Source organism: Cnephaeus nilssonii (assembly GCF_951640355.1).
Source record: "Cnephaeus nilssonii genome assembly, chromosome: 4".
Taxonomy (NCBI): domain Eukaryota; kingdom Metazoa; phylum Chordata; class Mammalia; order Chiroptera; family Vespertilionidae; genus Cnephaeus; species Cnephaeus nilssonii.
This window is the reverse complement of record NC_137075.1, coordinates 70,176,448-70,320,626: the sequence shown is the minus strand read 5'-3', so window position 1 is coordinate 70,320,626 and position 144,179 is coordinate 70,176,448. Positions and strand designations below refer to the sequence as shown.

General features: G+C 43.6%; 3 protein-coding genes across 3 annotated transcripts in view; 1 reads left to right on the top strand and 2 right to left on the bottom strand.

The window, feature by feature from the left end:
- The window catches only part of LOC307097510 (ERV-BabFcenv provirus ancestral Env polyprotein-like), a 12,635-nt gene extending 7,763 nt beyond the window's left edge, over positions 1 to 4,872 (bottom strand). Inside the window, exon 1 of the mRNA XM_079767655.1 lies at positions 4,733 to 4,872. The gene's annotated coding sequence lies outside the window, so the exon portion shown is untranslated. The remainder of the gene's footprint in view (positions 1 to 4,732) is intronic.
- Positions 4,873 to 49,844: 44,972 nt separating this feature from the next.
- On the top strand, positions 49,845 to 109,563 carry NID2 (nidogen 2). The gene is made up of 21 exons (XM_079768446.1): positions 49,845 to 50,143; positions 50,789 to 51,097; positions 58,829 to 59,061; positions 65,789 to 66,531; positions 76,080 to 76,229; positions 76,657 to 76,902; positions 78,294 to 78,494; positions 80,030 to 80,260; positions 86,162 to 86,305; positions 87,019 to 87,147; positions 88,236 to 88,379; positions 94,686 to 94,805; positions 95,592 to 95,822; positions 99,501 to 99,722; positions 100,329 to 100,498; positions 102,754 to 102,883; positions 103,749 to 103,920; positions 104,560 to 104,717; positions 106,178 to 106,301; positions 108,365 to 108,477; positions 108,768 to 109,563. The coding sequence occupies exons 1-21, from the start codon at positions 49,913 to 49,915 to the stop codon at positions 108,776 to 108,778; spliced, it is 4,212 nt and encodes a 1,403-aa protein (XP_079624572.1). The 5' UTR covers positions 49,845 to 49,912; the 3' UTR covers positions 108,779 to 109,563.
- A 112-nt stretch (positions 109,564 to 109,675) lies between these two features.
- On the bottom strand, positions 109,676 to 131,907 carry RTRAF (RNA transcription, translation and transport factor). The gene is made up of 8 exons (XM_079768447.1): positions 131,735 to 131,907; positions 130,092 to 130,216; positions 125,354 to 125,453; positions 116,357 to 116,443; positions 114,585 to 114,673; positions 112,451 to 112,519; positions 110,126 to 110,174; positions 109,676 to 110,003 (listed from the first exon to the last, which is right to left on the bottom strand). The coding sequence occupies exons 1-8, from the start codon at positions 131,793 to 131,795 to the stop codon at positions 109,849 to 109,851; spliced, it is 735 nt and encodes a 244-aa protein (XP_079624573.1). The 5' UTR covers positions 131,796 to 131,907; the 3' UTR covers positions 109,676 to 109,848.
- Positions 131,908 to 144,179: the final 12,272 nt, after the last annotated feature.

Genomic DNA, 144,179 nt, shown 5'->3' with positions numbered 1-144,179 from the left:
AGCCAAACAAAGAGACACACTTGTGTGGCAAGGTCCAGAAGGGTCCCTGTGGAACTGGGTTCACCACCCTCCTGGCATGTGGATGCCTTCACCACCTGGAAGCTTATCAGTTTTTGTTGATGTTCAAGAGTTTTTCTGGAACTTAATCTGTAGCCCAACTGCCCCTCCTCTCCCTTTCCCTGTGCTTGGTTGGTGTTCCCACCCTCTGATGGTCTTCTGGTGACCATCCCTATCTTAAGACTATCCAGAGGCCGCCACTCTAAGTCACTTCATTAGCATAAACTCTGGGTTGCTCAAAAGTGTCTCCTTTGGAATGATAAAACACACAAGCATCCAGGAAATTCCAACTGTTTCAGGAACTGTGTCATTAACCACAGACAAAGACCAAATAGTACATCATTTCTTACTATACTACAGAATATAAACAGGATCTACACATTACACACTCATGCCATTTATTTGTAGATGAAATTAGATCATAAGTTTCCGTAGACGTTCCCACATTCTAGATTTGGCTTAATGCATCTGTGGACAAAAAAGAGGCCACATAGTAAACCTGACAAACTCAGGGGAGGACAGCTTGGTGGGCCTTACAAACCCAGAGACCAAAAGTAGCCACATAATCTGGACATAAGGTAAGATAGCATACCTTAAATTTTATTTCATTTTTTATTGATGGATTTGAGAGAGAGATTTGCTGGTCTGCTTATTTATGCATTCATTGGTTGCTTCTTGTATGTGCCCTGATGGGGGATCAAACCCACAACCTTGGTGGGTAATATACTTTTTTTTTGTTTTTGTTTTTGTTAATTCTCATCCAAGGATATGTTTTCCATTGATTTTTAGAGAGAGTGGAAGGGAGGGAGGGGCAGAGAGAGAAAGAGAGAGAAACATCAGTATGAGAAAGACACATCAATGGGTTGCTTCCAGCAGGGCTGGGAACTGAATCTGCAACACAGGTACATGCCCTTGGCCAGGAATAGAACCTGAAACCTTTTGGTGTGAGGGCTAATACTCTAACCACTGAGTTACACTGGCCAGAGGAATAACATACCTTTTTTTTTTTTCTTCCTTCCTTCCTTCCTTTCTTCCTTAACATATATTTTTTATTGATTTCAAAGAGGAAAGGAGCGGGGAGAGAGATATCAAAACATCAATGATGATAGAGAATCATTGATCGGCTGCTTCCTGCATGCCCCACACTGGAGATCAAGCACTGACCGGGAATCTAACTGACCTCCTGCTTCATAGGTTGATGCTCAGCCACTGAGCCACGCCGGCCGGATGATAGCATACCTTTCAAATGTCAGAGTAACCTTTTTTCCCATACCCCTCAGGGCACACCCACGCACCAGAGCACAGACCACAGACCACAGAACCTTTTGTTGTTATCTGGTTCCCCATATACGATCTCTATATGCTGTAATGTTAATTATTAACTATTCCATGGCCACCAATGTAAAAGAAATATGTGTCTCTCTGTTTTACTTTTATCCAATCCTAGATATTTCCCCACTTTTCTTTCACCCACCCCCTTAATCTATCAACAATGGATTTCATGTGCCTCTCCCCTTACTTTCCTCCTTTTATTCTAAGTATAAAGGAGCTACAATACTGCCATTCTCCACAGCATTTTCTCAACCCATCATCACGCAGGTTCAAATAAACTCAAAATTCTCTACAGTCAATGTAAGACACAGCCTTGTGATATTTTTTTCAAAACTCATTAGTTTCTTTTAACTTGAAAAAGGTATTTTGTGACCACCATCTGAATATGAGGAATATTCTTTGCTACTGAAATGTCTTCATTTTGAAGATTTTTCAGAGTAAACAGTAAAGAAATATAGACCTTTGAAAATGAGAAAGATTTAGTTCATATTGATACTTCCAATTTAAGCTTATGATTATAGAATTTTAACTTAATTTATTTGATCTCATGTCTGTATCTTGTTTCCCCTTTGCTAAACAACTTTGTTTCTATGATAATAACATAATTACTTATTAGCTTTAATTTATAATATATAGAGCATAGGTTAATATTTCTTTCCAATAATTCCAAGGAGGCAATATATCTCTTAGGCTCCCGAGGATATAAATTACTTCCTTTCTACACTGAGGTTTTCTTCCTTTATTATTTGTTTTCAATGTTCAGATTTTCTTAAATAGCTAGTGAGCCTTTGGCCATTGCTTCCAAAATAACAGATACTAAAAAAAATAATAATAATAATTAATAAAATTTTAAAAAGATATACTAAAGCATAATATTACTGATATTAGTAAGGTTACTGAAACAAGGGAATATAATCAAAGAAGTGAAGTAAAAATCCCATAATCTCTCATATGAATAGGAAATATCAGTATGAACTGTTAACCTAAAAATAAAAGGCCAAAAAGAGAAGCAACAAGCATTTATTTGAGATCTAAAAGAATAGCTACTAGTATTTGGGAAGCACTGATTCAGGCAGAAACCCAGATAGTGTTCCAATTAGGAGGTGAAGGCCCGGGGTATTTATGAGGAAGGGTAGGGGAGCAATTACATGTGTAGAAGAAATTTTATAGGTACTGTAAGCTAATGTAGTGATGCTAATTCTAAAGAGTGTCTTTAATTTTCAGTCATGGTCATGTCTTCTTTCCTGTTAGCTTTGCATGCAGTTATTTGGAATACATACTGCTTTCCACCCAGTCCAAAGATTATATTGCTCAATTTTAACATCCCAAAGGTTTTCGGAGTAAGACATGCAAGGCAATTACTTTGGGATGGCAGCTCCAACTCCATTTTGAAGTGGCTTCATTTATATTATTTTTTACAGAACTTGTATTTTCTCTTAAAATAAATTAAAAGTATATATTTCATTACTCTGTCCCTTGAAAAGGCCTGGACGTAATGACAATTCAGTAGTAGTAAGCACAGCAAACATTTAGTTTATGGTCTCTAATTACATTCCCCACCAAGAGGAACCAGAACTTTTGGGGGAAATGTCTGATTCCAAGACTAGGGCAGGAAATTGAAAAGTACGCCTGGGACATTGTTCTACGTCAAAGAAGAAACAAGCAAACCTTTCAAAACAAATGGGGTCACATCAAAACGACATAAAAGGCTCTCACTGGCCAAAGATGAAGAAATGTGGGTATGAAAAGGGATTGGAACACATCAGATATCTGAAAATTCATGTGTTTATAATTTTTAAAATATCTCATTAGTTATGTTGGAGATTGCCTAGGCACCAACTCATTACTTAAAAATTTATTGAAAAGAAAACTATCAAGAATTTACCCTGCGCTGGCCAGTGTGGCTCAGTTGGTCAGGTGTCTCCCATGCACTGAAGCATTGCCGATTAGATTCCCTGTCAGGGCACATGCCCAGGTTTTGGGCTTGATCCCTGGTAAGGAGCATGCGGGAAGCAATGGATTGATGTTTCGCTCTCACATCAATTTTTCTCTCTCCCTCCCCCTTCCTCTCTCTCTCTCTTAAAAAAAAATCAATAAAAATATTTTTTATAAGAAAAGAAAAAAATGAATTTATCCTGCCTTTTTGGTATGTAAAACAATTAGGTTAAAGTCAATGAAGAACTTTATAATGGAAGTGTTAGACTGCTATCATTGGAACTCACTGATCAATCTTGGTATTATTAGAACAACTAAATTATGTAATAACATCCTACAAAATAAAAAACACAGCACCCCTAGAAAGTATTCTTGCCAAAACCGGTTTGGCTCAGTGGATAGAGCGTCGGCCTGCGGACTGAAGGGTCCCAGGTTCAATTCCGGTCAAGGGCATGTACCTTAGTTGCGGGCACATCCCCAGTAGGGGGTGTGCAAGAGGCAGCTGATCGATGTTTCTCTCTCATCGATGTTTCTAACTCTCTATCCCTCTCTCTTCCTCTCTGTAAAAGATCAATAAAATATATTTTAAAAAAAGAAAGAAAGAAAGTATTCTTGCCTAAAACAATTAGACCTGAATCTTATAAGTCAGTAGGTTTAGCTATCAGTTTACAGAAAATAAGAGGGGGGAAAAGAACATTTTAAACAAGGCCACTAAGATGCAGTAAACCAAATCCTGAATGAAATATTCTGTAAGCCAAATGAGTTAATGTCACACAAAAATAAAGGCATAAAAATAGATGGATAGATTTTTAGAGACTGGAAGCTACTTAAGAGATATGATAACAAAATCCAATGTATGGACCTTATTTGGGCCCTGATTTGAACAGATTTAGTACAAAATACAACTTTGAGATAATTAAGGAAATTTTAGTATGTGCTTAGTATTCAATTATATAAAAGAATTCTTTTTAAGTTGTATTATTATCATAATGGCATAATTGCATTTTTAAAGTTCTGAGCAGTAAAAGATAGATGCATATTGAAGTATTTTCAGGAGAGTTAATATGATGTCTGGGATTTGCCTTAAAACACTCCATTGGGGGACGGGGAGGAAGGAGGGAGAAAAAAAAGGAAAGAGAATAATTTTTTTAAAAACTGCTGATAAATTGGGTAATAGGTATATGTGAGTTCATTATACTATTCTTTCTACTTCTAAGTTTGAAAATTTCTATCATTAAATGTTTTAAAAATAAAGAAAATTATTGGTAAATAATTAAAATGTAAGTTATCTAAATAAGCAGAGTTTTAAAGACAAAAGAAAAAAAATACACTTTGGTAAACATAGAATAAGGAAACTGGATATTTCTAAAAGAAAACTTCAATGAACAAAATAGTCCAGTGAACTCACCAGCTCCTCTCTAGAGGTCCATGTCTCTATATGGTCATGACCAATTTTCTAGCATCCCACCACCTCTCTTCCACATGATTGCGGTAAGACACAGCATTCCATTTTTATGGGTCATTTGTTTTAGAGCTATCTTCCTCCTGTTTATATCTGTAATGGCACCTAATCATGCTATGGTGAAATTCCCCATGATTAATAGGATTTACAGGACTACCGTTTGTTTTACGTGGTTATATATCAGATTTCTTTTTCTTGACGTCACAAAAGGAGGCACCGGAATCGCACAAAGAAGCCCGGTTTGAATCACAGTACTGGCTGGGGCACAACTCATTTCTCCTAAGCTAGGTTGGTTCTTCTCCCCGGGCAAGTCGTGGCTTTGTCATTTCATCCCTGACACCAAATTGGGGACCCATTTTCCTCCCAAGCCTATTACCCACCATCTACTTACTACAGTGACTATAAGCAGAAACGATTTTTTTTTTCCGGTTTTTGAAAACTAGCCTATTTCACAACACAGCTAACAACTAGCTTGATTCAAGAATTGAAATGCTCCCAGTACAGACTTCTTCTCTTGAGAGGCAAGGGCTGGGGGGAAACAAATGAGCCTTGTGCTCTGCCCTCGAGGTCAGCAGATTCAATGTGGCCTTGTGTGTGTTGTGAATGTACAGTACATGACATCATGCATATTCAGCGGGCTTTTCCAACCACCCGTCTCTAACGCCCAGAATGGCTCTTTTTAGAAAGGCACTTCTGAGATGGCTTTACTGTCCGGGTACTTTTACCCTATTTTCGGTCTTAGCCGTGATTCTTCTTCTTCATCCCGATATGATTCTTCTTCCTTCTCCTCTCCTCTCCTCTGATCTCCTTTTTTCTCCCCTCCTTTCCTCTCCGCTCCTTGCCCTGTTCTCTCTTCCCTTCCCCTTTCCTTCTTCTTCTTTTCCCATCCTCTCTCCATTCTCTGTGAATAAAATTAATAAATATGCCTGACCTCAACTATTAATTTTAGGTGGATAAGTAGAATCCTTCTATGTCACTTTCACCAAGTTCCAATCCTGCCTCTCCAACAGATTAGTACACATGTATATTTGGGTATCCCATTATGACATCTAAAATAAAACTAATAATCTCCCAAAGAGATTCTCCCTCCCATTTTCTTTGATTTTGTAAGTGACACTTCTAGTCTCCAGACTTGGACCCCCATAGACATCTCTTGTTCTGTCCTTAATCCCTTCCTCCCTTCATCCTTGCCCCTCCCTCCTCTCCACTTCTACATCACCAGGTGATCTGGGCCTTGTCATGCTGAGTGACAATAATAGACCCCTTTATGCTCTTCTACTCTCTACTCATTTATATCCTTGGGTCCCTGGGACTCAATGTCTCCCACCCCCAGAGGATTCTCACTTGAACACTGCTTGACTCATGTCAAACCAGGCATGACTATCTAAATAAACCTTCTCTTCAGGAACCAATGTCATCGGGCTGGCATTTGACTTTTCATAGTCATTTCCAACCTTCTCTCCATCCAGATTCTGTATTTACAATGTTTATTCCTGACCAAACCTTTCCTTGTACTTTCATTCTCATTTAGGATGCCACACTGCTTCTTCTCCACTTGTCCGTGACCTATCCATTCTCCAAGTCCATACAAAACCTTCTGCTTTCAGAAGAGATTTATGGATAAAATGACTGGATATTTGGTTTTGCTTTAAAATAATCCCATGGACAGTGGAAAAGTGTGTGGGAGGTATAAATGAGAATGGCTTGGCCATGTGTTGATGTGATAGGTATATAGGGGCTCATTATCCTATTCTCTCTACTTTTGTATATTTTTGAAATCTTCATTTAAAAAAAGTTTAGTATTAAACATGCTAGAAGTATAGTTATGAAGCATGGCATCCTATACCAGCAGTTGGAAGATTCCAACAGAATGGCAAGTTGGTCTTGGGAAGGGTTGGTGGGAAAGAGGTGGCTGATGGCCACGTAATTTCCTATAAAATTAAATACTACAAGATTTATATCTATTCTATTTATTGTTGTACCCAGCATATGGAATCTTCTGAGCCCTCCATGGTATTTGTTGAATGAATTTGTTGAATGGATAGATGATCTATAAATCAAGGTAGGTATGCCAACAGTTTGCAAATCCATTCTGTAAAAGAAAATGGCCATTCTTCTCTTGGGCTCCCAATCTAGCCACAGTGTACCACAAAACCACAGATAAAAGTATCAGGCAGTTCATCTATTCAAAAGGTTGTCATTGTGTTCTTCTCTTTCTTCACCTGCAGATAAAGCAAAGAACAAAGAAGTCTGCATTCTGGGGCTTATATGGTAGAGGAGATAACAGACAAGAGAACTCAGGCCCAGAGACATGAATGCAGCGAGGCACGTAGTGTCCTGGGAGTGTACAAGAGGCACTGCTGACTCTGAAGCCCCAGGAAGGCTTCATAGGGCTGAAACCTAAAGGGTAAGTAGGAGTTGGCCTTGTAAAAAGGGAAGAAATAACTGTTTTTAGTAGAAAAAAAAAACAACTTGGAGAAAAGAGGAAGGAATAAAACTATTTTGCCATGGATGGGTCATAGAACAAAGGGGATGGGGTGGGGTGGTTGTGGTGTGTCAAGAGATAAACTGGACCAAAAAAAAAAAAGCAGGACTCACATCCTGTCTGGTCTTGTAGGTCATTTTAGGAATGTGAACTCCATACAAAGAGCTAAGAAGAGACATTGAAAAGTTTTGGAGCAGTCAGAGTGATGTAATCAGATTTTACATTTTGGATAGTCCAATCTATCTAACATTGCAGAGAACAGATAAGAGGTGGGAGGAGTAGAGTCTGAAGACAGGAAAAAGAGTTAGATGTTGCAATCATTTTAGAAAGAGATTAGGATGTCCTCATCTGTGGATAAAGTGGGAATGCAGACATTTTAGGATGAATGAAGTCCTTCTTTGAAATAGAAAATGAGGAGATGAAGTAGGTATCTATTGGTTTGGATCTTCCTCACCTATGCAAGTTTTTCCCCAAAATAGCATTTATTTGGGAAAATAAAGAAATGTCTCTAGCCGTGGCTGAGTAGCTTAGTTGGTTGGCGCATCATCCCAATATGCCAAGGTTGGAGGTTTGATTCCAGTCAGGGCACATGTAAGAATCAGTCAATGAATGCATGGAGAAGTAGAACAACAAATTGATGTTTCTTTCTCTCTCTCTTTTCTTTTCTTCCTCTCTCTCTCAAATCAATCAATAAAAATAATTTTAAAAAAGAAAAATAAATGTCTCTAAAATGTTCCTACTATATACGGAGTGCCCAATTTAGGAATGGATTGCAATGTGAAGAAAGGGAAAGACTGGTGGCCTGAGAATGAGGAAACTGGTTCTAATCTTTAAGTGTTTAGATTGTTTCACTAACTTTGTTTCATCACATGTAAGTTCTTCCTTTTCTTTTCTTTTTTTTTAATCCTCAAATGAAGATATGGCTTTATTGATTTGAGAGAGAGAGAAGAAAGGAGAAACGTTGATCCGTTGCCTCCTATACACATCCCAATTGGAATTAAGCCCACAACCTAGGTATGTGCCCTGACTGGGAATCAAATTCCCAACCTTCTGGTATACAGAGTGATGCTCCAACCAACTGGCCAGGGCTCTTCCATTTCTTTTGTTCATTTGTGGAGGTTGATTTTCTTGAATACTTCATGCTTCTTGGGTGTGAGCTTATCTTTGTGGACTCACTGTTAGATTGTCTGTCACATCTGCCTGCATGTTTGGCCTGGAAAAGAAGCAAGAGTTGCTTTTGTGACTCACAGTCTTCCCTGCTTTCAGTAAGAGGAAGGACAGGCTGTGTCACCTGGCAACGCACCTTGCTGATTGGTCTGTTAGATGTTGATACTCACCACTCTCTCCTAAGGTCATGAGCCACCTGCTGCCCTGTCTCTGATCTGATGGAGCTTGGAGGCAAACGCCCTACCACTGCTGCATGACTGCTGTTGCTATGGTATCTACATCCTGTCTGTTGCTCTCAGGACCCTTTTCTGCTGCAGGTTTATAGAGCCTACAAGTGCACATCCCCCTAGTCTTTTCCCATCTTTCTCAGATGAGTCTGGACTACAGATATTCAACCCAACCTCCTCAACTTTTATTCTTTATTACTTATGAGCAAACTCTTAATCTCATTTTTAAACACAACTATTTCTAGGAATTTGGAGGAAAGCGAAGCTTGTACTTGGTCCACCATCCTCCTATGTAATAAAAAGCTAATATGCAAATCGACCAAACGGCAGAATGGCCAGTTGCTATGACATTCAAGGCAGAAGCTGTCCCCTGGTGATCAGTGTGCTCCCAAACAGGGGGAGTGTCACTCAGCCGGAAGCTGGGATCATTGCTGGCGAGCACAGCGGAGGTGGAGGGAGCCTCTCCCGCCTCCACAGCAGCATTAAGGACCCCTCGGGGGATGTCTGCCGAGGGGTCCTGGACTGCGAGAGGGCACAGGCCAGGCTGAGGCACCCCCCTTCCCCCGTGTACAAATGTTGTGCACCAGGCCTCTAGTTTTGAAATGAAGTCTTAGTTCTGGCTAAACCATCCAGGTATGTCAGAAGCGAGCCCTGTGGTGGTCATTGGGATTAGTGTTTATCCATTCACCTTTGCTGAAAGTGAGATAAGTAGAGGATGTGATCGTCTGGTTGGGGAGCAGAGACAATTTATTTCCTAAAAGCTGATTTCTTCTTAATAGCTGAGTGGGAAGTTGAAAGTTTGTACCAAAAGAATAGTCTTTGGTTGTTGGGAAATGGGTTACTCAATGTCAGAAAGACACTCAATGTCAGATAAAAGATCTCTGCTTGCTTTTTGGAGTTTGGAATTATGTAATGCCCAAATGAGTGAATTTCAAGTTTCTGGTTCTGGCAGAGCTGCCTCCTCTGGGCTGAGAAGCACTTTAGTTCCAGGCAGCTGGAGAATTTATGGACCCCTGAGTCCAATCCAGCTGAGCGAGGAGCCAGCAGGTACTCGGCCTGATTCTGGCTACAGCTGGAAGAAGGGATTCCAAGAGGGGGTGGGTCAGCCCGAGGGGCTGAGTCATCAGTGCAGAGAGTATTTGAAGGCCTCTGGAATTCTCCTTAGGCCTGAGTGGTGAAATGAAATTGGGCTTTGATCCTCTGAGGCACAGGGCAGACCCTGTTGAAAGAGATTCCAATCAGAGGCTTACTCTGTTTCTGGGGAAAGAATTGCCAAGTCCAGAAAAATAAAAAAAGAAACCTTTCAAAGTTCTCTCTCTTTTTAGTGTAAGTATATAAGTCTTTTCAGATACAAAGTACATAGCATTTAATAACTTAGTTAAGAAATCATTGCTTTATTTCATTTCATGAAGCTGTATTTAATGTGTGTGGCCTACACAGAGGTGGTGGGGAGGTGATGGTGGGAGGTGGGGATGGGTGACTGGACAGAGGGATTAGCCATGGTGCTCAGACTTCAGAGCCCTCCCTTGCAGAGTCCAGGACCCTGACAATGTGTTCTCCTGGGCATAGTAAACAAGAGTAAGCAAGAGTAAACCAGTGTCTCTTTCTACTCTGACTTCTCTCTATCACCGTCTGTTCCCATCATATGGCATTCAAGGGCATTTTGAGATCTGGCTAAAGGGATGCTAAATTAAAGATACATTGATTCTGAGTTCAGTGTGATCTATAATAATAAGAGCATAATATGCTAATTAGACTGGACATCCTTCTGGATGACCTTCTGGACAAAGCCGGGGCTACAAGAGAAGCCCGGGTCTCGGGTCCCAGAGGGAAGCTGGTGCTGGCAGCTGGGAGAAGGAAGGCCTACTCTTGCATGAATTTCATGCATTGGGCCTCTAGTGTATTTATATAGTTTGCAGATACTTCTGTTACAGTTACCCTAGCTGTTTGAATATAGGAATGGCTTCCAAGAATGCGCTTTTTAAAAAATTGACATAAAATTCATATACCATAGAATTGACCCCTTTAAAGCATACAATTCAGTGATTTTAGTATGGTTACAAGGTTGTTTGACTATCACAACCACCTAATTCTAGAATATTTTCATCATTCCCCAAAAACAACCCCATTAGTAGTCACCTCATTCTGGACTCCCCTCCACACACACATATCAGCCAGCTTCTAATCTTGTAATCCTTTCCTAACCTGTTTTCTGTCTCTATGAATTTGCTTATTCTGGATATTTTGTATAAATAGAATCATAGAATATGTGTGCCTTTTGGGTTGGATTTTTTTCACTTAGTATAATGTTTTCAAGGTTCACCCATGTTGTAGCATGAATTGGTATTTGATTACCTTTTATGGCTGAAATATTCCATTGTGTTCTCCATCCATCAGTTGATGGGCATTTGGGTTGTTACCTGGAATGCACTTCCTAACCAATGTGCTAACTCATCCAACATGAAGGTCCGAGGCCAGTGGTAGTGTCATACTATGAACACGGCCCAGGGTGGCCTGGTGCCAGAAGTGTGAGGGTTGTGGGGAGAAAGAGGTTTGAAGTACCCACAGTCAGAAGTTACCATGCCAAAGAAATGACTATTCTCTCTATAGAGAATGATATTATGAAATTGTTGTCAAATACACTATCAAAATACTTGCAGCCAAAAAAAAAAAATATGGAAAAACATATGATAGAGGTGTGTCAGGTAGTTAGTTAATTAAAATATCTTATTTTTCTGGATGTGGGATATTCTTGATAATTATCAGGTTTTTTTCAAAATGTGTGATTTGTGGTTTATTTTCTCATTTTAAATGAACATGTTTAAATCTAATTTTATATTTGTAATTTTGCATTTCTTTTCTTAAATGAAGCTCTCCAAATCATTCATACATATATAAGCTAGAAGCCCCTCAAAACCAGGATCTACCCTGCCCTAGAGCAACACTTTCAACCCACTTTCTGTCATATACCTAGTATTTGTGTGAAGGATTTCCTCCAGCAGATTATACAGCAAGCTGCTGATTTTACTGTTCTCCACCCTTTTCTTTTTCAGCTCCAGAACGCTTTCAGGAGAAATTAGTTCATGCAATACCTTCATTAAATATACAACACCTTTAAGAGTTGCTGTAGTTTAATCTTGTTCAACAAATATTCCCCTCCCGCTCCTCTCCCCTTTGAGGCAGAGTCTACTTCCCTCTCTTTCAGCAGTGGGCTTGGCCATGTGACTCACTTTGGCCAATGGGATGTGGACAAAAAGTCCTCCTGATTGTTCGAGCACCAGCTTCAGGATCTTTGCAGGTTACCCCATTAGATCACACTCTAGAAGTTCCTGGTCCTTCAGCATGGGTCCTGGAAGAAGATAAGATGTGCAGGAGAGACCCATGTTCACCTGAAGGGGAGTCACTGCTGACCCTCAGACCAGGAGTGAGAAATCAACATTGGTTATTCTGAGCCACTGAGGTGAGGGTTGTCCGAAGCAAGCAGCAGCAGCTCATTCAGCTGCACATTCCCAGTCTGAATAGAAGATCTAATATAATTTATCTCCCAGGAGGCAGATGAGCTTAGTCTCAAAGCTCAAACTTCCAAGATCTCTGACAGTCCAACACATCACCTTTCCAGTTCCACTTCAGCATGCTTCCATCTTTCAAGGAAATCCATTTCTGGGTTAAGGTCATGTCTCCTTTTCCCCTCCACCCTTCAGCTATAATTTTAAGTACAAATTATTTCACTGTTTCCACTCTCTATAGTAGCATTTTTGTCACTTTAATTCAACTTCCAGATGCAGCTCATTACACTTCCCCAACCCTTCAATTTGGCAACCCAATTAAAAGTCTAAAAACATCTGGGGAGTCTTTGATCAAACAGTTACACTTTCAGAAATTTTGCCAAAAGAATAATCAGACAAATATATAAAAATGTACAAGGGTTTAAAATACAAGAAACAAAAGCCAACCTTAGGGGATTAGTTAAATAAGGTATATCGATATAATGGAATACTCACACTGCAGCTATTAAAACTGACACAGTAAAAATGTGTTTATTGACATAGAAGGGAGAGGGTTACCAAACAGAGTTACAGTATAAACTCATTTTGTGAACAACAACAAAAATATATGTCTAGAAGGATATATGCTAGTTATTTACAGTGGTCATATGTGGTTGTTAGAATTATGGTTGATTTTTTATTTCATTTTGCTTATTTCTTCTTTTGCTAACTGTATTTCCTAATACTCTGCCAAGAACATCTTTTACTTTTGTAGTAAAAATTAAACAAATATGTTATTTTGACCCTCACAACTGTTTTTAAATGAATGGGAGGACCTCTTTTATTTTTCTCTCTATTTAATTTTAAAATTTATTTCAAATCAATAAATACTCAGGACATGGGGTAAATGAAAGGGTTTAACACAAAGAAGATGACAAGGATGGTGATGGAGGTGGTTCTGTGCACCAAGGCGAGAGCGAGGGGCCAGGCCTGCGTGTACAGCGAAAGGGCGGGCAGTGCAAGGTGCCCACCGATGCAGGTGTGCAGGTGACGACGGACTTCCTCCTGCACCCTTCTACAAAAGTTAAGCAGTTTCTGATGAGTTTGGGATTTGCATTTCCTGAGGGAGTACAAATCACCTCAAGATGGAAGCAATGAGCGCTCCCCATCCCCGCGGGTCCATAGGTTCTCTTACTGTTGAGTCCTGGTTGAAGAGGAAGGGACAGATCCAATGGAGAGACTTTTCAATTTATTATATTTTGTCCATGCCAGTCAGGAGTGAGCCACCTTTTGTTGCTTGAGGATCAATTTAGGAAAGCTAGAGGCTTGCGTGACATGTAGAAGGTCACACGGAAAGCTAGGGGTGAAGTCAGCGTTTACCTTTCAGCCCAATACCTGGTCTCCCCATGTCATTTCAGTAATTTCTGAGACTTATGATGGTGGCAGTGGTGACAAAGTTAACTCAGAGTTGGAGAAAAAAAGCCATCCTCAGCCAAAGCATCTGTGTGAGTCATCTGGAACCCCTTCTAGATAGATGGTCCCTAGAAAAAATGTGTGGAACGCTTCATGAATTTGCGTGTCATCCTTGTACGGGGACCATGGTGATCTGTGACCTGTTCCAACCTTAGTACCTGTATTGCCAAAGCGAGCACAAACAGACCGTTTATTGCTGACCGTGGCATGAGCTCACTACCTCTTTTAGGGAGAAGGTGAGTCCAAATTCAGTGTTCCTATCTGAAATAAGCAATGTGAAGAAATAAAATCAATAAAATTAAAATGATACAATATAGGAAGAGCGAATTAACAGTAAAATATTGTGAGATAAAATTGTTAATCAGGTAAGCCAGTGGTTGGCAAACTGCGGCTCGCAAGCCACATGCGGCTCTTTGGCCCCTTGAGTGTGGCTCTTCCACAAAATACCACAGCCTGGGCGAGTCTATTTTGAAGAAGTGGCGTTAGAAGAAGTTTAAGTTTAAAAAATTTGGCTCTCAAAAGAAATTTCAATCGTTGTACTGTTGATATTTGGCTCTGTTGACTAATGAGTTTGCCAACCACTGAGGTAAGCCAAGAAGATCACAGCTGGCTGGTGTAGCTCAGTCGTTGAGTGTTGACCCAGCAACCAAGAGGCTAATGGTTCAATTCCTGGTCGGGGCACATGTTCAGGTTACCGGATTGACCCACTGTGGGGGGCCTGCAGGAGGCAGCCGATAGCTGATGTTTCTCTCTGATCGCTGTTTCTATCTATCTCTCTCCCTTCTTCTCTCTCTCTCTCTCAAAAAAAAAAAAAATCAATAAAAGCATATTTAAAAAGAAAGACCAGAGGAAGACTGTTGAAGGAGGCTAACACGGCAGTGGAGAACAGCACTGCACTTCTGTGTAGCAAGAACTTCTTATGGGGCTGAGCAGCCCCACTGGAAAGCCCCAGGCCCTTGGGCTTGACCTTCACGGAGCAGAGGAGGTAAACTAGTAGTGTGCTGGGGGAGCCAATTGTGCGCATTTCTTCTTGACTGCATTCCATCATGGGCTATGGTGCAAGTATTTACACCAGTGATGGCGAACCTATGACACGCGTGTCAGCACTAAATATTTAGTTTTTGGTTTATTAAATACAATTATATATAACAATTATACATTTATGTTATCTAAACTATAAATATCGCGAAATAATGTTTTTTCCTCAAAGTGACACACTACCCGAGTTATGCTCAGTTTTTTGGTGAAGTTTGACACACCAAGCTCAAAAGGTTGCCCATCACTGATTTACACCATAAAAATCAGCAAACCCTATGACTCGGGACTCTTATGCTTAGAAAATTGGTTGTTACCAGCACATCACTGAGACAAGCCATACACTCTTTCAGGGGAAGATCTAGGGACTGTCAAGAAGTCCTGGCAGAAGTTCAAAAACATACAAACCCTTTCCTAAACCACTTCACTCCCCCTGCCCACCACAGTGCCCAGACTCTCAGAAAACCCACCTCCCACACACTGGCTGGATTTGCCCAAGCAGGAAGCCCCACCCCCCCTATCCCCCACCCACAGGGTCAATCAGGCCTGGAAACAGGGTACATTCTCACAGAGAAGCAAAGAATGAATGAAAATATGACTCCTGCCATGCACGGGGCATGCCACCTCTAAACACAAAGTGAAACTTGAACTATCCCTTTGAACTTACAAGAAAAATATAAAGGAAATTAAAAAGACCTTTAATGGCACTTGAACTTGTAGAAGAGCAAATCTAACTTTCTTTATGCTTTTTTCTCTAACATCTGCACTGTCTTAAGTAGAATTGCAGATGGTCTTTTGTTACCTTTTTTTTTTTTTTTTTAGTTAATATTTGGAGAAACAGCTCAGCTTTCAAGTAGAATTATTAAAATAATTCTGGCTAAGATGTAAAATCTTCCACTTGTCCCAAGCCATCAATTCTTTCTGCATTATCATAAATTCTCAAGCTTAGCTATTTCCCTCTCCTCCCCTCCTTGGCTTCACTCTTACAATTATGTGGGTTCAAGGGACGACATTCCTTCTGATTGGGTTTCTGTGGGACGAAAAGGCAAGGAGTTGGGGAAAGAGAGTGGCTAGACAGCTCCATCAAAATGATATCCTAGTATACTGTCTACTTTACATGGCTGGCTTTTAAATCCTCACCTGAGGATATTTTTTCCATTGCTTTTTAGAGAGAGTGGAAGGGAGGGAGGGAGGGAGGGAGAGAGAGAGAGAGAGAGAGAGGAAGAAACAGTAATTGGTTGCCTCTCACATGAACCCCAATAGAGTCTGGGGATTGAACCCACCATCCAGGTATGTGCCCTTGGCTGGGAATTGAACCCAACACCCTTTAACCACTGAGCCATGCTGGCCAGAGCACAGCTGGCATTTTTTATGTCAGTGTCCTAAAGTCTTGTATCCATGTATGATCTGTTGGTGTTGTCTGTAACATCCCTTTAAGAACAATGAAAAGCTTAATTAAATAGCTATACTCTGTAGAGAGAAATAAGAAAAAGAAACTCTAGATCCTGGGATAGTTTTTTAAATATAAACTCTGTATTTTGGTGAAAATAATCCTTTAATGTTTTCATTATAAAAGCATCCGTGGATATTAAAGAAACTTTAATGGAAACATGGAAAATACTAGGAATCACCAGAGTCCCATCATCCAAGCACGATGGCTGTTTCCATTTTGGTTGGGTTGTCTCGAACGTGTACTTCTGTGTGCGTGTGTGTGTGTGTGTGTGTGTGTGTGTGTGTGTGTGTTCAGATACAGAGCAGAAAGTGCAAATGGGCAGCCTTTGGGCCAAAAAAAGTCTGGCATGTTTTATTTGGCCCATGCAATATATTTATAATTTTAATTAGACTTTAACATGCAAAAGTGAGATCCAGATTGAGGTGTTTTCTTGAAAAATTGAACCTGCATTCCCAAATGGCAGGGGCTGAAGAGAGGCTGTCACCTCAGAAGGGGTGTGTGCTCACAGTTTGGAAACTGTTCCAACGCAGTTTCTTTTATTTGTTTATGCTGCCCGTTTGGCTCCTGGAGGTATTTTAAGTTTGATGCCCTTGATGCAGCGTCTTCGGTGTGTTTTTTAAAATCACTGCACTCATTTGTAGACACAACTTTATGCTCAGCTCTTTTTTTTTTAAGCAACATATCATTAACGCTTTCATACGCTTTCTCCAGTGTACATACAGTCATACATAGAAAGTGCATAAATATATAAAGAGGAAAGTGTTATTTGGAATATTTCCTTCTAATTTTTTAATGCAAATATCCTTTTTTTAAATAGTGGGAATCATACTGTATGTACAATTTCCCCTTCAGCCTTTTCACTGTTTCTTGTATTATAAATACCTTCACTACTTACCAGCTATATGCAGCCTTGTTGACTTAGTCTTCCCCCCCAGGGTTGGATATTCCTTTCTCTGTCATAATGAATATCTTTGTACTGAGAGCTTTTTTCTATATTGAAGATTCTTCTTCTGGGACACATTCCTAGAAATGGGCTATGAAGTTAAAGGATACAAGCAATTTTAAAGCTCTTGATGTGTATTGTCAAATTGTATCCCAACAGGGCTAGCCAATGCTCTGATTTACACACACACCTGCAGAATGTGAGAATATGTTTCCTGACACCTTTCATAGCATTAAATGGAACACTTATTACTGATTTGACACAGAAACATGGTGCCTTCTGGTTTTAATTTGCATTTTTCTCCTCCTCAAGAACCCAGGTTTAGCTTTTGAAAAGAACAGAACACCAAGGAAAGAGAATCCCTAATTCAAAAGGACAGCTGTGGAGCAGCCACACCCATGAAGGTGGAGGCAACTGTTAGAGGGAGAACTTCAGGAATCCCCAGCTGAGGCAGGAGCAGAGGCAGGAGGAGGATGGGATGAGGCAGAGGAGTGGAGGCCATGAGATTCAGCCCTGGGAAAACCAGGAGGGTTCAGACCACTGTCTATGGTCCAGACCTCATAGCTAAAGCCCAAATAGCTAAACCCACAAGATACTAATATATATATATTTTTTGTCTTCTAGTGTGTAATGTTTTCAGGTCCAAAGTCCTGATGAGGCCAGTAGTCTTGGGGGGCCACTTTTCTGCCATGGGTAATTTTTCCATTTCTTTATCCTTCTCCCCAATTCATCCTGCTAGTTTAAAATCCCTCTTGAAAAAGGATTTGTCCAGAACCCACTGCCCTGAATCCAAATCATTTCTTTAACTCACAGGAGCATGTAACCAAACTAGAAACCAGGTACTACCTCCAACCTGGATGAAAATGACCCAAGACAGGAGGGAGAGGTCAACAGGCCAATCAGACTTCAGAGCCAAGGGCAACACAGGGAGTGGCTGGCGCTCATCGCCTGCAGCTATTTATTATTAGCATGAAATAAAAAAATCTTTTCATGTTTTTTTCTGTGAACATTTCATAAAGCCAAAGTTTAGAGGGAAATATGAAAATATGGAACCTCATATGAATAAATACTTTGCCATAGAAATCTGTAATCAAACTTGAAGGGATCAGTTGTTTCCAGATTTAATTTGAAATTTATTTCATTAAAGGTGTTTTTATTAGTTGCTACCTCTGGGCCTCAGGATTTGCTAGTGACATTACTGCCTGGGAAACTGAGAGGGAGGAGCACAAATTATAGTTGTCCCTAGCTCACAATCCTATATAATAAAACCCTAATATGCAAATCAATCAATTGGTGAACAACAGGTCACTATGACACCCATGCAGGAGCTGCCCCCTGGTGGTCAGTGTGCTCCCACAGGAAGCCGGGCTCATTGCTGGTGAGCACAGCGGTGGTGGCGGGAGCCTCTACTGCCTCTGTGGCCACAGTAAGGACCCCTCGTGGGATGTCCGCCTGCTGGCTTAGGCCCACTTCCCCGCTAAGCCAGCAGGTGGACATCCCCCAAGGGGTCCCAGACTGCGAGAGGGTGCAGGCTGGGCTGAGGGACAGGCTCCCTCCCCCCCCCCCACCAGTGCACGAAGGTGGTGCACCGGGCTTCTAGTATGTTAATATAAGTATTGGTCTTGTGGATGAAAGGGGCCACATGCTAACCTGACAAGCTCAGAGAAGGCTTGCATGGCGGTCTTGCAAACTCAGAGACCCAAAGAAACCACAAAGGTTGGTCTTAAATTAAACTTTAACTAAAAGCAGTTTTGGTGGATAGTTATGTCCTGGGCCGGTATCTTCACTGACAAGGTCAACCTTTACTTTAACTGAGCCTACCTGTCTTTGTGCATCTATAATAATATATCCTTGAAATGTCTGGGTAACTTGTAACCTCCCTTTTTCCAGACCTATTGGGGCACAACCTAATGTGCCTGGGTGCCAGGACAGATACCACAAATTCCTTCATTTTCATGTTAATTGTTCCTGCACCCACCTAAGTATGTGTCTATCATTTTACTTTTTATCCAATACAAGGGGTTCCCCCCCCCCCTTTGCTTTCTCCTGCCTCTCTAATCTATCACCAATGGATTTCATGTAACCCACCTATGTCCCTTCCTTTGATTGCAATGTATAAAAATAGATGTAACCTGCCATTCTCCGGAGCATCATCTCAATCCATTGAGGTTCTGCTTCCCGGCATTTATTGACAGCTTGGCTCAAATAAACTCACAAAAATTCTTTATGGTTTGAATGTTGTTGTTTTTTTTATATTAACAGTCTCTACATGGGGGCTAGCAAACCTATGTGAGATCATACAGTATGTCTTTCTCGAGCTGACTTATCTCACTTAGCATAATGTCCTCAAGGTCCATCAATGTTGTCACAAATGGGACAATTTCCTTCTTTTTATGGCTGAATTATATTCCTTTTTTTGTGTGTGTGTATACACACCATATTTCATGTATCTATTTATTTATTTATGGACACTTAGATTGCTTCCATGTCTTGGCTATCATAAGTAATGCTGCAATGAACATAGGGGTTCAGTTATCTCTTTAAGATCATTATTTCCATTCTTTTAGGACAAATACTCAGAAATGGAAGTGCTGGATTACATGGTAGTTCTAGTCTTATTTTTATTTTTTTGAGGAAACTCCATACTGTTTTCCGCAGTGGCTCCACCAGTTTATATTCCCACCAACAGTTGTACAGGGTTCCCTTTTCTCCACATCCTTGACAACACTTGTTATCTCTTATCGTTTTGGTGATAGTCATTCTAACAGGCGTGAGATGATAGCTCATTGTGGTTTTGATTTGAACTTCCCTGATGATTACTGATGTTGAGCACCTTTTCACTTACCTGTTGGCTATTTGTATGTCTTCTTTGGAAAAACGTCTATTCAATTCCTGTGCCCACTCTTTAATTTTTAATTTTTATTTATTATTATTATTACTAGAGGCCCAGTGCATGATTTAATCATGCACCTGGTGCACCAGCGGGCTGGCTGTCCACCGGTGCCCCAGGCCTTCCGAAAGCCTCCGGCTGCTGCGGAGGCTTTCGAAAGGCCTTGCGCCGGAGCAGACAGCCGGCCAGGTCCCCCGCTTTGGCCTTTGATCGTGGGGGACCTGGCCGGCTGTCCGCCGGTGCCCCAGGCCTTCCGAAAGCCTCCGGGGCAGCCATGGCACAGACGCTGAGCTCGCGGCGCCAGTGGCGCCGCGAGCTCAGCATCCTGCTGGCCCAATCAGCTACCCCGGCCACCCTGAGTCCCGCCCCCTGCGCCTCCTGCTGGCCCAATCGTGGGCGTAGCGGAGTGATGGTAATTTACATATTACCATTTTATTATGTAGGATTTTTTGCTATTGAACTGTATGAGTTCTTTATATATTTTGGATAGCAACCCATTACCAGATGTATAGCTAGCTCACTGTATGTTAATATAAGTACTGCTGTCCACATTGGGGCTAACAAAACTTGCTAAATCTAGCCTGTTTGTATAGTCTATGAGCTAAGAATGGCTTTTAGATGTTTAAGTGGTCAGAAAATAAATTAAAAGGGAAATAATATTTTGCAAAATGTAAAATTATATGAAATTCAAATTTTTGTGTCCATAAATTAACCTGTTTGGGAACATGGCCATGCCTGTTTGCTTATGTGTTGTCCACAGCTGTGTTTGTTGTTGTTGTTGTTGTTTTGCCATAACAGCAGAATTGAGTAGTTGCGACAGAGACCGCAGGGCTTGCAAAACCTAAAATATTTACTCTCAAGCCATTTACAGAAAAAAGTTTGCTGACTCCTGCTCTAGTGCATTTACAGACACAGCCTTGCCCAGTTTTACACCCTCACCCAGGGGTTCTCTCAGTAGTGGGAGAGAAGAGAGATGTCCCACAGGACTTGAAATCAAGTATTGCACTTCTGTTGGCCAATGTGTAGATGCCACTCAATCAGGCAGGACGAGGAGGGAATTGTTCATCAGGTGTCAGAAAAAGGATTAAAGATGAACAGGATAAGCGATTAAGTTGAAGCGGACATTTAGCATCTAAAATGAAATGCTATAGGTCCAAAATGAGGCAAGCCCGAGGGAAATACGGCATTTACATTTCAAATAATATTGTCATAGTGTAGTGGGAAATAAGGTCACTTTCTCACGAGAAGCAAACACGGACAAGCTTTTGCAGGAAAATTGGTCAAATTAGCTGTTGTGTTTAAACTGGGGAAGAAAAAAGGAGCAGCTTGATTCTGTAGAGCAGTGATGGGCAACCTTTTGAGCTTGGTGTGTCAAACTTCGCAAAAAAACTGAGCATAACTCGGGTAGTGTGTCACTTTGAGGAAAAAACATTATTTCGCAAATGTTTCATCCTCAGGAGCCGCAAATGTTTCATCCTCGGCATGCGGCGCGTGTCATCAGAAATGGCTACGCGTGTCAGTGCTGACACGCGTGTCATAGGTTCGCCATCACTGCTGTAGAGTTAGGAGTGGGTGTGAAACAGAAGGCTTGGTCTTCGATGCCTGGCCTTGCCACTTACTAGCTGTGTACTACAACCTAGCTAAGCTTCTTTATTGAAGTAATAGAAACACTATCTCCTTAAAAAATTCTTGAGGGAATTAAATAAGGTAATGTTAAAAGAGTTTGGTAAATCTAAAACAGACAGATGTGGGACAATGTTATTGTGAGAAAGCCAGGCTGTAACAATGACTATTCTCAAGGACTGAAGAATTATCCCAGGGTTTGCGCACTGTACAAAGGGCTGCAGCCAAGTAGGCCAGTGAGGGCTTGCCAAACCGCTCTGGCTTGGGCTGAATCCAGGAAGAGGAACATCTTTTTTTCATACGAAAGCATCTTTTGCTTGCCAAACTGCACCCATTCGGAGGAGGTATCTTTTTTAAAAACAGACATACATTTTATTGATTTTTAGAGAGAGGGGAAGGGAGAGAAACACTGATGTGGACCAGGAATTGAACCAGCAACCTTTTGGTGTACAGGACGACACTCAACCAACTGAGCCACACTGGCCAGGGCCAGAGGAGGTATCTTTCCACATTCATTCTCACCAAGGTGCTGATTAGGTTACATATTTACGTGTGAATATACCGCAGTGTTGTATATTTCAACTGTAGTCAAGAGAGGATGGTAGATAGTTGTTTTCTATCTTCCTCAGAGGAGATAGAATATCTTGAGCAAAGAAGAGCTCAGCCAGGCAAAGAGACGCTTTCTGTTGATCTGAGAGAGCTCCAACATTAGCCCACTTGAGGCAAGAACAGAATATCCAGCTTTGCAAACTCTAACAAAATAGGAAACCTAATTGTCTGCCTTCTGAACGTCTCCCTGACACTCCTGGTCTCTGATTCTCACGTTTTTCTGAGATTGAAAAACACAGAGACTTCCAGTGGCTTCCCCGTCTTCACACACCAGAAAATAAAATGGTTTCTTTTTCTTAATTAGATTTGCATTTATCAAACATCAAACTGTGCTGCATGGTGGTAATAAGTAAGAAGAAAACATGCAGGAATGTTTGAAACTTTTTGGAGTCTTTACAAATGTCATATATCCTGTGCATACATTTTATTTATATTTTCCCTGACATTTATTGATTAACTCAACTTTTTAACCTAGTTTGTAAGAAATGCTTCCCATATGGTGATGCTTCCTCTCCATTTGCAGGAAGCTGAGTCCATCATTGAGCAATATATGTCCACAGCGATACAGGCATCAACAGCAAATATACGGCTTGCTCTGAGCCAGGAATTGAAATAAGAGCAAACAGGTAAGCTGTTGGCCTGAGCCAGATGTAACTTTAATGATCCCAGCATGCTGATCTCCCACTTTTGGAAATTCTGCAGAAATTGTAGTTAAACAATGGCTTCCCTCTCAGAAGTACTTTATGCAGAGGACTCTTTGCCTTCAACATATTTTTTTGCAAAGTAATGACCTTGTCACCTGCACAACTGCACCATAGAGAACCATTTGACTTTTTTAGTAATGGCAAATGTCCCACACCATAAATGCCATTTAAAATGCATTCAGTGACTGAAGGGGTGCTCAAAAACTTTTGCTACAGAGTGCTTTACATTATATATGCCTTTCTATATTATTTAATACTAGAAGTCCGATGCAAGATTCATGCTAGAATGGGCTTTCCTTTCCCTGGCTGCTGGCACTGCCTTTCCACTCTGGCCCAGCCCCTTTCCGCTCAGGCCCCGCCTTCCCACGCTGCCCAGAGGCCCAGAGAGACCTGAGGTGGGGCAGACGCAAGCATCCCACCCCCCTGTCACTCGGCGCCTGTGTATGCAAATTAACCGCCATCTTTGTTAGGTTAATTTGCATATCTCTCCTGATAAGCTGGTGGCGTAGCGGAGGTCCGGTCAATTTACATGTTTGTCTATTATTAGGTAAGATTTCAGAACAACTCTGTGAGACACAGACAAATATGGCTCTTGTTTAACAGCTGAGGAAATACAGTTGGAAAGAAGTTAAATGTTGGAATTGGGTTCACACAAGAAGTTAGTAGTTAAATCAGGTTCAACCCATCACTCTTGGTCAGGTTCTCTTTGACTACTCTCACTGAATAACAGGGGGAAAATGTATTTTTGGCTATTTTGAATTACAAATAAGCAGACACCACCGCCAGTTCACATTGAATGTTCAGCTGTATATATATTTTTAAATATATTTTTATTGATTTCAGAGAGGAAGGGAGAGGGAGAGAGAAACATCAATGATGAGAAAATCATTGATGGGCTGCCTCCAGCACGCCCCCTACTGGGGATTGAGCTCACAACCTGGGCATGTGACCCAACTGGGAATCAAATTGTGACCTCCTGGTTCATAGGTCAATGCTCAACCACTGAGCAACACTAGCCAAGATATACTGGCTTCTTGAGCAACTCAAGTTTTTGCTTTATTTTATATTGGGGCCATTGTCAGAGATAAATTATACATCACACATTATAGTTCAGGAATCCTTACGTAAGCCAATGAAATTTACTATATTGGACAATTCTTGGTCAGTTACTCTACAAAGCTCTCAATAAAATGAGAGCAAATAAAAGGATGGCTTAAAAAATTAAAAATGGAACTCCCATTTGACCCAGTAATTCCTTCTAGGAATATATCCCAAGAACTCAGAAAGATCAATCAGAAAGAATATATGCACCCCTATGTTCATAGCAGCACAATTTACAATAGCCAAGATTTGGAAATAGTCTAAGTGCCCATTAGCAGATAAGTGGATTAAAAAACTATGGTACATCTATACTGTGGACTACTATGCTGCTGTGAAAAAGAAAGAACTCGTACCATTCACAACAGCATGGATGGACCTAGAGAGCATTATGCTAAGCGAAATAAGGCAGTTGGAGAAGGATAAGTATCACATGATCTCACTCATTTGAACAATGTAAACTGATGAACAAAATAGATCCAGAGACATAGAAACATCGAACAGATCATCAAATTTCAGAGGGAAGACAGGGGGGTGGAGGGTAAGAGATCAATCAAAGGACTTGTATGCATGCATATAAGCATAACCAATGGACACAGAGAGTAGGGGGCTGAGGGCATGTGCTGGGGGTGGGAGCATCCAGGGAGAGGTCAATGGGGAAAAAAGGAGACATATGTAATACTTTCAACAATAAAGAATTTAAATTAAAAAAAAAGAATGACAAAAAAAAAAAAAAGAATGACCTTGAATACTAGGAAAGACTGTAAAAAAAATAGCAGTAACAGCAGCTAATTGGTTGGGGCCTAGAATCCCATTAAAGCATATAGATGTGCCACAGTTAAAAAATATGTATTTTAATGAGTGTTGAAGGTATATATCAAACTTAATATTTAGAATGTTTGTTGGTAACTGGTATTTGAGAGAAGCAAATTTAAGTCAGAGAATTTTACAGGAAAGGAAATAGTTGAGAAGAGAGCAAAAGAGATTAGCACAAAAGGAAAGACATAAAGAAGAAAGAGACAAACAATAAATCTTAAGTCCAATGACAAGACTTTTGACCCTATCATTGGTGTTCATCCAAAGGCATTGAAAGGAAACTGTCTACATTTGATGTCATGTTTTCTATCCACAGAGGGTTGGGAAGAAGCTGATGACCTCCAGAGGTTGTTGGCTTCTGGAGGCCTTTTGGAGCTCCTTGTATCCAGTGGTCTAGGTCGTGGGATCCAGATGGAGGATCCTAAGAATGTGTCTATGATGTATGTCTTGGGACTTAAGAATTTTTTTTGCAGTTAAGAGTACTTAAAAGGCCCCTTCCCATGTAGTTTTAAGACTGACTTTTATCGGAGACTGAATATTTGGTCTTCTAAATCTGTCATGTGGTAGTGAATTCACTCATGTACCTTTGGGAATTTTAGCTCACCACTGTTGGACCTATGACCACATGTCAACCTGATCATATCTGACAAGACCAGGATGTTCCAAGTGGCATCTGTCAGAGGAACAGTCAAAACGAGACTCATGGGGCTTTATGTAACAATTTTATACAGTGAGAATTTATGAGGGCTTTGACAAATCCCATTAAAATGGAAAACCAGGATAGGTTTGGTTATAAAATACCATTAGCTCATTTTATGCTCTTAGAGTTTCGGAAATAATATGTCAGTGACACATTTCTTTAAATATTTCTTTACATATTTTAACTGTAAAGTGAAAAAACTTTAAAAATCATCTGTTTTTTCCTGGGTTATGATAACTCTAGATTAAGCAAGCTTTGATCACCTGTTGAGTCTCTCAGGTAAAATTTTCCCACCCATAGTTTGTAAAGTCTGAACCAAATTTGACCCTGCCACTACCACAAGGTTATTTTTTTAGTACATGTGTATAACGATGTGGCTCAGAAACATCCAAGGATGTGAAAATTTTTTGAAATAATATCTTTTCTTTCTAGTGGAGTAAATTGTTATATTTAAGTAAGTCCATTTTATTCAGAAATCAGATTGAACAACTGTCTTAATGATAATAACACCTGTAAGGGTTATTTGTTTTGTATAATAGTTGGCTGATATCTTTTTTTAGAATGGGCTTCACTCTTAATTACTGAGATTTTCTTTAGATGTTGGATTATTCCAGTAAGTGGACATTAATTTCCTTTTTAAAAATTTGATTGGGATGTCCAAGGATGTTAGAAAAACCCTGTTTTAAAAGTAGAGTAATATGTCAAAATCATGAAAGGCCAAAAATATTTCTATGCATCAGGTGATGCTGTAAGATGATTTAGAGTGGAGCGGGTCTGCAGCCAGGGAAAATAGGAAAACATTGCAATGTTTTTATAGGCATGCAGTGAGGAAGGCCTGTCCTTGAGAATGGAAAGGAAGAAACAGACCTGTAGTTGCAAATGAAGTGAGAACTGGCAGGATTTAGGATTGCCTGAGAGGGAAGGCACAGGAGAAGCCAAAGATGATGTCTAGCTTTTGATCCTGGGTCACGGATTGAGAAGGAAACCCCAGACAGAAATGAGTTGGTAGTATGGTGGAGCTGAAGGGGGCTGGGGGTGGGGGCAAGCAAGGAAAAAAAGGCAAGTGCAACCTTGTAAAAGAGGAGAAGGAAAGATATGTGTGCTTTCATTCATTCATTCATTCATTCATGCATTCATTTATTAATTACCTCATTCCACAAGGATCTGAAACCATTTATAAAATTACATAGAATGTAAGTAGATGAGGGAATTGGTAGATGAGAAAAATAGGCACAGGGAATATCAAATCCAGATGTGATACTAGCACATAGGTTTGTGTACTCTAGACACCACACTGCACGTTACTAAGGTGATGGTGTAACTTTGGCTCCAAGCCTCTTAACGACCTGTGCAGGCACAGGAGCCTACCAGCAGAGGATTCCCTGTACCCATGAAAACGAATCTGCAGTTTAGTAGGAACACAGCTTTCCATGATGCCTACACTTGAATATTTTCCTGTTGTCCACAGAAAAAGGACACAGTGATGCAACAGATGATGTAGTCTCCTGTCCAATCCCTTCAGGGATTTGAATGGAGGAAAGAAAAAAGAATGCTGCCAGCCGTCCCCTTCTCCCTGCTCCTTAGAGAATATTTTGACTTTACTCACTCCGTTTCTTCTCCCCCTTCACCATTTAAAAACAGTTTGGCCTTTGCAGACTTTTTCCCCTGGATTTTGTTGCTGACTAATTGAGAGGAAAGGGAGAGGAATGGGAAGCCAAGATATGTGTGAACTGAGGTTGGGAGAGAGCCCTTTAAAGAGTTTTTGGAGGAGAGGTTGGCTCCGATGAGCCATAAGACATGAAAGAAGCACAAGGAGAACAAAATGGTTTTTGAGAAATATTGCTGTTGGTTATGTATCTCCCCTCATAATGTTTGAAAAAATATTAATCAGGGACTGCTTTATTTTGAAATCTTATTTGGTTGCTGGAGTTGTTTTTCCATGGATGCTGGCCCCATTCAGAGACCGTTTCATTATGGATAAATGAGGGAGCTGCCGGGTGGGATGTGGGTCTGTACTGCTGCTCTCTTGCTGTGTGCTGGACTAAATCATTGCTGCAGGCATGAGTTGGGAGCACAGTTTCCTCTTTGATGCTTAGACCCAGAGCCCAGGTGATCTTGAAACACTGGAACAGGGGCCAAATTTAAGATCCACTTGGAGTTGCACACCAAGAGATAATGTACTGGCGTAAGTATGTTCACTGAATAAAGTTGTTTCATTAGAAACAAAACAACACAAGTCTCAAGAAATGACCAAGTTGAAATTGGTTTCGATGTCAATATATTTCAATATCTACTTTCTTTTTTAAAAATTGATTTTATAGGGAGGAAGGGAGAGGGAGAGAAACAGATTGGTTGTCTCCCACCCCCACCCCAGTCGGGGATCAAACCCGCAGCCTTTTGGTGTATGGGACGGCACTCCAACCAGCTGAGCCACACTGGCCAGGGCAAATACCTACTTTCCTAAGCAAACGCCAAGAAAAGGCATAAACTAGATCCATGATCTGCATGGTTGAGACTGAGATTGTTCCAGTGGTACATTTGACGATAAGACATTTCTTTGTGAGGGCCACAAAAACTGAGTGTCCCTAGCCTCTCCTTCCTATATCTCCACCCCTCTTCTAGGAAGATTCTGGTTTTGGCTGATTAGTTTTTCCCCCTCCCCTGTCTTTTAAGCTCGGTCCTGCTTTTTGGTAGACCAGATCTGAGGTTCATGATGAAGAACTGATAGAAAAGGGGGTGGGATGGTGAAGGACAATGGGTAGGATAAGCCAGGAATTTTCTTAGGGATTTAGCAGTTGAGAGGCTCTGTAGAAACTATAGGGTATGATGGTGGAACACAGGTGGCATTTTTTTCTGGAAGCTTTATTTGTTACTTTTCACAACTTTATCAATGTATAACATACTTCAACATGCATAAACTCCACATATTTAAAATGTACTATTTAATAAGTTTTGGTGTATGTGAACACCCATGAAATTATCTCCATAATCAAGATAATAAATTTATAGATGAGAGTTTTAAAAATATTGCCTTTGTTATGTTTAAAATACACAAGTTAAGAACTTGTATGATTTTGAAATTACTTTTTGGTTGCTGGACTTTTTTTTTTTTTTTTTTTTTTTTAGGACTCCACTCAGATTTGGGGCCATTGCTTCAGTAGGGTTCCGTATAATACAGAATTTAGATGGCTGTTTCTTTAACGTTCTTCAATTAAAAATATAACTAAAAATGTAATGCTGTGGCTGATGAGTGACTTGGGAGAGGGGAGGAGGCATAACAGTACAGCCATGGTTGCTGGACAGCCTGCTTGAGCCAAGGGCAAAGTGTCTCATCTCCGGGAGAATGATGAAGTATGTGCTTTTTGGCAAGCTCTATCCTTTTAACTGAGCTTTGGATAAATCTTGGACCACAAAGTTGAAAGTTGTAATATTTAGCAAAAATTTGGAGTAGAGATTTCTGGATTCCTAATTAAAACAAGTTCCAAATGCGTTGGCAATCAATAGAGCTGAGGATAAAATGATGGTCCTCTTACTGACATTAAGGAGCCTGATCAGGACAGTTGTCTGGACAGATACCTTCTCACCACCGATGGCAGGACCAAGTCATCCTCAGGAAACAATTCTGGGTCTATTCTAATTTATAGACGCCTCCAGGACTCCAAAGTTCTGTGGCACAAAATCTATTAAAGAAGATAATAAGTTTCCCACAAAAGTCATAGAAAAAATCTAAATAAAATCCCCATGGAACTTCTGACTTTAAACAGTGTACCTTTCTGGTTTGCTCTCCAATATAAATTAATTGTAAATTGTATCCCCAGGTAAACTGATTTGACTTGCTCTAATCAGGAAACTTTCAACTGCAAGTAACAGAGACCCTGACTCAGCTGGCCCAAACAATAAAGGATTTATTATCCCATATAAAAAATGCACAGGTTGGGCATCTCCAGAGTTGGTTAGTGTAGTGACTAAAAGACATCATCAAGAACCCAGGGTTTTTCTAGCTTTCCAGTGTGTCTCATGAGCCTCACCTCCAGGCTGCTCTCCTCCTGTCACAAGATGGCTGCAGAAGCGTCAAACATCCTATTCTAACTCAACAACATCTGGTGGCAATAAAGTCATTCCTCATTGTTTACCTTTTTCAGATCAGGTATAATGTTTCCCAAAGCCCCTCCACAGGATCTCCTTCATACTGCACTGGCCAGGATGGTAGCATGTATCCACACCAAAACGAATTGTTAGCATGCTGAATGGGACCACCTTGAGAGACACAGACAAATCAGGGCCTAACATTGAGCTACTGGGGGAGAGGTGGTTCCTGATGCAAAACCAGGTTCTGCTAACAAGGAAGAAGGAGAGCAACCACAACTGTCTTGCAGAGTTAGGGATGGAATCCGATTGGATATTGGAAACATATGCCAAGGTTGATTATTTTCATTAAGGTTCATTCCTAAGCTATTGTTTGTGGCAAAACTTTATTGGCAAGCCTAACAGTCTATAAAGTCCAGTTCTAGTACGTTGTAATAAAACCATATCCTTTGTGTAGAGAATATGTTTTTCAATTATTCATCGCAGCCATTTAGTCATTAAAATTCAAGTTCAAAAAGAAGGAGGCATAGAACTTCTCTCTTTGCAGTGCTGCAAATGGTTATCTGGTCACATAGAAGGTCAGTCTTATCAGCCCTGACCCTCAGGAGCTGTTAAAAGCTTCCTATGAGTATGATTACCTGGAGGCTCTGTATTCAGGTTCATGTCTATAAGACACATGTCAAAGAAAAGTCAATAACAACTGCAAATAACTCTTGTATTCCTATCTTTATAAGGAAACAGAGAGCAGGATGCATGTCAATAGTAGTTGTGTTGGACACCTGCATCAGGTCTCACCTGGTCTTGTTCAAGCCCCCCCTGAGGGAACCAGCACTGGTGTGGACTCAAACATTGTACCACTGCACTCTGACAGGGCCTCACCTTCTCTGCATGCTGCACCCCTCCTGTCTCCAGCCCATAGCTTCCCTGCTGATGCTGAGGTGTGGGACAGGCCCCTCTTCGGTACTCACCCACGCACAGCCTGTAAATGCAGAAAGCAGTAATGCTCCAGGGGGCAAACTTTTGGCCAATAGAAAAAGGGAACTGGTGGATAAATTCTTCCTCCTTTACCCCTGCCCCAGACCCAGTTATATCATGGCTTTTTAAAGAGGACAGTGCCAACAATATCAAGGCATCAGTTGAATTTAATGGCAGAAAACTCTATTGAGTATCCTTTTTGCTCTCCTTCCTTCCCTGCCTCACTCTCCTTGTCTCTCGTGTCTGCTGCCTGAGATTGTATGCTCTAATAAAATAGTAACAAATAAAGCAGCTTTGGGCTCTGCTTGCTGGGGAGCTCAGGTTAAACCAATAGAATAGCTAGACCTAAAATCTACCCGCTCCTTGTGTCAAATATGGGGTTGAGAAGCCCAGGCTCAAAATTAATAGTGGAGAAAATCGACAGAGTTTAGAGGAAACAGTTATTTAATACATATCTTTAATGCATTTAAAAATAAAAATATAACTTGGGAGGAAGAGAAAACTGCCTTATTTAAAATAGAATAGGCTACACTGGATTCTTCTAGGAAGAGGTGTAGATTTAGGAGGATGGGTGTGTTCTGTTCATCCTCTTAGCTGTTGCACCTCCTTTATGTATGCTGACTGTATAGTAGATGCTCACTTGACACTTGTTGAGTGAAAGGAGGAAAGAAAGTGACAGAGGTATTTGAAAGTGGTGGAGGGGATGTATGGTTAGAGAGCAATGTGAAGGTAGGGGGTCAAGAGGAAGAGGGCATTGCTCTAAACTCTGCCTGGCTGGCTCTAGGATGTTGAGCAAATCACATGATGTATCCGAATCTCTAGTGCTTCATCTCTAACAGAGAGATGACATTTTACCTACCTGAAGGTAAGGTGTAGGCCAGGTACGTGCCTTGAAGTACTCTCTGAGCATCAATGGTCTTGAATCCCCTTCATTCTCACTGAGTCCCCTTGAGTCTGATTCTCTGTAGAATGAGAGTATTGAATGACATAATCTTTAATGAATCTATTTATTCTTAATATGCTGTGATTCAGAAGTTCTATAGGCTTTCAGAGAAGTAAGGGGCTGGGCTGGAGGGGGAGGAACTGTGAAGAGAACTGGGCGAGTGGGAAAAGCCTCACCGGGTCTCAGTGGTGAATGTTGGATGAGGGCACAAACAGGGTTCTTAGTCGAAATTAGGACCCGGCTGAAGTCATACAAACCCAGCCAAGCCCAGCGGCCTGAGGTTGCCAGTGGAAAAGTCAAGGGCTGGAGAGACCCAAAGTCAATAACCCTGGGAGACCTATGAAGCCAAACTTTGGGGCCCAGCAGCCTCTGCAAGGGGAGAAGTGAATCCAGAAGGAGGTGGTGTTTGTAGAAAATGGAAGGGGAGGAGTATCGCTGCGAAGGAATTTGGTTCAAGGTTACCCTGGAGAAAGAGAATTCAGAAAGTCAATTCAGAGAAGGAGACTTGAAGTTTAAGGTCTTGGAGGTGAAAAGTTGCAGTCATTGTGTGGACGGGGAAAATTGCACTTGGAAAGAAGCAAAAAACAAACAAACAAACAAACAAACAAACAAACAAACAAAAAACTGAGCTCTAGACACACAGCCAGTTAATGAGCTGTGCAACCTCAGAAAAAGGATTTCAGCTCTCCGAGTCCTGTCAGTGGAACAAAGTGCAATTCAATGCCCCTGCTTGCCTTTCAGGTTCCGAGGTGGTAGAGCAGTGGTAGCACAGCTCATGGCGATTGTGCCAGGGAAATTCTGTATAAGAATAGAGGCCACTGTCCACGTAAAATCTTAATTTTACCCTGCTGTGGGTGCATAAATGCATCACGTGCTCCTGACAGTCCCTCGAGAAAAGGAGGAGGTGGATGGCAGCAATACAGAGGAGGTGATAGAACTTGCCCAGAACATTGGAGGACCTGCAAGGAGCCATTTTCCCCACATTCTTCCTTCACCAGCTTCTGGGGTGTGGCTTCTGGGGCTCCTCCAGTGCCCTTAAGTCATGTCTGCGCTCTCCTTTTCCTACCCCACCCCTGCAGGCCCTGGCAACAGAGCGAAACATGACTGGCCCTTCACCTAACTGCCCAACCGGACTGCCTTGAGCCACTGCACTTGGCCTCTGCCAAGGGCATCACTAGGAAGGTGACCAGCTACTCCCTTAACGATGAGGAAACGGAGGGTGTGGCTTGGGAGGGGACGGGGAATCCAGCCCTGCCGTTGTCTGGGCCATTCCCGCAACACATCCAGAGGGACCACATGCCTCCAAACCACAGATTTTTATATTTTGAATATTTCTTTCTCTGGGCTCTGTGCATTTGGATATTTTGAAGGCGTTTACACGCCAAGTTTTTGAGCTACTTTTTTTTTTTAACAAAAAGGATGAAAGCCTGAGATAGTTGAAGGAGGAAGATACTCTTGTTGGCATTGATTCAAATTCTTTTCTCTGGGGGAGGCCTGCTGTGGAGGCAGGATGGGGTGGTTCATAAAGGTTGTAGCATGCTCTGGTTTGGAGCCCAACATTGTTGAAAAATGCTCAGAGGAGACTCAGAGCACTTAGATTTTTGGCTGGAAAACTGTCTTTGTTTAGATGTTCATATTTGTTTAAATATTTTTGTCAAACAGAGACAATAAAGGAACTTACATAGAAATTTTTTTTCCACGAAACAATTTTTTTTCCTAGCCCAGTCTGACAAGTTGACTCTAAAGTTACGTTCATGTTTAATAGATGAGTATCATGCAAACTAAGTGAAACATATAGGATCCAGCTGAGTTTTAAAATACTCTCGACTTTTTACAATAACAGTAACAACCACTTTCAGCTACTATTTGAGGCTCGGTCCCAGGTCCTATTGTGTTTCATGTACCTTATCTCCCGGAATCTTTCTGACAGTCTTTAAATGATGTACCATTGTCCCCATCTTAAAGGCAGGGAACCAGGCACTCACGGCTCAAGGAGCTTGCCCAGGACACACTAGTAAGTGTCCGAGTTTAGGTTTGTATCCAGACCCACATTTGTTTGACTTTGAAGCCTGATCTCTCTGGGGTGTGCTGGTGACTGTTCAACAACCAGCTCTCTGGTGGGGGGAGGGGAAGACGGCTTTCTAGTGTTTGCCAATTTCCTGCAGTATACATATTCCCACCGTGGCTGGTTTCAAGCTACTGACTTGACTTCACTGAACACAGAGTCGAGAAAAAAAAAATACACAAAATACACTCTTGCTGGTATCAGCTGCCTCCAGCACACCATATCATGTTGTCATTAAATACATTTTAGGGCCTGGGGCAAACTTGTGTCACCCACCATTTAGTAGCAAGATCCACAGTCTTCATACTCTTTGTATTCACGTACACTTATTCTTGTAGGGCTTCTTCCTGCTCCTGAGCACTTGATCCGGCCAGGCACTGCCATAAAGGCTCTGCGTGCGTTTTCCCACCGGATTTTCCTGACAGCCATTTTGAGGAGACTGTCGTTGTTTTCTTTATTTCACAAAATGAGGAAAGAGAGGCTCAGAGAGCTGAAGTCATTTGGTGAAGGTCACACAGCTCACAAGTGAGTGAGGTGAGGCTAGACCAAGACTAGACCTGGGTCTGCGAGCCCTGTAGATGGTGAACTCTTCAGGAGGAACTGGGAAATAAGATGCCAGGGAGAAGTAATGTCAGCCAAGTAAGCTTGGACATAGATGAAATTTTATCTATATAATGCCAAAAAAAAAAAAAAAGCATCGGTCACTTGTATCTGGATGATAATGAACATCAGAATGATTAGCTGTATTTTTAATTTTTAAAATGTGGATAATCAGGGAAAAGCAATTGTGGAGGAATTGAAGGGTCTGGATTGAATCCACCCTCAGGCAATGGATCTTGGCCGTGTCCCTTGACCCTTGACCCTTCCTAGTTTTGCCTCTTCATCTCTAAAATGGTTGCACAGGCACCAACTGAGACCATTTACTAGTGAGTGAATGATGTTTAGGACCTAAATGTTTGTGTAATATTACATTTTGGGGTTGAACAGGCACAGCTGAATAAAAGGAACTTCTTTTTGTTCACAGTCTTTGAGCTTTCAAGAAAAGTTTTAAAAATTACTGTGTAATTTGGGGTTGGATGATAAAAAACGATATACAATTTTTTAATCTTTAGTTTCATGAAACTAAAAAGTTGTGAGTTCATGGATGAATATTTGGAACCAATCTTCTCCAGGAGGACTTGGTCCCGTCCTTTTATTCAGTTTCTTAGACTTTCTGGTTCTTGGCTGATTTTAAGGTTGGAATAGAAAACCACCTCAATCCAGACGGACTGAACTGTTGCTCCGGTTCCTTCTTAGGGCTGCCTCTCTAAACTTGCTCTGCATGGAAATGGTAGGTGTATCTAGCCACAGGTTTATGAAAGTTTTCCCATACATACAGATCACAAGCAGTATTAAGTTAAGACTTGATGCTTAAGGAATTAAATCCTCTACATTCTCCTTTGACCAGAAGGAATGTTGAGAAAGAAAAGTACGGCTGTTTCCCCATGGATGTGATAAAGTCTGAGACTTGCAAAAGAGCTTAAGTAGTACAACTTGTGTAAGAAGAATTCTTTGGGTGCAGTTAGTATAAACAAAAGGGTCCTTGGCACGAACAGAGAACTAAGCAGCTGTGAGAGATTTGCTTAGAAACCAAAAGATTAAATACTCTTAGGAGAGGTAGAGAGGAAATACCCACTAAGTTCTCTGATATTTCTTTTTTTCTTTCCTACTTCTCTATAGCCTTCTAGGATAAAATATGCCTGTCTGTGGCTAAAAAGTCCAAAAGAAAATTTTCCTTGAAAATTACCATTTTGTCAGCATTTTCTCTTTATCTCCTTAAATTTAAGGAAGCATAGGGATTTAAAGTCAAGTCACAAGAAATAAATTATTTACATTCTCTTGCCAGCGTTATCTATTCTCTATGAGATCATCAATGAAAGGACACTGATAGTAACTTAATCCCCATGAGAATATTATGAGTTAGTGGGAGTCATTGATGCAGAAAAGAATTGCCTTGAAATGAAACAACTAAAAGAACATAACAAATTCAGTTTGTTTATTATGGGAAAACCCTGGTGAGCAATAATGCAGGGTAATAAATTTCTTTGTAGTCTTGCTATTTCTTGTCATACAGCAGCTACCCACAGACCAAGTTTCTTAAGACATAAACATGAAATTAACTGGACCCTGTTTCATATTTCCACATCATTCAACTGGTCACATTTTTCTAAAAGAGCCCTTATTGCTGCTGCAACATAATCAGATCAAAGCTGGGAAATGTGCAACATATAATTTCATCAGAGAGTTTGTACAACTTTAAAATTTTACTCAAATAGCAACACAATTGCTATTATGTTGAAACATATGGAATGGTCAAAAAGTGACTTTTTACCTAAAAAACAAAATTTCTGTTTCATTAAAATATATAACACAGTAGATAATTGAACACCACGACACGGACGGCTAGCCAAGATTATTGGTAAGTGATAAAAGCAAGTTTTCAAATAGTTTGTATAAAATGCCACCATTTTTGCTGCTCTGCCAAAAAAAAAAAATAGGTATACTTTTGATTCATTCACACTGACAGCTATTGTTGTGTTGACCATTCTCATTTTTTAATTTGACAATCTAAGAGAAAGGAGGTCAGTGCCCCTGACTAAATAGTCAGGTATTGCATGTTTCAAAAATTCTTGCGGCACAACGGTTGACAATCACTGTGCTAAGTGATAGAAGGCTGACTCATAGCTGTATTGGTTCAGTTTACGTGACATTCTGGAACAGCCACAACTCTAGGGTTGGAAAACAGATTAATGGTATCCAGGGATAAGGGGTGGGTGAGGAAAGTGAAGGCAATGTTTTAGGGTGAGGGAACTGTTCTGTGTCTTGATTATGGTGGTGGTTATACAATTCTAAGCATTTGTCAAAACTTATAGAACTATACACCAAAAATGTGAATTTTATTGTATGTTAATTTTAAAATAACTTTAAAAAATAGCATTGGAAAAAGATCTAATGTTTTATTAAAATAAAATCTCTTCACAAGTCTTAATGCATCCTGTAATTTCCTGGGTAGAATTAAGAAAAAGAAACTGCTTTGAAATTGACAAAGGTGGTTACCAAGTGTAAATTAACGGTGATATTTTCCTACTTGAGGGAAGATTGGGAGTTCAGGGCCGAGCTCACAAACTCTCTATGTAAATGCCAACTGTCTGAAGTGTAGACCAACACTTGGTGACTTATGAGTGGACAAACAGACTGTGGTGATGTTCATTGAGCTTTAACACACCACAGCTCCCCCTTCACACCTGAAAGTTGTGTTTCCTTACCTATCAATTAATCAGATGCAAGAGATTGTTTGATCATGGGTGTCTTAAATTCCTATGCTCCTCCTCCTTTTATTGAAACCATGAGTAAAGAAGGCCCTTGAGGGCCAGAGAAGTAAGCTTTTCTCCCCTGACTGCTTTGTGGACCCTAACTGCATTTATCTGTTTGGGCTCCAAAATGTAAACTGTAACGCTTAGAGGGGCAGCATGAGAATAATCTCTTTAGCAGTTAGCATGGTATTTGGCAAGTAGAAGCAGTGTTTCCAATTATCTTTTTTCTTTCTTTTTTTAAAATATATTTTTATTGATTTCAGTGAGGAAGGGAGAGGGAGAGAGAAACATCAATGATGAGAGAGAATCATTGATTGGCTGCCTCCTGCACACCCCCAACTGGGGATTGAGCCCGCAACCCAGGCATGTGCCCTTTACCGGAATCAAACCTGGGACCCTTCAGTCCGCAGGCCAATCCTCGGTCCACTGAGCCAAACCAGCTAGGGCCAATTATCTTTTTTCTTTAATTTTGCTTGTTTAATGGAGGAGCAATCTTAAAAAAGAGGAAAAAGGAAGAGGAGGAGGAAGAGGAGGAGGAGGAGGGAGAGGAGGAGGAGGACGAGGCTGCCACAAAATCTGGATCCCGAGGCCAAGAAGACTGAGCTCTTCTTGGTCATGTCCACTTTCCAGCTCAGCTTAGCAATGAGACCCACCCTATTCACATGGGTTACTAATGAGTCAGGCTAACCAACTTGGGTTTGTAAACAGAAGAGGCTGAAACAGATTGTTCCATGTAAATAAGTCTATAAAGTGGCACCCTGAGTAACGGCTATGATGCACCAGCTGTCCTTCACGAAGTGAGCACTTCACAATAATGGCATGCCCAGGATTCTAAACTGAAGGAAGCTCCTCCAATGGCCTGTTTGTCGCTTTCTTTCCCTGTTTGTAATAGAATCCCTCCTCCCAACCCACACCCCCGTCAGAAAATAACACCGGGCAGCTAGCTTGATGCTTATCTGATTCTGTCTGTTATTGTTGACTGTGCTGCCAGATGCTTCAAGTGGGGCTCAAAGGTCCTTTCAACCCAAACTATCAGGCTAATGCTGCCACATCTAAGTCCAGGGAGTGAGGGTCTGTTAAGCCCTTCTGACATGCGTTGTCTTTGAAGAGATTGTACTGCAGCCAGGAAGCTCAGGAAAGCGCATCACTAGTGCTTCGACCTGATCTGAGAGAGGGGCTTCCTCTCATCACCTGTTTATCCCTGGCAGGACGTGAGACAGAAAGGCCTGGGACTTTGGTCCAATGGTCCTTAGCCTGGGAACTTGGAGACTTGATTCTGGTGCTGTGACGCTTGAACGTGTGACTTAATCTTCCTGATTTGCCACACTAAAGCCAGGGATTAGATTACAGGATTTCTTAGGCCCCTTTTAGTTCTGAAAGGCCAAGAGTCTATAAAACAAGGGGGAAATGTATGAAGCCCAACTAGATTAAATCAGTAATGGAGCATAAGTATATGTGAATGTTATTGTATGTTAATTTTAAACATACAATAAAATTCACATATTTTATTGTATGTTTAAAATAAACATACAATAAAATATGTATAGGTTTCTTTTTTTTAATTTTTATTGTTGAAAGTATTACATATGTCCCCTTTTTTTTCTCCCATTGACCCCTTATAGCCCTCCTCTGCCACCGACCCCAGGCTGTCACCACCTTACTGTCTGTGTCCATGGGTTATGCATATATGCATGCAAGTCTTTGGTTGATCTCTTCCCACCAACCCACCCACCCACCCCAGCCTTCCCTCTGAGATTTGTCAGTCTGTTCCATGCTTCTATGTCTCTAGATCTATTTTGTTCATCAGTTTATTTTGTTCACTAGATTTTACATATGAGTGAGATCATGTGATACTTGTCTTTCTCTGACTGGCTTATTTCACTTAGCATAATACTCTCTAAACCAGGGGGATTGGATTACAGGATTTCTCAGGCCTCTTCCAGTTCTGAAAGGCCATCCGTCTATAAAATAAAGGAAGGAAATGTATGACCACCAACTAGATTAAATCAGTAATGGAGCTCAAGTATACAGAATGCTCAGGGTCTTCCTGAATCATTAAGCTCACCTGTTTATCAGTACACTACTCATTCAACATACAGAATAAAAATGAAAGAAGTGGCAAGGGGACAAGTGACACTATTAAAGGAGGACAATTTAGGTGGGGATGTTTCTAAAGTTTTACGGCATATAGCATAATGATGTCCAATACTCAGGCTTTTGAGTCAGCCTGCCACGTTCGAATTTCAGCCTCACTATTTGGTGCCTATGTATCCTTAGCTGAATTTCTTTCTCTGGGCTTCAGTTCATCAGATGTGAAAAGAGATAACAATATTATTCACCTCAAAGAGTTGCTATGAGGATTTAATGAAATAACGCATGCTTGTCTGGATCATGAAACATTTGATAAATATTATATGTTACCACTCCTGCTGCGGCTGCTGCTACTCCTCCATGTAGAATAAAGTGAATGATATGCTCCAGAACGACGCAGAACAATGCATGGTGCTGGGGAGAAGGGACAGCTGTGGTGGAGCGACTAAGGCACCAGACTTGACATCCAAAGTCTAGGGTTTTAGTTCAGGATAACACTGAAATAAAGAATGTTCCCACAAACAGATTCCACAGTGCAAATTACATTAGGCACATGCTGCCTCTTACTAGCTGGGTGACTTTGGGCATGTCACCCAACCTCTCTGAGCTTTGGTCTCCCCATGAGGATATGAATGCTTATCTCTCAGAGATACTGGAAGGAGCTGTATGAAAGAATGCATGTGAAGTCATGCATTGTAAACCACAAACCCCTCTGCAAATGTAAGGATCATTATGAGCTAGATACTCGTTCTTCTGATGCCCTGAAATACTTGGCACTTTTCGTGATGACTCAGGTTTATCTTCATGAACATCTTGTACTGACAAATAAAACATAGCTGTCTGTGGCACTTCACCAATTTAACCTGCTTTCATGTACATAACCTCTTTCATTCCCACAACCTACATAGGCTGTTCCCATCCTGATCCTGTCCTTAGTTCTAATCAGTGTCTTTCTTCACAGCTGCCATGGTCTGGCTTCTTATCCTACTCCTCTTTACTCATGGAGTTATTATTGGAACCAGACGTAAGAAATTCAAACACCTTGAATGCTAGGTCAAGGAAGAATTTGAGCAAGAAAGGAGCATGTTCAGGTATTTTTAAAATCTTACTTAGCATCAGTTGAACTCAGATAGACTGGAACATATGGCCTGAAGTGAGGATAGATTAGAGTGTTATTTTAATAACAAGGAAAGGTGGTAAGAGCCTGCACTTGAGTGATGGCAGGGAGGATGGGAAGGAGCCAAAAGACTAAAGAGACTAGGAGATAAGGAAATAAATCTTTTGAACTTTTTAATTTGTTCAATAAATGTTTATTGAACATTTGCCATGTGTCAGGTATTGCACTAGGGGCTGGGAACACTTATCGTCAGACCAATTCTTGACCTTTGTGTATTGATGGTCGATGGCATTGGTCCAGCAATTGAATATCAATGAGATGGGAAAGTGGAAAGTCAAATAGAGGTGGCTGGGGTTTCCAGGTCCAGTGTCTGGGGAAACGGTGTAATTGAATAGCAATGGGAGCAGGAGGATGCCTGGGTAGGTGTGAAAAGTGACACATTCCTTGTCCAGCACAATGAACTTGGAGAATTGATATCTAGTTAAAATGCTTTCCTAAAATGAAATCATCTCTGGATTTAACTCTTGGGCTCTAGGGCTGGCACCACGTGATCTCTGTGGAGCTGTACAGTCTCTCGGTGTCTAATTAAAGACACGCTCAGGTTGGGCTGGAGACACTTAGTTTTTCCTGGCCCCAAATTTTAGGAGCCATTTTTCTTGTGTCTTTATATGAGAAGACACATTAAAATAGATATTATTGAATAGAGTTATATGGAAAGATACTGAATTGTATACCAAGTTATCTCATAAAGACCTTCTATAAAAGTTAAAAGTATAAATTAAACTTTAATTCAGTCAAGGCATTTTTTGGAGGCAGTGAGATAAAATAATCCAAGTACATTTATTTCTGATGATATAACTTAACATAGGGATGGAATGTAGAGAATGTGTCCTGTAGGTTGTGTTTTAAACATCAGCTATGTCTAAGAAACTATTGCTGAGGGCTGGATTTTGATTAATTCCTGATTAAATTCTCTGCCTGAATACCTGACACAGCAGTATTCAGCGTGGCTCATCAAAGAAAGTTCCGAAGGCCATAGATGTCATTACACAGTTGACATGTGATTGGGAAATTTAGAAGCCTTCCTTTTTTCTTTCCCAGGCTAGCAGTCATTCTACTTTCTCATAAAAGTGGCCACAGAGGTCAGATCACTTTTTGCCCCAAAAATATATTGAATCTCCTCAGACTTTTAAAGGGTTTGTTTAAACCTTACTGCTCTGTACCATAATCTCTAGAAGAGATCATTTTATCTTGAAAAAAATATTGAGATTAGATTCAACAATCAATTGCTTATAAACAGGTTTTTCTTAGGTCAACGTGACCAGCATAAGCTATTTATAAGGTACCTGTAGAGCAGTGGCTTTTAACCATGCTATATTTTGAATCATCTTGGGAACTTTAAAATATACTGATACCTGAGTCTGACGCCAAGGGTTCTGTTTTGAGAGTTTCAAATTTTCTCAGGTGATTTGATGGGCAGCTCTTAGAGAACCACAGCTGTAGAGCATCTGATTTGGAGTAAGACCACATCCCAATGGTCCTTGCCTACATAAGCTAGCTGAAAAATTAAAGTCCAAATAAGCTGACCTACTAGAGATACTCATTTATTGAGTCCCTATGCTAACTTGGTCCTTTCACTGGCTACCCTGCTGTCACCTGTCTAGGGCTCATCCAGAGATGGAGCTGTTTCTGAGGTCTGCTCCAGCTTTTTGCTAATAAAACTATGCCATCAGTGTGAAGGAGGGGACTCCTTTTCCTCTTCACATTGGCCGTTGAAATGCACCTTAGCCAGCCCTAGCCGGTTTGGCTCAGTAGATAGAGTGTCGGTCTGTGGACTGAAGGGTCCCGGGTTGGATTCTGGTCAAGGGCACATGTCCATGTTGTGGGCTCAATCCCTAGTAGGGGGCATGCAGGAGGCAGCCAATCAATGATTATCTCTCATCATTGATGTATCTCTCTCTCTCCTTCCCCCTTCCTCTCAGAAATCAATAAAGATTAAAAAGAAAGGAAGGAAGGAAGGAAGGAAGGAAGGAAGGAAGGAAGGAAGGAAGGAAGGAAGGAAGGAAGGAAGGAGAAAGAAAGAAAGAAAGAAAGAAAGAAAGAAAGAAAGAAAGAAAGAAAGAAAGAAAGAAAGGAAGGAAGGAAGGAAGGAAGGAAGGAAGGAAGGAAGAAAGAAAGAAAGAAAGAAAGAAAGAAAGAAAGAAAGAAAGAAAGAAAGAAAGAAAGAAAGAAAGAAAGAAATGCCCCCTAGCCAATTCATGGAGTGTCTTTATCAGGTTATATGTCCCTGCTAAGATAAAAAAGGAGAGGGGAGGGTCAGCCATGAGACATAGTCCTAAAGCCTACTTTATATCATTTAGAATTTGAGAGCTTGTTCTTACCCATGCTAATCTTGGTAGCAGAATTACAATATGAAGAATCATGAGTAGTGTCTGATATGGTCATACTGCTGCTTAGTGATCTATCAACATATTAATGGAATCGAAGACTGAAGAGATTTTGTAGCCTTCACATTTCTGTCTTTTCTTCATTTGCTTGTTTGTTGTTGTTGTTGTTATTTCAGATGTTCATGTTTGGAGGATTTCTGGCTCATTTTGTTGCTCACAGTCATTCCGGATGGCTTATGAACCAGGTTCCTGTCAACAGATGCATGAAACACAACTCTATTTATATTTGATGTGGCCCTTGGGGCCATCAGCTCCTAACTCAGCTACTAATAACTCTTGTAGCCTGAGCATGTCAGTTAAATTCTCAGAATCTCATCTTGCTTATCTTGTAATCTCATTTTCCTTATCTTGTAGTGTTGTTGTAAAGATTACAAATAATATATTACAATGTCTACTGCATAATAAATGGCCAATAAATTATAGCTATATTATCTCCAAATCTAGATTGCAAACTCCTTAAGGGTCATATTTTCTTTACCAAGTTTAGATATTTATAATTCTCAAGTATGCATGAGTTGGTGCTCAAAAAATGTAACACAATTCCAACTTTACAAATGATAGGGAGTCTTAGAACTAATTACCTTCAACAGGCTTGCAGAATTAGAGGTATAGTCTACAATCATGTTACTGAGCAATGTGACTGGTCCATGAGAGAATCAGATACACAGTCTTAGGAGGTTAAAGCTTGGGTCCTGGAGTCAGATTGCCTGAATTCTTGATCAAGTTGCTTTATCCCTCTCAGCTCAGTTTCTTTATCTACAACCTGGACATGTTCAATGGATTAATGAAATAATACACATACAGTTCTTAACTAGAAGCTGGTATATTATAAAGGTTTAATTAAGCCTTGCTATTATTGTTGTTGGCTTTATTAGCATTGTTCTGATTCATGCACTAACTTCCAGAGGAAGTGACAGTCGCCAGCAGGTTACTTGCCACAGAAACAAGGTGGCTCAATGTGGTAAGAAGCACAGGATGTCTAGGAAAGAAGCACAGAGGGAGCCAAAGACAACAGCCTCTGGAAACACAGCCACAGCCACTACCCAATGGAGATAGCACATACTGAGGTCACTCTTGGGCAGTCATTCAATTCAATAGAAATTGAGCAGCCTTTATTTATTCAACATTGTGTTAGATAGCTGCAGGAGTCTTAAAGGAAGTGAAAAGTAGAACCTTTGAGGAACTTGGAGTCTGTGTGGGGAGAGAAGTCTTTGTGAAGAAGATGGAGACTGATGTTATATAACTCAGTACTGACTTGGCACTTCAGCCTGTGCTTGCTGTAGCAGTTAGAAGAGGAGAGAGAGCAATACTGGCCTGTCTACACCATTCTTTCTAGAGGAAAATAATGCCATTAGTAATAACTCCTCCAAATATGATGAGCAGTGATGGTATCTTATCTACCAACATAAAAGCCACACTGTTTAATTTCTATGTTTTCCAGAAACAATCCAGAATATAACAAATATGTGAAAAATCAGGAAGTGGATTATTCATGGAAAACTACAGGAGTTGTGAAAGATTTCGTTGTAACACTTTCCCCAATTCAAATCCACAATGGTTCATTAAACAGCCCAGAAAACTGTACCAGGTACTGTGCTAGGCCCATGAGATCTAGAAAGAAAAAGATAGGGTCCTGCCCTCAAGGGTTGGCTCACATTCTCATGGTCATGTGGGACTATCAAGGCCTGTCTCTTCCTATGCTCTGGCCCGGAGTAAAAACAGTCTGAAATGTAGATCCTGGGTAGATAAGAATGCATGCGAAAAAATACGACAAAGTGTGCATTACATGAAAACTACCCCTGAGGCCTTTGAACCTCAGAGGGACAGGTATAAATTGACCATTTGGGTGTGTTTGGCTAAGAAGGGGTGTGCCCAGGTGTTACAGCTGCTCGGAGGAGAAGCTTTCTGCCAGAACTCAGGACCACTGCCCCTGTGATGTGCTGTCTGAAATGAATACTGACGGGAATGAGAGATGATCAGGAGTTGGGCAGGGTGTTCCAGGCAAGGAGCAGCAGAAACAAACACCGGAGTCAGGCTATTTGTGTGGATGGGGAACTACACCCAGTTCAGTATTGCTAAAGGCATGAGTAGGAAAGGACAGGAGATAACAGACAGAGGCCAACCACGAAGCCCTTTACAGCACTGCCGGGCAGCCTAAGTTTCACCCTAAAGGTGAGGGAGATCCACCAAAGGAGCATGGGATGGTTGGATTTGTGCTTTAGATACATGTAGAGAAAGGATTTAGCAAAATCTCAATTAGAATTGAGTACTGTTGCATAGAACAGTGGCTTAAGCCAATTGGGGGTTTTCTCACATAACCAGAAGTCTAGAGGTGAGCAGTTATTCACTGGCTCAGGCTCTCATCTCCTTTCTCTTTTTGCTTTGCCATGCTTTGTCCTCACAGTTGTCACCTCGTGGTCAGGAAGTGGCTGTCTGAACTTAAACTATCACATCCATGTTTAAGGCAGCAAGGATGGCGAAGAATGGAGCTATTCCCTTTAATCCCCAATGTAAAAGGCCTTCCAGAAACCACCAGCCTTTTGACAGAACGCTGGTGGTTAGGTGAGGACTAGGCTAGATGGCCACCTGTAGCTGCAAGAGATGCTGAGAAAGCAATCATCTTCTTACTTCTAGAGTAGCTTTCTGTCAGGGAGAAGGAGGTAATAAAGAAGGAGTGGATATTGTTTCCATTAATTGAAATTCTTAGTGCATGTAGTTCTCTGGGATGTGGGTGTGAGGTGACATCCCAAGGGGATATTCAGCAGGGAGTTGGATATAAATTAAAAACTCAAGCGAAGGCTTAGGGCTTGGGATATATTTGGAGGTCATTAGAATGTAGGTGGGGTGTAGGAGGATGCCCTACATTCTCACAATTTCTGAGGAGTGAATGGCTTTTCATCCTCCTAACATAATTTCACTTTAGCCCAAGTTTGCGGAGACGAGCTAATTTTTCTACATGCTCACACACCCACCCTGGAATTTAAAGGATAATAAAGTTATGCAAAGAATCACTGTGTGCAACAAAAAGCAGAACCCTCTCTGCCAAACCTACCTCCAGTACAAACATGTATACACACCAGTCAGTGCTATACATAGAACTGGCTCTTAACTACCCACGTCTATTTGCCACGCTGCCACGCTGTGGAGCAAATGTGTTTTTCATTCTCTTGATTAAAATAACAAGAACTATCATCATACTGGAAGGCTTGGTATTTGTTACAGAAATATAACCACACAAAAAATACAACTGACTCTTGCTGAGGTCTACTGGCAAGGTGTCTGGTACTATCTGGCTTGGGATAAAAATCCTGCAACTAAATAATCTTACCTCTCAAGCCATGCTCAGATCTACTACTGTGAAGACTATTGAGGAAGTCCTCTCTTACCTTCAGCCTGAAAGGGGCCTCTGGCCTTTTAGCCAGGCAGGCCAGCCACGGAAATTCTACTCTGGAACTGTGGATACAAGAGAAGCATTTCTTCAGTATTTACTCTGACCGGTGAAATAGCTATGACAAATTTTTCCTTTCCCCAAAGACACAAGGTGACATTTTAAAGGAGAAACCGCTCTTTTGGTGCCATAGAGTCTTTTAAAAATATTAGAAGAAGGGCTCAAAGGAATGTCTGCTCAAGCACAGCTGTCCAAAGCCTCACATTTCGAGGAGAATTCAGCCACTTCATGCAGACAGGGATCCATTTCAGCCTCTTCCCTGTTGGATCTGCTTTGTACTCAGCATCAGATTCAAAACCAGTAACATCTTCTTGGTTCAAGGCCCCCCCTCTTCTTGTTTAGCTAAATCCATGCTATATTGTAACACTGCTCCGTGCCCCAATCATGAGCTTCTTAAGGTTAAGGGTCACATCTTGTACTCGGTTATTTCTTGCAGAGTTATGTCTGTCATGGTAAACCTGCAGGAAATAGTTGTTAAATGAATGAATGAAAGAATGGAGAGCAATGGTAGGTGAGTTGCTAGGCAGCCTGGTAAAGAGGATTAGAAAACTCAGGTCAGGTTAGCAGGAAAGGTGGGGTAGGGGAAAGAATGTTTTATTGAGCCAGCAGACAGAAATCCTAGCCCCAGGTTGGCTTGTTTGCCTTTACTTATTCAACAAACATTTCTTTAAGCTTCTTCCAGTACCAGGCAGGCCTTGCCACAGACCACGAATAAGACAAAGCCCCTACCCTCAAAGTGCAAGTGGGGGTGGTGAGGGGCACATGTGACGATCAGGGATGATAGAGATATGTGTGATTGGAGACATGATGATGGCCAGCACAGGGCACATGGAGCAAGGAGAAGGGGCTTCTAAGTCAGATTGTGGTTTCCTGAAAAGCTTCCTGAAGGAGAAAGATTTTGATTCAAGTATTATGATGAGTGTTGATTAGATGAGAGAGATGGATTAGGTAAAGCATCATAGGTACAGGGACTAGCATGTGAGGATGTTCCAAACCATAAAATAGGAGGTTGCAATTGAGAGCTAAAGTCTCAACTGAAAGATTGGCTATAGCTAGAGCTACCTTTCAAAGGGCGTTCTGGCAATATGATTTAGTGCTTAAGAGCAGAGGTTTAGAAATCAGACAGAACTGAGTTCAAATCTCAGCTCTGGTAGTTACCAGCTATGTAACAATAACTGGTATGGGTGTGTGTGTGTTTACCCCTCTAATTCTTAGTTACCTTACATAGTGTCTAGCTCTATCACATATAGTATTGCTGCATAACAAATTATCCCAAACCATAACAGCTTGAAACAACACACATTTATTAAATCCTCATTTTCGGTAGGTCTGGAATCTGGGCCTTGCTTATCAGGGCCCTCTGCTTCAGGATCTCCCAAGGCTGCAATCAAAGCATCAGCCCGAGCTAAGGTGTCATCTCAAGACATAACCTGGAAGGATTCACTCCCAAGCTCACTTACATGTTTGCTGGAAGAATACAGTGCCTTGCTGGCTGTTGGCCAGAGGCTGCCTCAGTTCCTTGCCATGTTGGCCTTCCCATCATAACAGCTTCCTTCATCAAAGCCAGTGAAAGAGATATGCTATCAAGACAGATGTAGCCTAATCGTTGAAGTGACTTCTCATCACGATTACCACATTGTGCGGGTTAGAAGTCAGTAGGCTAGCTCACACTCCAGAGAAGGGGCTTATACAAAGAAATAATCACCAGGAAATGGGGCAGGGGGCGGGTCATTGGAGGCCATTTTGGGATCTGTCTGCCTGACTCACTAAATAAATAGCTTCTTACCACTAAATAAATGTTAGCTATTATTATTATACTAGAGGCCCGATGCACGAAATTCATGCAAGGGGCTTGGCCCTCACAGCCCCGGCTGCCTCGTTCATCTGGAAGGTTGTCCAGACGGTCTTCTGGATGGTCATTCTGCTGTTCGATCTAATTAGCATATTAGTTCTTTATTATATAGGACTAGAGGCCCAGTGCACAAAATTCGTGCACTGGAGGGGGATGTCCCTCAGCCCAGCCTGAACATCTCCAATCTGGGACCCCTTGGGATTGGGCCTAAGCCGGCAGTTGGACATCCCTCTCACAGTCTGGGACTGCTGGCTCCTAACCACTCGCCTGACTGCCTGATTGCCCCTAACCATTTCTGCCTGCCAGCCTGATCGCCCCCTAACTGCTCCCCCGCGGGCCTGGTTGACATCTAACTGTTCCCCTGCCAGCCTGATTGCCCCCAACTGCCCTCCCCTGCGGGCCATCTTGTGACAACGTGGGGGTGGCTATCTTGTGGTGGCCATCTTGTGACCATGTGGGGGCAGCTATCTTGTGACCACGTGGGTGTGGCCATCTTGTGAAGCGAGGGCATGAGGGTCAATTTGCATATTATCTCTTTATTATATAGGATTCAATTGAGTGTTGGAAAAGCTAGAAAGCCCGTGAAGGATTTCATATGAAGGAGTTACTTTAGGTGCCCATGGGCAAGTAAAGTCACCTCATGTCATTGAGCCTTCATTTCCTGAATACATTGAAAAATACCTAGCCCCAAAAAAATGAGAACGCATCTATGCAAGCACAAATGCATTTTGTAACACCAAATATACAACTCTACACAGTCTGTGGAAGCAAACTGTTTTGGGCTAATTTTCCATTTTGTGTGGATTCTGTGAACCTCACAGTCTGATATCCTCAACCTTGTTAGGGCTTGGCTCTGTGGGCCCAAGAGGATTTGTTCAACTGGAATAAACATACACAAGAAAAAAATGTAGCTATTGAGTGTCCCTTAAGCAATTCCAAAGGTTGGCCTTTTACTTCTTTTTACCTTCTTTTTGCTTCCAAGGACCCCATGGGGGACTGGAGAGAGAAAACAGACTATCTGGGAAATTTCAAGCTCTTGATAATAAAAATGGTAATAAAATCTTGGCCGGCTCCTGATGCTTCGCAGAGGGAATGTTTATGGTGGATGGGGTTCCTCCACACCCTCGCAGCTGGTTTGTGCGGGTTTCCAGTCCCGCGGAGCAGCGAGGGTTCCACCTCTGTGTGCGAGGGCGAGGGCAGCTCCGATGCCCACACCCTTAAATAGCGGGTGAGAGGCCCAGGGTCCCGCGCCCCTCGGTTTGATTCCCAAACCGGACGCCTCATCCCACGCCCCAAACGGAACCGATCACACACTGTCGTTTTTCATGTTCTTCCCGGGTGCGGTTTTCCCCGGGGAAGGTAAACAGTTTCATGACCTGGACGGAACTTAGGAGTCAGCCCCTCTGACTCCGTACAAAGACGCGCTTCTCCACTGGACTTCTCTGGGTGCCGAGAAGCGGTCCAAGAGGGTGCGACTGCGACAAATTCCCTTTGCTTCCCGGCCCTAGGGGTTGGCCTCGAGGACAAGGGGCCCCTGGGACCCCGGCACACACCCTGGCCCTGCCAGCCGGGTAGGGGGCACGCGCCGCCGCGGGGTTCCCCCTTTGCGCTGAGGTCACCTCCTGCAGCGCAGCTGCCTCCAGACCTAGCGGGCCCTGGGGTCCCGGGGGCGGGGCTCGCGGGGACCGGACGGGAGGGAGGGGGCGCCCCGGGAGGTCTCGGGGAGCGGAGGCGGAGAAGAAGGGGCAGCTCTGGGCAGCGCCGGTCGGGGGCTTTCACCTCGCCTGGGGTAAAAGCGGGGCCGCTTCCGCAACCCCTGCCTTAGAAAACTTTTAACAAGAACCAGATGTGGCGGCTGCTGTCGAACTTTCTCAGAGCCGGTGATTGGTCCCCGTGTAAGGCCTCAGCCAATCAGCGTGCGGAGAGGGCGGGGAGGCCCGCCCCCCCGGAGCCCGCGGGGAACCAGGTTGGAGCTGGCGCTGCGCCGCCAGTGGGCTCGCGGGCCGGGACCGTGCGGCGGGGCAGCCCAGGCCGAGCGAGCATGCCGGGGGACCGGGCGGCCGGGCTGCGGGCGCTGCTGGCGCCACCGCCGCCGCCACTGCTGCTGCTGCTGCTGCTGTCCCGGGCCGCGGCGCTGGACCCCAGCGGGCTCTTCCCCTACGGGCAGTTTCGGGGGGACCAGCTCCTGAAGGAAGGCGACGACGAAAGCTCAGCCGCGGTGAAGCTGGCGAGCCCCCTGCGCTTCTACGAAGCTCAGTTCAACTACCTCTACGTAAGTTCGGCCCCCTCTGGGCGCGGGACGCGGCAGGTTTCTCGCAGCTCCTTCCCAGGGGTCCATGCAGAGTGGGTCTCACCGAACCCTGTCTTCCGAGGGGAGGAAATCGTGCGCACGCTTTGCTGTCCCCGAGCGCCCCTGGGGTGGGACCAGGCTTTGCGGCGATGCTGCTGCCGCACCCGCCGCTTTCCTTACCTCCAGTGGGAGAGCTAGAACTGTGCGCGGCTACGGGACCGAGCGGGCAGGAAAGAAGGTAGCATTGCTAGGGCCGCCGGTGGGGCTTCCAGGGAGGGCGGCGAGAAGGCTGTGCACGTCTGCAGAGCTGGGGTGCTCCCTCCTCGGACTTGGAGGTTTTCTCCAGGGCTGTGCGCGAAGTAAGGAACAAGTTTTAGGGCTCCTGGACCTATTGCGTCGGGTTGTAGGGTACGAGTGGGCGGGTGGGACTCGGGCTGGAGTTGCTCTGAACCAGGAGTTGGCCTCCCAGGCTTTGGGGAAGGTGGGGGGGGGGGGAGCTTCACGCCTGGGCGGTTCCCTCCCCTCCCTGAGGAGCAGGGTGGACGTGCACGTCTGGATCTGTGGTGGCCGCCCTTGGGCTTCTTGCAGATCCAGCGACCGCCACCTTTTGTCCCCCTCCTCTCCCAGGTGGGCACCAACGGCATCATCTCCACCCAAGACTTCCCCAGGGAGACCCAGTATGTGGACGATGGTTTCCCCACGGACTTCCCGGCCATTGCTCCCTTTCTGGCCGACATCGACACGAGCCAGGGCAGAGGCAGGATCCTGTACCGCGAGGACACGAGTCCCGAGGTGCTGGACCTGGCGGCCCGCTACGTGCGCACCAGCTTCCCGCGCACCGCCTCGGAGTTCACCCCCACCCACGCCTTCTTGGCCACCTGGGAGCAGGTGGGCGCCTACCAGGAGCCCAGGCTCGGGATGCCGCCCTCCGGAGAGGTAAGTGACCAGGGGTGCTTGGCTGCTGAGCCAGTGGAGGGATGGGCTTGAATTCTGGGCTGGAACCCAGGGAGCGACTTAGAGTCTTTTCCGAGTCTGCTCTTGAGCTGAAGCTGATGTATCCTTTGGTGGCACCAGGGCTGAAGTGGCTTGGATGTAAGGTCTTCAGGCTTCCGTTGAAGATCTGAGGGGTGGTCCCTTCTAGCAGGAGAATGTGCTTAGGGGGTGAGAGGGCCCCAGTGCAGATGCTGACGGCCCTCAGAGCACAAGGCAGTTTACTGTTGGGTTGTTTATTTTAAGAATCACCTCTAAGTATACAAGAATTATTTCTAATTATATGTTCATTGAAAGAAAAACATAAGCAAATACAGGCCGTTTGAAAAAGAACAACCTCTCATTTTCCTACCACTCAAAGATAACCACTGTTAAACATTTTTTCTGTTTATTCCAGAAGTTCCCCCCCCCCCCCTCTATCAATTTCTATATTTATCTGTCATTTTCTATTAACAATGATGGGCTCACAGTGCACATACTGTTTTGGAGCCCACTTTCCCCTCACTAAGCAGTATATTGTGAATATGTTTCAGTGTCAGTAAACCTAATCCTACAACATTATTTATAAAGTCGGCATAATATTCCACCCACTGGATTTACCACAGTGGTCATTAAGGTTATTTCCAATTTTTTTTTTATCATTATAACTAATTCTGTGAAGCACTTTTTTAAAGCTAAATCTTTGCACACGTCTTTAGTTGACATTTTAGGGTTTGGAATTGGTGGGCCAGAGGGGATGAACTTTCTATAAGGTTATTGATAGCTTTTGCCAACTTGCCCTCGAGGTTCCCATGCCCCCTGGTTTACAGGAGACTGTCCTCAGTTTGTTTTATAGTCTCCACCTGAGCAGCAACCCAAGCTCCCAGTCTTTAGGCTTGGCAGCAACCAAATGGACATCAGGTGGGGTCAGGGTGGCTTGGCAAATGGTAAACTGCCTCATTCCTGGAATAGGTAGGGACTTCCTCCCATGAAATTAGACCTGAATCAGAAGTGTTATACTCCAAGCGCTTACAATTTATCTCTATTTTAACTCATCAAAGTGTTTCTTAGCTACAGAAAGATGGTACACCTCTTCCCTGAGAGATTAAGTAGCTTGCCCACTCTCACTGAGTATTTCAAGATGGTGGCCATTTTTATGAGTTCTGTAAGAGAAGTATTTACTATAAAGACTGTACTAAGCAAAGAAAATTTAGAAGTAAAAATTGTTCAAATTTATGATTTTTTGGCCACTCATTTATTTTTTATTTTTTATTTTTTGGTCAGGCAACAGCTAGTTTTGTTTATTGAATACTTTTTAAACAATACATGGTTTGACATTTTAATTATTCAGTTCATCAGAATACATTGAATTTGAACAGATATATTGAGCACCTCTTTTGTGTAGGACATTGGGCTAGGTCAGTGATGGGCAACCTTTTGAGCTTGGTGTTTCAAACTTTGCCAAAAAACTGAGCATAACTTGGGTAGTGTGTCCCTTTGAGGAAAAAACATTATTTCACGATATTTATAGTTTAAATAACATAAATGTTTCATCCTCGGCATGCGGCCGCCTCAGCGGCCGCGTGTCATCAGAAATGGCACTGACACGCGTGTCAGAGGTTCGCCATCACTGGGCTAGGTAAAGAGTTGGAGAAAGTAAGGTATGGCCCCCACCATTATGTTGCATCCATTCATTCATTCATTTTTGTTTATAAGTTTAAAAACATTTAGAATTAAGTATAACATACTTACAATAAAACATTTAGAAAAGAAAATAAACATTAGTTATAATTTCACTTACCAGAGGTCACCACTGCTAATAGTTTATTTTCTTCCAGTCTTTTTTTCTAAACATATATATGGCATATTTATATATGTGTGTGTAATTTACATTTAAGCGTAGTTGAGATTTATTCATCCAACAGACCTTTTTTGCATACTTACTGTATGTCAGGACTGACATAGACATCATGAAAGGACATAGTCTTTACTCCCAAGAATCTCGTAATTTAGTGGGAATATTCATTATTATTCAATATGATAAGTGTAGTAGCATTTTTACTTATGGAAACTAACTCTACCCCTCTCTGGTTAGGAGACACTATCAGAGAAGTGTTCAGTGAATCAGTAGCTTTGAGTCTGAGTTGAGCAGAGTGGAACATTCCCAAAAGGATAGTCTATGACATATCACCCATGTGCTGTAGAGTAGAATGTGTTTGGGGCATTATGTGTGTTATATTATCACTGAAGAGGAAGGGGGTGGGACAGGAGGCCAGAAAGACCATGAGGTGGGAATTAGCAGATAATGTGCTGAGAGCTTGGACTTGGTTCTTTGGCGATAGGCAACCTTTGAAGGATTTAAAGCAGGGGATTGATAGTTTTTGTTAAGAGAACTCTTTCTGACTTCATTGAGGTGAGGGCACAAAGGAAAGATTGACTACTTAGACACTTACAATATAGGTTGTTTGTATAAGTTATCTAGTTCCTTCTGATAACAATATTTTTATCATACTGTCTTCCCACAACAATCCTACAAGATAAATACCACATGACTTATCGTTTGCATTTCACAGATAATGGAAAATAGAAGTTAAAGCTATTGTCCAGACTTGTGCTCTTAGTGAGGCAAAGGTAGGTTTAGAATACAGATTTCTTGGTTCTTAGGTTTTTTTGTTGCTTTTACCCCGACATTTTTTTGACGCAAGACCCATTATCTTGGCACAGGTGATGAAGGTAGACACAATAGTTGTGCCTTTTCCTAAGACTCCCAATAAATAAGGCTGGAGCTTTATTGTCTTGATGTGATCTTAGTACCAGAAGAGTCCTAGGAACCATAATGCATTCAAAGGAAAAATGAGCTTGGAATGAAATCTGCTACCAAGGACACTATTGATACAAATTAGTATTCCAACACTCTGGAGAGATTCAGCTGTATCTGCCTTACTTTTCACCACGGAATAGAAAGACTAGCTTGAGTGAGATGAATAGGGGAGATGAAATCACACTACAGCTTTAAGTTCCAATTTTGTCAGTCCCTTATTGGAAATAGAAAATTAAAATACAGACAGCGTGACTTTGTTAATTATTTTTCTCAATTTCTTCCGTAGAGTGGGAATAATGCTTCTCTTACCCATCTTTCCGGGTGATGTAAAGACATTGACAATAAAGATAAAACCATTTTGAAAGAAAAAGTGATCGTGAAATGCTATCCAGTGATCTCAGAAACAATGACTCAGTCTCAGCCTTAGTTTCCTAAGCTGTGAAATGGAGTAGCAATGCCTGCCTTACAGGATGCTGTGAGAATGAACTAAAGTGACATTTTTATGTAGCCACTGCCATCCCTTAGACCCATCTGGTGTGGATGCTCACCCAATCTGTGTTCCCCTTTATTGGCTTGATGGGACCAGGTTCTGGTTCTTTTATTTCTCGATCTTGCAAGGATGCTATGATGCAAGTCCTTTACATAAGGACTCTTTAAATACAAGGCTTTCCAAATTGCAGTTTCCATCCAGGCTTTTTTTTTTGGGTGGGGAGTGCGGGAAGATTTGTAGATTCCATCTCTCTTTCACTTTTCTAATGAAAATCCATCTTTGGACATTGCCATATGCTGAGTTGGCTTCAGAGTTTGTTTCATTTAGAAAGGAGATAAGGATTCTGTTTAGAGAAAGCATGTTTTTTTTTTTTTTTCAATTACCCATGTTGAAGGTTGTTCTGAATACTTTAAAGAGCTCTGTGACTTGAGTTCTTGTTTTAATAGTTCTTTGGAGGTAGATTTTGGCAAGTCATCTACTTTGCGTGAAGGATTTCTTAAACCCTGGCATATTAACCTTATGTTGCAAAGTTACCTGAAATTTGAAGATATCAGAGGAATGGCATCTTTACTACTTAAACAATGTCAGTTGTTGCCCGTTCTCTCCGTGGATATTCATGGAGGGTGTGACAGGATGTTGTAGCTGATACTGCAGGGATATCAAGATGTAACTGCATCTAAAAATATGAACAAATAGTGTTTATCAACTCAGTTCATCTGAGATTCCTTGAGCTGTCATAGGTACTTCACGGAGCAAAGAAGTCACGGTATTGACATCAAAGAACTTATTGATGGAAAGAGGGCTAGTGTTTACTTTAGCTGCATTTTTTGGGGGAAGGGGAGTGTTGCTTTGCTGTGGTTGGAGGGATGGGGGTTACACAGAACTGGTTACACAGATCTGTGTGGTACAGGGAATGTTTTGTTGGTCTGGATTTTAAGTTGGGCTGAAAGAATGGATCTTGAGAACGAGGCAGCAGGAGAGATTGTTCTGAGCTAGGGTGTGGGAGAAGGCTGGGGAGCTGAGGCTGGAGAAATGGGTGAAGGAGTCATGGGGCAGTAACATAAGATGAGCAGAAAGGTGCCCATCGGAGGCCCCTGTGGGGCCTGAGGTATGTTGACTTGTTTCAAAGGATGATGGCCATTGATGGAGGGCACTGGATCCACAGAGAAAATTCGAGGTAAAAGCAGGACGTTGTTGCTGCTTTTTGACTTCTGGAGCTGACGTCCAGAAGAGGGGAGGTTTGCAGTCGATCTGAAAGAGTTTAACCTGAGGCTGAGGCATAGCTGTGAGGACATACAGAATGAGACAGATAAGGGAATTGATTAAAGAAATGCTGACCTTCTGCTAAAGACTAAAGGTCAGGAAGGGATATGAGTGCACTGAGCATTTACCTTTGGATTTGGGGCAGGCTCTGTAGGATTTAGGCAGAAAATGAATGGGTGGAAATCATGCATGTGACCGTTTAGGTAGTGGGCGATGGAGAATTATGCCAAGGCATGGCATTTAGTGCTGACACCAAACTCTGGAGGCCAGAAGTCAGAGATGCTGCACTGTGGAAAGCATGTGACCCTCAGGAAGAGAGAAAACTACGACCCCTTTAAGAGTCACCCTATAGTGACTAATTTTCATTGTTATTTTTGTAAGCCACTATAGGCCAGTCCCTCTGGGGTAAGGTTGGCACTGTTCTGATTTTTTGCCAGATGACAAATTAGTTAAATGAATTAGATGGGTATGTTTGATGTCCATCAGCTTGGCTCTGCGAGTGTCCAGGCAATATTGACGGGTGACATCCTATACCTGCAGAGGACAGCCGGACTCCTGCCTGCCTTCTGCTGAGGACTCTGGCTTTTCTCTCTTTCTGATAACAGGACGACAGAAGCCTTGCAGCTCCACAGCCACTGGCCCTGATCCCGTCCGTGCTGCTCCTCTGCCCGGGGAGGCCCCTCTCTCCTCTCTGGGATCCGGGGGGAGTTGGGAACCTGTGACCCTTTGGTGGGGTTTGGCAGCCCATCTGAGGGTTTCCCTTCAGAGCCAGAGCGCGTGGGGTTCTTGCGAAGGCTTGTCTCTAGGAATGTGAAGACCTTTCCGGTCTGGAAGCCGGTCAGCGAGTGCGTTGGGAGGAGGAGCAGCCCTCAGGACTTGTGAAAGCCACTCTTTAGCAATGAGATGTAGAATTTTCTGGAACTGAGCCGAGAACTTAAAACGTGATCATTTGGTGTGTGGGTGGTTTTAAGGAGCCAAACTTTTGGGGTGTACTTTGGGACCCTAAATTCTATTTTAAAATTCTTCTTTTATTTGCCTCGGTGGAGACACGGAGATTAAATGCTTGCCACCTGTAATAAGTGCTTGTCTCGGGGGACGGCGGGTAAAAGACATTGAGTGAACGTTCCTTGAATTTGTTGATTGGCTGAAAGAATGAATAAAGTAAAGTGCTAAATGCCCAGGCCCCACAGTAAAAAGTCACACCCTCCTCTTCCCAGCTCTGTGTCCTTTCCCCCTCCCCCCACCTCCCATCCCCTTCAATTCCTTCACAATCTGTAGACCCTCCTTATCTCGTAGAATGTCTCTAAACTTAGAACCAGGATTTCTTCCTATCTAAGGTTTATTGTGGGCCATCAATGCCAGGAGCGTTGAAAGCTTAGCTTTTGGAAACCGGTTCTTTCTCCTTCCTGGAGTCCTTTTCTTTTCCTAGTTGAGCTTTATTTATTCTGACTATAGTAAAACTCGCAAGTTCCTGGACCCACATTAATTGATGACGTAGTATATATATTACATGATGTATAGACATGATGCAGAAGCTCTTGGTTTATATTTGGCAGAAGCTCTGGCTTCCCAGCTTTGAGAAATTCTAGAAAACATCTCTTGCCTTTTGTTTTTGGAAAACACATAAAATAATCAACAACTACAATAGCAAATATACCAGCCCCCCTCCCCTAAACTCTTTTTGTAAAATATATTTTTTTATTGATTTCAGAGAAGAAGGGAGAGAGAGAGAGAGAAACATCAATGAGAGAGAGTCATTGATCGCTTGCCTCCTGCATGCCCCACACTGGGGATCAAGCCCGCAACCCAGGCAAAATGAGGCGAATGCGAACTAGAAACACTCGCAAAGGTGTCACGGAGGGTCAGAGGACAGACATCGATCTACACGGAATCACAGCACACCCCAAGGGGCAGCACCAGAGGGTTAGGAGGTTTTCAGTCCAGGGAAACGTGAGCACACGCACGGGACAAAGGGGGAATGTTCAATAGTCTGATGGAGATACAGCAGATCTGAACCCGGAGGAGAGTTCACCTGGGCAGGGTGCACCTCACCTGGAATGGCATCCTGAAGGGCAGTTAGGGTGGCCTAGTCATACAGGACCTGGACTCTGAGCGGGTCGGCCTGCCACCACGCGCTAGCTACCTGACCTTAGGCAGATTTATTAGCCTCTATGTCTCTGTTTCCTCATCTATACCTCTGGTGGGGGTGTGGAGAGATGGATGGAAGAGAAAAGAGAGTGAGGCAATAGTAAGGAGGTCTTTTTTTTTTTTTTTTTACAGAGAAGAAGGGAGAGGGACAGAGAGTTAGAAACACCGATGAGAGAGAAACATCAATTAACTGCCTCCTGCACACCCCCTACTGGGGATGTGCCCGCAACCAATGAACATCCGGAATCGAACCTGGGACCCTTCAGTCCGCAGCTCAATCCACTGAGCCAAACCAGTTAGGGCTTTATTGATTTTTTTACAGAGAGGAAGGGAGAGGGATAGAGAGCTAGAAACATCGATGAGAGAGAAACATCGACCAGCTGCCTCCTGCACAGTCCCCACCAGGGATGTGCCCGCAACCAAGGTACATGCCCTTAACCGGAATCGAACCTGGGACCTTTCAGTCCGCAGACCGACGCTCTATCCACTGAGCCAAACCGGTTTCGGCGTAAGGAGGTCTTTTGATGAGCCAGTGCCTAACACCATGCCTGCCCACATGGGCATTCAATAAATAGGTGAATGAATGAATGAATGAATGATCCAGATGAGTGCCCAGGGCAGGAAACTAGGGCAGTGGGAATGAACAAGGTAAGTTTGCTACTTGCTCTCAGCTCTGAAAGAGGTTTAAAATTGAGCATTTATAACTTAAAAGGTATTATGTTTTTAACCAGTTTTTTTGTACCTATACATATTTCAACTATTAATCTGAATTGATAAAATGCGATTATATATGACATAGCTTATTAAATTATATTGTCACTTGAAGAGGAAATTTAAAAGAATAGTATGTATAAAAACATTTCAGAGAAATCCTAATGAGGGTGGAAACCCTTTGTACTTGATGATGCTTTGCTTGCATTGTCTTTTTGTTTGTTTGTTTTATTAAGAATATTTCCTTTTCTTTTTCTCCCCACAGCTGAATACTTTCCAGGCAGTTTTGGCATACGATGAGTCCGATACCTACGCCTTCTTTCTTTATCCTGTCAATGGCCTTCATTTCTTTGGAACGCGCCCCAAAGAGTCCTACAACGTCCAGCTCGAGCTTCCGGCCCGGGTGGGCTTCTGCCGAGGGGAGATCGATGACCTGAAGAGAGAGGGACCATATTTTAGCTTGACTAGCACTGAACAATCTGTGAAAAATCTCTACCAGTAAGTGCCCTAGGGCTTAAGCCCTCCCCTGTTGGAATGGAGGGACCCTTTGGAGCTCCCCAAACCCAAGTGGTCATAAGACCATTAAATAATATCTTGGTGGTTTCTAAGTAAGGCATCTAGACTAGACTCTGGGAGGAGCAAGGCCACCAAATATAAAAGGTCCTTTATTTTTCTTGCCCTGTTGGCTAAAGATACCTGAAACAGAACTCGTGTGTGCGTGTGTGTGTGTGTGTGTGTGTGTGTTTGCAGAGCCACTGAGGTTTGCTATGGAAAACATTGCTCTTGGAACCACATAAAAATACCCAGTAATATAACTGCCCAGATTGAAGTTTTTCCAGGTTAATTATTTCACAGAAGGAGATGTTGTGATTTTAGTCTTTTAAACAGATAACGTGTTGAAAGTTAAAGTAAGAGTAAAGTCATTTGGGAAACAAGTAAACAAATAGACTGATAGATTTTTATCAGTGTCATGGTTTCACTATGGCTTTATTATATGAAATCACAGTGATTGGTTTTCCATGGAGCAGCCAGGACTAAGCACGTCCCTTAGTCCCATCGGCGGCTTACTCTGCTCATGCCATCCAAGCCCTTTCAGTTCTCGTCAATCCACATCACACCAGTATAGGGGCAGCACCTCTGGACATCTATTAATTTTAAAAATATACTTGCTTTTATTCCTTTCCTGAATACTGATGCCAAAGCCAGACAGAACACCTTGGCTGCGTAGCCTCCCTTCCTGCCTCTTGGTTTCACTAGAGTATTCCTGGGTATTGGAACACCTTACACGTTTGCATGCCATCTGCTCTGCTCAGCTACCGAGGGCTGGTCCTATAGCCAAATATGATTACTCGACCTAACATTTATTGAGAACTTAGCGCTCACCAAACATTGTGCTAAACAGTCTCTAGAGGCTGTCTTAATTAAAACTCACAAGAATCCTAGGAGGTAAGTTAGATTCTTTTCTCAACCTGACAAATGAGCTTAGGGAAGTTAAGTTGCCTATAATCCCAGTTATTAAGTGGCAAAGCCAAAATTCAAGCGCAAGACTGGGGCTCTGAACCACTTATTTTGTGCTGAATCCTGGTTTTCTTTTTCATTCTTGTGCATCTGTAGGTCTCCATCTAGGTTGCCTTTTAGTCAAGTCCCAGTGGTTCTCAACCTTTCTAATGCCGCAACCCTTTAATACAGTTCCTCATGTTGTGGTGACCTCCAACCATAAAATTATTTTCGTTGCTACTTCATAACTTTAATTTTGCTACTGTTATGAATTGTAATGTAAATATCTGTGTTTTCTGATGGTCTTAGGCAACCCTGCTAGCGGTTCTCAACCTGTGGGTCGCGTCCCACAGGTTGAGAACCACTGCTGTAGAGCCTAAGACCATCGGAAAACACAGATATTTACATTACGATTCATAACAGTAGCAAAATTAAAGTTATGAAGTAGCAACGAAAATAATTTTATGGTTGGGGGTCACCACAACATGAGGAACTGTATTAAAGGGTCGCGGCATTAGAAAGGTTGAGAACCACTGGTCTAGACTCTAGTGGAGAAAACTTCACTCCTTGCTTTTTCTCCAGGGGTTCCACCTGACTGTTCCACCCTGGAAGCCTCAGAGTCTCTGCTCCTCAGATATTATGGAGAGCTCACAGGGGCCACACACTTGAAAGACAAAGGTGTCTAAGGCATAGGCCCTGCACTAGCAACTTGCCCTTTAGCAGGGTTGACAGACAAATAGATCAGCAGCTCCCAGCACAGGGTGCAGGAGGTGGTAGGGGCCAAAGAGCCTACCAGAAAAGCAGTTGTGCTCCCCCATCACAACTATAAAGGCCCCTAAGACTACACACACAGCCCTGACCTGGTTGCTCAGTTGCTTGGAGCATCGTTCCATACACCAAAAGTTGGCAGGTTCAATTCCCAATCAGGGCACATACCCAGATTGTGGGTTCAATTCCTAGTTGTGGCACATGTGGGAGACAACTGAAGAATGTTTCTCTCTCATATCGATGTTTCTGTCTCTCCCTCTTCCTTCCTCTCTCTAAAATCAACTTTTTAAAAAAAATTTAAAATAAAGAATACACACACACTTCCATTTACCTCCTTCCATGCCTTCCCTCATTTTTATCTTTGATGCTTCCCAGAAACTTCTGAGTTGCTTGATGAGAGCAGAATAGTTATGGTGCCAAAATGACTAACAGAGGGATTTTTCTTTAAGTGTAAACCATGCTTAATATTAAAAAACAAAATAAATTACAAGCAATGCAGAATAATATGAAATAAAAGTAAAAAATTACCCAGTATCACTATTTCAAGTGATAACCAGTGTTAATAGTCCTTCCAGAATTTTAGGTACAGTATATGTAAAAAAATTTAAAAGCCATAATGATATTATAGGCCTCTTTCAGTACAGTATCTGTTTATATTATCACTAGAGGCCTGGTGCATGAAATTCGTGCACGGGGGTGTGTGTCCCTCAGCCCAGCCGGCACCCTCTCCAATCTGGGACATCCCTCTCACAATCCAGGACTGCTGGCTCCCAACTGCTCACCTGCCTGCCTTCCTGATTGCCCCTAACCACTTCTGCCTGCCAGCCTGATCACCTCCTAACCACTCCCCTACCAGCCTGATTGATGCCTAACTGCTCCCCTGCCAGCCTGATTGCCCCTAACTGCCCTCCCCTGCAGGCCTGGTCACCCCTAACTGCCCTCCCCTGCAGGCCTGGTCACCCCTAACTGCCCTTCCCTGCAGGCCTGGTCCCCCCAACTGCTCTCCCCTGCAGGCCTGGGTCCCCCCCCCCCCCCAACTGCCCTTCCCTGCAGGCCTGATCGCCCCCAACTTCCCTCCTCTGCCGCCTTGGTCACCCCTAACTCCCCTCCCCTGCAGGCTTGATCACTCCCAACTGCCCTCCCTTGCAGGCCTGGTCCCTCCCAACTGCCCTCCCCTGCTGGCCATATTGTGGTAGCCATCTTGTGTCCACATGGGGGCAGCCATCTTGTGTGTTGGAGTGGCAGTCAATTTGCGTATTACTCTTTTATTAGATAGGATTTTAAGGCTATTAAAACATGTATCATATCGCCCTAGATGGTTTGGCTCAGTGGATAGAGCATTGGTCTGCTGACCAAAGGGTCCCAGGTTCGATTCCGGACAAGGGCACATGCTTGGGGTTGCAAGCTCGATCCCCAGTAGGGGGCATGCAAAAGGCAGCCAATCAATGATTCTCATTATTGATGTTTCTGTCTCTCTCTCCCTCTCCCTTCCTCTCTGAAATCAATAAAAATATATTTTTTTAAAAAAGAATTACTATTTATTAAAAAACACATGTATCATATCTATTCTCTATTATTAAGACAACTTATCGATGAACATTTCATGTTTCTGGTTTATCCTGTTGTAAATATGATTGCAGTAAACAGCATAATATACAAAGTGGGGCAAAAGTAGGTTTATAGTTGTGAGTATGTGAAGCAGAATTTATTCTTGTATTATTACTTATTATTTTCCATATGAACAACTATAAACCTACTTTTAAAAAAATATATATATATATTATTGATTTTTTACAGAGAGGAAGGGAGAAGGATAGAGAGTTAGAAACATTGATGAGAGAGAAACATAAATCAGCTGCCTCCTGCACACCTCCCACTGGAGATATGCCCACAACCAAGGTACATGCCCTTGACCGGAATCAAACCCGGGACCCTTCAGTCCACAGGCCGACGCTCTATCCACTGAGCCAAACTGGCTAGGGCTGTAAACCTACTTTTGCCCCACCCTCTACATTGCTCAGATTCTCATTTCCCTTAAAAGTAGAATTTCTGAAACAGGACATATTAAGTTTCACATTTTGATGTGTATTAACAAATTACCCTTCAGAAGAATTGCACCAACTTATATCCTCACCAGTAATGCAGGGCAGTGATCGGCAGTGTCTGTTCCCTATAGGCTTTTATCCTTTTAATATTTGTGAATCTGACAGGTATAAAATGTTCTTATTTTCACTCTAAATGTTTTGGTTACTAGTAAATCTGAACACCTATCCATATGTTTATTAGCCATTTCTCTATCTTCTTTGTGATGTATCTGTCCATAGCCTTTGCTATTTTCTGTTGGGGTGTTTACAAAGAACCCTTATAAATCAGAAAAGAAAAAAAAAAACCATGGTAAAGATCTCAGTCCTCCTCTATGCTGTGTATATTTTTATCCAGTTGTTCATCTTTAAAGATACTTATGATCTAGAAGTTAGAGGTTGAGAGTTATCTTTTCCTTTATGATTTCAGGTCTTGAAGTTATTCTCAGAAAGGTCTTCTCTACCTCCAAATTATAGAAATGTTCCACAATTAAATCTTCTTTTTTACTTCTCATTATTTAAATTTTAAAAAATAGAGAAAAGTGGAGAGAGTAGCTAAATGAACAGCCAAATGCTTGTGATCTAAATTCAAGTTATTGACATTGCCATGTTCATCAATATTTTTCTTTTTTGCTTAAGTATTTTAAAGTAAGTCACACACATCATGCCTTCACTTCAAGTACTTCAGTATACAACCCTAAAGAATTAAGTTACTTTCCTAGTCAGTGGAATCTTTGTATTCCTCAAACTTGTTCCATTGTTATAAGCTCAAAGGCCATACATTATACAATTCATAGTGTGTTTGTCATAAATCTTCTGAAAATTTGAATATGAATGCACACATCTGCATTTTTGAAGTTATACTTTTCTATTTCCTGGAAGACAGTAGTTGCTTAGTACTTATTATGTGCAAGGCCCCATGCTAGGCATTTTATGTGATTTTCTAACTTTATCCTCCCTACAACCCAGGGAGGATGCCACTGTCATCCCATTCTGTAGTCTTGTTTTTATTTCTAGGAAATAAATTCTTTCCATCACTAAGCTTTCCAAATGACCTTGGACTTTAGGATAAACTCAAATTGGTTACTTTCCCATCATGCACAATGACAAAACCAAGATAGTGATTTATATTTAATGAGAAGGTTATTTTATTTAGCTTTTATCTGTCATAATTTGTATTTTCCTACTCTTTGAAGCTTTTATGGTTTTCTGTTTCTAACATCAAGAAGAAATTTCACAGCTGCAACACCTCCGATGTGATAATAAACTCAGTATCCTCAGATCTTCAGGGGTCTCTCTTATCTTCTTTAGTGTTCCTTATTTGCTTGCCAAGAAATACCAACATTAATTCTCAGAACTTACAATGCATAGCATATTACACAAAGGATCATAGTTTTGCTTTCTATATTCCTTTTTTCCTAAGTTAATTAGAATAGCAGCAGCAGCAATAATCATAATAATAATAATAACACACACACATACACATAGAGATAGAGATAAACAGAGATAGATAGATGATAAATAGGTAGAGAAAGAAAGAGAGAAAGAGAGAGAGAGAGAGACTCATTCCCGAGGATATTTTTTTCCATTGATATTTAGAGAGAGTGAAAGGGAGGGGAAGAGACCGAGAGAGAGAGAAACATCAATGTGAGAGAGAGACATCGATTGGTTGCCTCCCACACCCACCCTGACCAGGGCCTGGGATCATGCCTGCAACCCAGGTATGTGCCCTTGACTGGAATTGAACTGGGACCCTTCAGTCTGCTGGCTGCCACTCTGTTCACTAAGTCAAACTGTCTGGGATGTTATTTGTGGCATTTTGATTAAACTACTTTCTTATTTTCCCCTTAACTTTGTTCTGCGGTTGCTCAACATTTTAGACTTGTTCAGTTGTATTTTTTTTTACATTGACTTAACCATTCTCCATGAATTAGTTAATTGATTGGTCCATGTGACTAAGCAGTGAAATGTCTTTAACATTCTGCAGAGTATGATAATTCAGATTTTGTAGAGTTTTAATAATTCAGGTGCTGATTGATTATAGAGTATTTGTTTTCTGACATAAAATAATAATTATTTTATAATAATATAAAGCCCAAGTGTAGAGAATGGATTTTGGAGTTAGTGCCTAATCCAAGCTGTCAATTATTAAGAAGATTAGTTAGCCTCTCTAAACCTATTTTCTCTTCTATAAAGTTGGCCTTGTAGATTGTACTGAAGAATGTTAAGCGCTTGACAGATAACTAACTCTTAAAAGCATGTGGTAGTCATTGTTTGGCAAAAATTTTTCAGCATACATTTTCTTTTCTTTTTTTTTGAGAGAGAGAGGAAATGAGAGGAATAGGGAGATAGAAACATTGATGAGAGAGGAACAAGGATCATCATCAATCAGCTGCCTCCTGCAAGTCATCAAGCCTGAAACTTGGGCATGTGCCCTGACTGGGAATCAAACCTGTGACCTCTTGGTTCCTGGGTTGACACTCAACCACTGAGCCACACAGGCTGGGCAGCATATGTTTTCTTAAAAGTAGAAGAAAGATAAATATTTCTGCATTCCCTCTTTGTTTTCAATCAGCCAGATTTCAGATAAAATGTGGATTGTAGAGCAGGTTACAACTTGACAGTCTAGCATTCTGTGGAACACAGCCTTTGAAAGTGACTATAAATAAGAGGTTGTTTATATCAAAATTCCAGTATCATCCTTTTAGTTAACATGTAAGTCTCATTTTATTTGTTTTTTCTACACCAATGAAAACTCTGAATCTGATCTTGATAGTCTTTTAGTTTTGAAATAAATTGCTCACCATTGTAGGAAGATGGGTAGTGGCCATTTTTTATTACAATGCACTGTTCCCCCCCCCCCTTTTTTTTTTTTTTAGACACAGCAACCTGGGGATTCCTGGAGTGTGGGCTTTTCATATCGGCAGCGTCTCCCCACTGGACAATGTCAGGCCAGCAACAGTTGGAGGATCCCTTTCCGAAGCCCGCTCCTCAGCTTCCCGGGAGCATTCCTTCAGCCATGCTGCAGCCCTGGAAAGAAACCACAGTGAAGACGATTTGGATTACTATGGTGAGAATGAGGAGGAGACTGAATACCCACCGAGTGAACCAGAGGAGGTGTTGAAAGGCCACGGCAATATCAATGCTTCCTTGCACTCCAAAGCTGACTCAAGGCCTGTAGGAGGTGGGCTCTCGCCTCCAGATTCCTACCTGGACTCCCCTTTGCACCCAACACCCAGAAATAGGCCATTCTATCCGGAAACAGAATCTGCCTCCTCGGACTCTCAAACCAAACAAGGGAGGCGTGTGAAGGAGATGGACGCCCCTGATAGAAGAGGCCAGGTGGAGTCTTCGGAACAGCCATGGACCAGAGGCCCGGCTCCATCAGAGACAGAAGGAAATTTACTGGATCCTTCCCAGGGAGCCCCACCTCCCTACCTTGAAAACAGGAGCATCCAGCCCGATGTAGATGGAGGGGCACTGCCTTCAGAACGGGGTGCTCATCCGGCCCATGGTGAAGGAGAGGTGGTTCTGCCCAGCTCTGCCAGGCCAGGTCCCACAGCACCACGGGATCACGGGAGGCACGCGGAAGGGGCGGAAGATAACAGTTCCAACACTGGGGGTAAGTGGTTAGAAAACTGGGTGCTACGATCCCATTTTTAAAAAGGCTGGTTTTGGAGGGAGTCATGCTTTTTCTCTCAGGCGAGTACGTGGAGAGTTCAGCAAAAACAAGATTGGAACTGATTTTTAAACGCATGTTTCAGGAGATAGAGTATCTTTCCTTTGCCAAATACATCTTGGCAGGCAAATTCTGTTTGGAATCTCTTGACGATTAATAATGTTTTTTTTAAAAAAAATGGGCCTCATGAAGCGAGTGGGGAAGGACTGGCTTGCTCGTGCCAGCACTGCTCTCAAGTGTAATGAAGTATTTCAGTTTTGAAAGTTCAGCAAAGGTATAAGACATTCTGGGGCTTCACACACATGACAGCGATGGCGGGCAGAAGACTGGTTTCAAGTGGCTAACGTTCCAGATTCTTACTCTGTGAGGGGACAACACTCGTGCTCCCCTCGGTCAGAGCTACTTGGTGGTGCGTGGGAGGGGAGACCCACGGGGAAAGGAGATGGCTAACCACCTGTGTCCTGTCATTTCTGCTTCATGGCTGTGCAGCTGTGGTATTCGCCTCCCTGGAGCCTTGTCCTCATTTCATGACTCACTGACCTGCGCGAGGGGCCAGGAGGGAAGTGCCGAGAGGAGGCCGTGGTTAATTCACGCAGATGTGGAGCCCGTGCCGCCTCCTCTTCCCAGTGCAGCCTTGTCGTGTCAGCTCTTTCTTCCCAGCCAGGGATGTAAACATGGAATGGGACACTGACCACAGAGTCATTCCATTTGTTCCAGGGCCTGCTCCTCTGACCTCTGATGAGAGGAAGGAGGTCAGAGGTGAAGGCATTCTTCAGGACCTCCTTTTTTTTTTTTTTTTTTTCACTTTTTCTGTTTCCCATCCCTTTTGTGATAAAAAAAAAAAAAATGTCGACCAAGCAAAGAGGGTCTTCTGGATTCTTCTGCAGTGGTATGGAATTTGCATGGAGAAGTGCTTATTTCAGGAGGGAGGGAACTATTTTGTGACTGAAGTGGCACTGTGTAATGACCAGAGGGAGAGTGTTGGTGTCAGACTCAGGTTCTAGAATCCTGGCTGCCACATTCCTTGCCAGGTCACACGAGGCAACTTCTGTAACCCCCAAGCCTCTGACTTCTCCTAAATACGTTGAGAGGATTAAATGAGATATGAAGTTCTTAGATTAGTGTCTGCACCAGTTGGCTCTTCATAAGTGGTGGCTGCTGTTACTAATTATAGAAAATTTATAGCAGTGGGAATGAGATGTGAGGGGGAAGGGGGAAGTAGAGAATAAGGATTGGGCTTGTTGAGTGGTGTTGCCTTAATTTGTGCCTAAAGACTATGTTGCTGCCAAGCTGGAGATGTGAATTGGAGTGGAAGGCTTTGGGACCTTCAGACCCTCCGGACAATTTCCTGACTTTTCAGCTTAAGTTCCATCCATCTAAAGAAAGTTTAAAGCTAAGTGTTAAAGGTTTTCAGCAAAGGAATTTTGAGGCAAAGATGTATTTCTAAATGGTATTTGCACTTGTGATTTCCTGCCCTGGGAAGAGGTTGGAATATTAAAAAGCAGACCCACGGAGCGATTTATTACAGAGTGAAGAGGAAGGGGTGTACCTCCTGCTTTGAGCTGTGAGAGGTTGAGATCACTGGAGTAAGCCGAGGAGGTTGAGGGAACTGACCATGGAGAACAGAGGCGGCAACCATCACCCTCCTGGGGCACGAACTATGGTATTTATCAGATACTGGTAGGCGTCTACCACTGACATCTGGGAAATGGCAAGATGCATATGAAAAAGCTGGTTAATACACTGAGACATTTAGAAAAAAAACTCTAATGAGCCACCACTATGTTAGAGAGTGGAGAGGAAAAACTTTAACACTTGAAAGCGGAGAGGGAAAAGAGGCGAGCCTCTGTTTGCGCCTCAGCTTTTAGGAAGACCGTGAAGTATAGAACCATGCAGGTGTTAGATACTTTCTTTTGTACAGTCACTGTCCCCCCGCCCCCAAGTGACACCTTGGCACCCCAGAGGTCTCGCTGGCAAAAAAAGGACTCCCCCTGGGCAAGCCGATGGGTAGGAGTCGCAGAGACGTAGAGCATTGCCCGCTAACTGCCAGGCCTGACCCATCCTGCCTGGCTTTTCCTGCTGATGGAGTGGAGGAGTGTGGATTGCGGTGTTCGGTGGACCTGAGCTTGATTTCCAGCTCTGCTTTGTGGTTTTGTTCCTGGAGGGGAGAGGTCCTCGTCTCCCCTGGATGGGAGTGGGGGTGGGTTTCTTGTGATAGCCCAAGAGAAATGATTTTCTGAGGCTTGCACGGGAGAATGAGAGGTAGTAGAAAGCTTTATTTCTGGGGAAGCACATCCCTGAGTTTCCAACGTCCCATTTCCCTCCGTCCAGTAATGGAAGAAGTGTAGCTGGGGCTTAGCAGATCTGAATTCGGAGCCAGTGTCCAGAGTCTCCTTTCCATGTTGGAGCAGAGTGCAGTCCGGCATCGGGCTAGCACAGTTTGTGTTCCCCACTGCAGTCCGTCAGTCCATCGCATGTGGGGTCTGCAGGCCCACATGGCTATGGAGGAAACATGGGAGAATGCAAGCGAGTCAAGAGCACATGAGCAACCAGAGAGGAAATTCCTTTGTTTAGGAGATTATGTATTTCCAAATTTCACTCCCTTGCAGTGGCCATGCCCGTTCTGGCCAATGATCTTTGCTCCCATCAGGCAAGTACTTTCCCTATGTCACCCCAACTTCACAGGGCATGCGTCTGTCTTCCCTGGTTAGGTGCCTTCCCCCAGCGTTTTGCAGGGAGTAGGCCTGTGGTTCCCTGGGGAGTGAAGAGTTGCAGCTTCCCGGTGAAGCTGCCCAAATGGCATGCCTGTAATGCCTGGCTTCCCCCTTTGCTCTTTTCCTGTCTATATATATAAAAAGAGGTAATATGCAAATTAGGCCGGGATGCCGTAACGGGTCACGACCAGACAGGAGGAGGTTGCGTGCGCAGGTGAGGCCCAGAGTGGAGACGGAGGCAGAGACAGGGGGGCCTGCCCGAGCTGGCATGGCAGCTTGGGCAGCCCCAGAGCAGACACAGGCAGGGGGGCCGGGGGATGCTGCGAGTCAGGCGCAGGTCCCGGCCCCCCACGGGGTGCCTCCTCGCACGGCGGGAGGCGGAGCGCCTTCTCACGCAATTTCAATTGCGCGCTGGGCCTCTAGTTATTAATAACTAGCTAATTACAATGGTATCAGTTTGGGGTAAGACTTAACCCTTTGCACTCGCTTGCTTTTTTCTCGATTCCTTTATTCTAAAGCTAACCGTGTCGAGTCACACTTGACATCCGAGTGCAAAAGGTTAAGCTCTGTCTGGCCAACATTTTCTTTAGTTCTAAAGTGGAAAAGTTTGCCGAAACCGGTTTGGCTCAGTGGATAGAGCGTCGGCCTGCGGACTGAAAGGTCCCAGGTTCGATTCCGGTCAAGGGCATGTACCTTGGTTGCGGGCACATCCCCAGTAGGGGGTGTGCAAGAGGCAGCTGATCGATGTTTCTCTATCATCGATGTTTCTAACTCTCTATCCCTCTCCCTTCCTCTCTGTAAAAAATCAATAAAATGTATTTTAAAAAAATAAAAAAGTAAAGTCACTCCAGCTGCCTGGGGCAGCCCCACGCAGGAAGCCCTCCACCCCCCTCATGTTTGCACAATGAACTCGGTCTGTGCCTCGGAGTTTGCCCGCCTCCCACGTGGCTGGGCCAGAGCCCGGAGCGAAGGGGGGCAGGCCCAGGGCTGAAGACAAGTGCTTAAGTGTTTCTGGAAAAATGAAGATTGAAGGGTGGATCAGAGCAAGTGAGGAGAAGTTTTCCGTTTTTGTGAAAAAATCCCAATTAAGATAAGTGTCAAGTACTTGGGCCGCACCTTTGCTTTTCCCCCTCTCATGTATCCTCACCCCATTTTCCTTTCTATCAAGGATGTGAGAAGAGTAAAAAAAGCATTAAATGGAACAAAGAAGTGAGATTTAAAAACCCTCTTGTTAAGATTCCTTGAGCAGCTGCCTACCCTCCGGTCACAAAGCCTTTGTGAACTGAACTCATTCACACCTGGCCAGCCTCCCGCCTCCGGCCCTGTCCTAAATGCCAGCACCTGTCTCGGCCCTGTTGACTCCATGACAGGAGCTCCCTGGCAGAGAGGGGTCCCCGGAGGGTCTGGAAGACAGCCTGCCCCTGTAAGTAACTTCAGGAGAGAGGAAGCCGTGGAATAAAAACTGCTTCTCAAAGTGGGGGCTCTAGTCCACTTGCATCTGAGGCCCTTGTTTAAAGCGCTGATTTCCACGCCCGGCCTTAGCTTCTGAACCAGAATCTGCATTTTCAAACCAGGTTCCCTGGTGGTTGTGAAGCCCACACTTGAGTACTACTGGTGTAATGGAAAGACACGGGATGTAGAGCCAGAATGTCATGTAATCTCTGTGGGCCTCAGTTTTCTTATCTGTAAAATGGAGGCAATATTTCCTCATCAGAATTGGAAGAAGTGTGTGAAAATACATTGGAAACTATAATGTAAAGGGCATATAAATAACCACTGAACAAGAAAAAGATGGCACTTTTTCTTGAGATGCTCACATCTCATCCAGCTGGGGTCCAGGCACGGATTCCACACCTTCAAGTAGTTCAGCACCTTTGAATCACATGCAATTCCCATAGGAATCTGAGCAGTCCCATTAGCCAGAAGCTTGGCTTTTCGGGCCCTGCTAGAGAGGTGCCCGTGGGGTCACGTTTCTGGGTCCAGCTCTCGCCCTTCATCAGGGAAGGCAGCTGGCCTCTGGGCTTTGGGTTGCCTCCATTAAAGGGTCCTCACACTGCTTGCTTGTGGATCTGGGCCGAAGTTGGCCACAAGCACGGAGATGGGCTTCTCGGCTGGCCAGGAGTGAATGCAAGAGCTCCCCTGAAATCCCACACGCCCCACATGCTCAACATTGCATTCTCTAGCTCAGAAATGGAACGTGTGCGAATACCCTGAACATTATCATCAGTGGGGAGTAGCTGAAGCTCAGATTCCCAAGGCTCATCCATAGAGAATCTGAGTGTGCTCTGGGAATTTGCCTTTTTAACAGGCACCCAGGTGATTCTGCTGCAATGCGGAATCCACAGGAGAAATGCAGCTCCCTCTGAATTGGTGGAATAGTGCCTGGGGGAGGGGATAAGTCTGTCAGAGCTGGGTTGGAACTTCCCTGCCCAAAGCTGCTGCTAGAACTGATCTCCCGCAAACCTGCTCCTCGGTCTCCCTGTCGCAGTAAGTCAGCAAGACGTGGACACCCTGTGGACTCCTCTCTGTCTCTCCCCTCTCTGCTTCTCTCTCTCCTCTCTCCACATTAACCCTCTCTCCTCCCCCACTCTCCTCTCTCCCCGCTCTCTCCCTCCACTCCATGCACCAGCAGACCCTGTCAACACCACCTCAGATATTCCGGGTCTGGTCCCTTCTCCTCCTCGCCACCAGCACTTCCTGCTACTAAGGCACTGCTCCTGCCCGAGGTTCCTGAAGTCAGATCATGTCACTCTTCTGCTGAAAACCCTTGGCAGCTTTCCAGCTCACTCAGCCTAAAGGCCCATCTGCCCTGTGACCTACAGGTCCTGGGAGACCTGCAGGGTTACCCCTCTCCCTTCTCTCCTCTGTCCTCCCACAGCCCCACCCACCTGACAGACAGACTGTCTGCCTCCACTGTCCCCTCCTCCAGGCCTCTGCCCAAAGGCCACCTTCTCCAGAGGCCTGACATTTAAAGGAGCACATTCACCTTCCCCCTCTGGTCCTTCCCTGAGTTCAGTTTCTGCACAGCTCTTAACACAATCCTCTATACTAAGTAATTTACCTGTCTGTTGACTCCTGCCTAGGAGATTGTAAGCTCAGGACAGGAATACATTGTCTCTCTCCCCCCACCCCGCTCCCCACCCCTCCACCCCCGCCCCCAGCTCTAGCCCTAATTCCTAGACCAGCACCAGGCCCATAGTGAGTTCGCAATAAATGTTTGTCGAATTATTATTGAATGAAGATTGCAACAAGCATTTACTTTTCACCTAGCAAGCTGACCCTGTGTGAAGTGAGTACACCTGTGTGTGAAGGCAGGCATGGAAAGGGGGCCCCAAATGCAAGCCTTACGTGCCCCCTGATTAGGAGCGAACCTATTTGCGTGCCCCGGGGTGGCTGTCCTGGGGCTGGAAGGCTGAGCTTGCGATGCAGTGCTTGGTTCAGTGAATTCCATCCTGAGAATGCACTATTCCTCTCACACACCAGATTTAAAAAGACTCCCCAGGCCAGCTTACCAATAACGAATTTAACCCATAGTTTGTCTCATAATAGCCTTTCCTGGGAGCCTAACCATTATTTTTCTTTGTTATTAAAATATAGCCTGCATGCCAGTCAGCTTAAATTTGCGCAGTTGTCTCAGTAAGTTGCTGGCTGCATGGCTGTGCCTCTCTTTCTACCTATGTGAAAGCCATGCCTGTAGCTAGTTTTTTAGTTAAATTAATCTAATTCTCCATATCTATAGTCCTCCTCCATCCCTTCTCCCCGTTTCATAATCCACTCTTAGAATGGGAAATGGGTCAGAGAACGAGTCTTCGCCAGGGAACAAACGGGGGGCATAGGACACAGATCCATCATTTCCTTAATTAGGGGCAGAGCAGTGTTAGAGTTTGGTTTTATTTTGAACTGAATTTCCTGAAAATGACTACACTTTAGACCTGCATGAGAGTGCTTTTTCACCTTGGGGCTCAGAGTATATTAATTTAGAAAACATGATTCCTGCAATGAGGTGTGAGAAGAGGTGTCCTCCCGATTTCAGAGATGAGGAAACTGAGAGACGGCCTTTCTGTAGTTTCCCCCGGCCTCTGAGTCATGCTGGGGTAAGTTCTAGGACAGTGGTCAGCAAACTCATTAGTCAACAGAGCCAAATATCAACAGTACAACGATTGAAATTTCTTTTGAGAGCCAAATTTTTTAAACTTAAACTTCTTCTAACGCCACTTCTTCAAAATAGACTCGCCCAGGCCGTGGTATTTTGTGAAAGAGCCACACTCAAGGGGCCAAAGAGCCGCATGTGGCTCGAGAGCCGCAGTTTGCCGACCACGGTTCTAGGGCTTGGGACCCTCCGTCCCTGCCCCCACCCTTCCCTTGGGTGGCGGCCCGGCCTGTGAGCACACTCGCAAATGTGCCAGTCCCTCCAGGTGCTACTTCTTTGCACTTAGTTGTAACTTTGAGCTGGAGAAAACAGACTTTGACACACCCAAGCCACATTCATTTCTTTTTACTTCAACTGGGGTTTTATCTCCTTTCTTAAGCCAAAGGTAGACAGTGATAGATATGTAGCCTCCCTCACAGGAGCCTCTTAGAATAATTTTTGTCATTCTGTCTTGAGTTTTTGTCACTTTTCTGTTTTAAAAGCTGTTCAGGGTTAGTATGCCTCGTTTTTTATTTTTATCAGGCTGGGGTTTCTCAGCTGTGTCATGCAGGCCCTGTCCCAAATCTTGAGTCACCAACTTCCTTCTCACTCATTTCCCAGTCAGATGTTCCCCTGGAGTCAAGAGTCTGTGCTGCCACCCCCTCAGCTTGCTGCGTTCTCAGGAATCCGTAAGCAGCACTCAAGTGCTGTCCAAAAGCTCCTGCTCCTGCTGCTACTCTTGCTTCCTCCTACCTGTGTTTTCCCAGGGTGCTGCGATACCCCTCAGATCATCTCTGCCGTCTTCTGCCATTAAGTCTGATGGCTCAAACCTTCCTTGCTGAAGCCTCTGCTGACTAGCCCCAGACCCCTGGTCAGATCCTTCACCCAGCTCTCATAAGGAATGGACCAGGCTTCCCTGGAGGGATAGTAGAATCCTGGGCCAGACTTCCTGAGTTCAAACCCAGCTCTGCCACCTCCTGCCCCTGTGACTTCAGGAAAGTCACTTGAACCTGTACTTCAGCCTGTTCATCTATGAAACAGGGATCAAAATCGTCCCCTGCTCTACGGAAATTAAGAGTTCAAGTTCATAGGGTAGTGTCTGGCATACATTAAGCACTAGTTCAGTGTTAACTTTGTTTGGCCTGGTGGGTACAAGTCTTTATGGAACTACTAGTGGCCCAGTGCATGAAATTCATGCACAGGTAGGGTCCCTAGGCCTGGCCGGTAATCAGGGCTGATTGGGGCCTTCCGGCTGACGGCCAGGGCCTTTCTTCACCCAGTTGCTGGCTGTTGGCCGGGGCCTTCCTTCATTCCACGCTACCCCCTGGTGGTCAGCGCATGTCATAGCGAGCGAGCAGTCGAACTCCTGGTCGGTTGAACTCCAAGGGGACAATTTTCATATTAGCCCTTTATTATATAGGATATTGTGACATATACAGTGCTACATCTTCCCCCCACTGGCTTCTTTGTTTCTGTTCTCTGCTGGAATACTGGGCAAATATTGATTTTTTTTTTTTCATCATCTTGCTTCCCCTCTCATTCCCTCCTTTCTAGACCTAGACCTGGGACACAACTACCTAAACTAGGGTGTCCGTCTTCCCGGGAAGACAGCAGCATCAGTCTAGCACTAGAGTTCTGTGCCTTCCCTGTTGGTCAGCGTGCTCCAGAGGCACCACCCAATACCAGCTCCTGGGGACCCAGGAGCAGAGGTGTGCCCAGCCCCTGAGCCTCCTGGTGGCTATGCTTAGGATTGGCATCGTCCCCAGTGTCGGGGAGAAAGCCTTCTCTTGTCCATCAGTGCCCACCCCAGCCACACCCCAGCCACTTGGCCATTTCCTTTATGATCAATAGTGTTTGCTCCAATTCCTTCGTTTCTGATAGCACTTGGAAGCTTGCTTGTACCCAGGTCTGCTGGGGCTTCCTAGGAGACAGTGGTGGTGGCCAGGCTCTGCTACCGCATGAAGTCCTGCTTGTTTCCCAAGAAACCTTGCAAAGGCTCAGGGCACTTAACAGCTGGATGGATTCCCAAGTCTTTCCCTCCATTTTCTCCCACACACTTTCCTTAAGGGAGCTGTGTGTTCTTTAAGGCCCTTCTCCTCAAAACAAACAAACAAAAACAAAAAAATTTTTTTTTTCTGGGTAGTGAGACAAGATATAAGCTATTCTCTTTAAGGTCAGGGGAGACTAAAAGAAGAGAAGAATGAATCGTTAGGCATAAAATGACATTTGTTTCTCGCTTTTGTCTTCCTCTCAGGAGATCATTACTATCAGGTTGAACCAAAATTGCTGATCTTTGGCCATGTTTGACCCCCAAGTTGGCAGTGTTGGACAGTTCATCCTAACACGTTCTTACTGGTGGGCTCTGTGTTACTCACTCCACGCAGAGGGCGCAGCTCACGCTGGCTCACCAGCCTGGCAATGAGACCAGGTGGGCGCCCTCGGCGTCAGCAGCCGTTCTTGCCAGAAGACCGAGCAAGTTAATCCCCCTGGGTTGAATGTTATTCCTGTCTCTTAAACATCAATACCCATGTGTTTGTTACAATCCAAACTGATGTTACGGAGCAGATACGGTGTCCACGATGAAGCTGGCAGCATCGAGGATGCTGGGATCGCCTAGTGCTTTAATGCCGGTTTGTTTGACTTTCCAGACTTCTTGTACAGAACTCGCAACAAGGAGACCTGTGAACACAACCACCACGCGTGCTCCCGGAACGCCTTCTGCACGGACTACGCCACCGGCTTCTGCTGCCACTGCCAGTCCCAGTTTCACGGAAATGGGGAGCACTGTCTGCCGAGAGGTGAGGCGTGCCGGCCTGACAGGCTGGGGGCTGCTCCGTGTCTGTTTCTGCCGCTTGCTCATTTCTAGCTGCCACTGGGCTCTCTGTCTGGAGACCTTGTACCTCAGCTACCTGAACCGAAGCCCTAGCAACTCGCAGATGCTCAATGAATGTTTGAGGAATGAACATGTTTGGGCTAACGTCCCAATGTGAGGATTAGCCAGACATGTTCATCCTTTTTTGCCAGCTCATTAGAGTCAAAGTGGATGGGAGAGAGGGACGATGGGAGAAAAGAGATCGAAGACAGGTGTGTTTCGTACTGAGCTGGATAATTGGTTGATTCGGGAATCTTGCAAATGGCTGATGATTGAGTTTGGGGGGGTTGCAGTGGAATTACGTTTTCTGTGGGCCCCTCCGCAGCCTGGATGATGACCTTGCTGTTTTTCAGGGGCACCTCATCGAGTCAACGGGAAGGTGAGCGGCCACCTCCTCGTGGATCACACCCCCGTGACCTTCACGGACGTGGACCTGCATGCTTACATTGTGAGCGATGATGGCAGAGCCTACACAGCCATCAGCCACATCCCGCCGCCCGCCGCCCAGGCCCTTCTCCCCCTCACACCCATCGGAGGCCTGTTGGGCTGGCTCTTTGCTTTAGAGAAACCAGGCTTTGAGAACGGCTTCAGCTTCACAGGTGAGCAGGGCCTCTGAGAGGGCCGGGGTCACCGTGGCTTGGGTGGCGTTGCTCCTTGGATTCTTATTCCGTGCAAGAGGATTTGCCTCTTCAGTGTCCCAGAGCCACAGGTGTGTGGTTTCCTGTCTGGAGGTAGCTGGGGGTGGTTTGGCCTCACAGGACTGCTTTGGAAAGACAGTGATTTCTTCTAAGTGGCATCTGCTCCAGTTCCTTTGTTTTGGGTAGCACCAGGGGCCCTCTTGTTTTAATGGGCAGAATAAGTGGGAGACGGAAGGAACCGCTGCAGCATTGAGCTACCCTGGCCCACTGTGGCTTCCTCCAAGTTGTCCTGACAAACAGAATGATTCCATTTGGAGCATTTGTGTCTTCTCGCCCCGATTTGTTGAAGCTTGTTGGTCAGGCTTTGTTTAATTGAGTTGTTATGCACAGATCTGTCCAATAGGGAGGCTCAGATGGTAACAATAGGGCACCTGGAGGTGATAGAACGTCATGGGAAAGGGCGCGCCTTTCCTCTTCTCCTGCCCCCACCACTCTGACCTATGAGAGGAGAGACCAGAGCTTCTCAGACTTTATCCAGCACAGATCCCCTGGGGTCCTTGTGCAAATGCAGCTTCTCGTTCAGTAGGCTCGGGGTGGGGTCTGATTTTGTTTTCCTCACAAGCTCCCAGGCGACGCTCTTGCTGGTTTAAGGACCACCCTGTGGTAGCGAGAGTGCAGAGGGTAATTTTTGGCTTCTCTGCTCTCCACCTGAAAAAGCTTGTTTCCTGATAGATTTATCTTATTGCACATAAAGTGCTGAGAGAAAAGCCGCCCCCCACCTCCAGCTGTAGAGTCCAACAGCTATTAGAGGATCTTGCTCTTAATAAGGGTTTGACTAAAACCTTGAGTCAAAAGTAGATAAATATAATACAGTATATCCAGTTACATTTGAATTTCAGCTAACAATGAATAATTTTAATAACTTAATGTAAATATGCCCCAAATATTATGTGGGGCATGCTTATGCTAAAAACATATTCATTATTTATCTGAAATTGAAGTGTAACAGGGTATCCTGTTTTGTTTGTTCATTTGTTTTTGCTAATTTGGGCACCATTGGAAAGAGAAAGGTCAGTGATGTTTCCAGGAGTTTGTTTCTCACAGAAAATAAGCTCCTACAAAAAGAAATGGTGTGATATGTGGCAGGATAACAACACACTCTGGAAGAGAAAAGCTGAGGAGCTGATGTAATCGACAGCTGGCAGCACTTAGTCTTGGGGATCACGTGACCTCCTTAGGCCGCCCTCTCCATCAGCAGTGGAAACTGGGAGGTGGACATGTGCACTGGTAATTATTACTAGAAGATGCAAGACCTCTTTTCATCTCTGTACCGACTTTTTCACCCCCTCCAGGTGCTACATTTGTCCAGGACATGGAAGTTACTTTCTACCCAGGAAAGGAGAGGGTTCGAATCACTCAAGTGGCTGAGGGGCTTGACCCGGAGGACTATCTGATCATTAAGACCAACATTCAAGGCCAAGTGCCTTACATCCCAGCAGGTTTCACAGCCCACATGGCTCCCTACAAGGAGCTTTATCACTACTCGGACTCAGGTATGTGCAACTGGTCTTCACATCTGTAGAAAATGGGAATGGTACATATCTCCCAAGACAGTTACGGAGATTAAGTGTTACTACATGGCATGTCCTTAGACTAGTGCATGGCACATAAAATAAGCTTAATGTCGTTTTTATCATTTTTGTTGTTAATATCAAATTTATAGTGTAGGTGAGCAGAGTGTCAGCTGCTATACACAAGAATCTTAATGTTCCTACCCAATACTTTCAAATAATAATAATGTCATCAATAACAACTTTGTCTTTGGGGATGGGTAGGGATGCTATAATTATATATAGTTTTTAACCATTTTGCTCTCTGGGCCATGTCAAAATATTGATTATGGGAATTTAGACTCATCCTGTAACCTTATTTCAGCCTGCTTTAAAGTCACAGACATGCTGCAGTGTTGTAAAATTAATGCCAGGTTTGGAGTCAGAAGATAGAAAAGCGTATCCTGGATTTGCCACTTAAAATAGGTGGGGAAAAGGTCATCATCTGAGAGCCTGTTGTCTCTCATCTTTATTTTTATTTTTTATTTTTTTTTAAATATATTTTATTGATTTTTTACAGAGAGGAAGGGAGAGGGATAGAGAGCTAGAAACATCGATGAGAGAGAATCATCGACCAGCTGCCTCCTGCACACCCCCCACCAGGGATGTGCCCGCAGCCAATGTACATGCCCTTGACCGGAATCAAACCTGGGACCCTTCAGTCCGCAGACCGATGCTCTATCCATTGAGCCAAACCGGTTTCGGCTGTTGTCTCTCATCTTTAGAATAAGAATAACAACACCTTTTCTGTCCACCTTACATGGGGGAGATGTGTAAAGCGAGGTCTTTGTAAAACACCACCCGAATGCAGGATACTGCCAATCACAGCTGCTGCCCTGCAACACGGCAGTTTGCTTGGGTTGTGCCTTTCCTTGGCCCTTGCTCCTCTTACTGCGTGAGGACTGGACGCCGGGCAAGAGATGCAGGGAAGAGAATGGCTGCTGAGACATGGACTGTACAGAGAATAGTGGGTGCCAGGTAACTGGCCTGCGCTCCCGACTTGGGACTCAGATTGAGAAAAATGACCCCTTCCTTTCCCTGGAGCCCTTCAGACGTACTCAGGCGCAGGGGGTGGGCAGCCATCTCCTGTGTGATGTAGAGGATGGACTGGCTAAAATCGTGGGGTGTAGAGTCAGGTGGCCACATGCCAGCCTTGTATCTTCGACTACTTCTTAACCTCTGTAAGACTGCCCACGATCACAGGGCTCACCTCATGGGCTGGCACATAGTAGCACTTACCCTTCACATAGCGACAAGCAGTGACCGGACCTCCTCTCTCTCAGTACTTGGGCTCTGTGTCAGCTCAGGTTCTGGGGATTGCCTTGTAGGTTCCCGTGTAAACTCAGGAACTTCCCAAGCGAACATGTCCCAGGAATTAGATAAAAATCTATGTGCAGACAAACATACTCTATGTGAAATTCTCTGTATTTAATATTTTTCAAATTTACCAGTTTGCCTGTCTAATGTGTCTATTGCAGCTGTGACCTCCACAAGTTCCAGAGACTACTCTCTCACCTCTGGTGCCATCAACCAAACACTGTCCTACCACATCCAACAGAACATCACGTACCAGACGTGCAGGCACGCCCCCAGAGCCCTGGGCACCCCCACCACCCGGCAGCTGACTGTGGACCGGGCCTTGGCCTTGTACAGTGATGAGGAAAGAGTGCTTAGATTTGCTGTGACCAGTCAAATTGGCCCTGTTGAAGGTATAGTTTCCTTTTTTGTTCTTGGGCAAAATTACATGTCATTACACATTTGTCAAAACCTACAGAATGTACAACACAAAGAGTGAGCCTAACATAAATTATGGACTTTAGTTAATAATAATCCTATCTAATAAAGACAGAATATGCAAATTGACCATCGCTCCATCACAAAGATGGCGGTGCCCATAGCCGCAAGATGGCGGCGCTCAGTCCCCTCAGCCCTGCCGGAGTCGTCCTCTTAGCCCTCGCCATGGTGAGTGGCAAACAGGCCCCTGCAGAGTGCAGACAACAGGGCCCCTGCAGAGAGCAGACAGCAGGGCCCTGCTTGCCCTTGGCCGCGACAGCGAGCCAGAGAGCAGACAGGCAGGCTGGTCCACAGAGAGCAGAAAACCACGGGGAGCGGACCTAAGCCATCAGTAGGACATCCCCTGAGGGCTCCCAGATTGGAGAGGGTGCAGGTCGAGCTGAGGGACCCACCCTCCCACTCCCCCACCCCTTACCCCCCATGCACGAATTTCATGCACTGGGCCTCTAGTATTTCAAAGTTTGTCTATCAGTCACAACCACTGAACCACACTAATACGAGATGTTAATAATAGAACTGTGTGTGCAAATTGAAGCAGGAAGGGGTAGGGAATCTATACTTTCTGCTCAATTTTTTTAAAAAACCTACTGTTCTAAACTGTTCTAAAAAAATAAAGTCTACTAATTAACAACAACAACAAAAAGTTGTAGGCAAGCCAGAGGATGAGCCTGTGAAGTCGGGGAACCGTACAGATAGGAATTGACGCTGTCAGATCAGGGGGATTGGGCCGGCAGGGGAGGGCAGGGTTTTCATCCTGAAAACCAATAGGTACTGCTTCACTCTAGAATGCAAGAGGCGGGTGCGGAGAAAGAGAAGGTCTCCTCATTCAGCTCCATATGGAGGCTGCTGAGCCCAGAATCGGCGCCTCAGAGAGGTGATTCTGTACCAAACAGGCCATTCTGTGAGTGGTCACTGGAGGGCAGGGCTCCTGGCACCTCCTTGGTCTCAATATGCAAGTGTCACTTCAGCAAATAACAGGAGATTCAGGTCAGAGGACAAGACTCTTCTAGGAGGCAGAGGTGACTTGAAATGAGAGTCCTGAGTTTGCTGGCTTGGGTGGGAGGTCGGTTTGGTTTTAGGAAACTTAGATGGGCACAGGCATTGGGTGTCCCGCGATGGGATGATAAGGCCGTGAATTGAGAGCATGCCAGTGTCGCTTGATTTTAGAGAAATATGCACCTGAGAGGGAGGGGAAATCGCCGATTCCTCATGGAGAGACTGAAACAAAAACAACCGGGGAAAACATTCTTCACCTTGGAGTGTCCCGCCCAGCCCTTTGCTGGGGTGTAGGCGTTCGATCTGTGCGAACAGGCATGAGTGGAAAGGGCCTCCCTGGCCACGGAGGCCCATTCCGACTCCAGGATGGTTTAGGGAAAAGCTAGATCTCTGGTGTGTTTTTCCTAGAGACACACCAAGGAGGAGTCACAAAGGGCCAGAGGAATCCCACACACTGGCAGGTACAAGTTGCTAATTTGTCTTCAGAATTGTATACGATTTTTCCCTTCCGCACCACGTCTAATAAGAACAAGAGTGATAGCAAAGGATGGTTTACCTGGTGCCAAAACACTAAGTACCTTCACGAATTAACTCGTGTACTCGCCACTACAACTTCAACCCAGTCGGGGGACTAGGACCCCGTTTCCCAGACTGAGTGGAGACATGAAGTAATTTGCTGGGTCACAGCTAGAAAGGGGGGGAGCTGGACTCAAACCCGAGCACCGGCTCCAGAGCCCCCTCTCCACTCCCCAGGGCCTGCCCCTCCACCCGGCCTCGCTGGCCTCGCTGGCCTCCAGGCTGCCTCTAATTTAGACCAACTTTTACAAGAGGGAATGCGTATTTTAACCCTTTATGTTTGCACCCTGCTTCATCCACCCCCACAGAAAACAGCGGTACTGTTTATTCTCTCCAAATAAGAAAAAACAGGGCGGAGGGGATGTTGGCGGGGTGGGGATAGGGTGGGGGAAACAAAAGAAAAAGATAAACAAAAAGAAAACCTCTTTTTCTTTCCCATCTCAGTGCATAGAATTTCCCACTTTTCCCAGAGGGAACGACGATCTGGTTGGAAAGTCTGTGGACCGGTCCAGCTGCCCCTGATGTGGGAGCCCCTGGCTCCCCATGGGGTCCAGGAGGGGTGCTGTGGTCTCCTGCTGAGCGCTGCAGCCATAGCCCACCCCTTCAGTGTGGGCGGGCTGTCTCCTGCCCTGGCTCCCCTTTGGGGATCCATCTGGCGAGTCGAGGAGACTTGGGGCAGAGGGCCCCCGCACTGAAGCTGAGCAGGCTGTTCCTTTAAGAAAAACCGCTCTTCCCTTCTTGATTAAATGAGAAAATGAGTTCCAGATCCCCTGTCAGAGTCAAGCTGTTTAAGAGGGTGAGGGTGAAATAGAAAATGTCTTAAGAAGGGCACCGCTATTCTTCGCTTACTATAATAGGAGACAAGCTAGCACGCCATGGGGAATGAATAGCCATGTGGTTTCAGAGATGTGCTTTTAGAATAACGCTTCTGAAAACCAAATTTAGTAAACGGGGCCCTGTGCACAGAAGGGCTTTCACACTTGGTTTAATGCTCTGCTGTTGTCTTCTGGAAGCGCTTATTAATTTTGAGCGAAGGACCCCATGTTTTCGTTAGTTATATGGCCAGTCTTGTCTGTGATGTATATTTTATTTTAAATCAGTTTTATGTGATTGTGGACATTTTTCCTGCATTTCAGGTAGGCCGGTGTATCCTGTCCAAGTTTGCACATCAACTTTTGTACTGCTTTTTTTTCTCTTTATACGCCTAGGAGGGGTGTAAGCTCTTATATGCTCACTGATCTTCGCTGGGATGTGCCAGGGTGAAAATGTGATGCTGGAAAGCACTGAACAAGAAGGCCAAGCATGAGTATTTATAAATTAAAACATTTCAAAGCGCACATCCCCTTTTGGCTGGGTAGGCCGGGCATTTTGTAAAGAATCTTCTCCTAAAATGGAGAAATAATCCTAGGGGAGAATTGGGTTCTTGTCTTACAAGGGCCTCTGGTGAGGACATGACCCTGTCGTTGTTAACTGAAACACAGGCTGGGACTGACTCAGGAGCTTGGTCTACATTATTAAGTTAACCCAGCGACCACAGCCCCAGTGCTGGGCTTCCGTCCCATCTGCCAAGAGATCCGGAGGGAGGGATGAGGGGCGTGCAAGGATGTCTGCATGATTTGGGGGCTAGGCTAATGCTGGCAAGCTTAGGTTCATCAGGCTTAAAAAATGCTGGAGTCATTTGTTGGTCCTCTTCTCCTGGCAAAGTTGTTGTTACTCTGGCCAGTGTCATTGAGGTGAACCAAGGAGAAATCCATGGCCTTCCTCTCTCTCTCCCTCTCCCTCTCTCTCTCTCTCTCTCTCTCTCTCTCTCTCTCTCTCTCTCTCTCTCTCTCTCTCTCTTTTTCAGGCCATAATATGGGAATCGGTACCATGAGGATATTCTACTGTAGGAACACACTGTGGTGTTTCTTATAAAGCAGATGGTGGGACTTCACCAGAAAGCAAGGGTGTCCCATCAGGGACTCAGCCAAGGCATCCCAGTTCACAGCAGAAAACTGGGAGAGTCCTAGTGTAGGCAGTGGGCCAGGACTGGGGTGGTGGCCAGACGTCCTGAAGGACTGGGAACAAGTCCAGTCTGTGGGGCAGGCGACAGCAGCAAGCACTTGGGTCCAGACTAGGTGGGAATGCCACAGTCTGTCTATGATGCCAAGATGCTGGTTTCTGGGGAAGTGAGGGAGCTGTTAAGAGCAAGACAAGACATGGAGTGTACTAAGCTGGCTGTCAAGACAGGGAATCAGGCGTAGAAATCCAAGGCAGAAGCCCAAGTTAGCATGACTTAGAGGGAGCCCCAGTGGTAGCAGAGATGGCTTGATGTAGAACCTGGGAGGTTTGGGTCAGGCTCCTGAAATCTTTCAAATCTAAGTCCAGAATTAATTCTAGGGATTGAGACAAAGATAAAACTTTAAGTGAGGAGGAAGAAGGAACACAGTCACTGGGAACTGCGGAGGCCTGCCTGGGAGAGTCACTTTTCTCATGCATTGTGTTGGATTTTCTTTATTTTCTTCAGCGGTTCTAGCAGATGGAAGCATTATTTGTGTTCTTGTTTTATTTTATTTTATTTATTAAATATTAAGTATATTTTTATTGATTTCATAGAGGGAGAGAGAGATAGAAACATCAATGATGAGAGAGAATCATTGATCAGCCGCCTCCTCCATGTCCCACGCTGGGGATGATTGAGCCTGCAACCCAGGCATGTGCCCTGACCAGGAATCGAACCCTGACCTCCTGGTTCATAAGTCGATGTTCAACCACTGAGCCACGTCAGCCGGGCTGTGTTCTTATTTTATACTGGAGGAATCAGAAGTAAATGAAGTGCCCATGGTTAATGGATTCATCCCATCTGGATGTTTGGGGCCCTCTCCATCACTATCATCTCTGTGCCCTGGGCTTAGACTGGATAACTTCATGAAGTTCCTTTGGTTGTGGCTGTAGCAAAGTGCTGGAAAGCATGGTCTCTGGAGCCAGACTGCCTGGCTTTTTATCCCAGCCCCATCCATCTCCTCTGGCTGTGTGGCGTTGGGTGGGTTACTTTCTCACAGTGTAGTCATGAAGATTTAATGGGATGGGATGTAAAGGGTTTAGAACAGTGCCTGGCATATAGTGCTCAATAAGCGTTACTGTTACGTTGCATGTAGAAATAAAATTATTTAGGGAAGATTTCAGATGTTAATAGTCATCACTATCTAGTGGATGGATGGGTCCATGGCAGGGTTAATCCTAAAAAGTAAATACTGCAAAAACCATTCCTCTTTATTTTGTAAAAGCAAGATTTTTTCTCATAAATTTTGATTTATAGTGAATTTTAATGAGAGATTGCCCAATTTACGAGCAGAAATTTGGGGGGGGTGAGTCCTTGTTGTCCCACTTCCTGGCTTTGTGAGCTCAGGCAATTTTTCCAATAGCTCTCACTTTCCTTATCTGGGAAAATTACCAATAATGGGGATGACAGCCCAGCTCAGAATTACCCCAAGAATCACACGAGATGATAGACCATTTATAATAATCTATAATAATAAAAGGATAATATTGCTAATTAGACCGGATGTCTTCCGTACATCATTCTGGATGTCCTTCCTGACAAAGCCGGGGCTGGAGGGAAGCCAGCCAGGTCCAGGCTGGGTGCCTGCGGGCGGCCGGAAGAGGGAAGCAGCCTGGGTCCTGGGTGCTGGAGGGAAGCTGGCATGAATTTTTGTGCATTGGGCCTCTAGTTTTTAAATAAAAGGATGCCATGTAGTGGATTTTTTTAAAAACTATATCTTTATTGATTTCAGAAAGGAAGGGAGAGGGAAAGAGAGACAGAAACATCAATGATGAGAGAGAGGATCATTGATCGGCTGCCTCCTGCACGTCCCATAGTGGGGATCATGCCCGCAACCTGGGTATGTGCCCTTGACCGGAATCGAACCTAGGACCCTTCAGTCCACAAGCTGTCGCTCTATCCACTGAGCAAAACCAGCCAGGGCACGTATTGGATATTTTTATTCCCTGGACACAAACCTACTATAAACAAGAAAAGGTTAGTTGTCTGTTAAGTAGGCAAAAGGAAGTCATTCTGGATTTAAAAATCGCCATGCAAATAATGCAGCCTAGCTTTGGGTATTACTAATTTAGCAGGTTGCAGGTGGGCCCCAAACACAGACAAGAATACCGTTAGTTCCAACAACTCTTGGATCTCCCTCCTGTGCCGTTCTCATAACAACAGCCAGATTGTGCTTTTGTTTATTTCCTCTCTACTCACACAGAGTACCCAGCCCCCGTGCCAGTGAATCCTTGCTATGATGGGAGTCACACGTGTGGCCCGACAGCTCAGTGCTACCCGGGGACAGGTGTGGACTACACCTGCAAGTGCGCACCTGGGTACCAGGCAGATGGACGGAGTTGCATGGGTAAGAGCCACACTCTGTGTTCTCGCGTGGAGTTGTCAGGCACTATGTTTATAAAAGACAAGTGTCTATCTTCTTAATGATCTCTGTTGATCCATGAGGTTAGCAGCTGTTAATCTAAAGACGGGGATGTAAAAACTAAGGTGTGTGCTAGACAGTTTGAGAGGACAGTTTGGAGGTGGGTATTTGGGGACGGGACTGTGAAAAGAAGACCTCTATTGCAATTCCTGGATATTCTGAGTTTTTAAGCTTTGTAATTTTAAACCTGTATTAAGTATTTCTTACACTTACTAAGCAGTACATTTTCTGGTGGTTGTTTTTTTGTTTTTTTTTTCTAGATTCAGACATTGTGTTTTTTCACCTATTATGTCCCCAAAAGTAGCAGTAGAAATCTTTACATTTTAGAAGAAAAATTGTTGCAGTGTTGTTTTTTCTGTAAATGTTCAGTATTTTTTAAACGTTCAAAACCTTTTCAGAATATTTGTTCAAAATACATCTCCCTGTGGCTTATGCTTGAATGACTTAAAATGTTATTTATGATCTGCAACACGTATCCATACCTGGTGCTTAAAATCCTGCATTTCAACTCCTGTTTAGTCCACCAACTGTGAGTCCCATTGAAGCCTCACTGTGGTGGGAAAATACTGAGTTTCCAGACCTCCCACCTGTGGGATCCTTGATTTGAGCAGCACTTTTCTGTTCTGATCTCTTCCTAGATGTGGATGAATGTGCAACTGGCTTCCATCGCTGTGGCCCCAACTCCATGTGTATCAACTTGCCGGGAAGCTACAGGTGTGAGTGCCGGAGCGGTTACAGCTTTGCAGAGGACCAGTACACTTGCGTCTGTGAGTCCCAAAATCATTCCCCTTTTTGGCCAAAATGATGCTGAACCTGGCTCTTTCATTCATTAACATTTCCACTTCTGCCCTATGGTTTTTTCTAGAAAACATACAATTTACATTAAGATAACCCAAAGCTATGGCTCAGTTCAGTTCTGGGTTGTTTGTTTTAGTTGGTTTGTTATTGTTTTTCTCTAAGTTGGTTTGTTGTTGTTTTTCTCTAAGTAAAATTTTTGGTGTTGAGATATTGAAGGATGTTCACTTCAGTTGGGATTCCCGTATGTCTGGTATTTGGTCCAATCATGTAACAAGACTATGAACCTCTTTAATAAATAATAACAGCTCTAGGTAGAGGTCAAATATGTCTCAAATTACAATGAAAGAGATTTATAATTCAAAGATGCTTTTCCCACTTGATCAGCCAAAGCGTTCTATCTATATATTTATATAAAAGCCTAAGCGACTGTTACGATGGATGACCAGACAACCGGATGATGGGCTGGTAGCTATGACGCGCACTGACCACCAGGGGGCAGACATTCAACACAGGAGCTGCCCCCTGGTGGTCAGTGCTCTCCCACAGCCAGCCTCCCACGGCCAGCCAACCTCCCACGGTCCCTCCCCTTGGCCAGCCTGCCCTGATCGGCCCCTTGGCCCCGATCACTAGCTGTGCCGAGGGACCCCACCCATGAGTGAATTCATTCACTCTAGTCTATAATAAAATACCATTTTCTAGGGTTCACCCCCCAAAAAAAAGTGGATCCAAAAGAACTAGAATTCCAAATTCATCCCATTGTTAGATGATATTAAAGAAAATACACTTTTAGATCCACTGTTTTGATGATCTTCATGCCTAGTGCTTTAACCACAAACCCAGCCCAGCACTTCTTGAAGTTTAATATGCATACAAAACATCTAGTGATCTTGTTAAAATTCAGATTCCCTGGCTCTGGGATGGGGCCTGAGAACCTGCATTCCTTATTAGTCTTCAGAAGTCCCGATGCTGTTGATGTGCCAGATTGCGCTATGAAGAGCAGAGCTCACCCATTTGCAGGCCTGAACTCTTGGACATCCTCGCCTTCTTCTCTTTTTAGTGATTGTCCCACCTCCCAACCCCTGTGAGGATGGCAGCCATACCTGTGCTCCCACTGGCCAGGCCCAGTGCGTTCACCTTGGAGGCAGCACCTTCAGCTGCGTCTGCCTGCCTGGTTACACCGGCAACGGGCACCAGTGCACCGGTGAGTACCTGCGGGTCAGCCTCAGTGACAATGGAAGGTCACCTTGGATACACATCCCCACATAGGCAGGACCTGGTTTAGAAAAGACCCCTCCCTTTGACTCAGACAGCTTTGGAATTGCCAAAAGAGAAGGAGAAAGGGTGTCCTTTGAGTCAAAAAGAGGGGCCAAGGGTGGGTCTCCCTTGGCTTGGATTGGTGAGCATGTATGGTTGTCCATAGTAAAGACGTGCCTTGAGCGCCAGGAGCCACTGCCCGCTTGTAACCTTCTGTTCCTTGGAGCCTCGTGTGGGCTGGAGGGACTTCGGGACAGTCATTTAGTCTCCTGTTAGGATGCCGGCTTCTTTCAATCTCTTTGGTTAATGACCTAATTTAGCACTTTCAGTCATGCTTAATTTTTAGTTGTTATTCCCCTGCTTCAAGTAATATTTTAAGCAATATCTGAACATGCATATAATTCTAAGTTTTTCCCTCTCTTCTCTCTTTGGAAATAGATAGATAGGTAGGTAGGTAGGTAGATAGATAGATAGATAGATAGATAGATAGATAGATAGATATAGATTGACAGGGAAACTCCACAGATATAAGAGGATATTAACACTTTTATATACGAATCCTCAAAACTTTTCTCCCAGAAACCTAACTACCATTAAGGCTTATAAAATCAATAAACCAGAATGCAGGACTAACTGTTCAGATTTAACTTAGAAATAATGTGTGAGGCTGTTTTTGAAACAGTAGGCACAACTCTCTGGGTATAAATATTCATGGAACTGGGCTTAGTAGTGGTTTCATCTGGAGATTATTCAGTGTGACTCTACATAATCCACCCAGTAGCATGTGATTGAATTGAAACTCAATTTCATGCTGTCTGTCCATCAGTAACACAAATTATGGTAAAAGCCGACACTGGGAAGGAGAGGATGGTGGGAAGAGGGTTTGGAATGGGAAAAGGTCTCTCTTGGGAACATAAACATGAGAGGCAGGCTTTCCCCGTCTCCTCGAATTGCTGCTTCCATCTGCCACTGTACCCCTGGGCCCACTGAGCTGGGGAGCTAAGAACTGCCTTGTAGCTCCTGGGAGCTCCACAAAGATCTAAGTAGCCCGGGCCTCTCCCTCCTCACCAGAGGTTTGATTCTCATCCTTCTCCCTTTCCTTTCGCTTTGGTTTCAGCAGGACAGGCTGACTGGACCAGCAGACACAACCATATGTTCTTAACAGACGATGTGTGCCAAGGCAGCTCAGCCCTCCGCTCCTTTCCAGATGTGGAGGGCTACTTAGTCTCTTCTGAATCTTGCTGCTTAATCAATTAATGTTTCCTCTTCTGTACAGAAGCTCTGTTTATGGTTTTCTTGAAAACATAATTTACATTCAAATGACTTAAAGCTAGGTCTCAGGTCAGGCCTGATTCCCCCAACCCCCTGCAAAAACAACAAAAACCACCCCCAGATTTAGACAGAGCTCACGTGTTTCTCAAGTTACAATGAGGTGCATTTGTAACTCACAGATGCTTGTCCCACTTGACCAGCCGAAGAGCTCTGTCTAGAACAGATAGGCTCTTTATAGATGGCGTACCCTCTTCAGGTTTGGGGGGTCAGGGTGAGGAGCACAGACTCCCTTGTTTATGTCAAGCCCCACAGTGGGAATAATACTTTGTCCACCCTTGTGGAACTTATCACTCAGTTCAATTTAACACACTACTGGTTTGAGAAATGAGAATGCAGAGAGAGAAAAAAAAAACTTGCCAGAATTTCATATTCAAACATCTGGCTGCTCAGGTCAGCTGAGAGGGTGCTTATAAAGTATTTAATTTCTTGGGTCTTTGGTTTAAAGCAAAGCAGTTGAAATTAATTGCAGCCTAGATGTTGAGGAGTGTTAATCATCAAAATGTTAATTGAGGTTAGATGTGCCTTTGCCCTAATCCCTTCTACAATCATTCTCTCCCCCTTCTTTTAACTTCTAGCCTGTCCTGTAAGACTTTGCTCACCTCTCTTGTTCTCTGCTTTTAGAATTCTCTCTGGGACCCATAAATTTAAAAACATGCCAGACACATCAATTGCTTCTCCAGTGTGTTAATTATCTATTGCTGTATAACAGACCACCCCAAAATGGGGCAGCTTAGAACAATACACATTTATTACCTTTAGGTCAGGGTCCTGCCTTAGGTGGGTCCTCTGCTTTAGAACACTCACAGAGCTGTAGTCAAGGGGTCTGGCAGGCTTGGGGTCTCATCTGAAGGGCCAACTGGGGAAAGAGCCTCACATGGTTATTGCAGGATTCAGTTCCGTGAGGGACTGAGTGATGGATTGAGAGCCTCAGGTCCTTGCTGGCTGTGGTCTGGAGGTGACAATCAGTTTTTTTGCCACATGGCCCTCTCCAACAAGGAAGCTGACTTCATCAAAGCCAGGGGCAGAGACGGAAGTTATAATCACAAAATGCCATCCCCTCAATATTGCTTTTGTGTATTAGTTAGAAGCGAGGAAGCAAGTTACTCAAGTGAAGGGGATCATACAAGACTGTGAATACCAGGAGGGAAGAGAGATCTTTGGGGCCATCTGAGAGGCTGCCTCCTATAGTCGGTTACCACGTGGTTGCCTTCCAAGCTTTCAGGCTGTGGTAGTAGAGAATGAATAGTCATTTTCCTAAATACCCATGCCATACGTAAGTCAGGCTGGGCTAATCACGGAGGTGACTTACAGGACAATTGTGTGTGTGTGTGTGTGTGTGTGTGTGTGTGTGTGTGCGCGCGCGCGCGCGCGCACGCGCGCGCACGCATATTTTAAGGCATGTATCCCAGTGGCCATAGAGATAAATAGAAAAAATACAGAAAAATAGAGATAAGGGCTCGGTTTTGTGGAGAGTATGCATTCTTAAAGCACACCATTGTATTCCATCAAACTAGCAATAAAAGGGTATGTGGTTATTTTCTCCAGGTAGTTTGTTAAAATCCTTGTTCCCTGGAGAGGCTGCACTTGGCTTTAGGTTCTCAGTCTAGTCTGAGTCACTAGCAGGAACCACTTTATCCAAGTTGAGTTAAATCGTTCCTCAACCCTGTGTTGGATCAGCCCTGTGTTGGATCAGCCCTGTGGTGATATCAGCCCTGTGTTGGATCAGCCCTGTGTTGGTAGGAGCTGATGTTCCTCAGGCACATTTGTCCTTATAGAGCCTTGGCCACTTTGCCAGGTGCAAAAACAGATTGTCTCGAGTTGGACCTCAAGTGTGAGGGAGGAGCAAGTGTGAGTTGAGGAGATGGGATCCAGATGGCCCATCACCCAGGGCCACCGCTGCTCAGCAGGGCTAGGAGAGGAGGTGCTTACATGATTGTCACAGGTTTTCTGTTCTAAGGATATGATATTGAGTAAGGTGAGGTAACGTTGGTGCAGCCACAGGAGAAGAGAACAAGACTTAAAAGGAGGAAGTTTATTCTTCTCATAGGACCAGAGAAGAGTTCACCGTGTGCCATGCAGAGCCACGGCCAGAAGGATGCTTGACCAAATGGGTGGGCAGTGAGAACTTGTGGGCCCTTACTGGGGGTCTGGAGTGAGCTGCAGCTTAATTGGCACCAGGAAGTTTCACTTCGGATTCGAAAGCGAAGCAGACAGAAGAGTGAGGGAAGGAGGGAGCTAGAATCCATTGGTTGGGTTTGTTTTGAAGGGATTTCAGCTGGTTTTGGGTGTGGGCTTAGAATTAGGGCAGTGAGAAGAATGTGGAAGCACCAAAGCATGAAGTCAAAATGAAGGATTTTCAACACATTTTCCAAACTGCTTTTTGCCAGCTTAATAGATGCTGGAAAGGAGAAGTATGCGAGACTGCGCCACCCTTTGCTATCTGAGTGGTGAAGGAGCTCTGCTATGCCTCGCACACTGCTGTCCTGACCTCGGTGTTCTCACAGCCCCCAAAGACCCTGACAGTGATTGTTGGCATAAACCTCCCCCAGGGGTACAAGGAAAGCCCCTCCCTTGGCAAGGGGCTGGAAGTCTTTTCATCCTTTCTCTCCTGACACCCTGTGAAACAGGGAAGAGTCCTCCTCCTTACAAAAGCCCCAGTTACCCCTGAACCCCACAGTGCTGGCCCTCCTGAGGGGGCCGCAGCCTGCTCTGAGCTCGGAACGTGGAGTGGCTGACTGGACGTGGTGGAAGCTCCTCCAAGGAGGTGGCGGGGAATGTGCTCCAGGGAGCCTCAGCCTTCTCCAGATTTGGGGGGATAAGGGTTTCTCACTTGTGATGCTTTTAGTCTCTTGAGGGACTTTTCCCTGTTGGGCATTTACAGCAGTTCCTGTCTCCCCAAGACTTCAGTGTCTGTGGGGAGGATGGCTGCTCTTTTAGGTCCGATCAGAATTCTAGACCATAGGCTTAAAGAACATAGGTAACTTGGTAGCTCTGGGGAGTCCCCTCTGAGTTCAGAAATAATCACAAGAAACTGATCCACGAGTTCTAGAAATAGGCTGTGTCTCAGGAATTCCTGCTTCCTGTCATTGCCTGGGTTCCGGTTGCCAGGAGAAGTACTTTTAGCATATGTATTCTGAATAGCTTTCATTTCCTGCCTTTGGCTGGACGTTAGTTTTTACAGCTCTGGTTTCATAGCCTCTTCCAGGCCCAAGGAACGGGATGGTCACCAGCTTTGCCCAGCTGGGAATTTGACTTGTGCTTTGGAAGAGACAATCCCAAGGATAACTAAATTTGACAACGTACAGCTCCTATTCAGTACATTGGAGATAAGGTTTTCCTTGTAATTGCTTTCATTTGGTTTATTTTGGGTTAACTGAGGAGCTAACCAGAAAATCTTGTTTCTAACTTTTCAGATGAAGTTTTAACTACATTTTTGTCTTTGCAGGTGAAAGGAAGTTTAGCACGGAGGCCAATTGCTCATCTGAGCAGAGCCTTTCTGGGTGGCATTAAACTTGGCTGTGTTGAGCGTTTAGGACTTTTTTGGACTGAAGGGAGCTAATTCATGTTGACTAACCTCCCCTGAGACTGAGGAATGCTAACTTTCTAATTACAATGTAAGAGATTCCTCTCCTGTGAACAGAAGGTCTGTGTTGCATGACCATTGTGTCTGCTTGCTGTACCAGGACAGGAGTGGCTCTGTGAGGGTGTGGTCACAGGCAGGGTGGTGCTGATAACCCTAGAGGAGATTCCATCTGGGTCCCGGGAGGCTGGGTGAGGAGCCACGTCTGTCCTCAGCCAACTCACATCCAATTCAGGCTGTAAGTCTCTGGCTTCCCAGTCCCACGAGTCCCCACCCTGGGTTGTACCAAGTGGTTGCAGTTCGCTTCTTCTGGGATTCCTGTTTTCTAGGTGTCACACTGATCATCCCATCCACATGTTTCCTATTTACTCATTTTGAAATCAGTTTTTGGATGTCATTGTGGATGTGACTATTTTCACTGGAGCCTTGATCAGACCTACACCCTTAGCCTCCTCTTAGCTCTCAAAGACTTCCTGTCTGGGAAGACAGCTTATCTCAATCAGTAGGCATTGGTTTTAACAGACTCTCAGAGATAGTTTACTTTTTTGCTATTGTCTGATTTCAGTAAATAAAATAGGAGGACTAGAAGTTGGCTTTTGTTTGAAGTTTCAGGTTGTTGTAGGTTTGAGAAATAGGAAAATTCTCATGGTGCTATGTAGTAGTAGAGTGTGTGTGTGGGGGGGGGGGATCTGAATTGTTGGTACTTTGTAAGCCTGATAAATTTAGATTTTCTTAATGTATTGTATCAAAACCTCTGATAATATTTTTCTTATACTTTTCTATTTCTTCTGAAAGTGGAAAGCAAAGAAAAATTTCTGATGAATTGGGCATTCTAGACAGTAGGACTCTGACTGGGCAAGACTGTATGTGCTTCTAACTTTGTTGAAACCTCATCCATAAATCAGTGCCATAGGGACATGGTGCCAGCAACAAAAGGGGAAAACCATTGTTACATATGTTGATTGTAGTGTTACTGAGAGAAGTTAATGATTTATAGTCTAAAGGTTAGTTCGCAGGGAATAACTTCTTGGACTTCAATATAGATGGAACTGCTGTAGAAATATACTGCAGGGTCTATTTTTCTGAGTGACCACATGTTTAATTTCTACACTGAACTAACTCACACAGCCTTGGACTAACTCACACAGCCTTGACCTTGTCCTGTAAGGCGTGCCTTTCGGTGTCAGTATATTTCTGCTCATGCCCAAAGGTCTTCTGAAGTTGACCCCTCATCATTGATCCTCCCGTACTAAAGGCCAGGTAGTAGCACAGATGGAGTGCAGTGAAGTCTCATGCCCTCCCCTCCCCTCCCCGGCCCTCGCCCCTGTTCTGACACTGCAGATGTTGATGAGTGCTTGGAGAACAGATGTCACCCCTCAGCTACCTGCTACAACACCCCTGGCTCCTTCTCCTGCCGCTGCCAGCCTGGCTACCACGGGGACGGACTTCAGTGCACACCTGGTAAGGGGGAGGCCAGATTAGGCCAGAGAACTGGCTCCTTCAGCACTATTTTCTATGGCACTTCAGCCCACTCTTGATTTCTCCAGGGCGGAGGCTGTAGTTAGTGGATCTTCAGGCTCTGGATATTTCCCTCAGTTACCACCCGAGCTCGGTTTGCTGTTCGCAGCTATTCGCATTCCGGGAGGCCCGGGGTGTGGCCCATCCATGGTCCTACCTATGAGCAGTTCTGGTTCACTGCCCTAATGACCTGCTTTGCCTTGATAAGTGCGAGTTAGGAGTATTGAGACTCAGGTTACTAAACAGGAGTCCTGTGCTCTGGTGAGCTGGGCGCAGGAACTTGGCCCGAGGGGCAGTCTAGTGATGGCTGTGGAGCTGGGGCTCCTCAGACTTAAACTCTGGACTCAGGGGACAAGCCGAACTGTGTCCTCCTGAGTCTCTGGGATGTTTGGACCAACGCCATGGCTGCTCTTCATTTTATCCAGACAGCAACAGGAGCTAGAGGCGGACGGGAGGGGCCGCTTCACAGTCAAGTCAGCCTAGGGACTTACGGGGAGGACTGCGCGAGTTAGGGAGGTGTTGGGTAGTTAGCGGCCAAGCTCAAATAAGAATCCAGGACTCCAAATTCCCAGCACCTTGCTAATTTCCCCACATTATGCTTCCTTCAACTATGGAAGAAAAAGCCTCAGACAGGAGACCTTGAGGTTGGCTCATAAAAGCAGGTGGGTGGCAATGCCTTTTATTCCTCCTCCTCCTCCTCCTTGTGTCTCCTCTGCCCCCGCCCTGAAGACGCCACCTCAGGACTGAAAACCTGTGAGCGTCAGCAGCGCGCCGCCCAGGCTCAGCACCTCTACCCGGGCGTCAGGATCCACATCCCCCAGTGCGACGAGCAGGGAAACTTCCTGCCACTGCAGTGCCACGGCAGCACCGGCTTCTGCTGGTGCGTGAACCCTGATGGTCATGAAGTCCCTGGTACCCGAACTCCCCCCGGCTCTAACACGCCTCACTGCGGACCCCCAGGTGAGCCGATCTGGAAAGAAACCTTGTGCCTGGTTAGGCCTGGGGCTTGGGGAGCGGAATGGCACTGGCTGTGGGTAGATTATAATCCCTGCCCAGACCACGCAGACTCAGGGCTGGTGACCGTCCTTTATGACACCATCCTCCTTCCTTCTAGGAACATCCGAATGATATGCACTCAGCTACATGCACATTCACATTACAGGGACATAGAGACATGTACACATGATATATGTGATCCCGGCATGCACTGTACTCCAGCCTCCTGACCCTTGTCTAATACAAAACTCACTTGCGTGACGGGGTCAGCTTGAAGGGAGAGAACAGTTTCTACCCACGATTGAGACTGAGTGTGTAGATCAGGCTGAAGCCACTGCCCTAGACCTGTTAGGGCGGCTTAGAGATGTCAGAGCTAGAGGGTCTTGCCAGACCAGCCTTTTGTCCCAAAGAAAAACTGCCTTCCCATATAACTGTTACTTAACGTTGCCTTCTGAGTTACAGGAAACTGTCTGAAGGCTGTTTTAATAGCATTAGGAAACATAAGTATGTCATTTGTGGGTGGACCCAGCTAGCTTGCTCTGAGCTAATAACCCCAGGCCCCTCTAGCCAGCCCCACAGGCCCATGGGGAAGTCACTCGTGGCCCAGCTGCCTTCAGAAGAGAAGCAGGAACCTGTTGTATTAGCCCCTGTGATCTGAGATGCTGATGATAAACATGTCAGGATGGGGCGTGGTTATCAAGAGCTCACAGTATATGTCAACTACAGGTTGCCAAGGCAGGTTTCTGCTCCTTGCGGAACTGTTCAGAGATGGGAAGAACTTTATTTTTTAAAAACAGAAGAACTTGATTGTGAAGAAGGTACAATTGGTATGATACCATTTCAGCCTAAGTAATTCCTCTATCAATGCGCTTGCTCTATTCAAAGATCCATTCTTAGTGTTGAAAAGGTTTCCATAAATACTAGTCTTGGCTTTTAATGTATGTGAATATGAAGAACTGGAGAATTACTACCAGCTTTGATCCTTTTAAAATATTAATTATTATGGCCAGGACATTAGTGATTCATATAGGTAAAAATAGGTAATGCTTCATCTAGCTTAGCGGTCGCCAACCTTTTGGACCTCATGGACCACCAGTGGTCCGCAGACCACCCGTTGGCAAACGCTGATCTAGCTGTTCCTACAGTGACACACCTAGTTCTTATTTTTAGGAAGGATTTTGCAGCCTCCGCCCCCCCATCCCCACCCCCACCCCCCAAAAAAAAAGAATACAGAGGAATCCTATTTCACTCATGCCTACTGTTTAAGAAGTCTTGGTTCTAACTACAGCTGGGATTGGAAGGAATCAGATGGTTGGGAGGTTCCGTGGGTTCAGAATTCTGTTGCATTTACTAAGAGAAGCGTGTGTTAAGGACAGTGACTCAAAAGGGACCTGAGAGAATGGGAAGTTCATCGCTAAAAGAGAGGCATGTTCTTTTGGGCATTCTTTCCTGTGGCCCAGACCTCCCTCTTGGCTGCCATTTCTGACTGGTCTCATCTACATAATGGGGTCAGCTTGAAGGGGGAGAGAACAGTTTCTGCCCACAATTTCAAAATATTTAAAACCCTGCCAACCAGAAACAGAAGAAAAATAAATCCATGGTCAGATTGAGAAGGAGCTTCAAATAGTAAGGCATGAGAGGGATGCCCACGTGTGAGGGAGGGGCGGTGCCATTTCCCAGAAGCTGACTGTGCTGTGTGTCCTCATTCCAAACAAAGACATTCCTCACTGGGTGGTCCCTGAACCAAGAATGGGTCCTCTGAGTTTGGAATGTGGACCAGCGGTGGTGTTGGGAACTTCTCCAGGGATGGAGGGCAGGCATTTGAGAAAGCGGCATGCCCCTCTCTGGGGTCATTGAGACACATCTGGGTGAGGGAATCTCCTTCTACATGAGGTCTTAACAAGAGCCCTGCTTCCCGTGGGTCGTGAGCGATGGTGAGTCTTGTAGTTGAGCCTGTTGGGTTTGAACCCTGAGGATTTTATTCCCCATCTTCCTGCTTTCCTAGAGATATTATAGGTGTTGGAGCCATACTATAGTGTTTCCAGCTTGTTCTTTGAAGCCATTGGAGATTTTGATCAAAGGAATGGCATGAAATGACTTGGTTTTAAAGGGACTCTTTCTGGCTCCGGGTTGAGTTTACACTGAGGGGCAAGCAGGAGGGGAGAAGCGGGGAAAACAGCTGTGGCACGAGGTAATGGGGCGTGGACCAGGGTGATGGGGGTGGGGTGGTAAGATGTGAAGTTATTCTGAATGTATTGTGAAGGTACAGCTGATATTTCTCGACATACGTGAGCAAGAGCAAGGAGTGTAGGATGGGTGGACCTGAGCAATGGAGAGGTGGAGGTGCAATTTACTCATAAGGGAAAGTGCAGGGGCCCGGATTTTGTTAGTTGTCCTCTGAGCTTTCTGTGATACATCCAAATGGTGGTGCCAAGCAGGCACCTGGCTGTCTCTTCTGCACACGACAGGCTGTGAGTGGCAGGAGATAAAGGAGCAGCACTTTCTGTTTCAGGTCCTTTAGGCCAGTGGTCAGCAAACTCATTAGTCAACAGAGCCAAATATCAACAGTACAACGATTGAAATTTCTTTTGAGAGCCAAAATTTTTTAAACTTAAACTTCTTCTAACGCCACTTCTTCAAAATAGACTCGCCCAGGCCGTGGTATTTTGTGGAAGAGCCACACTCAAGGGGCCAAAGAGCCTCATGTGGCTTGCGAGCCGCAGTTTGCCGACCACGGCTTTAGGCAATCCTCCCACAGGTGGCTGTGCTATAGGCTGTAGCAGAGCCCTCTCCAACAGAGAACTGGTGTTTGGGATGGCTCTGTGGAAGCAGCCTGGGGTATTGCGGGTAGAAACTGCTCTGCAAGAGAAGCTAGTGGAGTGTAGGCATGGTGGTGAGCAGGGAGGGAGGGAAGAGGGGGAGGGTGCTGGAGAAACACGGTGGGAAGGTGGAGCCTACCGAAAAAGGTTCGGCTTTGAGATACCAGGAACAGCATGGCCAGGCGACTTCCAGGAACTGGAGTGTCACTCCCTCTGCTGTGCTCCCATATACCAATTACGGTAAGTTATGCTCTCACCAATGTAGTCCTCCAGTGGACAGGTACGGAGGGCCACATGGGTGGACATTCAGTAATGCTTTCTGAGACAAGCACTAGCCAGTCAGTCCTAAGATAACCTCTCAGATGCAAGTCCTAGAGTTTGAAGCAAGTGGGAAAGAAGCAAACGCTGCTTTAAGCGTCTTGTAGGCCACTGCACCCCACAAGTGTTCTGTTAGCAGAGGCCCTGGGCCTCTCCTGTCCAGAGTGAGATCGCCCCCTTCCCGGGCTGAGTGCGCCCTGCACCTGATCTTAACCTCCTCTTGTTCTTTCCGGACGTGGTCGGGCCTTGATGGCAGACCCTCCTGGCCTGGGAAGATGGGAGCGTCAAGCGGACCCCCTTCTCCCGATTCCTGTGGAGGACTTCTTAGAGCACTTGACTATTCTGGTCTGTGTTCAGGGGCTTGGCTGGAGCCCGCTAATGCACATGAGGAGGAGGGAGGCCAGGAGACCAGGCGGCCAGGCGGCCAGGCGTGGGGCTCTGGAGCTACAGGCTGCACTCTGTCCTTGGCTTACCATCAAAGGCTTTTTTTGTCCCATCTGCTCAGCGCCCACCCAGAGGCCCCAGACCATGTGTGAGCGCTGGAGGGCAAACCTGCTGGAGCACTACGGTGGCGCGCCCAGGGACGACCAGTACGTGCCGCAGTGCGACGACCTGGGCCACTTCACCCCCATGCAGTGCCACGGGAAGAGTGACTTCTGCTGGTGTGTGGACAGAGACGGCAGAGAGGTGCAGGGCACCCGCTCCCAGCCAGGCTCCACCCCTGCATGTAAGCACCCCGGGGCAGCCCTCACTCACCCCAGCGGCCTCTGAGCTTTCTCTGAAAGCTGTGTATGAAGGTGGGCAAACAAGGGGTCAGCAGATCCAATGAGAAGTCACTACCGTGTGGTGTTGATTTATAATCTGATCCACCCAAGATCCCAATTTGGACTTAATGTTTGATTTTGTCATTAGCAGTTTCTGTAACTAGAACATCTGGAACTCAGCTCAGCACGCAGTTACTCCCCTTCCCCAGCCCAGGGTGAAAGGGGACGCGTGTCACCAGGGGCCCCAAAGAGAAGCTGACACAACTCTGGCTCTGGTTTCTTTCCCTTAAAAAGAAGAAGGAAAAAAAAAAAAAACCCAAACCTGCTTTGTTCTGAGGGAGTTGTGTTGTTGTCTTCCTTCCTAGTAATTGGCAGTGATTTACATAATTGATCCTTGGAAAAAAACCCCTAGAAATTAGAATTTCTTTAAAGGAACATCTGGAGCACATCTGTCTAGGTTTAAGAACTTTTGATGTTTTTGGAGGCTCTGGTCTATGGGAAAGTAACTGTTCTTCTCTCTCCCCACCCACCCTTGTTTCCTTTTCTCTCTGTTGTCTTTTCCACGGCAGGTATACCCACGGTTGCTCCACCCTTGGTCCGGCCCACGCCTCGGCCTGATGTGATTCCTCCGTCCGTGGGCACCTTCCTGCTCTATGCCCAAGGCCAGCAGATTGGCTACTTGCCTCTCAGTGGTACTAGGCTTCAGAAGGACACGGCCAGGACCCTGCTGTCACTGCATGTAAAGAGGATTTCTCGTGTGGGACGGAGCTGCGTGGGGGCTCAGATCTGGGGAGGGGCCTGAGATGGAGGATGGTTGTGGAGGATTTCTGAGCTGCAGTCTGTCTTCATGGGCCTGACACCAGCACCACAGGAAGTGGGGCTCCCTGTTGCTGGGTCATGTCTGACCAAGGCTGTTGCCTCGTTGGTTCATGGGGTTTCAGATGTGTGGAAAGGGCATTTCAGGGTTGTCAGGCAGTATGGTGAGCCAAGGGAAAACAGACTTTTAACCCCAGGCCCCAGCGGGCTTTCAATGCCCCCCCCCCCCCCCCCCCCCATTTCCAGAGATCTAGAAATCAACACGACAGGAGTGGCTGCAGGGTGTGGTTTCGGGGGTCAGATGAGAATCCCAAGTGGAAATCCATTAATGACTGCCTCAACATTACTACCCTCTCCCCTCCCATTTTGGTTCTTTTCTCATCTTCTCTGGCTCCTTCTAGATGAGTTGGGGAGAGTGTGATGCTGGAAAAGGAGTGGACAGCTCTCCCTCGGGGATGCTTGCCGCTTCCTGAGCCAGCCGCTCCCTGTTCTAGGCACTCCATTTCGGAGGGCCTCTTCTCTCAAATGGAGAAGAGAAGGGAGGTCACCAAAAAGGCAGTGCCACTTGTAGTGGAAAATGGTCTGATTCCATTTCTAAGCTTCACGCTCCAGGTACTTGCTTATGTATAATAGTATAGTGTCCGTGTTTACTTCTGTTGATGAACCCCATATCTGCTTCCGAAAAAGTTTAGAAGCAGCCAGTGTTTAGAAAAAGATGTTTTTTTTTCTTCCTTTTCGAGTTTTTGTGTTTTCTTGGCAAACACTAGCATACTCTTTTTTATAAAAGTTTCTCTTAGAAGAGGTAGAAACTCAGAAGTTATCACAAGTAACCATCTCTTTATTCTAGCCATGTCACATGGCTTCTCTGCATTTCTGAATTTATTTCTGATGAGGACAGGGTGGTGGTGGAACTGAAACAGAAATGGAACATGGGTTATAAGCACACCTTGGGGAAACTGACTTAAGCGGGGACTTTTTTCTCCAAATAACTTTGAAGTCATTACACAGGTTAATGAATCCCATGATTCCCTGGATTAATGGAAGCCCATATGGATGTGTACTCTTGCCTGAGACACATGACTTTTTCATTTTCAAGTAAAATTGTATTTGACCTTCAGACCCTCCTACTCCATATAAACTGTTCCCTTTTCCACAGGAGCCAAATCCTGCTTGTATAGTGGTTCTCATACTGACTCCTCTGCCAGAGGCCATAAGTCACGCCAGCCCCAGGCTTTGTTAGGCAAGCAGGAGCTGGCGTGGCCTCAGAGACAGCCAGATGGCCCCTAGATGTTGGCTTTGCACATCTGCTGGGCTTCTCAAAGCAGGAATCTGGGTTGGAAATCAAATGAAGCAAGTACTGTGCAGACTTTTGGAAAGGAGTATCACAGACACAGCATTTTATAAGAAACTTTGCAGCTGATTTAGCAATAAGGGAGATGAAACCTCCTTAGCCAGAAGTTGAGTGACGACCATTCCCCAGTTCCTTAACCCATCAGACTAGACTTTCTTTTACCTAAGAATACAACCAAAGAATTGCTTTGCAGTGAGAGGCAGAGTTGAGGGTGAAGGCACCTGGGCTAGGGCAAAGAGCTCAGATCACAGGGGAGGGGAGCGTGGATTTTGTTGTTCTGTGTTAGCAAATTTTAGAAAGGCTTGTGCAAAAAGTGTGGTAACATTTGAAAGGAGTCACTGTTTTTGTCCGTTAAAATATTAAGACCTTACTTTGCTGAGACTAACAGCTGTCCTTCAATCACTGAATGGGCTAATTTTTTTCATGCAGTCACTTTTGCTTTTACTGCCAACAGTAATAGTGATTATTGAGAGCTTACTGCATACTCATTTCTGATTAGGACACTTCACAAGAATTTATGGTATTAATTTTTATAGCAGCCATATGAAAGTATAGGTACTGTTACCTTCATTTTGGAAATGAGGAAACCAAGAACAGAAAGCTTAAGTACCAGAATCGCACAGCCAAGTAAGTGGCCAAGCGTGGCTTTGACTTCAAGAAGTTGGCCTGCAGAGAGCCTACATGTCTAACCACTGAGCTTGGCTGCCTGTAAGGCTACAGTGCAGGGTGGTTCATTGCAGGCATGCATGAGTGAGGCAGCTGAGCATGAACTCAGGGGAAATGCAAGGAGTCCTAATTCTTCCAATTCTGTGTTCTGGCCCACACAGGGCTCCATAATTGTGGGAATTGACTACGACTGCCGGGAGAGGATGGTGTACTGGACGGATGTCGCTGCACGGACAATTAGCCGTGTCAGTCTGGAACCGGGAGCAGAGCCTGAGACAATCATTAATTCAGGTCAGCAGCTTCACCCATTAGACACTTCCCATTTCATTTGATTCTATGAAGTCCAAGTTATTTTTGCCTGTTTATGCCAAGTCTCCCCTCTATTTTCACCCAACAGGGGAAACTAAGTGCTATGCAAGTCACTTGTGAGCTGTACAACATCCTCTTTATAAACATGTTCATACATAAGTAATAAGAAGGTGATTCTTCCTGTGGGCCTTTACTATTGAGAAGTAGGGCTCCCAGAGGAAAGGCTCACAGGATTCAGGGTGAGGCCACACTGTGCTGCCTGGGACACCAGCTCTGTGGATACCTGGTGCATTTAGGCTGCTAGGTCTGTTTGTCTAGACCAGTGGTCGGCAAATATCAACATTACAACGATTGAAATTTCTTTTGAGAGCCAAATTTTTTAAACTTCTTCTAACGCCACTTCTTCAAAACAGACTGGCCCAGGCCGTGGTATTTGTGGAAGAGCCACACTCATGGGGCCAAAGAGCCGCATGTGGCTCACGAGCTGCAGTTTGCCGACCACGGGTCTAGACCAGCGATTTTCAACTGGTGTGCTGCAGTTTTTAAAACATGCAATACCTGACTATTTAGTCAGGGGCACTGACATCTCTTCCCTTAGATTGTCAAATGAAAAAATGACAACAGCCAACACCACAGTAGCCATCTGGTGTGAATTAATCAAAATGACACTTTTTTTTTTTTTTGTCAGTTCGGCAAAAGTCCTATTTTTGCTGTGCCACAGAATTTAAGCAATTAGTTTGTGTGACCTGGTTCTTCTGACTGAAGGGACTCTCAGGACTTTGTTATTGTTGTTCAAACATAAATCTGTTTCAGGTTCACCTGCTTCAGTCCTGCCTTTTATTTCCAGATCTGATAAGCCCTGAAGGCCTTGCCATTGACCACGTTCACAGAACGATGTACTGGACAGACAGTGGCCTGGACAGGATAGAGAGGGCCAAGCTGGACGGCTCTGAGCGCAAGGCTCTCTTCCACACGGACCTGGTGAATCCCCGAGCCATCACTGTGGATCCTATCCGAGGGTCAGCTGGGCCTCCCTAATTCTCCATTACCTATAGATCCTGATTTGAAGTCCTTGGATTTAAATGTGGTGGGGAGTCAGAACAAAAGCAGAAAGAAAAGCCCAAATGCGTTAATTTTACAGTATTTATTGAGGAGCTACTACTAGGTGTCAGGAACTGTTCTACTTTTTATCAGATGATAAGGTAGGGCCTGAGGTCAATACTTAAACTGGAATGAAGTGGGCCTCCTTCAGCAACACACTAGGAAGTCAGTGTTAAAACCACAGTAGGGTCAATGCCCATTAAATGGTAACCAAAACTCACACCTGGCATTTTATTTTTCAGACCTCTCTCATTGTAGCAAAATCAAGAAGACAATGTTCCCTGTCCATAACTGCTAAGGTTATCGCCTGGGACATATAACTTGGTCAATGTTTTAGTTCTTGTTAGAACCAGGGAGGATTTCTATATCTTGAGAAACTCTTGCCATATTTAATGGGGCTTCTACCAAATGAAATTCCAGAGAAAACCCTCAATAAGTGAAGAAAACATTCTGTTTTTGACTCAGAAATACTTAGTGAAAAGCCTCAAAGAAGGTTCTGGTTTGACTTCTACATACTCAGGGTGCTTCTTTTTCTACTCCATTTAATTTATCCACAGCAACTTGTACTGGACAGACTGGAATCGAGATGCTCCTAAAATTGAAATGTCATCTTTATATGGAGAAAACAGAAGAATTCTGGTGAATAATGACCTTGGACTACCCAATGGTTTAACCTTTGACCCCATGTCCAAACTGCTCTGCTGGGCAGATGCAGGTAATACTACGGATGGGATGCAGATACAGAATGCTTCATTTCATTGGTGCCAGCACTTGATCAGATTTTATAGCAAAACAATATCCCATCTTTTGGCTTAAATTTGTAACAGTACAGCACATATAATCTATTCCTTTGGTATGTAAACTTTCAAAGGACATTTTGTAATGATGCTTATAATGAACTTCTTAGGGTTTTAGGGTGTATGAATGTGAATTCGGCAGTTAAGTTTCAGGGGTAGTACTATGTCCCTTATTTTTGTATAGTGTACCATTTCCCCACATGAGTACTTGGCATGCTTTTTAAGTTAAAAAGAAATATTACCTACTGTTAGAATTGACGGATTTAGGTTTTAGGTGGTTTTTCCTTTGGCCAGTGTTATAAATTTCTAAATATCTGTTTAGCGGTCAGGACACTCTGCTGAGGACATTCTTGAAAAGTGATATGGCAGCTTCACTTCAGTAACAAGTTCAGGTTGCCAATACCCAGGCTAACGTTCTCTGTTGTGTGATTTCATTATTAGCACTACTGAAAAGATGCAGTATGTCTATATACCACAGAACATGAAAAAGGCCGTTCTTAAAGAATTTATAATATTAAAAAAAGGACTATAATGCACATAGGTCACTATTATAACCCAGTTGTCCAAACAACAGTTAACGTTTTTTAAAAGAATTTGAAATTTAAATCCAGGTCCTATAAGAAATGTGAAACTTGGGAGTTTTTAACTCGTTTAGCTATGACAAAATAATATGTCATGTTGCCCCTTTAGTTACTTTTTATTTCTACCTAGAAACTAAGTCTTTAAAAACTTGAAGGAGTTTAGTTAAAAGGCAATCTTGGCTATTATACATTACTTACAAAGGGCAAATATTTATCCAAATGTTGTTCACACTTAAAATTAATTATAAAAAAGCTTATCTCTAATGCCCTGCTTTGGGAGGAACTTGGCTAAATTTCTGTAAAAGCAATCCTTTCTTCCAAAAAAGGATTAAGAGTTTAAAGTCTATTAAAAACTGGAATGTTATTAAACAATTTAAAGACTGGTAATAGAGCCAAAACCGGTTTGGCTCAGTGGATAGAGCGTCGGCCTGCGGACTGAAAGGTCCCAGGTTCGATTCCGGTCAAGGGCATGTACCTTGGTTGCGGGCACATCCCTAGTCGGGGGTGTGCAAGAGGCAGCTGAGCGATGTTTCTCTCTCATCGATGTTTCTAACTCTCTATCCCTCTCTCTTCCTCTCTGTAAAAAATCAATAAAATATATTTAAAAAAAAAAAAAAAAGACTGGTAATAGAACAGAAAATTTTAGTTTATAATTTGTATCACTGCAATGGGGATAAAATAGCTATTTCTTATTCTACTTTTCTCTAAGATGGAATAAGCCACTATTATTTTTGGCAAGGTTTCCCCTTCTCTCCACGATGGTGTGAAAGTATCTTTTTTCCTCTTTGTTTTCAAAGGAACCAAAAAACTGGAGTGTACACTACCTGATGGAACTGGACGACACGTTATTCAAAACAACCTCAACTACCCCTTCAGCATTGTTAGCTATGCAGATCACTTCTACCACACGGACTGGAGGAGGTGAGCCTGACACATTCTGGATGAGTCTGAAATTGCAAACTGTTCTGGGGGATACATTGCTTGTTTCACCTAATATCAGCTAGTGACTTTAGTAATTAAGCCCTCTACTTCTACTGATGTTTTCATTTTGTTATCTCTTTATTAGTAAACTAGAGGTCCAATGTATGAAATTCATGCAAGAGTAGGCCTGCCTTCCTTCCCGCAGCTGCCGGCACCGGCTTCCCTCTGGCACCCAGGATCCGGGCATCCTTTGCAGCCCTGGCTTCATCTGGAAGGACTGAAGGACTTCCGGAAGGATGTCCCATTTAATCAGCATATTACCCTTTTATTATTATAGATAGCATCATTCAAACGTTACCCAGAAATTTAATGGTAATGCTCACGTGACTAAAAGTGGCAGAGCTATCCTACCCAATAAAGAGGTAATATGCAAATTGACTGTCACACCATGACAAAGATGGTGGCGCCCAGTCCCCTCAGCCCCACTGGAGTCCTCCAGTCCTTTCAGCCCGGGGAGGTGGGGGTGGGAGGAGAGGGGATAGGGGAGGCACGGCCAGTCCCGCCCTCAGCCCCCCAGGGCTGGCCCAAGGTGCAGGCAAGCCTTGGATATGGTGGCTGACGCCCTAGGCACAGGCAAACCTTGGATGACGGCTGCCCAGCTGCCCAGGGCTGGCCGAGGCTTGTGCTGCCGGCAGTGGCAGCAGCAGACGTGTGATGGGGGCATCGCCTTACCCTGATCACCAGGTCGCCTCCTGCCCCTAAGGGCTCCCAAACTGTGAGAGGGGGCAGGCTGGGCTGAGGGACCCCCCCCCCACTCCAGTGCATGAATTTTCATGCACCAGGCCTCTAGTTAAATAATAACTATCCAAAAAGGAAGCGCTTTAATCTAAATATGATCTTCAGAGTTATAACTGGCTTAAGTGGCACCATGAAGTATATTAGTTATAGGATTTAAAATGACATTGTGGACTTATTAGTTATCTACCAGTTTCCAAGGAGGAATTAGGGAACATTAAAAAATATATACAAGGTTGGCAAAAGTAGGTTTACAGTTGTTTGTGTGGAAAGACATCAAAGTTGTGATTATTACAATAGCTTTAACTCAAAAGAGTGTCACAGACCTACTTTGCCCACTCCTGTAGTGTCTGAGCCCTTCTATCCTAACGCCTGTAATTTTGATTTAATTGACCTTGCATGGGGCCCAGATCAATTGTAAAAGATCCTTGTGATTCCAACACCCAGTTAGTGGTCCTCAAACTTCAGCATGGATCAGTCATTCGGAGGGCTTATCCCAGGCGTCCTCAAACTACGGCCCGCGGGCCACATGCAGGTGCTTTTGCCATTTTGTTTTTTTACTTCAAAATAAGATATGTGCAGTGTGCATAGGAATTTGTTCATAGATTTTTTTAAACTATAGTCCAGCCCTCCAATGGTCTGAGGGACAGTGAACTGGCCCCCTGTTTAAAAAGTTTGAGGACCCCTGGCTTATCCTATATAATAAAAGGCTAATATGCATATCAACCATGGCAGAACGACTGGCCGCTATGACGTGCACTGACCACCAGAGGACACTCAACGCAGAAGCTGCCCCCTGGTGGTCAGTGCGCTCCCACAGGAGGAGTGCTGCTCAGACAGAAGCCAGGCTGGTCAGCACAGTGGTGGTGGCGGGAGCCTCTCCCACCTCCACGGCAGTCTGACATCCCCCGAGGGCTCCCAGACTGCGAGAGGGCACAGGCTGGGCTGAGGGGCCTCCCCAAGTGCCCGAATTTCATGCACTGGGCCTCTAGTTAAAACATATTACTGGGTCCTATATCCCAGAATTTGATTAAGTCTGAATGAAGGCCCAAGAATTCGCATTTCTACCAAGCTCCCAGATGATGCTGGTCTGAGGACCACTTTGAAAACCACTGATACAAACCTTCTGAATCTAAATGAGTCAAAACTTGTTTTGTTATATTAATTTAAAATGTGTATTCTAAAAGGCTGTAGATTTTTTGTTTTGAAATTTACTCCTTCTATCCAACCTTAAATCCCATGACTTCATGTTTCCTTTCTGTTCCCAGGGATGGTATTATATCAGTCAATAGAGACAGTGGCCAGTTTACTGATGAGTATCTCCCAGACCAGCGATCTCATCTCTACGGGATAACTGCGGTCTACCCCTACTGCCCAGCAGGTAAACAACATGCTGACTGCTCCTCTGGATTAGCAGGGGAGAGAAGGACAGATCTGGTAACTGATTACCGCTGGCCCCGATTCTGGCTGCTGCCTCTGACACTGCCACCAGTGAGAGCCACTTTAAGCTGGAAAAGTTAATGGCCAACCCATTGGGTGACAGTTTTTACTACATTGTCTACTTAGCTAAACTATACCCACAAAAAATATTTTCCCTTTAAAAAGACTTATGTTGCAACTCAGTTATAAAAAATACTCACACACTGTCCTCTCCCGCACTTCCCTTTACAGGAAGAAAGTAAATATAGCATCCTAAAGGACTTGAGTTTACAATCAGATTCTGGACCCTAAAGAACATTTACTGCAAACAAAGGCGAAGAAAGTGAAAAAGGAATTGGTCATTTAAAGTTCCTGGACATACAAAATGGACATTTTCAGTGCAAAAAGACTAAGTATATTTTGTGAAAAGTTTATACCTCAATCTTCACTACTGTATTTTTAAAAACAAAAATTATTGCAAGTTTAAAAGAGGTAATAGAATTTTAATTGTTGCTTATTAACCTTTTGCACTCGGATGTCGAGTGTGACTCGACACGGTTAGCATTAGAATAAAGGAATCCAGAAAAAAGCAAGCGAGTGCCAAGGGTTAAAGCAACTTTTTATAAACATTTATGTCATATTTAAAAGGTCAAATTCGTTCAACTAAGAACCAATTAGAAATATGTCAAGACCCTATATGAGTTCTCTTTGGCCAAGAAATTAAAGCACAAATGACCAGTATAAAAATAAAACCCTAAAGATCATAAATTTGACATAGAGAAGGCTATGCATAACTGATGGGAAAGAACCAACTTATTTATATAGTTTCCCAACAAAAGTTCTAAGAGTTAATTTTTTTTTTACCTCTGCATTACTGCATTTCTATTTATATTAAAAGGTGCTAGAACATTTCAGTTTGTATTTCCTGATCCTGTAAGTCCCTCTATAGAATAACCCACAAAAATTACTACATTTATAAATACCAAAGATGTATCAGTCCTCAAATTTTCTAGATTACTCCAATAAAATATTTTAAGTTTTCTTATGACTTTTTGAGGATCTGTATTGTTTCTATAACAAAGTTGGGGGTTGGCATGTACCTTAATTATAAAGGAAGAAACAGATTCATTATACATAAACATAACACAGTCAAAAAAAAATCCGCTTTCCCAAACTTTATTAAAGAAAAAGCAATGATGGTAAATCTCTAAAACATAGTCAATTTTCTGGGATTCTTCCCTTGAAAATGTGATGTTTGATTTTGAAACACATACCACGGTGTGCATGGTTCCCAACTGTACTAAATAGGTGAGAGGCTGAAATCCTAAAAGGTTCATCTTCCAACTTTCCCCAGTCTGTGGTCTGTCTTTGGATCAGCAATAATTGCCTGAACAGCTACTATGGCTTCATTAATTTTTGTCTGTAGCTCTCTGAGCTCTTCTATATGCAGCAATCGCAGAATCTGAGCAGCTTCATTAAGAACTGCATCTGTTTATAAGAAACATGGCAAAATTAATAACTTTTGTATTTCAGACCATTTACTCATTTCCCCCAAAATGTTCACCAAGTCTAAAATATTTTGAATTAATCATCGAAATAAAATCACTTACCTCCTGTGTCAAAACCAAGAATATGCTTGTCTAAAGCAACAGGCAACCCCTTTAAAAAAAAAATGGACAAAATGAGACTATAGTTAAGTATCACCTCTTTTCTTATCTAAAACTAAAAAGCAGCTAGCTATTATTTTAATCCTTTTAGTCACAGTAGCAAGGGGAATGAGAGTTCTCTTTAAATTTGCATTTTGATGTGTTTCTTTTCCCCCCTACTATAACCAGTTAGGAAAGAATGGCCTTTAAATAGAGTGGGAGGCTAATTCCATAACCCATCCAATCCTTTAAGACCAGGCATATAAAATGGCTCCTTTTTGCTGTAGTGCTCCTGTCACTACTGCAGGGCTGCTATTATTCCGTTTTACCTACCGTAAGCAGCAGTGCACAGGGCAAATGGAATAGGACTATTTGTAATATTATTTTCCTGAGCACATTAATTTGTCTTTGCAAACTGCACAAACTTAACACATAGATTTTCAACCAGAAATCTTAACAGATTATCTATATGTAATATATATAATTTAACTTTCAGCAGTTCATTTTGAAGTTACTTTATATAGAATATAAACCATTTAACCTCTCAGCACCTACATCTAGATATACCAGAGGGTGGTTATGATGATGCCAAACTATACTGAGTTCACAAAACTATCAAATAAAAATAAGGACAGGCAGTCTAGACTTTCTGTCGATTATAATGAATAAAATCATTACCAGTAAAAGAAGGTCACTATACTTTCAATGCTATAAATGCTAACTTGTCACTACTCAATTCTTGCCTAATCTATTAATGAAAATCTACCTAGGTTCCATCTGCTTCAAAACAGCTAATAAACACACTATGTAAGTACAGAAGGAAATTCAGCAAAACTAAAGAGTAGTCTTGTACTATGCTAGGCTGTACCAGAGGCTTTATTTTCCCTCTGTCTGCCCAAAGACCAAGGAAACCTCTATGGCTAAAGAGGACCACATGCTAGTTATGAACGGTTACAAACAAGAACACAACTGTAAAACTTCTCCACTGTATTATTTATAGCATGGAATCTTTTGAGATGACATTAAAACTAAGATTTATTTGGAGCACTGAAAATAAAACTAAATTTTACTTTGCAAAAAGCAGCAGTGATTCGGCTATGTCCTTATTTGCACTGCCTTCCAAACCATAGCTTTACTGAATGAATTTACTCTCTGTTTATAGTGTGGGAGAAATAGGCTGATCTTTAACCCAATTTCCAGTGGCTGGATTCACACATAATTAATAAGCCAGTAAGAATCTCTAAAAGAAACTAAGTGTCTTTCAGAGGGAGTACATTTACCTGGCATCAATAACCTTTTAATAGAGGACAAATGACATTGGGGAAATTGAGGCAAAAAAAAAAAAAAGGACCAGGGTTCAGGATGGTGGTGGTACCAAAGGCAGTCGCTGTAACATCTGTACAGCAGGAAGGGGGAATTTTCAGGCAGCTGCTGCTAACCGATAGGACATTCTCTGTACTGCCCCATAGTCCATGAGACTTTAGGGACATTTAGATTTCTGGTACAGTTTATCTAAAAACTTCCCAGAATTATTAGATAGTTATGGTGTAATTTTCTCATTCTACAAAGATGAGTTTTAGTTACCTGTACCCTGAACCTCACACTCTAGTAAGCCTCTCTATCCCCAATTCACCTAGAACATCAACTACATCAACTAGCTCATGTAAACCACCACACACGAATCCTTGTCTCAACCATGTTATCTACTAGGTGACATTATGCAAGTTACTTATGTTTTATGCTAGGAAATAGAAAAGGTAAAATGAGATTTCTCTAAAGAAACAAATGACCAAGTGTAGGATTTAGGTCAAAAAGAAAAATATTAAGAGTGGTTGTGTCCTGTTTCCCAGCAATTAGTCAAAATAACCCAGTATACATTTCACAAGTGCACATTCCTTTAAATAAACTTCAACTAGGTACATGCAGTGATTTACACTGGTAGACTCGTTGTGCCATTGCAGCTTCTCTAAGGTATGAAGGGAGATAAACATGAGTTCATTTTTCACTCAAAATGATTAGACACAATTTGTTTAAAAACCACATTCAATCCCCTTGAAGTAAGTTATCCCTTCTCTGGGCAGTTCTAACACAGAATGGTATCTTAACCTTTTGCACTCGGATGTCGAGTGTGACTTGACACGGTTAGCATTAAATCTCGAGTAGAATAAAGGAATCGAGAAAAAAGCAAGCGAAGGGTTAAGCAGTAACATGCAGAGTTTAAACCCATGACAACACCATAAACTTGCATTAATAATTACTTTAGACTTTATTTAAAAAAAACAAACATACCTCTTTTGCTTGATTTGCTTTAGCAACTGCATCCTGTGTCAGGCGTTCCTGGACCAAAATGCGAATTGCCTAAGAAACACAAAAATATTGTTTTTAGTTTTCACTGGCTGTTCGTCATCTTTTCTTCTCTGAGTCTAGATAAGAAGGATGCCCAGTTTGATCAAGTTAGAATTACCTAGTTCATTAACAAACTCCCCATTAAAAAAACAAACATACTGTAATAAAAGTTCTCACATTTAATATTTAAAATGTGAAATGATGCCTAAAACAATTTAAAACATTTTTTGAATAGGTAACTCATGTGTGCAGTAAAACAAAAAATTTAAATAAAGAAGGACACATGCCTCAACCATCCCTCCAGAAGACAATCATTGTTACCAGATCCTTGGATTCTTATTAAAGTGCAAGCATACTCAGGCAAACATGTGCACAAACATGCAATCTCTGACACGAAGGGTAGCACATCACACACACTGTCCTTGCTTTTTTCACTTAATTATAGTAAAATGTTTTCAGGTCTTTCATAGAACATGTTTTTTTCATCACCAAGGAATTTTATTCCAGCAGACACAAGTACATAAATGCATCTGCATTAACTAAAAAAAAAAAGATTTTTAAATGGAATTTTAACTAATGGATGACAATTACAACTCAAAAGTAAGTGTGAAAACTGGAAATTTTTTTTAAATAATAAAAACGAATCAAATGCTACATTTGAGAAGATTTACTTAAACCAGTCTTTAACAGTGCTTGCAAATGGTGGTGGTCAAACAGTTAATATACTGATTCTCACACTTGACAAATCTATGAAGATGTTTTCCATGTTGTTATGCATTGTTTGAATGCTTCTTAAAATAACTCAAAGGACAATCATGAACTAGGATAATAATTTTATTAAGCTTATGATTATAGCTGACGTTTACTTTTTCCCATTGGGTGTTTAAAGTATAACAAAGAGAACCTCCAAAATGCTAAGTTGTTTTTCTCCTCCCAGTTTATGATTAAAGCTGATGTGAATACTACAGAATTGTTCCAAACAATTTACATAATTGCCTAGGTAAGGAACAAGCCTTTGAAAGGGCTAAATTTAACTAAATACAACATTTTGTCTTTTCTGAGAAAATCAAAGCTGACATTTAGAGTCAGCATACAGAATAATCTAGGAACAGAATAGTCTTTCCCCTGTTACAACTGCCATTTATTACATACAATTCTAAATAGTAGAATAAATTAAGGCTTAATCTTTCTTATGGGTAGAGTGAAATTTATTTAATTCACTGCAAAGTAATTTACATGCACAAGGTGTAGATTTTTATGAGAAACTAAAACTTTAATTAAACTAAAATAATGTCCAAGTCTGGTATCGTCAGTACCACTCCCCTCCCCATTATACTGTCACAATTACTTATCATAAATTTTCTGAAATATGAGTATATTTTTCCTCTCAGAAATAAGACACCTTTTCAGACCACTGGAATCCCTGAAGTGGAGGTAGGAACTGAGGGCCTATCTAGGAAGGGTGACTAGGAAAACAGAAACATTCTTTCCTCCTCAAAGACATTTTGGGATATGTACTTTTGGCCAAATTCAACATTACTAATTTGGCATGTTCCACTATCTTAATGAATACAGATGATGAATATTTGAAAGGACTGATTAAACTTAAATAGGGCGATTTAGGAAATGTAGAAACGACAAGGTCAGAATGCCTATGTTAAAATCCTGGCTCTATGATTTTTTGTGTCATCTTGGACATTTATTCTCTTCAAGTCTATTTCTTCATATACATATTAAAAAGAAAGACATTAGCATCTACCTCTAGGATTTTGGGAAGGATTGGATGAAATCATCTTTGCAAAAGGATGTGTAAACAAAATGGCAGGAACACAGTAAATACTCTTTGATATTAGCTGTTATTAGATAATCTAAAAACAGATTAAATCTGCTTTATGTTCCACATTCCTCCACATTTTAGTCATCAACCATAAATTTAAATATAAAAAAGTTGATTTAAAAAAAATGAAGTTTAAATACATATGTATGTGTATATATATGTGTGTATATACACACACACACACACACACACACATATATATATATAATATCTGTCAAGAATAAAGAATATGAAGCTGACCTTAAGCATTACCAGGTAATCATCATGACGTTGAATCTGAAGAAGGTTAGCCAAAGCCATTACACCAGCCTTAAAATCAGGATTATTAACTAGAAAAAATTAAAATGGAAACTTAGAGCTCTGCAAACATATAATTAGACAGATATGTAAACATAAATTTCTAAGAAACATTTTGAATTTTCCAGTCACAACAAATCTCAATTTTTAAAACTTCTGACCGGAGCAGTGCAGGGGCATCAACAACTAGGCAAAGTGATAAGATTAATGGTTTTCTTATTAATCAGCCAAACTGAACAATCCAATAAATAACTAAATTAACTCATAACTTTTTCTGCAAGGCCCATTTATGCAGCACTTTTAATTAACATTTCTTCCCAAAGCTATTCATTTTAATACATAGATCCCTTCAACGGACAGTTTTCCCAAAACCTTTTCTCTAAGCAGCAGCTCTCAAGTGTCCAAGCAGCTCATTAATTCACAAGAATAACTCAAATTATAGGTCACAATGTATCAGCGAAAGAATTACTTAACGTATTATTATAATGCAAGTAATTAGACTCTTTATACTTTTTAAAGCAGAATTACTAAAAGACATCTGGACTTAAAACAATTAAATATTTTACCACTTTCTCATAGTGTCACATTAGATTAGAAAAAATGTTATGTTACCAGGAAGCAAACAATCACCATACAAATCAAAACCTCCACATTACTATGAGAAGATCAAAGAACAGCATTTCAATATTCAGATATTCAATTATAAGAGGAAGGAGACAGCACATTGTAACTGACAATAAAAAAACCCCCAGAGAATAAAATATCCTCACAAATGCTACCTGCAATGAAGTATTCTTAACTTACTAAAACCAAGTAAACCCAGACTTCATTTTAGGAAATAAAATCATTTAGGAAACCAAAAATGTTGATCATCTTTATGCATTTATGTGGTCATCTCCTCTTATCCAAAGGAGATCCATTCCAAGACCCCCACTGGATGCCTAAAACTGGGACAGTACCTAACCCTTTTTATACCACTAGAGGCCCAGTGCATGAAAATTCGTACATGGGCCGGGGGGGGGGGGGGGGGGGGTAGTGTTCCTCAGCCCAGCCTGCCCTCTCACAGTCCAGGAGCCCTCAGGGAATGTCCTACTGACGGCTTACGCCGCCCCCATCACTCCGCTGCTGCTGCCACTGCCAGCCAAGGCGGCTGCCTGAGCCCCAGGCCTTGCAGCCACGTGAGCCCATGGCTCCCGTGATCCCCGGGCCTCGCAGCCGCTGTGGCTTTGTCCAGATGGACGTCCGGAAGATGTCTACCTTAATTAGCATATTACCCTTTTATTAATATAGATGTGTTTTCCATATATATATATTTGTTTTTTCATTTAAAAGAAGCTCTTTACGACATCTCTTTGGCATATCCAAATTGCCAACATCACGTCTCATGTTTTGGGGCCATTATGTAGCATAAGGTTCCCTGAACACAAACAATGGGATACCATGACAATTGATCTGATAACCCAGCAGATACTAAGTGATTACAGTGTGGATATGCTGATCAAAGGCTTGATTCATAAGCTAGGCAAGAGAGTGCAAGACTTCACCATATTATTCAGAACGATGTGCAATTGTTTATTTGAATTGTTTATTTCTGAATTGTTAAAGTGAATTGTTTATTTCTGAAATTTTTCATGTAATATTTTCAGAGCAGTTGACCACAGGTAACTGAAAGCATGGAAAGTGAAAGTGCAAATAAAGGGGTCTACTGTACTTACCATCCAAATTGATCAATGGCTCTGCATTTTTAGCTGCATTGTCAGCATTTTTTGTATTGTCAGATACTGAGTCCTTATATTTTTCAGCTGAAAATAGGCAAAAATGCAATTTGTAAAACAGCAACTTAAAATAAACATTGCTTATTTATTGAATCTGAGCCAAACTGATTATTATAAAACAACTCATCCAATCAAAATTATTTTTGCTATTAAAAAAATCTAACAGAAGACAATATGATTATAGCTTTCGAATTAAGTTGAAATGATTATTGAATCTTTACACAAGGATCTTTTCATTAATATCTTTAAAGGTAATATATATCAAACATTACTTAAATCAAACATGTCGCCCTGACCGGTTTGGCTCAGTGGATAGAGCGTCAGCCTGTGGACTGAAGGGTCCCGGGTTCGATTCCAGTCAGGGGCATGTGCCTTGGTTGCGGGGACATCCCCAGTAGGGGGTGTGCAGGAGGCAGCTGATCGATGTTTCTCTCTCACTGATGTTTCTAACTATCTCTCTCCCTTCCTCTCTGTAAAAAAAAAAAAAAATCAATGAAATATATTTTTAAAAATAAATAAATCAAACATGTCAAACATACGGCCCGTGGGCAACATGCAGCTCACAATGAATATTTTTGCGGCCCAGCCAATATAACGGTATGTAAGAAACGCTTTAATAAAAATTTCTAATAAAAATTTCGTAACTTAATTTTTACAATATCCTGTTATACATAACTAGTGACCCGGTGCACGAAATTCGTGCACATTAAAGGGGGATTAATTAGAGGAAATAATTTAATATTGCAATTTGCCCTTTCTCTATAATAGAACTGTCAGAGATGAAAGAAAATTAGTAAAATGTATATGAAAACCTTCCTCCTGTCAGAGTCTGGGACACACCATGGGACCCAGAGTCAAGTCCCCGCCCACCCACATGCACCCTGGCCGGCCCCTCCCTATTGGGCTAGATCCAGACCCAGCCAGTCCCACCCTTGTCAAGCCCTGCTGGGCAGGGGGCATAGCCTCAGGTCCCCTGGCCCGGGGCCAGGACAGGGGGCGTGGCCTGAGGTCCCCCAGCCCAGACCGGGACGGGGGCATGCCTTGAGGTCCTCCATCAAGCCTCGCCAGGTGGGTGACACGGCCTGAGATTCCTTGTCAAGCCCTGCTGGGTGTGGGGCATGGCCTGAGGTCCCCCGTCAAGCCCCGCCAGGTGGGGGTAAAGGTGGGGGAGCAGCCTCAGGTCCCCTGTCAAGCCCCACTGGGCGGGGGCACGGCCTGAGTTCCCCCAACCCAGCACTGGGGGTGCACCTTAAGGTCCCCCATCAAGCCCCCCTGGGTGGGGGGCGCGGCCTGAGGTCCCGTCAAGCCCCGCCAGGCGGGGGGTGCGGTCTGAGGTCCCCAAGCTTGGTGCTGGGGTGGGGAGCATGGCCTGAAGTCCCCTATCAAGCCCCACCTAGTGGGGGGCACGGCCTGAGGTCCCCCGGCCTGGCGCTGGGGTGGCGGGAGTAGCCTGAGGTCCCCTAGCCCAGCACCAGGACGGGAAGCGCACCTTGAGGTCCCCCATCAAGCCCTGCTGGGTGGGGGGCGCGGCCTGAGGTCCCCTGTAAAGGCCTGCCAGGCGGGGGGTGCGGTCTGAGGTCCCCCAGCCTGGTGCCAGGGTGGGGGGCACAGCCCGAAGTCCCCTATCAAGCCCCACCTAGTGGGGGGTGGCCTCAGGTCCCCTTGCCTGGCACTGGGGCCGGGGTGCGGCCTGAGGTTCCCCCCACCTGACGCCAGGGCGGGGGCAACAGCCTGAAGTCCCCTGTCAAGCCCTGCCAGGTGGGGGGTGCAGCCTGAGGTCCCCTGTCAAGCCCCACGGGGGCGGGGGAGGGGGTAGCCTCAGGTCCCTGCTGATTGCTTGTTAAGGCTCCTTATGGAAACTTGGCCTCAGCTGTGGGTGCAGCCATCTTTGTGATGGAGTGATGATCAATTAGCATATTCCCTCTTTATTAGATAGGATTATTAATAAAGAACTACAACCTTCACTAATTCCCTTACACGCCTTATGCGCAGGCGCACCATTTCTCCCCACTAATACTAGCAGTGAATATTTTAGCAGCCGATTGCCACGTCATTAGTCTTGGACTGAGTTGTTTGGTGTGTGCAACAGGAAATATTTTGCTTTCGGAGCACAAGAAAAATAGGTTTATTTGCGTTTCGCTTATTAATTTGTGTAGTTATTCAGTGTCTGGTAAGTTAATGTTCAAGAAAAAAATATTAATTTTTATTAAAATGTTCTATTATTTTATGTTAACGATTACTCATTTATTCCAGTCCTTTGTATTCAGCATGTCTTTATCGAAATAAACCTACGTTTCTGTGAATATTGAAGCTTTTGTTTTTTTTGTGGCCCACATAAACTTAAACCTTGTTCATTTGGCCTGTGTTAGCCTTTGAATTTGACATGCTTGATCTAAATGCTTGCAAACAAAGTCTGCTTTCACGGCTTCCTCTGAAACTTGTAGGGGTAAGGGTAAATGTAAGTTACTTGAGATTAAATGCAAACTCACTAAAAAGTAAGTTTCTTCCCAAATCTTTTGAAAGCTGTATATAAACCCAAAAACTTTTATAAAAAAAATCAGCACTTCAAATAATACACCATCATATACAAACCTAAACCTATTTCATGGAGACCTGAAAGCCAGAATTCCAAAGGTCGAGTTTGCAACTTTTACTTGAAAAATATTTAATAATACACTAAATGTAATGTCCAAATGCCATTTTTAGCTATAATGCTTAGATGATTTGCTGTTGAAACGAGAGAAAACAAAAGCGTTAAAATTTAAATCAGACAGGAGATAGCTTACAGGAGCTCCTACTGGCCAAATCTGGGATAGTGTAAACATCAAGATACACTATTAATAAAAAAAGATTATAAGCCATTGAGTAAAATAAGAATCCACAGGGAGAAACCAAGATGGCGGCATAGATAAACACCTAAACTGCTGCCTTGCACAGTATCAAAACTACAACTAAAAGACAAAACGGACACCATCCAGAACCATAGGAAAGCTGGCTGAGTGGAAATTCTACAACTAGAAGGAAAGAGGAAAACACATTGAGACTCAGAGGGGCTGCAAAAGGCTGAGGTACGGAGCCGTGCGCGCGCGCGCAGGTAGAGAGGACGGGCAGCTGACTGCACGGGCGGCTGAGTGCGTGGCTGGCTTTCTACAGCGGGAGGGAGATGGAAGCTCCCGACTGCACTGAACTCCAGTTCTGGGCGAGTTTCTGGGAACCCAGACTCATTCGGGGAGAAACTGGACTGTCTGGCAGCGGGCGGAAATCGAGGGTAGCTTTCTCTCAAAGGGGCTTGCAGCGATTACCAAGGGACACTGAGACCCAGGGGCCTCATAGGACAGGGCTGACGGGAAGCCAGGCTGTCTGCTCCGCCCTGAGACTCTGCCCCATCCAAGCTGAGCACAGAGGCTTTTGCAAGTCTTCTCCCATAAGGGTGTCTCCAGCACAGAAATTCTCCCAGCGTAGTCACAGCTGATCCTCACAGCCAATTGGCCTGGAGGTCAATTCCTCCCAGTGATACCAACAACAATCAAGGCTTAACTACAACAAGGCTGTGCACACAGTCCACAAAGGGGTGCATCAAGAGTGTCCACCTCAGGTAACTGGGGGAGGCTGAGCCACTGGGCCATACAGGACACCTATCACACAAAGCTACTCTACCAACTCAGGGAAGCAGCGGAAATGCGGAGACAAAGAAACATCACAAATGAAAGAAATGGAGGAAAGCAAACAACTGGATATAGAGTTCAAAACCACAGTTATAAGATTTTTCAAGAATTTCCTAGAAAAGGCTGATAAATTTAGCGAGACCCTTGAGGATATGAAAAAGGACCAACTAGAAATTAAACATACACTGACTGAAATAAAAAGTATTATACAAAGACCTAACAGCAGACTAGAGGACCGCAAGAATCAAGTGAAAGATTTGAAATACAAAGAAGCAAAAAACACTCAACCGAAAAGCAAAAAGAAAAAAAGAAGATAATGTAAGGAGCTTCTGGGACAACTTCAAGCATACCAACATCCGAATTATGGGGGTGCCAGAAGAAGAGAGCGAGCAAGATACTGAAAACCTATTTGAAGAAATAATGACAGAAAACTTCCCCCACCTGGTGAAAGAAATAGACTTACAAGTCCAGGAAGCGCACAGAACCCCAAATAAAAGGGATCCAAAGAGGACCACACCAAGACACATCATAATTAAAATGCCAAGAGCAAAAGACAAAGAGAGAATCTTAAAAGCAGCAAGAGAAAAACAGTTAATTACCTACAAGGGAGCACCCATACAATTGTCAGCTGATTTCTCAACAGAAACTATGCAGGCCAGAAGGGAGTGGCAAGAAGTATTCAAAGTGATGAATAGCAAGAACCTACAACCAAGATAGAATGGAAGGTCAGATAAAGAGCTTCACAAATAAGAAAAAGCTAAAGGAGTTCATCAACACCAAACCAGTATTATATGAAATGCTGAAAGGTATTCTTTAAGAAGAGGAAAAAGAAGAAAAAGGTAAACATAAAAATTATGAACAACAAATACATGTCTACCAACAAGTGAATCTAAAAATCAAGTGAATAAAAAATCTGATGAACAGAATAAACTGGTGAATATAATAGACTCAGGAGCATAGAAAGGGAGTAGACTGACAATCCTGGGGGGAAAGGGGTATGGGGGTGCAGGAAGAGACTGGACAAAAATAGTACACCTATAGATGAGGACAGTGGAGGGGGGGGGGTTTAAGGGCAGAGGGTGGGGTGGGAACCGGGTGGAGGGGAGCTATGAGGGGAAAAAAAGAGGAACAATTGCAATAATCTGAAAAATAAAGATTAAGTTTAAAAAAGAATCCACATATCCAAACTAATCTAATTAAACAAACAAACTGGAAAGACAGGAAAAGTTCCTCCTTAAAGTAGAAAGCCAACAAGTAAATGTAGAAAGAATGATGGAATTACAAAAACATCATTTGGCAATCATCATCTGCATAATTGACTCAGATGAGAATCATCAAATGGAGCTAAACCTAGTTTGAGGAATAAAAGCATACTGATATCATCTCAAAGTATCTCCCAACAATAAACTTATTTATTACAAAGGAGAAATAGTAACTTTAGAATGGAGAAGCCTTAACCAAGTGATCAGAGTAATAGGACCAGTAATAGGGACATATCACTAACACAGGCCTCCTGATAACATGCACTTAGAAGAACAAAACATCACACTTCTGTGTTCTTAACAGAAATACAAACCCTAACTCTAACCATGAGGAAACATCAGATAAACCCAAACTGAGGAACAGTCAATAACTAGTTAACTGACACGCATTCAAAACGGAAACCATCCCCACATGCCATAGATGCTTATGATATACAAAGGGTTAAATATATGTCAGTCTCACGAAGCACAAATAAAGAATGAGGAACTTTTCCAGATTATAGGAGACTAAAGAGCCATTAACAACGGAATGCAACACATGATCAAAGATTGCATTTTTGTTTTTGTATAAAGAGTATTATTGAGTCCAGCCAGTGGTTGAGTGTCGACCTATGAACAAGTCAGAGTTCGATTCCCAGTCAGGGCATATGCCCAGGTTGTGGGCTCGATCCCCAGTGTGGGGCGTGCAGGAGGCAGCCAATCAATGATTCTGTCTTATTATTGTTTCTCTCTGTCCCTCTCTGAAATCAATAAAAATATATTAACGAAAACAAAAAATATTATTGAGACAATTTATAAAATGTGAATAACAGCTATAGAGAAGAGTAGTGAATCAAAGTTTATTTCCTGATTTTGCTAACTATCCTGTAGTTATGTACATTTAGGAAATGCACATTAAAACACTTAAAGCCAAAAGAGAACCACCTACAACTTAGTATCAAATGGTTTAGAAAAAATTATGTATGTATATTATATATAGAGAGAAGAACAAGGCAAATGAATTAAAAGTCAATATTTACAGAATATGAGTATAAGAAAATTTGTTGTATTCTTGCAATTTTTCTGTAAATCTTAAATTATGTCAAAAAAAAAGTTTGGTTTTAATCACTTAATTGACAAGCTAACAAAAACTTTTAAAAGTGCTAAAGCACAATACAAATTTACAATGGTTTCATCAAATAAGGATAAACATTTTAAATATTTGAAAAGTCAAGAAGAATGCAAGGAGTTAATATAAAACCACAAAAAAACAACAACAGTGCCTTCTACTGATAAGGGACAGTATTACCACTTTAGCCCTTTTCCCAAAAAGTCTGTTCTTACAATTCTGAACTTTAAGATTACACAAAAACTTGTTTTCTAGTTCAGACTTTTAATATACTTTTGATATAATTTACCTTTCAACTATAATTCAGCTAAAATTTCAAATAAAATTAAAGTATAAATTTCAATATCAAAAAATGTACTTTCAGATACAACATCAGTGTATTTATTTTATTAATAAAAAAATATCATGCTAACCCAGCTGGCACTGCTCAGTGGTTGAGCATCAACCTATGAGCCAGGAGGTCTGCAGGCTCAATCCCTAATGTGGGGTGTGCAGGAGGTAGCAGATCAATGATTCTGTCTCATCATTGATGTTTCTATCTCGTCCTCCTTCTCCATTCCTCTCTGAAATCAATAAAAATATATTTGGTACCTATAGTTCCTGGTACCTAGGTATTCTAAATTAAAGTATTATAAAAATGGACAAATGGGGAATAAATAAAAGTAAAGCAGAAATAAATTGAAATGTGACTACAATTTCATTTGGGAATAGCTGAAAAACACTTTTGAAAAGCTGGAGAATACTTTGTTAGAAATTAACATAAGAGTTACCAACTCAAACCAGAATAAAGACTGCCCTAAAGGTCCTAAAAATCAACTAATGCCACAAAGGCTTATGATTACAACATTTATTCATAAGTATTTTCTTTTTAAACTAAAATTCAAACTGGAAAAAACAAAAAGGTTGGAGCTTTTAATATTTCTGCCATAAGGTTTCTGAAATTTAAGTCTGGAGTTGGTTGGTGCTCCATATTAGAATATGTGAATATTCAAATACTGTATTTGCCAAACATTAAAAGTCTTCTATTATATGCAAAGAAACAGAATCATGACTGCTCGCTCCCTTCCAAAGATGCCCATATTCCCAATCCCTGGAAACTATGAATGCTACCTTACATGGCAAAAGGACTTTGCAGATGTGGTTAAATTAAGGATTATCCAGGTGGGCCCAATATAATCACATCACCCTTATAAGAGGGAGCAGGATGATCAGAGATGTGACAGTGGAAATAGTCACAGAAAGACTAAAGATGCTATGCTTTTAGATTTGAAGATAAAGGGACAAAGTCAAGGAATGCAGGCAACCTCCAGAAGATAGAAAAGACAAAGAAAGAAATGGATCTCCCCCTAGAACAGTGGTTCTCAACCTTTCTAATGCCACAACCCTTTAATACAGTTCCTCATGTTGTGGTGACCCCCAACCATAAAATTATTTTCGTTGCTACTTCATAACTGTAATTTTGCTACTGTTATGAATCGTAATGTAAATATCTGTGTTTTCCGATGGTCTTAGGCTCTACAGCAGCGGTTCGAACCTGAAAGAATCTGTCAACAACCTGACAGTAAGACAGATGGCTGGGCTTCTGACCTCCAAGACTATAAAATAATAAATTGTGTTTAAAGTCACTGAGTTTGTGATAATTTGTTACAAAGGCAATAGGAAACTAATAGAGGTACAGTACCATGTAGGAAATAAAACTGAGTAAGAGCTTACAATTTAGTGGGGCAAATAAGAAATAAGCAAAATGGAAAGTGAATGACTTAAAAGGTATAGAGTTAAAAACTATGCAAGTTCAGAAGGAAATGCTAATCGGCATTTGTGCTGGATCTTATAAGGATGAGCAGGATTTAAAATGTGTAGAGAATAGAGTGAAATGGCATATTAGTCAAAGGAAAATGTAAGCCAAGAAATGGAGGGAAGAAAAAAAAGAGATGTAGAAAGGAACCAGCATTAATCTAGTTTGGCTGGGATATCAAGCACATGAATACTGGCTGGACACCAGTTATCAAAGGCCTTGAATACCAGCCTAAGGAGCCTGGAGTCCCTTTTGGAGAAAAATGGAAAAGCAATAATGCTTCTGAATATAATAGGAGGTGCTTTTTTTGGAAACCAAGCATAGGATTCTAAAACAGATTTGTTTTTAAAAGTTAGCTTGATGGGCCATGCTGCTGAGAATAGAGGGTGATGCTAAGAGACCAGTATGAGAGAGATTATAATAATCTCAGTAGAAAGTGATAAGGGACTGAATTAGGGCAATAGTAGTTTTTTGTTTTTGTTTTACTATATATATTAGTATTTAAAAGCTTCCAATAAGTATCTGTAACAAAACGATATTACACATAAATAATTAAATAAATTGACCTATAATGTATATTGGCACTAGACATATGTTTCAGTTTCTTGTGAAATGACCTGCTGCAATCAACATTCTGAAATCCTATCAAGTCTTGAACACTAACAATTCAACTTGAAAGGCTAAGGTGCAGACTGTGAAAGATGAAAAATTTACTAATGTAATAAATACTACTTTTTGAGAAGGCATAAAAAAGCTTTCTCCAGAAGACATCATTTCTAAATTCTAAAAAAACAAAAACAAAAATCTAAATACCAATGAAAGACAGTGCTTTTAACTTCTTATAATAATAAAAAGGCTCTAATTTTAGAAAATTCTTTCCCAGACAATTTGGGAGTTAGGGGGGATGGGAGATGGGTACTAGACACAAGAATGGTTACCAAAAAGTAAGTTTTTAAATAGATACTGAAAAGGAACATGAGGATATAAAAAACTTAAAATGAACCAAAAGTAAAGACAAAGAAACACAAACTGGTGTTCCCTACATTTTTACACTCCTTTCCCAAACCCCCCTCCCTCTTTAAAACATACATTCCCCACAAAACATACCGTTATCTCCATATTCAAGTCTAACGGCTAAACCAAGAAGCCAGTCAATTGCTTCTTGTCGATCTTGAATCTTGAAAGGACAACTAACATCTGTGAGATACTGTGAGAGAAAAAAGAAAATCACTTTTTAGTCACAAAATCAAAAAAATGATAAGTTAAAAGATACCTTAGTTTGGATCTCAAAGAATTTCTTATAACATTTAAGTGTACCACCTTAAATGAAGTATTTCCATCATACTTTTTGAAAATTTTCTTTTGCAGATTCCAGACTTAGAACTTCCTCATTTTATAGATAAGAAAATTGAGGTTAACACTTGCCAACAGTCACATGACTTAGATCTGGGACCTGAATCTAAACTTTCTGATTCCAGGTCTCAATACACATAGAGTAATTAAATAAAAAGGACTTTAAAAAGGATATAAAAATAAAGCAAGAGATTTAATTTTTAGTTTGAGGAAATCCTTTGGAAGAAGCAAGGAGAAATGGCAAAAGATAAAAAGAAGCTAAGTTGTATGAATTAATATGTTGCTATTTAGACAATAGAGCCCCAGAAAGATAAAAAAAAAAATGCAAAGAATGCAGTGTTTTTAAAACCACTGGAAATAAATTTCTCAGACTTAATAAAACATAGAACAAAATGGAAGAGGTTGGAGATTAAAAATGGTGGCAGAGTAAGTGTATGCTTCACGGACATGCTCCCAGGAACAAACTGGTATTACAATTAAAATAATGAAAAACTTCCTGAAAAATCAATGGAAAACTCGCAGGAGAACCCTGACAAGGGAGGACCGGAAGTGGAGACCGAATAGAGACTGGTAGGAGGGATGGAAGTTCGAAAGGGCTGGCTTGGTGCCCACAGACAGAAACTGAAGTCCCAGAGAGATATCTCAGCTGTGGGGGGTTGCCACTGAGAACTCTGGGGTCTAATTCCCAAGCTGGGCCCCCCAGCAGAGAGCACCAAAACTGAGGGCACCCACGTAACATCTGGCTGTGAAAAGCAGCAGCGTGCTATCTGCCAGAGAGTAACAGCTGAAAATTCAGGCACCCTCTTAAATGACCAACGCACAAAATTCCTTGTGGAGCCACCCACCTTGTGCTCCGGCAGAGGGAGGGTGAAGTGGACTGGAGCTGTGAGAGCAGAAGCCAGGACTGGGGACTGGGGATAGAGCTCAAAAGGCAGACACCCCAAGTTTTCTGGGCTGAGTCATTCCCTCGTGCAACATAGACATCAGCCCTGCCTGGGGGAAAGACAGTAGACACACCCTATTGGAAAACACCTTGCCCTGAGGACACTTAAGAGATTAAAAGTAAAAATTAGCCTCCAGGCAGAAGCAACTGCCCCACCCTGTTAAAACAAACAAACAAACCAACCAACAAAAAACTCCCTGCACACCTGAGGACAATTGCTCTGGGGAGCAATTCAAGTCGGAACCCTATCAGTCTGTAGGTGGAGGCAGTCTCTGGAGGCTTTGAGTCTTTAATTTAATTAGTTAGAAACAGCCTTTAACAATGTCCTGCACAAGAGATTGAGAGGTGTAGAGGATCTACCTAAAACATAGTCACAGACCCAAACAGAAAGCCAAAATGAGGAGACAAAGAAACAACCCCCAAATGAAAGAACTAGAGAATTTTCCAGAAGAGATAAATGAAGCAGAGGTAAGAAATTTATCTGAAACAGAGTTCAGAGCAATGATGATAAAGATGCTCAAAAGCATGAAAAAAGATAGAACTATGAAAAAAGAACCGTCTGAGATAAAGAATACCATCACAGTAACGACCAGCAGGCTGCCTGGGGCAACCAGTTGGGGGCAGGGGGCGGGGTGGAGCACCAGTTGGGAGTGACTAGGTTGCCAGTTAGGGGCGATCAGGCAGGCAGGCAGGTGGGCAGTTAGGAGCCAGCGATCCCAGATTGTGAGAGGGACATCCCCCGAGGGGTCCCGGATTGGAGAGGGTGCAGGCTGGGCTGATGGGACCCTCCCCCGCCTTCCCCGCACCAGGACTCTAGTAACACAAATAAAGAACACATTGGAAGGAATACACAGCAGGTTAGGGGAAGCTGAGGATCAAATCAGTGAATTAGAAGACAGAGTTGAAAATATCACTCAATGAGAAAACCAAAAAGAAAAAACAAAAAAACAGGAGGACAGCTTAAGGGAGCTGTGGGAAACGTGAAACATAACAATATTAGAATAGCAGCTATGCCAGAAGAGGCAGAAAGGCATAGAGGAGGTGTTTGAAGAAATAATGGCAGAAAACTTCCCTAACCTGGAAAGTTCAGAAGGCACACAGAACCCCAAACAAGAACCCAAATAGGCCCAAGCCCAGACAATCATAATTAAAATGCCAAAAATTGCCCTGACTGGTTTGGCTCAGTGGATAGAGCGTCGGTCTGCGGACTGAAGGGTCCCAGGTTCGATTCCAGTCAAGGGCATGTACCTTGGTTGCGGGCACATACCCAGTGGGGAGTGTGCAGGAGGCAGCTGATCGATGTTTCTCTCTCATCGATGTTTCTAACTCTCTATCCCTCTCTCTCTTCCTCTCTGTAAAAAATCAATAAAATATATATAAAAAAATAAATAAATAAAATAAAATGCCAAAAATTAAAGACAAAGAGAGAATCTTAAAGGTAGCAAGAGAAAAGAAAACTATTACCTACAAAGAAGTTCCCATAAGGCTGACACCTGATTTCTCATCAGAAACTCTATAGGCCAGAAGGGAATGGCATGAAGTACTCATTATCCAGACTCATCAAGAAACAAAGAGAGAGGACCCAAATAATATCAGAAACGAAAGTGGAGGAGTAACCATTGACACCACAGAAATACAAAGGATTATAAGAAAATACTATGAACAACTATATGCCAACAAACTGGACAATGTGGATGAAAAAGACAAATTCCTAGGAAAATACAATCTCCCAAAACTGAAACAGGAAAAAATCAAAAAACCTGAATAGGCCAATAACAACTGATGAAATAGAAGCAGTTACCAAAAAACTCCCACCAAACAAAAGCCCAGGTCCAGATGGCTTCACAGGGGAGTTCTACCAAACATTCAAGGAAGAACTAACACCTACACTCCGCAAACTATTTCAGAAAATCCAAGAGAAAGGAATACTTCCAAACGCTTTTTGAGGCCAGCATTATCCTAATTCCATAACCAGATAAAGACACTACAAAGAAAAAGAATTAAAGGCCAATATCCCTGATGAACATAGATGCTAAAATCCTCAACAAAATATTAGCAAATTGCATCCAGCAATATATGAAAAAGATCATACACCATGATCAAGTGGGATTTATTTCAGGGATGCAAGGCTGGCACAATATTCGCAAATCAATAAACGTGATACATCACAAAAACAAACTGAAAGACAAAAACCACATGATCCTATCAATAGTCGAAGAAAAAGCATTCAGCAGAATCCAACACCCATTTTTGATAAAAAAAATCTCAGCAAAGAGGGAGCATATCTCAACATGATAAAGACCATTTATGACAAACCTACAGCCAACATCATACTCAATGGGCAAAAACTAAAACCATTTCCCCTAAGAACAGGAACAAGATAAGGACGTCCACTTTCACCACTACTGCTCGAAATAGTAATGGATGTGCTAGCCATAGTGATCACACAAGAAGAAATAAAAGGCATCCAAATTGGAAAAGAAGTAAAATTGTCATTATTCACAGATGACATATTGTACATAGAAAACCCTAAAGACTCCATGAAAAAACTACTAGACTTAATAAATGAATTTGTGAATGTTTACTTTAAAACAGCTCAATGATGGAGAAAATTGTGGCTAAAAAATTCACATTATTGCCACTTTGCTTTGGTCCAGGAATATCCCCAGGAAGGCTGCCTTTTTATTTTTTTTAATAAAATATATTCTTTTTAAAAAAATGTATTCTTATTGATTTCAGAGAGGAAGGTAGAGGGAGAGAGAAACATCGATGAGAGACAATCATTGATTGGCTGCCTCCTGCACGCCCCACACTGGGGATTGAGCCCACAATCCAAGCAGGTGCCCTTGACAGGAATCGAACCCGGGACCCTTCAGTCCTCAGGCTGACACTCTATGCACTGGGCCAAACTGGCTAGGGCCAGAAATTTTTTATATTGTAGTCCCCCATTATCTGCAGGGACTATGTTCCAAGACACTCAGTGGATTCCTAAAACCTCAGACAATGCCAAACCCTACAAATTTATATATATACTCACACCTATGACAGTTTAATTCATAAATTAAGTAAAGAGTTAATAAAATAGAGCCCTAACCGGTTTGGCTCAGTGGATAGAGCGTGGGCCTGTGGACTGAGGGGTCCCAGGTTTGATTCCGGTCAAGGGCATGTACCTTGGTTTCGGGCACATCCCCATTGGGGGGCGTGCAGGAGGCAGCTGATCGATGTTTCTCTCTCATCGATGTTTCTAACTCTTTCCCTCTCCCTTCCTCTCTGTGGAAATCAATAAAATATATATATATATATATATATTAAAAAAAAAAAAAGAAACCGCAGTGTTTCCAGACAAAAATATTTCTAATACTGAAAGCTTGGTAGAAAGCGAGAAAATAATTTACTCTAAAAACAAAAGGAAAGTTTAGTCCTGAAATTCAGCTCTTCTAACACTGATTATTTTTATTTGAAAAGAACAAAGTAATTTGAAGCATGTCTGTCTTTATATAATTTTTAGAAAAGCTCTCTGTACTTTTATTTTACTTTCTAATTCATTACCTTTTCAAAGAACTTGGGCCAGTCGCTGCTGTGGATGTTTCTTAAATTACCTCTGTCTTCAATCTTGTAGTGTCTAATCTTCTGGTCTTCAAGCCAAACAATAAAGTTTCTAAATTCTGTTTCATCTGCAACAAAAATACCATATAAATTACTAGAAGCACTTCCTTCACCTCAAACAAGTGGTTATGTGGAACTTTTAACTCCAAAAATAAGAAGTTAATCTAGCTGCTCAAAGTAGAGGTGGAAGTGCAGACTTTGGATCAACAGATCAAAAATGTTCTGCTCATATTTTGGCCTAAATTCAAATTCTGGTTCCAGACACTTAGTGGTTGTGTAAACTTGGGCTCATCACCTTAATTTTCTCTGCCTCAGATTCTTGAGTTACAAAATGGAGGTAATAATAGGGCTTACCTTATAGTGTTGTTATGAAAATTAAATGAAATAAGATTAAAAACAGTGTCTGGTAGATAGTTTTGGCTACTTCAGTGTTATTATTCCAGTTCCTTTGGAGAGAGAGACGGGGCAAGGTTCAATGTATAGCAAAGTAATAATAAAGCACAAAAATTAAATGACAGCACATTAAGTGCACACATGAGAAAGTACACGTTGTTTCATTTAATCCTTCCACACGCTGTTGAGGTAATAGCCCCCCCCCTCCCCCGCTTCCACAGATGAGAAAAACGGAGGCTCAAACCCTGATCTAAACTCTATTGCCACTCATCCTTTTTTTGTCCAATAAAAGGCAAGACAGAAAAACGAGATTCTATTAAACGGATATGCTTCTACGGAGATCAACAAAACACTGCTAATCCTGCTTAGGAATTACTTTCCTCTTTCAAAGCCAAGCTTCCATTATGAAGTCTTGAGAATTACACACGGAATGGTCCGCGTAGGGCAGGCTGTGTACCTGGATCCCTTTCAAACCGCGGTGGACAGCAGTTCAGTAACAGTGGGTGGCAACGTCGATGCCTTAACATTTTTGAATGCTGCAAAATCCAAACACCTTGGTATTTACAAGGCAACCACCCCGTGTACCTGCTATCAACTTTCTGGTACGACCCACACAAGGGAATGAGCCCGTCCCTACCTCGCTTACTCCCACACCGTCGGTCCGGGACGGGCTTCGGGACGTCCTGTCTGGATTTCAGACAGCTGGGTGGGTTCCCAGTGCCCCCCACACCCACCCTCGCCCAGCGGTTCCCGGCGGGCAGTCAACTCGTCTTCAAATTACTCAGCGTCCCCCTCAGTTCCCAGCCCGGCGGAGCCCACAGCAGGTGCTCCAGGGGTCGCCCCATCCATCACCCGGAAGCCGTGGAGGTGAAGGACTAAGTTATTAGGAAGCGAATCCTTTCTCTCCGTGTGCTGGGCGCTGGGGGGAGGGGAGGACCGTGTTGGGAGTTTAGCAAGTGCAGAAAGTGACGGGGCCGAGGAGGAGGGGGTTCGGGGGCTCCGAAGCCCGGGCGTGGCTTGGGGGGTCGGAAAACAGAGGTGCTCAGAGGCCGGGAGGAGAGCGCGGCCCTGGGACCCCCGGGGGAGACGGCCGCGGAGGGTCCCGGGAGGGAGCCCAGCCCGGGTCGGACGCCGAAGAGCGCGGCCGGCAGCGGGGTCCCCGGCCGCGGGGCAGGCCGGGACCAGCGCCTCACCTTTGCAGTTGAAGCCGGCGGGGTTGTGGTAGTCGAGGGCCGTCAGCTTGCGGCGGAACATGGTCCTGGCTTCCCGCTCGGCCCCCCGGGTTTCGGCCGGGAGAGGAGGGGAGAGGAGCGGCGAGGAGCGGCTGGCGGCGAAGCTCCCGGCGACGCGGCGAGAGGGCGGACACGCGTCCGGACGCTCTGAAATGACGGCAGCCTTCACCAATCGTGGCTTCGTAAAGGCGGCCGCCGGCGAACGCCCACCAATCGCGGCTTCGGCTGGGGAGGCGGGGCCACGTCGGGCACGTCGACGCTCAAATAAACTTTATTGTCAGCTTCCTAGTTGTACAATGGGCAGAAAGCCCCTGAGAAGCCACTTTCCTCTAGTGTTCCAAGCCAGTTTCTCGTTTTCCTCACCTTCTTGATACAGCGTGCAGAGAAGAGTATATGTAGAATTTCTACAACGGGACACTGCTCATTGGCTCATAGAATTACTCTTTAGTATTTTCAGTGTATTCATTCATTCATTGAATGCCTCCCACATAATAGGAGCTCTTCTTACACGGCCACTACAAAGATCCCTTTCAGATTAGTTTGGAGTGATCCGCAAGTAACATACAACTATAATATTATAGTTACACACATCACCAGTTATATATGTCTCATTTCATTTCAACAGATTATAATTAAACAGTTTTAGCATGTGTGGGTCATACAAATGAGCAAGGTATTTTCAGGAAGTTTAAGTGTAATAGCAAAAATAGGCATGTAAATAGATAGTTGTAGTCTAGAGTTAGAAAGTGATAAGTTATGATAAGTACTAAGTGTGCTGTCAGATTAGAATACAAATTTAAGGAGGCACTGTGAGACAAGGTATTTTCCAATTAAAATGCTTACAGACTGAAGCAAGAAAACCAGCTTCAAGAGTGTCTTGCCTCAGACAAAATTTGATCAAAGTTGCAGCTATAATCACACACTCTGGTGTATGTTAGTTGTATAACTAATGAAATACTAGGCAAAAAAACAACAAAAAAAAACAACAACCAAGAACAAAAATAAACCTTTCAAAGAAGGGAAGATAATAAAGCAATCACTTATATACAATTGCAGATAATACATTTTTTTTTATAAAGAGGAGAAAAGCAGCTCTTACATTTTATTTTCTGGAATTGACCCTTTAATGCAATTAAGTGGTTTGTTCCTGACCTTGTCTTTCCATTTCAGAACCCTAAGTTGTCAGCCACTTTAAACTGGTCATGAGCCCTGGCCACCCCCAGGTGCACAGGGAAGTTAGAAGAGGATTCAGACACACAGAATGCTGAAGGGACCTACCAGACTTGAGGAGGAGATAAAGCTAATTTTGGAAAAGAGATATTACAGATTATAAACATTCACTTCTCTTTTGTATAAAAAAAACCTTTGTCGGTCCGCCCCCCACCCCCCGCCTTGCATTTGAAGAAGTTCTTTGGCCTATCTTAAATGAAGTGTCCAAGAAGTGAATCTTAGGCAATTCCATTTCTGAAGACTAAGCCTTCTATGCACTTCAAGAAGGGGAAACCAACTTTTATTATTAACTGTCCTTGAAACAGGAATTTTAGGGGTAAAATAGGACAGGTTTAGGAAATTTTAGAAATTTTGGAAATTAAGGGGACCACGGAGGAAGCACAGGGCTGCAGAGCAGCAGAAGGTATATTTCCAAAGACTAGGAAAGCTGAAAAGCTGCAACAGGTCCATTTCCATAGAATGAGGGAGCTGGAAACAGCAAAAAGTCTATATTTACAAAATAAAGGGAAGGAAGCCCTTCATCCAGAAGGAGAGGAAGAAAGCCCAAAGGGAAAAGAAAAACAATAAGGAATTGGTGGAGGCGGGGAGGAGGATAGAACTTTGAACCCAGGAGTTACTATAGTAACCAGTCTAAGGGAATAGTGACCAATCATAGGAGCTATCAAGGCACCAGGATCTGCAACCTTTATAAGTCATAGGAAAAAAGGAACTCAGTGGGACTCTTCCCATCTCCCCACGTGGGAATCCATTCTATGGGATTCTTTCCCTCTCCCCTTGTGGGAGTCTGTACTTGTTCTTCAGTAAATCTCCACCTTTGCTATACCACTTTCTGTCTGTGGATTCATTATTCAATTCCGTTGGACAAAGAATATGGGTTCCAGTCCACAAATTTCGTTTAATCCTGAACTCCAGTCTAATGGTTGATGGGAGGTTTTATAGGTCATTAATCCATCTGTGTAATTATTTAACACAGGTGTCGTCTGCATGCCAGGCAGTCTTCTAGCCACTTTGGATTCACCTGTGAACTTATACACAAACTCCTCTGCCCTCAGAGAGCTTGCCACTTGACAAGAGAAGACAAATAATATAATTATAAGTAAGTAAATTGTTTAGTATTTAGAAGGTGAAAAGTCCTATGGGAAAATCATAAGAAGATAAAAGGAATAAGGAGTGGGGGCAATGGGAAATGATGCAGGCTGCAGTTTTAAACAGAATGGTCGGGTTAGGCTCATTGAGAGGGTGAAATGCGGAGATTTGAAGGAAGTAAGGGGGAATAAGTGGGGGAAGACAGTTGCAGATGGAGCAACCAGTGTAAACAAGAGATAAGAATAGTTTGTATATTTTTAAATAGTTGAAAAATCAAAAGGAGAATATAGGGTGTCCCCCCGCAAAATGTATACACACATTTTGAATAATTATAAAGGCAATGAGCTATCAGCTGTTAAAGTGCATAAATATTTTTTGGGACACCCTGTGTTTCATGACACATGGAAATTAAATTAAATTCAAATTTCAGTGTCTATAAATAAAGTGGGATTGGAACACAGACATGCCCACTTGCTAACTGGCTGCTTTGGTGCTACTAGGGCAGAAATGAATAGTTGCAACAGAGACCATCTGGTCCACAAAGACTAACCGTATTGTTTTAGAAAAGCAGAGGTGACAGTTTCACCATTATTACCAGGCCAACACATTATCAAGCGAGACAACAAATCAGAGATACCAGAAATACAGGTTGTTCTTTGAAGGTTATTTTCACAAATTGCAACATTTTTTAAAGTCCTGACAGTTTTACTAGACCCCTTTGTTTAAATTATTCTTCCAAGGACAGTGAACAGAACAAGTTGGTAACACTTTGGAATATACACAAAGTCTCTATACTGAACAGAAAAACAAGCTTGATGTTCTAACGAATGTTATTAATTTAACATCCATTAAATCAGATATTTTTTTTAAATATATTTTTTATTGATTTCAGAGAGGAAGGGAGAGGAAGAGAGAGATAGAAACATCAATGATGAGAGAGAATCATTGATTGGCTGCCTCCTGCACGCCCCCCCGCCCCCTACTGGGGATCGAGCTGACAACCCAGGCACGTGCCCTTAACCAGAATTGAACCCGGGACCCTTCAATCCGCAGGCCGACGCTCTATCCACTGAGCCAAACTGGCTAGGGCAATATGAGGACATTTTAAGTAAAATTCTATTTTGATGCAGGAACACAAATTCTCTACCTTCTGCTTCTAAGTCTCACAGAACTCTTCTGTGCTCAAATGATATGTAAAGCCCTGGGTAGCTCACTATGGGTCAATTCTGGAGGAAGTGAGATGTGGGAAAGGATGGAGAACATTCATTTATCAGTAGATGTTTACTGAGCATCTGTTATTTGCCATGCTAGACACTTGGGATATAATGTTAATGAAGACGGACATGATCCTCACCTTTATGGAGCTTTTGGCCAAATAGGGAGATGGAAAACAACAGCAACAAGGCAAAAGAGATAGAGGAGAACAGAAAGGGATCTACTTTTTTTTTTTTTTTTTAAGAGAGAGAGACATTGATTGGTTACTGGGGACCAAACCTGCACCCCAAGTGCATACCCTTGACTGGGAATTGAACCCGAGACCTTTCGGTTCTCAAGCCAACACTCTAACCACTGAGCACTGGCCAGGGCAAAAGGGACCTCCTTTAGACAGGTTGATTAGAGGAGGCCTCTTAGAGGAGGTGACATTCAGAGTGAGTCATGAATATGAGCTGTTACTGGATGTCCAGATGAGAGAAAGGGCTGAGAAACTAGCATAAGTAAAAACAGGTTTTGTCAGGAAGGGTGTGATATGGTGGATCTGAAGGCCGACCAGAGCAAGGTGTGTGGGCCGGTGCATGACAGATGAAGGGGAAATGAGGGTAGGGGAAGAGCGGGTGACAGAGATTCTCTTCATGACCAAACTCTAGCCAGGCTTCTCTAATCCTCTTCTCAACTAGGTCTCAATCTTGGCCTATAAAGACTTAAACAACCACTGACATAGTTTTAAGGCTGCATCCTAAGATAACTAGCCCCTTTGAAAGTGCCGGCCTGAAAAACTCAGGGCTGTCAAGAAAATTTTACTGTGTGTTCTAGCCATCACCTGAGGATAGGGCCTGTCACACGGGAAGACAGAATCCTAACTTTGAGAGTTGCTAGCCTGCAGTCACAGCTGGCCTAAATGCATTTGTACTGACTAGCCCTACGTAATCTTTCCCTTCTCTTACTGTCCTAAGCCCTTGTTTGCCTCCTCTCTCTCCTCCCTCATTTGTCCTTAAAAACTCCAATTCAGCCCTGCCGGTGTGGCTCAGTGATTGAGCCTCAACCCATGCACCAAGCGGTCACTGGTTCGATTCCGGCTCAGGGCACATGCCTGGGTTTCAGGCTCAATTCTCAGCACGGGGTGTGCAGGAGACAGCCGATCAATGTTGATATTTCTTTCTCATCGATATTTCTCTCTCCCTCTCCCTTCTTCTTTTTCTAAAGTCAATAAAAACAGATTTAAAAACAAACAAAAAACCATCCATGCACCTCTACAAATCCAGGTTGAATTCAGCTCATGATGGCTTCTTTTTCCCATTGCAGTAGTTATTACTGATTAAAATATGTTCTTCCCACTTTAACTATTGCCCAGCATTGTTTATCTTTGACACAGGTCAGCAGGGCCATAAAGGTCATGGTGAAAAGTCTGCGTTTTATTCTAAATGCAACAGAAAGTCATTGAAGGTTTTAAACAGGGAGTGACAAGCATCGACTGGAGTTTTCAAATCCTTCTGGCAACTCTGTGGAGAACAGAATGTAGCTGGTAAAGAGTAAGAATCGGGGGGGACCAGTTGGGAGGCTGCTGTGGTGGTTAGGTGAGTGGCAATGGTGAAAGTCAGAGCTATGCACACTATCTACAGTATTATAATGTGTACAAGAGGGATTAGCTGTTGCAAATTACCTTTTAGTCCAGTGATGGGCAACCTTTTGAGCTTGGTGTGTCAAACTTCGCCAAAAAACTGAGCATAACTCGGGTAGTGTGTCACTTTGAGGAAAAAACTAACTCCAAGACTCTAGTCACAAATGTTTCATCCTCAGGAGCAGCAAATGTTTCATCCTCGGCATGCGGCCGCGTGTCATCAGAAATAGCTATGCGTGTCAGTGCTGACACGCGTGTCATAGGTTCACATCACTGTTTTAGTCTCTTTTCAGCCACCGCTGTGGGTGATCAAGAGTCACCCTGTGCCCTATTCACCTTCCTGCTTCCCATTCATCACTCAAAGACATTGATGGAAGAGCTGGAGAGGCATTTGGATAATTTTTCAATTACAGAAAAATAAATTCTAAGGTTGAGAGAAGGAGCCCATTGGAAGAAAGGGAGAAATATAGTTGCTATCAGTCAGGACACATATTTCCCAGCTCTCCCACTGCAACTCTTAATTAATATAGATTTTCATATTTTTCAGTGAGATGCCGGCCCCCATTTCTCCCCTAGGCTCGGGAAAGCATGATAGTTTCCTTACCCCTTTCCTTTTACAGAGCTCCCTAAAAAGCATTGTAAATGTGCTACTGCATGGGGTTTCATAAGAGAGAGGAAAATTTCTGCTCTTTGTACTTATTAACCCTTGAACATTTGGTTTCTCTTTATTTTTCCTGTTTGCTGGGTCCTTCTTACTTCAGCGTTGGCAAATGGGAGCCACAGCAGCCTCCTGGGGGATTTAGTGGCTCAGAGTCAGGGCTGGGCATGAGCGTTACAAACGCCCAGGACATGCAGCCTCTCCCATCCTGTCCTTTCCAGCTGTCATCCCGCTGTCACCCTGATGGGCGTTGCTGAAGCCGAGGCCTGACTTCCTTGTTCCCACTAACAACTGTGTAGGAATACACCATTTAGATTTCTAATGAGGGTCTGAGTTATTTCCCCAGTGAATCCAACTTTCTGGCAGCTTTAGCCTTCAGGGCTCATGGAGTGTGTGTCTGAAGCTGCTGCGGTTTCCATACTCTTTCCTTACAGCCAGGAAGCATTTGGAATTTGGTTTTCAAAAGCAAAGTGTAGATCTGCTGCTGAGAATGGGCCTCTTTGATAGCACCCCTGGGAAATAAGTCGGTCCCAGCCTGTCCGTCCCAAGCATTGCTGGAGAAAGTGATATACAGCAGTCCACTGTGGGAATCTCATTTCTGCTTTGAACCTCCCTTCCACGCAGGAGAGAAGCTAAATCACTGTCAATTTATACTATGAGGAGCCCATGTTGGTCTCTTTTTCTAGGGCCTGCACCTAAGTTGGGGGGAACATCTGAAATGCCAAGGAGTGGGTGGCAGGTGTCCTCATGGGCCCCCACAGGCATCCCTCGGGACCGTCTCATCCTGTACAGTCTTTGGTTGCTGGTGCACAAGTCACCGCTGTGCCCGCCTCGTGCCTGCTGCCCAGAATCCAGGTTCACTCTGCTGTGCTGCCCTCAGTTGTTCGGAAAGATCTCACCGCTCCTGCACCATCCAAGTGACAAGAACTCCATTTCCATGGCCTCTGGGACCCATGAGACCACAGCACTGATCCTCCGCTGCAGCCTGTGAAACAGGAACTAACTCAGCCCCTTCTGCCTGCATCAAAGGTTGCAAACTGCTGGCCACATATGGCCCTCAGATGTGTTTTGTCAGCCCCGCTGGCATGGTTTGGTGGTTACGTATCCACCTCTGAATCAGGAGGTCACAATTTGATTACGGGTCAGGGCACATGCCCGGGTTGTGGGCTCAATCCCCAGTAGGGGGTATGTAGGAGGCAGCCAATCAATGATTCTCTCTCATCATTGATGTTTCTGTCTCTCTCTCCCTCTTTCTTCCTCTCTGAAATCAATAAAAATATATTTTTAAAATGGAAATATTTATCAAATAAATGCAATAAAAATCTATAGGCAGGGATTGTATATACATACTAGAGGCCCGTTGCACGAAGATTCGTGCAATAGGCTTTCCTTCACCTGGCTGCCGGCACTGGTTTTCCTCTGGCACCTGGGACCCAGGCCTTTGCTCTGACCGCCGCCTTTCGCCTTTGCTCTGGCCGGAGTCTTCACAGGTTTCGCTGACGCTGGCCGGTGTCTGCAGGCTTCGCTCCGTCTGGAGACTTTGCTTCGTTCCAGCCGGAGCACCACTCCCGTAGTTCCCTCTGCCCCCCGCCCCCCCCCCTTATAGCAGGCGTCCTGCCCTGCCCCGCTGCTCCGCCCTTGGAGCGGCTAGGGGGCGGGGCCACCGCCATATTTGTCCTGCTAATTTGCATATTCCCTCCTGATTGGCTGGTGGGCACCACGGAGGTATGGTCAATTTACATATTTCTCTTTTATTAGTGTAGATGTATGTGTGAGCCAATGACCCCTGTGGAGGGCCTGGGCCATCTGCAGGCGAGGAAGGGGGACCGTGTAGGAGAGGCCCCTCTAGGTGGTAGAAAGGGACAGGGTTAAGAGTTAGAGGAATGTGTCCAGCTCTCCATGTGAGTGCCCTGGGCACCTCCTGCTGGTCTTGTCTCCGCAATGCTATAGGTTCCAGTCATAGCTTTGCTCTGAATTTGACTGTGATCTTGATCTCTTAACTTCAGTTTCCTCATCTATAAAACAGGGGTCAGTTAACTGCCCTGACTAGGATACTTTGCTGTAGTCACCTCCACTGCAAAACTGGCTGCTTGGCTGTGTCAATCCTGTCTGGGCAGTGGCCCTGCCTTTCCCACTGTTAATTCTCATTCACACCGACCCCTAACTACATAGTAAGTGTGAATGTAAAATCGTTTCCTTTTTATGCTCATAGTTACTATTAGTCATTTGCGTACCACTTTCTGATTTTCCTATATTCAAATGTTGCTTAGACTACTTTAAAAAATATTTTTACTTAAATTGACTCATTTTTTACTTATACAACCACTTTTGCCTTATCCTAAACAAGAATGTTCTTAAAATCATGAATTTGATATGAAGTGGTACTTTTTTTTATTGTTTAAAGTATTACCTATGTCTCCTGTTTCCCCCAATTGACCCCCCCCCCACTATTCCTGCCCCCTAGGACAAGCCCCTACTGCCCCATGTTTTGTCCATTGGTTATGCTAATATGCACGCATACAAGTCTTTTGGTTGATCTCTTACCTTCTCCCTCCCCCCTCCCCCCCACTCACTGAGGTTGGATGGTCTGTTCAGTGTGTCTTTGTCTCTGGATCTTTTTTTGTTCATCAGTTTATGTTGCTCATTATATCCCACATATGAGTGAGATCATGTGATATTTATCTTTCTCCGACTGGTTTATTTCGCTTAGCATAATGTTCTATACACATGCAAATATACACATGGTTGTTACAAAGAATAATATTCATCGGTGTGCTTTCCGCAGTCATCTTGGGGATCTATAGACCAGACATTCTCAAAGGGTGATCCCTGGACCAGCAGCACCAGCAGCACCGGGGAACTTACAGAAATGAACCTTCTCCAGCTCCATCTAAGACTCTGAGGGTGGGGCCAGCAATCTGTGTTTTAACAAGCCCCCCAGGGGGTGTGCTCAAGACTGAGAACAGCTGTCAGAGAACTCTGGGGGGGGGGGGGTCCCAGGAGCTGACCTCTTGCACACAGAAGAGTTCCCAACTCAGACGCCTTCCTGAGCCTTGGCTCAGCCCCGCCCTTCTTCAGGACCACGTACAGTTCAACCTTAGAGACCTGAGCACCCTCGAGGCACACAGCTTCGTCTCCACAGAGGCAGCCTTCATTTGGAACAATTTCCTTCCCGCTTCTATTGTTTCCCAACCTTTCAGGCATTGAGTTGATTAAATTCAGAGGAAGAAATAGGTCAAATCCTCTGTTCCATAAAAACTAATTACCTTCTCTGTCCTCTCGCTTCTGTCCTGTGAGGTGGAGTTCTTTCCCTCATTTTTTTCTGAGCATAGTCCTCTGTTGTCCATGGCCCGGTCTATGGGGCAGGTGGCACGAGGCCCCAGGTGTCCATACCTGCTCTCAGATGCTTTCTGGTCCTCTGACAAGAACCTCTGTCCCTGGAGGGAGAAGTGCAGGAACTTGTGAGGCATCTCACTTTGCTCAGCCATCCATACTGCAGCATAAGTATCACTGTTTCATCATCTTTGTTCTCCCCTCTGTCATTTGCTGACTTCAGCTATAGACACACCTCGTTTTATTGCACTTCACTTCATTGCTCTTCACAGAAGTCACATTTTGAAGACAAAGCCCCTCTCCTAGCAAAGAGACTATGATTCGCCTTATTGCGGTGGTCTGGAATCGAGCCCACAGGATGTTGGAAGTATGCCTGTATTTCATGGCTTCAGCAGTCTACCTGGCAGGGAAGCCTACTTCTGTCTGTCCAATCCCCACCTCTCTGAGAAGCTCTGATTCTGCCATTCCTGGGCTGGCCTCGCCCTCTACTTCACAGCCTAGGCATCCAAATTAAACATACCACCTTTGAAGAGAGGAATACAGAATTTTCCCTCTGCCCTTCTAAGTTCTCAGCTAGAGTCCCTATTAGATAAAAGGTAAAAGATAGCCTGGCCGGCGTGGCTCAGTGGTTGAACGTCGACCTATGAACCAGGAGGTTCCCAGTCAGGGCACGTGCCCGGTTGTGGGCCTGATCCCCAGTGTGGGGGTGCAGGAGGCAGATTCTCTCTCATCATTGATATTTCTAACTCTCTCTCTCTCTTCCTTCCTTTCTGAAATTAATAAAAAATATATTTTAAAAAAGAAGACAAAAGACAGATAAGCAAGAGAAAAGCAAATAGCAGTTTATTAATATGCATCGCTCATGTACCATATACATGGAAGGCATCCAGGAGAAAAAATCAGTGCCTCTCCAAGAGGAAGCTTAGAATTCAGGCTGAAATACTATCTTTAGCTAAAAACAAACAAACAAACAAACAACCCTCTGAAAAACACCAAACAATGGTGCGGGGAACAGCAGTCTCCGGGAGCTGGCCAGGAAAAGACCAATGAGAGTCAGGTTTGTTACGCAGACTTAATCCGGTGCCTTAAATGAAGAGTCTAGTGATTTAGTCATCCTTCTCCGCCAGGTACAGAGAGGGGGATTTCCTCTATCAATGTCAATTTCCCTTACAAAAGGGCAACTTCTATTCCGTTTTCAGAGCTTCTCTTGTGTCTGCTGTTTCTCAAAATAAAGCTTTTGCCAAAGGGGCATATCCCAGGGTGGCTTATTTCCCCAATAAACCCACTTGTTCTCTTGCATTTTCCATCTCAGCTAATTAATCACCTACTGTATCAGCCAAGCCAGAAAACCACTTCCTCATCCCCAGCGTCAGTGAGTCACCAAGGGACAGTGGTTCTACCTCTTCACCGTGAATCTTTCCCCCTTTCCATCCGCTAACACACTCTCTCAGGGAAGGTCTCTCCCTCTATTATTCCAGCAATAGCTTCCCGGCTGGTTAGTCCTTTTTTGCACCCACCCACTCACCACTCTGCAGCTGGAGTGGAATGCTAGATAACAAGTCAAATCATTAGCACATTTAGTACTTTGCTATTAAAACTTTTTCAGGGGCTAAGACCTCCCGGATAAAGTTCAACACCTTTGCAAGCAAGGCCCTTGAGCACCTGGCCTCAAACTTCATTTTCTATGTGTTTCCCCAAACACACTGGATTCCAGCCACACAGAATCACTTGCCATCCCCAGAACACCCTGGGAGGTTTTGGGGCATCTGGGCCTGGGAAGCCTCCTGGCCGCCCCTCCTTTATTAGATTGGTGAGTTCCCATCATGCCTTGAATCCCTGACGTCTCCCCTGGGCACTGTCCTCTGTGCATCTCCGTTGTTCCCATTCCTCTTGGTCCCCTCAGGGCCAATGCAGATACTTAAGTCAAACCCGCACTGTTGTAGTCTGCGAAGATCAACCCTTTTCCTGTTAGGTATAGGGGAGGAAAACATTTCTCTTGACCCCCGTAGGGTTCCAGGCTAGGTCTGAAAATTAAACTGACAAAGGCAGACGAAGAAGAGAAATTTTATAGAATTTTTACACGTACATGGCATCTTCACAAGAGAAGGAAGACTTAAAGAAGCGACCAGAGCAAGAAGCTTTTGCAGGCATACTTCAGAGAGACTGCGGGTTTGGTTCCAGACCATTGCGGTAAAGTGAATATTGCAATAAAGTGAGTCATAATCTTTTTACTGGTGGCACATCCTGCCTTCAACTTGTAAAAAACGCAACACTGCAAAGTGCAATAGAATTAAGAAAACAAAAAGGTCTGGGCTAGGGTCCTCCAACTAGGGCTAGGCCTTTGTCATCTTCCTTAACTAGGAAGATAAGGGTTAGTTTAACAAGGTTTGACGAATCCCCTGGTGCCCTCTCTTGGCTGATAAGAGTCTGTCTCCAGCAAATGGAGAATTTATTTCTTGCCTTTAAGCAGAAAAGGGGAAGCTTTTTCTGCATTTATTGCTTCTTAATTGCCTTCAGCTCAAGATAATTTTCATGCCAAAGTGCTGTGTTAGACAGACGTGAGCAGAGCAGGGACGATGGGCCAGGTACAGAAGGTCATCAGCAGGGAAGCCCCCAGGTGGGTAACGATGGACAATCAATTTTAGGGTGGGATCTCACCCCCAGGGTGACTTTTCTTCCCCTAGCACCGTGGTCGGCAAACTGCGGCTCGAGAGCTACATTCGGCTCTTTGGCCCCTTGAGTGTGGCTCTTCCACAAAATACCACGGCCTGGGCGAGTCTATTTTGAAGAAGTGGCGTTAGAAGAAGTTTAAGTTTAAAAAATTTGGCTCTCAAAAGAAATTTCAATCATTGTACTGTTGATATTTGGCTCTGTTGACTAATGAGTTTGCCGACCACTGGGCCTAGTGTTATGGGGCGACCCGCAAGAGACGACCACCAGAGACAGAGATCAAAGTTTGAGCCTTTATTAAGCTGGCCAGCGACTACAGTTGCAGCACTTCACCGTGGTAAAGGCCGAACTGCAGTGCAGACCACAGGTGTTACAGCAAATTTATACTCAGAATCCACAAGAGGGAGTTAGGACAGTTACAATGACAACCCAAAGGTTACAAAAGTTATTTCAGCCGTTTCCAAGAAACTCAGGGCACAGGTGCAATGCCTGGGCACGCTTGGCCGGAGCTTGAACCGCCACCTCCCTCTAACCTCCAACCGACCCATTGTTCAGTGACCTACTCTACCTCCCTCTGTCCCAAGGCATCCTGC

What these genes read in the sequence shown, in the direction of transcription:
- NID2 (XM_079768446.1), top strand. Translation starts at nt 49,913, where the DNA reads ATGCCGGGGGACCGGGCGGCCGGGCTGCGGGCGCTGCTGGCGCCACCG. An exon ending in GGAGCACTGTCTGCCGAGAG is followed by an intron (nt 76,230 to 76,656) that starts GTGAGGCGTGCC and finishes GCTGTTTTTCAG; the next exon opens with GGGCACCTCATCGAGTCAAC. An exon ending in ACTGTGGATCCTATCCGAGG is followed by an intron (nt 103,921 to 104,559) that starts GTCAGCTGGGCC and finishes ATTTATCCACAG; the next exon opens with CAACTTGTACTGGACAGACT.
- RTRAF (XM_079768447.1), bottom strand. Translation starts at nt 131,795, where the DNA reads ATGTTCCGCCGCAAGCTGACGGCCCTCGACTACCACAACCCCGCCGGC. An exon ending in CGCCGGCTTCAACTGCAAAG is followed by an intron (nt 130,217 to 131,734) that starts GTGAGGCGCTGG and finishes TTTTTGTTGCAG; the next exon opens with ATGAAACAGAATTTAGAAAC. An exon ending in GCCATTGATCAATTTGGATG is followed by an intron (nt 114,674 to 116,356) that starts GTAAGTACAGTA and finishes AATTTTTTCTAG; the next exon opens with TTAATAATCCTGATTTTAAG.